General features: G+C 37.0%; 9 protein-coding genes and 1 non-coding gene across 14 annotated transcripts; 5 read left to right on the top strand and 5 right to left on the bottom strand.

Moving 5' to 3' along the window:
• Nucleotides 1–26,651: 26,651 nt before the first annotated feature.
• Nucleotides 26,652–30,700, bottom strand: LOC129415072 (arrestin domain-containing protein 3). The gene is made up of 7 exons (XM_055169244.2): nucleotides 30,530–30,700; nucleotides 30,159–30,414; nucleotides 29,835–29,895; nucleotides 29,393–29,540; nucleotides 29,064–29,160; nucleotides 28,158–28,411; nucleotides 26,652–26,835 (listed from the first exon to the last, which is right to left on the bottom strand). Exons 2-7 carry the CDS (start codon nucleotides 30,409–30,411, stop codon nucleotides 26,701–26,703), a joined length of 948 nt encoding a protein of 315 aa, XP_055025219.1. The 5' UTR covers nucleotides 30,412–30,414; nucleotides 30,530–30,700; the 3' UTR covers nucleotides 26,652–26,700.
• A 22,577-nt stretch (nucleotides 30,701–53,277) lies between these two features.
• mmp9 (matrix metallopeptidase 9) lies at nucleotides 53,278–58,103 on the top strand. Its single transcript, XM_055167753.2, has 13 exons — nucleotides 53,278–53,569; nucleotides 53,688–53,926; nucleotides 54,267–54,415; nucleotides 54,588–54,716; nucleotides 54,892–55,065; nucleotides 55,152–55,325; nucleotides 55,429–55,602; nucleotides 55,693–55,848; nucleotides 56,224–56,413; nucleotides 56,586–56,719; nucleotides 56,819–56,969; nucleotides 57,101–57,204; nucleotides 57,340–58,103. The coding sequence occupies exons 1-13, from the start codon at nucleotides 53,435–53,437 to the stop codon at nucleotides 57,441–57,443; spliced, it is 2,013 nt and encodes a 670-aa protein (XP_055023728.2). The 5' UTR covers nucleotides 53,278–53,434; the 3' UTR covers nucleotides 57,444–58,103.
• A 409-nt stretch (nucleotides 58,104–58,512) lies between these two features.
• Nucleotides 58,513–74,232, top strand: LOC129413915 (zinc finger protein 335). Of its 4 annotated transcripts, none has more exons than XM_055167752.2 (28): nucleotides 58,513–58,739; nucleotides 59,761–59,959; nucleotides 60,039–60,309; nucleotides 60,943–61,020; nucleotides 61,140–62,024; nucleotides 62,177–62,302; nucleotides 62,395–62,553; nucleotides 63,449–63,707; nucleotides 64,188–64,365; nucleotides 64,474–64,586; nucleotides 66,352–66,370; nucleotides 66,555–66,671; nucleotides 66,797–66,873; nucleotides 66,953–67,113; nucleotides 67,193–67,410; nucleotides 67,538–67,637; nucleotides 68,483–68,556; nucleotides 68,706–68,986; nucleotides 69,823–69,898; nucleotides 69,990–70,196; nucleotides 70,315–70,457; nucleotides 70,541–70,680; nucleotides 70,813–70,913; nucleotides 71,954–72,031; nucleotides 72,938–73,021; nucleotides 73,198–73,278; nucleotides 73,378–73,480; nucleotides 73,577–74,232. In XM_055167752.2, exons 2-28 carry the CDS (start codon nucleotides 59,768–59,770, stop codon nucleotides 73,696–73,698), a joined length of 4,443 nt encoding a protein of 1,480 aa, XP_055023727.1. In that variant the 5' UTR covers nucleotides 58,513–58,739; nucleotides 59,761–59,767; the 3' UTR covers nucleotides 73,699–74,232. The 4 variants fall into 4 exon arrangements, with proteins under 4 accessions (XP_055023727.1, XP_055023726.1, XP_055023723.1 ...); XM_055167751.2 differs by having other exon boundaries at nucleotides 58,514–58,739; nucleotides 62,177–62,323; nucleotides 63,452–63,707; XM_055167748.2 differs by having other exon boundaries at nucleotides 58,514–58,739; nucleotides 62,177–62,323.
• A 1,513-nt stretch (nucleotides 74,233–75,745) lies between these two features.
• On the top strand, nucleotides 75,746–78,351 carry LOC141363969 (uncharacterized). Its single transcript, XM_073867854.1, has 4 exons — nucleotides 75,746–75,876; nucleotides 76,007–76,125; nucleotides 77,420–77,457; nucleotides 78,034–78,351. Exons 2-4 carry the CDS (start codon nucleotides 76,020–76,022, stop codon nucleotides 78,214–78,216), a joined length of 327 nt encoding a protein of 108 aa, XP_073723955.1. The 5' UTR covers nucleotides 75,746–75,876; nucleotides 76,007–76,019; the 3' UTR covers nucleotides 78,217–78,351.
• A 1,915-nt stretch (nucleotides 78,352–80,266) lies between these two features.
• Nucleotides 80,267–84,445, bottom strand: prok1 (prokineticin 1). Its single transcript, XM_055168751.2, has 3 exons — nucleotides 84,086–84,445; nucleotides 82,068–82,193; nucleotides 80,267–81,224 (listed from the first exon to the last, which is right to left on the bottom strand). Exons 1-3 carry the CDS (start codon nucleotides 84,155–84,157, stop codon nucleotides 81,105–81,107), a joined length of 318 nt encoding a protein of 105 aa, XP_055024726.1. The 5' UTR covers nucleotides 84,158–84,445; the 3' UTR covers nucleotides 80,267–81,104.
• A 5,204-nt stretch (nucleotides 84,446–89,649) lies between these two features.
• Nucleotides 89,650–90,826, top strand: lamtor5 (late endosomal/lysosomal adaptor, MAPK and MTOR activator 5). Its single transcript, XM_073867853.1, has 4 exons — nucleotides 89,650–89,807; nucleotides 89,911–89,974; nucleotides 90,261–90,376; nucleotides 90,488–90,826. Exons 1-4 carry the CDS (start codon nucleotides 89,773–89,775, stop codon nucleotides 90,546–90,548), a joined length of 276 nt encoding a protein of 91 aa, XP_073723954.1. The 5' UTR covers nucleotides 89,650–89,772; the 3' UTR covers nucleotides 90,549–90,826.
• Nucleotides 90,827–91,527: 701 nt separating this feature from the next.
• On the top strand, nucleotides 91,528–113,220 carry slc16a4 (solute carrier family 16 member 4). The gene is made up of 11 exons (XM_055168369.2): nucleotides 91,528–92,892; nucleotides 93,310–93,441; nucleotides 95,213–95,325; nucleotides 97,196–97,325; nucleotides 97,448–97,580; nucleotides 97,767–97,910; nucleotides 98,904–99,065; nucleotides 101,234–101,824; nucleotides 107,676–107,887; nucleotides 108,097–108,190; nucleotides 111,275–113,220. The coding sequence occupies exons 3-11, from the start codon at nucleotides 95,303–95,305 to the stop codon at nucleotides 111,475–111,477; spliced, it is 1,692 nt and encodes a 563-aa protein (XP_055024344.2). The 5' UTR covers nucleotides 91,528–92,892; nucleotides 93,310–93,441; nucleotides 95,213–95,302; the 3' UTR covers nucleotides 111,478–113,220.
• Nucleotides 113,221–113,678: 458 nt separating this feature from the next.
• LOC129413806 (uncharacterized) lies at nucleotides 113,679–115,294 on the bottom strand. The gene is made up of 2 exons (XR_012369677.1): nucleotides 114,026–115,294; nucleotides 113,679–113,895 (listed from the first exon to the last, which is right to left on the bottom strand). It is a non-coding gene; the product is annotated as an uncharacterized protein (transcript).
• A 1,678-nt stretch (nucleotides 115,295–116,972) lies between these two features.
• Nucleotides 116,973–122,170, bottom strand: rbm15 (RNA binding motif protein 15). Its single transcript, XM_073867852.1, has one exon. The coding sequence runs from the start codon at nucleotides 122,005–122,007 to the stop codon at nucleotides 119,440–119,442; it is 2,568 nt and encodes an 855-aa protein (XP_073723953.1). The 5' UTR covers nucleotides 122,008–122,170; the 3' UTR covers nucleotides 116,973–119,439.
• A 2,349-nt stretch (nucleotides 122,171–124,519) lies between these two features.
• On the bottom strand, nucleotides 124,520–131,437 carry alx3 (ALX homeobox 3). 2 transcript variants are annotated; one of them, XM_055168371.2, is made up of 4 exons: nucleotides 131,021–131,437; nucleotides 126,814–127,088; nucleotides 126,408–126,533; nucleotides 124,520–125,787 (listed from the first exon to the last, which is right to left on the bottom strand). In XM_055168371.2, exons 1-4 carry the CDS (start codon nucleotides 131,358–131,360, stop codon nucleotides 125,428–125,430), a joined length of 1,101 nt encoding a protein of 366 aa, XP_055024346.1. In that variant the 5' UTR covers nucleotides 131,361–131,437; the 3' UTR covers nucleotides 124,520–125,427. The 2 variants fall into 2 exon arrangements, with proteins under 2 accessions (XP_055024346.1, XP_055024347.1); XM_055168372.2 differs by having other exon boundaries at nucleotides 126,814–127,085.
• Nucleotides 131,438–141,867: the final 10,430 nt, after the last annotated feature.

Genomic DNA, 141,867 nt, shown 5'->3' with positions numbered 1-141,867 from the left:
CTGAAACGCACAGATTTGAAAAGCGCTGTGTCCCTGATTGGCCAGCTAATCTGTACGTTGTGATTGGTCGGAATACCTCTGACCTCAGCTGGAAATGTGACGCTCCTTACCATGTTTGAAAGATTCACGCACATTGCAATGCTGACAGGAGTTAACTTACAGGCTGTGAGTCCAAGCAGGATGATTATGATAATATCGGTGTTTACTACATCACCAATCCCAGGATGTAAACTGTTGCCTACAATCCGTGTGTTTGTTGTAGTCCAAGAAAAGAGAGTTACGTTGGAGACGATAACTTGCGTCATTGTTTACTTTGGGGTTTGTACCTTTTGCATTTCCTTAACATGTACTAATGCACTTACACATCAAAGGAAATGTAAAATTGTGAATCAGACAATAGGTGCTCTTTAAATGATGCAATAAATATGCAATAAGATATTGCTTTAAGTTGGGAAAAATCTATTTGAACTTATTAAAAAATGTTAAAATACTGAAAATCACATAACACAGATATTTCACGTTCTTTCTGATTGTTGATCTTCTTCCACACATAAGAGCACACACAAGAACTTACTGTATTCACATGACAGACTTTTTGCTAAAACTTTAGAAGAATAAAAATGATTCAGTTATTGGAAACTATTTCAATATGCATATTGCCATATACACCTTTGCAATTATTCTGATATATATATATATTTTTTTTATTATTGAACATTTTAAATTCAGAACTATACAAAAAAATCCACATAACGTCACATATTTTCACAATTCAGATACTGTACAAAAACAAAATAAATAAAAAACAATAAAAAGGGAATCACAAACATACATTAAATTCATTTAAAAGTGAAACACACTGGAAAAAAAATTCTGCACATCGTTTGCACATGATTAAATTATGTTTTCTTCAAAAGAAATTAATTAAAATTAATTTAATGTTAAGAAAACTTGATTCAATCATGTTAAACTCGTGTACGTAATTAAATTACGTAGATCCAATCATTTTATTTTTAAGAAAAATCATTTTAAGGAAACTTTATTCATTCATGTGCAACCGGTGATTTTTTTCAGTGCAGTTTTTCTAGCCTTTTTGTTCTTTACAAATTTTATAGATGTTAAATATACTTTAAAGGCTGTGTGAAAATGAACAAAATTGGGTTCTGAGTTACTCCATTTGACCTGGTGAATATAACATTTTCCTAATAGCAAAAACAAATAAATGACAAACATTTTTCCTTTGGAAAAGTCATATTCATTTGAATGCAGTACAACTGAAGATAAATTTAAGTTTAGATTGCAGTTCAATAAAATACTATAAAATTGTGACATCTTGTACCAAAAGAAGGATGAGCAGGGACATTCATAGAATAAGTGTACAATAGTCTTTTTTTCACAATTACAAAAAGAACATTTGTTATCAATGTCCAAATGAAAATGCTCCAATGTATTCTGATTATTTCGGTATATTGCACAGCCCTCATAAATATGTTAGCCTTTAAGAAACCAATGTGCTCCAAAATATCCACAAAATGTGCATTTAGAAGATATGAGCTAAACTCAATGCTATTTGGTATTTTTAAAGGGGAGGAGCCACTCAATGTGTCCAACCATAACTTCCTGTTTTAATTGATATTATGTCAATGCATCAAAACAAAGCTATGCAATTTAATGCACTTCAGTAGTTCTTTAGTTATAATGATTGTTTCTTAAAAGCATCTTAAAGTCAACAAGTGTAGTTTCCACTTACTAACATCAACAAAATTAATGAACACAAATGTTTTCTGTACTGTACCATCTGTACAATTGGTCGTACAAGTATAGTTGATGCAGAAACATAGTGTTTTTAGTTCCCAGAAATGTTTTTATTTTTTGAAGTGCCTTTAAGGCTCAGCCCGCCCAGCAGTTATAAATTACTCTTTTAATTGCAGACCATCCAATCTCAGAATGAGTGTTTCCATAAGTGTCTCAAAGTAATGTCCTCTGTAATTAAAGCCCTAAGGCCTGTTTTAGATACTGCACAAGCAGTGGTGTATTACATGGCAAACGAGAAAGGAGGAATTAATAGCTCATATGAGCAGGCAGGAATAGGATATACCAACGGGAAAAGTTGCTGACATGGACAGAATTAGAAATCACTAAATGATCTGTGTGAACATGTGCGCCACAGAGTACAAGAATAGGAATCAGTTTGATTAAGCCTTTAGTTCCCACGTCACAGAGCTGTCCAAAGGTTAAAAGACATGCTATTGTTTTAACATTGTTTTTTCCTTTATTCTAAAGCTGGAAACCGTAAAGGTCACCAGGGGAAAAGCTGCCTCCATGAATAGGATTTCAAGTCTCTGAAATCGATAAGATCCTTTCATGGTTTGAAAATAGGCTGCACACTTATAAACCACATTTTTGACTTAAAGGGGACATACGGTGGTCCTAAATAATATTTGGAAACACCACACAAACTAATTCATATTATGTTTTACATTTTACAATGTATTATTGTCATGATAATAAAACATCCAACCAAATTTATTTTCAAGAAGGCCTTCTTGTTTCACAAGAGGTTTGTTAGGTTTTAAATTATTGTTTTAAAAAGAAACCAAAATGTAAATAATGTTTCCTGGCTGTGAGACTTCAGTGGAAAATGTCTTTGTGATATTCTACACCCATGGTTACTTTGTAAGGGCACTTGAGGGGAATTGAGTTCATGCATCAAATAGAAATCACCCTGAGACCAGTTGGAAATGCACAAAAAGGCTCAGAAATTGTTTGCTGAGGCTACTTTTCTTTTTTTATCTAATGCAGTGAATTGAACTGTATAAGAGAGCTCCTGTATAGCTCCGCAGTAGATGTTAGAGCATTGCATTAGCAGCACAAAAGACCACAGGTTTTATCCCAAGAAAAACACATACTGATTAAAAATGTATACTGTGTAATGCATTAAGTTGCTTTGGATAAAGTGGCTGCCAAATGTGTAAATTTAACTTGGCACCGATATAAAACATACAAGGATGAGTAGAGAAAGTGTAAATATAGCTATAAATAAATAGTACACTTATATACTATATAAGTGTAAATACTATATAATACTATATATGTATATTTCTATTAGCAGAAATCTACATTGTTGCAACTGAGGTTTAATAATGCCATCTTGTACCTTATTGACATCACAGTTGTGGTTTCAGAAGGAGTGTTTTAGACATGGCATTGATAAAGACCGTTGATGCGTAAACAGCATCTGGAAAAGCAATCATGCTTTAGATGCTGTATACAAAATGCAATTTCTCAAAGCTATCTTTGTAAATGCGTTTGTCTTTTTGTTTTGGTAACACCTGGCTACTTTTATTAAATTAAAAGAGAACTATACTTCTAACCAATGGGCCAAACCTGAGCTTTCATCGGCACGCTGTTGAGTCTGAATCGAAAATGACTATCTGCTTTGAGACTGTAATATGTCAAACACACTATTGTCCTGTCTCCTACCTCATTTTCATACAGACCATTTGCTTTTGTGTTAAAATAAAGACTGCGGCAGCATCCATTTCAAAAATCCATCTCATTACTGTGCACCAAAGCAGTGTTTCACAACCTTTTTACATTTTCACTCCAAGCAACACACATCCTTGTGTGTAACCCTCTTAAAGGAATATTCCATTTTCTTAAAAGAAAAATCCAGATAATTTACTCACCACCATGTCATCCAAAATGTTGATGTCTTTCTTTGTTCAGTCCAGAAGAAATTATGTTTTTTGAGGAAAACATTGCAGGATTTTTCTCATTTTAATGGAATTTATAGAGCCCAACATTTAATACTTAACACTTAACAGTTTTTTCAACGGAGTTTCAATGGACTATAAACGATCCCAAACGAGGCATAAGGGTCTTATCTAGCGAAACGATTGTCATTTTTGACAAGAAAAAAAATATGCTCTTTTAACCTGCAACTTTTCGTTTAGGTCCGGTCCAGCGCGACCTAACGTAAATGCGTAGTGACGTAGGGAGGTCACGTGTTACATATATAAAACGTCAATTTGCGGACCATTGTAAACAATAAACTGACACAAAGACATTAATTAGTATCAGTTGACATACAACAACGTAGGAACGGTCCTCTTTCAACACACTTGTAAACACTGGGGCGGAGTTTTGCGTTCGTCCTCTGTGACCTCTTGAAAAAAAACTGTTAAGTGTTGAGTTAAGTATTAAATGTTGGGCTCTATTAAAGTGCATTAAAATGAGAAAAATCCTGCAATGTTTTCCTCAAAAAACATAATTTCTTCTGGACTGAACAAAGAAAGACATCAACATTTTGGATGACATGGTGGTGAGTAAATTATCTGGATTTTGCTTTTAAGAAAATGGAATATTCCTTTAAGCATCTTACGGTCACACAACATATAATATATTAATATGGCAAATACTGTACGTTAGTACATTCATATAAAAAACTAAAATGCATTTAAATTTACTTCACAAAATAAGTGCAAATGCATGTTTAATGCATATTCAGTCATACATGACTCCAAAAGATATATGGATTATTTGTGATATTAATTGTTAATATCAACATATTACATACATTCTAACAAGATCTAAGATCACTATAACATTGTTATTTAAGTCATTAAAAAAGTTTGCCAACCCCCATTAACACCTTGCATATTGGGAACCACTACGCTAAGAGCATTTTGTGAATAGATACGAATGTCTCATCATTTTATCCTGTGCATGTCATCATCTTGTGTGATCTTACTTAGCCTGTCTCTTTTCTACCTTTTCGTGTCTTTTGTAGTTGGCTGCATGCATTTTTGTATGATGTCTTTTTACTCAGCTTTGAACCTTTGTAATTAGTTACACAGGTAATTAATAAGGATGCGTGTGAATAGGAACATCAGAGTTTGTTATTCAGTTGGATACTCTTTGAGAGATGATATCAGGGCCAATTTTAGTGATTGAGGCTTTATGCAGCACTGATGTCCCTTTATCCATTAGTATAAATACATTCCCTTGATTTGAAAATTGGTAGCTCATCATCTAAAGGACACATTATCTGATTGCCTCTTGATTGACATAAAGTAAGTACAAGAGGTTAAGCGACTTAACGTACAGTGAGTTTGGGTGTACATTTCACTGGTTCATACTAATGTATACCATACTGTATGTTTATTATTATTATTTTAGATATTTTATGTCACATTTTTTATAGGTTTGGATCACCTGTGGTTGTTTTCTATTCAACCACACATTTAAAAGACTTTTAAATGTGTATTCCTTATGTCAACTTAAATGTGTGCCCCTATGTCAACAGGCTGTAAAACCTTTTTTGGATCTATAAGTAAGTGGAACCTTTGTTTTTAAAATTGTACTTTGCATGGTATTGGATTTTTTAAAAGTGTACCCAAGCCTGCAGGGAGAAGCAAGGCCAGCTCGAGCATTACTTAAATTGCTTGTCTCTGCATATTGGCTTTTTGGGATCTTTTACAAAATGTACAATGGAATGAAGACACAGTGCATTGCAACATTTAATTTAAGCCGACAACCAATAAAAGACGCCGTGGAAGCTATTTAGGAAGTACAGAGGGATGTCTAATGTGTGACATCCATGCAGTTTACTGTGCAAATACAGAAGCATCCAGCTGAGTTTATTTTAAAGCTTCTCAGTTTAATTATGTAAGAACTTGTCAGATTAATTTTGATTAATATAAATAATGCTTTCCAGGGGATTTCAGGAAGTTCAGAGGACACTCTTTAGCATATAATTACAAAGTCCCTTTAAGGAAGTGGCACTCGGTGGCCAGCTATTTTAGTCATTCAAGTCCTATCAGATTATAGAACATATTTCCTACCAACAATTTAGCGTGACATCAATTGTACTATAAATTCAGTTTTATTATGCTTAAATTAGGCTGGAAAGGGGAGTCCCTCCCCTTGAGAATAGCGTGACACTAGTTCTCCCACCAAAAAGCTCATTCATTTTTCCCATAGACTTTTGTATTATCGCAAAAGTAAGCTCTGTGTTCAATAAAAGATTATGACAGTTTTTCCCAACAAGATAATCTTTACAGATATTTTTTTTTTATGAATTATGAAATCTAAATGCATTTTACTGAAAGGCTTGACTTTTGTCCTAGCGCGGCCATATTGAATGTTGCATTCAATATCTGTTATCTTTGATGTAGCTTTTTTATATGACATACATTTTTCTGTATGTTTAATTTTAAGGGAAGTTGCTTTTGGCATGTATCCCTGAACTTTAAGGAGATTTTTGAATTTTAAAATCCATCACCATTTTCAGTCAATTGAGTGATAATTAGTTTAGCAGCACATTTTCTATGCATTACCTAAGCTCACAGCAATCATGAAGAATGAAACAAGGTTATAAGGTTACCTGTCTGAACTGCTTGTTCCACAAATCTATTTTTCAGTATCTCCTTAATTTATTTTCCCTCTCTCAAGTACAACAGATACAAGTGCTTATCTAGATTTGCCCCGATGCATTGTGGGATTAAGTGTAATCCTTTATTATCTGAAGGCACAGCTGGTAATTCGGGTATAATGCAGAAAATGATCATTTCACAGTGTGTTCTTTCAGTGGATTTAGCTGCAAATAGGTTGACTCCACGGGAGGGATGAACTCAAATCCTGCTAACCAATCAGGTTAGCAACACTAACAGGCACATTTGGATGTATGCTATGTTCTGTTTATCTTCCCACCCTGCCTCTCACCATATTTGCCTCTTACAGACACCTCAGATCTATATTTTCATGAATTATTGATAAAATCCAACCCAGTCTCTGAAAACCCATCCAATTAATTTGTGTTTTAATGTTTTCTGAATAAGAGCATCCCACAAATGTCTTTTTTGTATTACTCAGCACGAATTTCTATAAACAGTTTTTTGTGTCTGTGGCACGACTTTGTAATTTTATTTTTATTGTTTTTTCCTATTTTTAAATCATTGTCGCTTGGGTTTAGGGTAGTGCTTCTCAAATGGTGGGACGGGACCCCCAGGGGGGGTTTGAAGCGACAGCAGGGGGGGCGCGCGAGACCCCGGGGAAAATACTTTTTCAGGAAGTGATTTTTTTGCACCGTCACTAAAAGGTTCTCTAAGCGAATCTGTGTGTTGATTTTTGAAATGTGTTTTCAAACAAACTGAGCGTAGTTAACTCCTCCCCCTCCCTTCCGTGCTTTCATGAACGCGCCCAAACCCAACCCCCAAATCCTTCTTGGGGTTTATTGGTTAGAACACTTTGTTATGGTTTCTGGTGTAGGCTTGGCCAGTTTGTTATTATTGCAGTTTGTGGAGGCTGGGCTGTCTACAGAGATCGCTTTTTTTACAGTTTGATCAGCGGACAGGAAGCGAGCAGATAGTGAGATGATGTTTGCTGTATGTAACAAAAAATGTTTTATGGTCAAAAACGCGTGAATTCGCTTAGAGAACCTTTAAAGACATTACACCCCAATCACGCTGATAAGCCGCTTGAGTTTTTAATTATTATTTATTGATTATTATATTTAATTTAATTTTTCAGTATCAAATGGTCAAAAATATTATACTTTAAATAAGGATTGATTTTTTTTATTTCAGGCAAATTGATGCATTTTAAGTCTTTTCTGTTACAGACTAAAAAACAATGTTAATAAAGTTATTATTTGTTGTAAGTTGATCGATATTTCTTTTTTTGTGTTTTCTTTTATGTTAATAAGGATACAATGTTTTGCAGATGTGCAATTTTATATATTATAGTACAAATTATACTATTTACAGTCACGGCAGAGAGTTGGGGGGGCACGAAATGTTTACTTCTTGCTGGGGGGGGCGTGACAGAAAATAATTGAGAAGCACTGGTTTAGGGTTAGATTTGGGGTTTGCATTAGGATGTAATTTTATGTATTGGTTTCTACATGTTTTTCTTACGCTTTTTAAACAATGGTAAAAAATAGGAAAAAATAACGAAAAAATAACGAGAAAACAAAATATAACACGATAAAGAAAGTCGTGCCACAGACACAAAAAACTATTTATAGTTCTTGAGTTTTTATAAATTCAGAAAAAGACATTTGTGCTCCAGTGGCATGAAAAACAGCAGAAATCTGTGTCAATAACACAAATACATTAATCAAATATTTTGTGACTATAACACAAATTTCAGTGATATTGGGTTGGATATTTTCAACCCAGTGTTCAAAAAGAGGATTGGTTAAAAACCCAGCATTTTGGGTTGAAACATAGCATAGTGTAGGTAACAATTAGCAAAGGTTGAGGTTTTGTTTGTCTCTTTTTGACCTATTGCTGGGTTAAAAATAACCAAGTATTTTTTAGAGTGCAAACCTACCCTGAACAACAGATGAACACAAAAAGTACAATGTAATAAATACTTTTTCTTATGTAAGTACATAGCAGTTAAAGACATCTAATAGGATGTGGGACCAGTTTATAATGTTTTTATGTACCAGTAAAGATTTTAATGAGATTGTGGTATAAACTTTATAAGAGCAAATAACTTTCTTGTTCCAGTCTTCCAAAGTCAGCCACTAAATTATTTAAAAGGTCTGTGGCATAAATTAATACAAATGTGGGTCTTGTTATTGTCAAATAATTTGTTGTGTTTTTAAAACCACAGTGAACCTGAAGCAGTTTAAATGTCAGTGTTATGTGTCTCAGGGAAGATCTCAACTCACTTTGACAGCAGTACACTGCTGGGCTACTACCTGCCTGTCTGTCAAATTACATCCCAGGAAGTCACAGAGAATCTGATCCCACTCTTCAAACCTTGAGATTCACAGACAACCCCAGGAAACACAAGCTGGAGGAACCAGATTTGTATACTACTGCACACAGTGTGTACACCCTGAGCTATACAGTACCATTTTTATAGGCACAGGTAGTGACAGCCAATGACTATTGAAGTCTTTTGCAGGGGATGTGATTTGTAGGGAATTGTAACATGGCATTAAGATTGTAAAGTCAAGCTCAAGGTCTTCATTCAGTCTTACGGGAGAGCGACTTATTCAGTAGTTCAGTAGAGGCAAGGACACAATACAGCATACTTGCTTTTGTGAATACCAAGTACAGCCCAGGTGTTCCCTTATAATCTAGTCAGTGCTACTTTACATGCATTTCAATTATAAATTGTTACAAGGTTGTTTCATTTTTAAACACCATGCTAACAAGTTATTTGCAGGGGAGATTTGGAGGAGATGTCCACTGTGAGAGCATTTTTATTGATGGCTTACAGAGAAGACATTAATGCACAGGATAATGTTTGCATATTTCCATCCGCAAATGTTATTCCTAATCCAATTTAACAGTATGACTGTATTCACCTTTTGAATGGCGACAATTATCAGCTTCGATCGGAGCTATTATTTGCACAAACAGAAAATGTAACCTGGGACTTTAGAAATTTTTATTCATACCCATTGACCTTTCCAGACTCTCAGTGTGGTGAAAATTATACATCAGTATTCAAGGCTCTTTCTCAGACTGCACCCTGAGGTTCAAACAGATTCAACAATCCATGGTGCAGAACCTGATCCCAACCCAGGTGATGTTTGCACCAACAGTGTCAAAAGCTTATTTCAAGAAATGTATGAAATGCATGTCAGGTTATTGTGGACTGTAGATTGTAGCTTGGCCTTTTTCTTACCAATTTGTACATTTACATTTAGTCATTTAGCAGATGCTTTGATCCAAAGCGACTTACAAATGAGGTAAACAATAGAAGCAATTAGAACAACACAAGAACAGAAACACATACAGGTTTTTAACCTATTCTTAAAGATGGCTAGAATCAGATCATTCCATATGCTGAACAGATCCAGAGAAGGTACACGATAGTGATTTTTTCCCTTTTTGGGATGGCACCACAACCCGTCGCTCGATGGCAGACAGCAGGGATCTAAAGGGTACATACGTCTGTATAAGCGACTATGGGTAAAGGGGTGCTGACCATGTGTTGGTTTTAAAGGTCGGGAGCAGAGCTTTGAGTATAGTGATGTGCACCCTCTTTGGCTCATTGAAGACCACTCTTGCCACTTTATTCTGGATAATCTGTATGGGTTTGGTTGTGCATGCTGAATTCGGCCAGTAACGTAATGCAATAGTCAAGTCTGGAGCTAGGACTTGTGTAGCATGCTTAGATAGGAAAGGTCAAATTTCCCTAATGTTGTAGAGGATTATTCTACAAGAGCGGGTGCTGGCAACATGATCCGTGAAGCTGCTGATCATTAATTGCCAGTTAAAATAAAATAAAGAGTGTTTACAACTTGAGGGAAACCACATGTTATAGTATATTTATATAGTTTCTGGTCATTTTGTTTTGAAAAATCTGAGGATCATTCATACCTAAAAAAAGTAGACAATTATTGCCAGCGTTCTTGTAGCTCAATTGGTAAATCATTGTGTTACCAGCACAAAGATCATGGGTTTGATCCCCAGGCAAGACGGTCAAACATGATTAAACAGATAACTATTGAAGGCACTGTGAGACAGTTTGGATAAAATAGTGCATAATTCAAAACAAAAATGGCATGATTGATTGAGCATTTTGTGAGATCATCACATGTAGATTGAAAGTGCTCTTGGTAGAAATAAGACATTTCAGGGTCGATGTGAATGTTTAATCACAGTAAGTTTGATGGACTTGTTTTCTCTAGAAAGCTTGTTGGCTGTTTATACTGGGATGTTCTCCACCCTATTTCTCCTCTGGGCCCAGTTAGGGGTCAGACAGCACGCAGACAAGCTATCAGTCCAGGAAAGAGTGAAAGCATGGGGGGATAGTCTTTCAAATGATGGAGTCAGTGCTACAGAATTTAATTATAAACCGGTGCATTTAGAGTGAGATGATTCTGCAAATATTAGAGACAATACAAAATTATATACACTCACCTAAAGGATTTTTAGGAACACCATACTAATACTGTTTTCTACCCCCTTTCACCTTCAGAACTGCCTTAATTCTACATGGCATTGATTCAACAAGGTGCTGAAAGCATTCTTTAGAAATGTCATTTTAGTACAGTGAACTCATTGTCATGTTCAAGAAACCAATTTGAAATGATTCGAGCTTTGTGACATGGTGCATTATCCTGCTGGAAGCAGCCATCAGAGGATGGACATGGTCAGAAACAATGCTCAGGTAGGCTGTGGCATTTAAACGATGCTCAATTGGCACTAAGGGGCCTAAAGTGTGCCAAGAAAACATCCCCCACACCATTACACCACCCCCACCAGCCTGCACAGTGCTAACAAGGCATGATGGATCCATATTCTCATTCTGTTTACGCCAAATTCTGACTCTACCATTTGAATGTCTCAACAATAATCGAGACTTATCAGACCAGGCAACATTTTTCCAGTCTTCAACTGTCAAATTTTGGTGAGCTCGTGCAAATTGTAGCCTTTTTTTCCTATTTATAGTGGAGATGAGTGGTACCTGGTAAGTCTTTTGCTGTTGTAGCCCATCCGCCTCAAGGTTGTGCGTGTAGTGGCTTCACAAATGCTTTGCTGCATACCCCGATTGTAACGAGTGGATATTTCAGTCAAAGTTGCTCTTCTATCAGCTTGAATCAATCTGACCACTCTCCTCTGACCTCTAGCATCCACAAGGCATTTTCGCACACAGGACTGCCACATACTGGATGTTTTTCCCTTTTCACATCATTCTTTGTAAACCCTAGAAATGGTTGTTGTGCGTGAAAATCCCAGTAGCTCAGCAGATTGTGAAATACTCAGACCGGCCCGTCTGGCACCAACAACCGTGCCACGCTCAAAATTGCTTAAATCACCTTTCTTTCCCATTCTGACATTCCGTTTGGAGTTCAGGAGATTGTCTTGACCAGGACCACACCCCTAAATGCAATGAAGCAACTGCCATGTGATTGGTTGATTAGATAATTGCATTAATGAGAAAAGAACAGGTGTTCCTAATAATCCATTATTGTATATAAAATATATAATATAATATGTGACCATATACAGTTATTTGTGTATTTATGGGCATGAATATAAACATGGTTTCCTTATGATTGTAGATTTGGAGGTCATATTATGACAGCATATTATATTTTAATGAGTTCTCTTCCAGAACAGGTCTGACCCTGAACACTCATAATGCAGACAGAAGCTGGGATTATGTAAGATACAGCTGTGAAGCATTTCTTCCATGTTAAAATATGTAACAACCATATGGGCTCTTCTCAAAACAGAACAGCAGAAAATAGGCAGTTTCGGAGCGCTTGTATTTAGCATGACATTTCATTTTTCACATTACACCCTTTAACCCCTCAAGACTTGTCAGTTTTAGTCGCCTGAGGATGTTTTTAACGGAGCGAGAGCACTTAATGAAATAGGCAACCAGGTCGTGGTCATGCTCTTGACCTCCAGTAATCACAAACGCTCTGTAGCATTATAAAGATCATGCACAGCCACTGTAACCTTCTTACTGACTCTGCACTTTTACTCTTAAAGGAACAGTTTACATGAAAATATACATTCTGTCTTTATACCCACATTCTTTTGCTTGTTGATTTAAATAAAACAACAGCAAAATGTTTACCACACAATACAAAAAATAAAGCAAAAATAGTCCCCGGCCAACTGTGAACAACTTCAATTTGTTTCCCATATATTTACAATGGTAAGGGTGGTTACTAAGAGTGTTGCGCAATGATACACAGAATCATTAGATGAGACGGTCACAGCTGTGTTTCTTTTTGTAAAATAAATGCTATTGGCCAATCAGAATCAAGGACTGGAAACAGCCATGAATAAACTGCATTTGCGTATTCATATAGTATAGTGCATGCAATATAGTAAGCATTTATAGTAGAAGTATTTTTAGTGTGTTACATTATAAATAGCAGTGGAGGCCAGTGACTTCTGTTTTCGAGGGCGCTCGATGCGAAGCTCGGGCTACATATATGTCATGTGTGTGGTTCCTTTTTTCAAAATATGTGTTCGGTGCGTCGAGTGATCCTATGTGCATCACGTGTCTTGTCAAAATAAGTGCCTGCTGCAGACGTGTCTAAAGGGTTTATGATAAAAGAGACGCTCGTGTTTGCCTGATACTCGCATAATCTCATGCGTAATCGGAGTTTACCATGTAAAAAAGTGTCTGTATTTTGTGAACGTGAGCGTCTCTTGTATCTTAAACGGTTTTGACGCGTATGCACCAGGCAATTATTTTGACAAAACAGGTGATGCGCATGTCTTTAAATGACATGGAAAACAAAAAGTGAACACAAAACATCATACACACGCATCTGTAACAACATGAGTAAACGGACACATTTTCATATTTGGGTGAACTGTCTCTTTAAGGTTTGTATTCAGCACATGAGGACAGAAGTCAGACAGGAGGGTATGAGAGAGCAACTCATTTCCAGACAGGATGCCACCTCGTGTCTGCCATCTATCAGTGTCAGTCCTGAATTCACGGACTTGCTCTTTGATGGGCATAAGTAATGGTTGGTAAGCAGACTGTGAAGCCCCCTCTGGGATGATCCTCTTGCATTTAGTACATAACATTTGTCGGCTGTATGGTTGAAGGAACCTGCACTGGACACAGTTGTGCACCCATATGCAGAGCGGTTACCACAGCGTGCAGTCTCTTGCTCTCTGTCTCTTTCTCTCTCATTCATTCATTCATTCATTCATTCATTCATTCATTCATTTACTTCTGAAATCAGACTGAAATCGCATCCACATCAAAATTGGCCGACATCATATGATTAATTATAAATGCGCCGCTCCCTAAAAATACAGTAGTCAATAATTCACTCTAATTCGATACAAATTCAATATCATATGTCGTCTCCCGGCAGCGCGGTCAATAACTGGCTCACACACGCAGACTCATTATCTTTCGGTTATTCAGAAAATCTGATGATTGGACCTGAAGCATCATGCTCATTTAGATTAAAGGGACACATTCATATTTTAATGCAACTTCCAAAACTATAATTTGTATCTTTGATAATTAAGTTACTTGTTTGTTATAGGTGAAGAGCTTCAGTGTATCATTTGCTTCAAACTAAAAACTTTAGCCGCATAGTCTACTGCTAGTTCAATTGCCAAGATGCCGATAATAGAACAGGGCTTCATGTCAAACTGGATCCCCCTTTCACACTATTTTTAATGTGTTGAGATGTTCAAGGCCTCACTGTAGTGTTATGTGACCTTGCTGTCATATTTACACACCGTTTCTTCTTATGCACGGCGCTTACGGATATGCTGTTTAGCTGAAGGTGACCCCCTCCCCTGCACCTGTCCAAACAATAAAAATATGCCTTTGTTTGTAACATGTAAGTAAAAATAAAGGTCATACTCTGCTTGTGGTGTTTTGTTAGACCCTAATGGAGCAGACTTCAATCCCGGCTGTGGTTGTTACAAAGCTCATTTGCAAGACTTGTAATGCTAATGATTTTCTCTGGAGGCTCAGAGCACAGCAATTTATACTAAACATGTTTGATATCATTTGATCATGTTCTCAGTCAGCACTGACTCTGACTCATCACCTTGCTTTGGGTGTGATCTGATATGAGAGAGAGAGAGAGAGAGAGAGAGAGAGAGAGAGAGAGAGAGAGAGAGAGAGAGAGAGAGAGAGATGGATGCATTCTTTAGTGATAACCCCTGGTGATGTCATGGGCTGAGTAAGTTTTTGTCAGGTATTCCCTCTTGAGCACATAGAGTTGTGTGGCACTTTTATCGCTCATTGGGTGCGATAAGACAAGTGTTCCTCTCTGTTCCCAGGCTTCGCATTGCTATTTTTCATCTCAGCAGCTGTTGCATAAACGATGCTTCTTGCAGCAGAAGGCCAGTCAAAAGCCCCAATTTGAGGCAATGGCGCGGGCACACTGGTGATAATGTACTTTTTCAACATGATGTCATGTCATGATTCATTTATTCGTGTCCATGGCACGAAATTCAGCTTTTTCGTGCCTTCCGCATGAATTTTTATAAATAGTTTTTCTTGTCCGTTGCACGACTTTCTTTTTCGTATCATTTTATGTATTGTTTTCTCACCCCCCCCCCCCCCACCACTTTTAAATCATTGTCACTTGGGGTTGGGGTTAGATTTGAGGTTTGGGTAAGGATGTAGGGGAGAACCGGGGCAAAAGTAACGCAGGACGAAAGTAAGAAAGGGATTTCCTCCAAACCCTGATAACATTTGCACCCCAAACTGCGACAGCATCTTAGGCACACAACCCCTGAGCTGACAAATATTGCATTATTTCCCCAGACTGCATAATTTCCGCGTGTAGATCCAGAAAGGTGTTTTCAACCATGATAAGTAAATTCCTAAAGCGGTCATTTTGTTCTTATAACACGTTGTGTTTCTGATTTCATGTGTTAAAGTACTGATCAATCTACAGGTTATTTAGTGCTCTAACACATCCTGAAGTTTGACCTCTCCGATTTTTTCAAAATAAAAGTAAATCGTGTTTAAATGTGAGGAGATCCTGTCGGGTCGAAAGTAACACTTGTTACGTTTGTCCCGCTGCTGATACTGTTGTATATGTTGAAATTTGATATTATTCTAATTTGATTTAACCCGTTAATTTGCGCTGTCCCGTGAGCGGGACACCTACGTTTATTTCAATATTTTCTATGTAAATGTTAATTTATCACGACAAACTATATATTGTTGGAAAGGTCTAAGAATGTAGTTTTCATATTTCAAACCCTTTTAGCAGTAATAATAATGCAGTAACTGTAATTTATTCATTTGTGACACAAGCATGCAGCAAACCTCAAAGCAAACCAGCACAAACCTCAGTTTTTTGACAATTTTATGTATTAAAAATTATACTATATTGCATTTTTATTTATTTCAAATAAATGTAAACTGATTTAAAAAAAAAAAAATTCACCTCCAGACACTTCCCTAAAAAACGTTGAAGTGTCTTCTTTTAAACCAGAAATTACCAAAATTAAAACCAAAATTAGGCTTCTAGACAAAAAAAATGCCAGAGTTATATTAATTTAAAGGTGTATATCACCTTTTCACCAACCCCCAACTCAAAAAGGGCTGCGCCAGTAATTTCATTTTCAGTGTTCAAACTGTTGAATTTTTTTTATTCTCACCAATTTAAGTTTGTACTGTTGGTTGCTTTTGAAACATTTGATAAAACTGAGATTTAAAATGAAAATGTAATTTCATTATTTTTTACAAAGATAAATTACAAAATATGTTTGCAGTTACATATTAATGAGGTCATAGTCATGTATATTTATTAAAAACAAGTGTAACAAAAAAAATCTATATTGTTTTGTTGTGTTACTTTCGTGAAATTATACTGAAGTCTTTGAACATTTTTACAAAAATTCCACCTGGTATTGATATACCACACTTGTGAGTTATTGACCACAGCAAAAATATCTATCTATCTATAACGTTATCTTTTAAAATTAAGTTTTTCTGAAAAATTGTACTTTGCCCTCGCTCTCCCCTACTTTTTATGTATTGGTTTCTACATGTTTTTCTTCCGCTTTTAAAACTATTCTCGCCTGGAGTTGGGGTTTTACCGGATTTTACCGTAATTCATAAAATTGATTCATTGAGAAAACACGCATAAGCACGATTAATCGATGCTGCGTTCAGACCAGCCGCGGTAGAGGCGTCAAGCGCCACGGATTTCAATGTTAAGTCAATGTAGAGACGCGTCTAGTTCGCGAATGCCGCGAAATGAGCTTTGCCGCGGCAAACGCACAAGTTGAAAAATGTTAACTTTGGCAGAAAAACGCGCCACATTAACCAATCAGGAGCTTGCTCTAGCAGTGACGCGATCAAAGGAAGCGAGCGGAGCCGCAAAAGCCCCTCCCATGCGCAAATTATCGCATAAATGTCTCGATGACTAGAATTTCATGGACGAATGAAACAAGTTAAATGTTCAAGCGGTAAACTAGACGCAGTAGACGCCAATTTGATGCCTCAAACGCAGCTGGTGTTAAGAAAGTGATTCCAACCCCAACCCCGAGCGACAATGGTAAGAAAATAGGAAAAAATTATGAGAAAACAATACATAAAATGAAACCAAAAAGAAAGTTGTGCAATATACACGAAAATCTATTTATAGAAATTTGTGCGGGTGACACAAAAAAGACATTCAGGCTCAAGGCACGAAAAAAGCTGAATTTTGTTTCATGGACATGAACAAATGTATAAAATTTTTCGTGACTATACACTTTTTGCCTGATGTTTACTTTTTCCATACTTTCTTTTACTTTTCCTTCTATGGCATCGCTGTGCGAACCTTTTGTATAATTTTTATTTTTAAGAGTGTAAAGCGCCAAATAGACCTGTTTCAGAACCTCTATTTTAGGCGTGTATGGGATTCAGTGTGAAATTTCTTTAGGTGGCAGCTCGGCTGTGGTGGCCTTATAGCACCCTGGGCCTCATAAAACTGGAATGAGAACACAGTGCTGTCTACTAATGGGTGGAGACAACAGCGCACTGCACAGTCCATAAAAAAATACTGCCATGGAAAATCTATGCAGAGATGGCTTCAACAGAACACTGCAAAATGTGTAAAATGAGTGTGAGATTTTTTAATTAACTGTCACTCTTGTGCTGCAGGGATGCTCTCCAAAATATGAAGGAGGACTAAGCACCTCCATTTATGCTTGACCTACTAAAACAGAATAAATTATCATCAGCTGTTTTAAAAACCCAAAATGTTTTATTATGATGTTCAAGCACTTTCAATTTCAGGAATTTCAGGATAGGTTGATGTATTTAGAACAAATGTGATTTCTTACTGAGAGTTCTTGCTGTTCAGCTTTGGGTGTAGTGCAGAGATTCACAGTTTGAGGAAGAGGGTGGTGGAGGATTTCTAGCCTCAGTCTCCTCTGGAGGAAAAGCAGCTATTTATAACTCAAAACAAGAAGCAGCTCCAGAACAAAGAAGTATTACATTGTGATCTGAAGGATATTTTCACCAGGTGAGATAACAATGTAGATGAAAGGGCAGTAATATTCTTGAAAACAAGGATGTATAAAACTACGGATGTAGGATGTCACAGAGGCCCTTAAGTTTCAAACTATGCCACATCATTCGCTTGTTTTTGAGTTAGAATTGATGTTGAGAATTTAAAAAAGCGGATTTGTGGTCAGTTTGTACAATGGGTTTGTCTTTACTAAGAGCTGAGCTGTGTGACAATGTGTTATGGGGCTTAGATACCCTGACACTACAAATTTGGGTGATGTAGCACTTCACTAAGCTGATAAGTTAAATCAGGTGTGTTAAATAAGTTAAATCAAGGGTGCATGATCTCTGAAAGCCAATAGGTGTGTTTGACATCGGCTGTGGCTGGATGTAACCGATTGGTGAGATTAGCCGCGTGCAGGCAGGGAGGAGCTGAAAACGGAGACGTGAAGTCAGACACGCTGTGGTTCCTGTAGTTTGCTGCATTTAAGTCAGGCATGGCTGATCGAGTGGCGTTTGCTTGCTTTATTGCAGTAAACATGATTTGTAAGATGTAAACAACATAAAAAGTGAATTATACTGTTTTGAATGTCCGTGTATGAGCATGAGTGGAACTGAAGAAGCTTACAGCATCTGTTTTTACAAGAATAAAGTTTAACATAAGCATACAGTGCCCTGCACAATTATTGGCACGCCTGTTTAATATGTGGTCGTGGACTTCTAAAAATTCTCCTTTTTATTTAAACAACATAGAACCTAAATGCAAAAAAAGACAAAAATCCAACCTTTGATTTAAGTACATTACTTTGGTGGTAAAGAATTTACACGTTTAGAAAACAAAACTTGAAATCATGCGTTACACAATTATTGGCACTCCTGATATTAATACTTTGTACAACCCCCTTTTGCCAACACGACAGCACTTAATCTCCTCCTATAACATTTCACAAGATTGGAGAACACAGAGAGAGGGATCTTTGACCATTCTTCTTTGCATGATCTTTCTAGATCATCCAGTGTCCTGGGTCCTCTCTTATGCACTCTCTTCTTTAGCTCGCCCCACAGGTTTTCGATTGGGTTGAGGTCTGGGGACTGAGATGGCCATGAGAGGACCTTGAGTTTGTGACTGCTGAACCATTTTTGTGTAGATTTTGCCACATATTTTGGATTATTATCCTGCTGAAAGCCCCAATGACGACCCATCTTCAGCTTTCTGGCAGAGGCCATCGGGTTTTTATTTAAAATGTCCTGGTAGTTCAAAGCATTCATAATGCCATGCACCCTAAAAAGGTTCTGAGGGCCTTTGGAAGAGAAACAGGCCCACAGCATCACAGATCCTCCACCATACTTCACGGTGGGCATGAGGTGCTTTTCGGCATACTCATCTTTTGTTTTACGCCAGACCCACTTAGAATGTTTGTTGCCAAAACCTCAATCTTAGTCTCATCTGACCAAAGCACATGATCCCAGTTGCGTTTAAGTATTAACCTTAAATCAAAACTAAACAACAGATCTGTAAATGAAAAGGTTTAATTACAGTATGACTTAAAGTTACAATTGAAATGGTTACACTATAAATGCATGAAATGGTAAATAATACAAACAATTGACTGTTTCCAATGTATGTGAGATATTACCTGATAAGATAGAGAACAGAGAAAGAAAGTTTAGAAGAAAGAGATTCACACTTGAGAACTGAAATCTAGGCCTGATGGCCCGAACCCCAGAACTTAGGTGAAGAAAGAAAGGAAAGGGGAAAAGGCCAATGCAAGGCAAAAGCTAAAATGCAAAAGCCCAGAGCTCATAAAAACCTTGACCTTTATCCTCTATCTCTTGACCATGTGACTAAGCCTTACTTGATACATTCAAATTGACCAATCAGAAGATCACCTTTAACCCCCACTGTACTTGACCAAACCCAACATAATACATTCAAACTGACCAATCAGAAGACCATCTTTAACCCCCGCTGTATTGGTCTTTGATCAGCACAGGGGGTTGTGCCAAGTTGTGACCAAGGAATAAGTTCCTTCAATTTTAATCTTACAGAACTGAGGGCATAAACACAAAACACACGTGATTTTTGTCATGCGGTGAATCCGACCAATCGTGAAACAGCTGTCTTGTCATTACAGCCCGAGCAGCTCCTCTTCGCAAACTGCGCTGGCTGACTCAGACGGCTGATCTCGAATCGCCCTCGTGGTACGTTAAAGCCATTTGACACAGTCACGTGCTTTTAGGGCCAGCTCAAGTCGGACAAAATCTTTAACCGGCATGCACTGCTTCAAGTCAGCCGCCGATTGGTCTTGACTTGATTGGTGGTGACTTTGGATGGCGATTTGAATGGAGGGTGGGATCGTGATTTCATTGGTAGTCGGCTACCGTCAGCATTTTTCAAAAAGTGATACCCTACCTTTAAATTGTTTAATTGTTGGGTTTGTCCCCTTTTGACCCAACGTTGGGTTGAAAATAACCTAGCATTTTTGAATGTTAATAGAGTAGCTTCTTAGGCGCTGCATGCTTCATCTAGCTAAGAGACAAAAGTCAGCATGCAAATAATGACAGTGAGACACCTGCAGACTTATCCACAGGGGGGACTAACTCACGACAGTGAAGGCCTGTAGACTGAGGGCTCATTGATTCCATTAATAAACTGATATAATCCACTGTTAACCTGTCTCACTGGAGGTCCACTCAGCACCAGTATGTTTTTTTTTAGCACAAAGTACTCACTTGAGATGGTTGAATTGTTGCCCTGGTAACCTAGATGAGGCACAAAATGCTAATACCAGATTTTTCTATGTGTTTATCCCAACAGACAATTGTTACATCAGTCCGTACTGCTTCTCTTGTAAATGTACTAGTTTATATAAATTGTAAGCACTGGTTGCAAATATCTCTTTTTTTTCTCCAGCAGAGAGTATGCTGTTAAGCTGAACAGAGTCTTGAAGGTTTAAGAGCCAAACAGCATTGTTCTGCTGAAAGCATATGTGGGTGTGCTGTTACTGGAGCACAAATCCATTTTTTTGGGTAAACAAGTGAATGTAATAAACCACGCACGCAGTACAGGCAGATTAGAAGAGGCAGACTGTACCGAAAATTATTTTATATTTCAGATATTTTAGATTTTTTGAAAATACTGGAACAGGACAGCTCTGCCTGAAACACTTGCTGTCGTCACTGACATTTTTTAAGGTCTAGTGGCAGCTGATGACTTCTCTTTCGATGTGCGCAATTTCAAAATATGTGTTCAGAGTATCATGTGTGTGATGCTCGTCATGTCAAAATATGTGATCGTTGCATCATGTAAACCATGTGCATCATGCATCTTGTCAAAATACGTGCATGCTGCACATGCTTCGAAAGGGTTTATGATAAAAGCCGAGCACCAAAACACACTAGTAGCCAATCAGCAGTAAGGGGCGTGTCTACTAACCAACATCTTTTCCTGGCTTGCATGTGTGTGGGGCGTGTCTATCAAAAGAAGGTCCAGATTCTATTGGGGTAGGGGCGTGTTTGTTTAGGTGATTTTAAATATTTAATAAGACGATATTAATTCCTGTCAGTGTCGCTTGGGGAGCTGATATTCCAAATATGGTAAGGAGTAGGGACCGATATATCAGCCGATGATGCTTGCTATGCTTCTCAATGAATTATGGTGAAATGCTGCTACATCCAAAAGCCAGAGGGCGCTCTGGTGCAGAAACTCAATATGCGTTGCAGTTGAAGAACCATACATGCGCAGCTATGACACGCAGCTCCAGGAAATGGCTTAAGGATATATTTACATTGCTGTTCTTCAAACCTTTTCAGGTATTTTCATGATAATAAAGAATATGTATAATTATGTACGACGAGTGTTGCTTTTTAAATGCATGTTATAAACGACTCAAACTAATAGTGATTTCAGATCGATAAGGACTTATTGATCAAAAGTCGTAGTACATAAAATAGCTGTGAATATTATCGACTGTGCGGTTCAGAATAGTTATCAGCCAGTTTTTATTAGTGTATATCGGCATTTATCGGTGCACCCCTAGTAAGGAGTGTAATATTTCCGCCACACACTTGAAATATTCGATCAATCTCAACACACTGGATAGCTGACCAATAAGTTGTGTACAAATCCACAAATTTCAGAAAGGCAACAATACTGTGCGATATGTGGAAAATAATGTGTTTTTGAACCATAAATCACTGAACATATTGCATTACACCAAACACACAAAATAACATACTTTTTGGCAACGTCATAGGGGCATTTTCTTGCTATAAAAAAAATAACATAATGCTTTAATGCTTTATTGATTTCATAATCTGCCAACAGATCTTATTATCTGAAAGGTCATACAAATTTACCTGCATTCAGGACTGCTATGGTTTGTCTGCAATGCAGATCACATGAGCAATAGTACAAGATGCAGACAGTAAGTTTATGAGGGCTGCACGGTCAGTCTTTATTTCTTTGTGGCAGTGATCAGGGATATTGCTTCCATCCCTCCTAAACATTGTTTGTTGTCTCATTTCTGCTCAAATGGTCCTAAATGTTTTCTTTTTTGGGGGCTGTAATGGAATAAATAAGAGTTGTTAATGGCATTAAAACCTTACATTCAGATGGTGTGGAAAAGCATCTAATTTTATGTTATTTTTGGGGGCAATAATTATGAGTGAAATCAGTCTAATTTACAATCCTGTGTCTGTCATCAGATTAACATGTCATAAACACATTTCCAAATTATTTTTTTATTTATTTTTGTAAATCCAAAATGCAGCTTGACTGAATACCAGAAAACATTTATGGACTGGTGATTGCTTCATTGCACAAAACTCACTGAAGTGGTCTAATAGTTGGTGAACAGATGAAGTTTTATTATATCCCTAACAGATGGTCCACTCTTTCTGTTTCTCACATTCTCTTATTTCTCATATTTCCCTTTCAACAGACACACAGCTGTTCATGCCTGATTTATCACACTATTATATGTGCACTATTATCTTCTGCTTGAACTGGAGCATCATGATATCATGAAATCATTCTGCATATTCCATGATACGCAATGAATGCATCACTAAATATCTAAAAATGCAAAACACCTGCATTTTAATGGGTTATTATAGACCTGTAAAATACCTGCAGTGAAGCAGGTGTAAATGAAGTGTCCATTTTCTTTCCTGCAAGACCAACAATGAACTCACACAAAAAAATGATGCAAAAGTACTTGTCGTAAACTGTGGTTACTGCTTTTGTGAATAACATGTTGATTATTAAAATATTTCAATGATTTTTCATTTATAAGAGGGATGGACCATTGATTTGTTATTTGTGTGTTCTTCAGTTATATTTTCCCAATTCGCACTACCATTTATAACACTGATTGTTTTGGCACACCATTTTATTGTGCTTTCATGATTACAGTCATTCATCCAGTTTTCAGCAGCAGCTTGTCCAAACCTCACATGTAATTTAATCTAAATTATTGCTTTTATTTAATACCTTTAAAGCATATTGAGTCCATTATATACAATTCCCATCAAATTCCGATCAGAGGAAAATCAATCTTACTCAAGTGGCATGGCTTTTATAAAACAATGGCAATATAGCGTAATAAAATAGTATTCGTTCACAAACGTTGGAAAACCTATCCTTCTGCCAAGATAAATAATTTAATCATTTTAACAGGGGGTTGTTTGTGTAGCAATGTTTATTTACAGTCTTTTAACAACAGCTTTAAACATGCCTCCAGAATTTAGTGTGGGAACTGTTAGTTTTAATATATGCTGGGAGCAAAGGTCACTGGATTTTTATTTTCCACCGCTGAATCCGTAACTCTGAGATCTCTGACAGGGCCTTTTCAATCTCTGTCTGTTTACTGACTTCAAATCAGCCGCAACTGCCTCATTAGTGACCGCAAATTGTGACAGCTGTCTACTCGTGAATGTGCTCAAACAAAAGCTAAATGCTGGGCATAATGAGGTGCTGTAACCATTCTTGCTCCATCACACCAACAAATCTTATTCACTCTCTCTCTCATGTAGAGTATACGCTTGATCTGAATCTTGATGTAATATTAAGCCTGGAGAATGCATGACTGACATTTTACAGCATGTTATTAGTGTTTTAAAGTTTGCATCTAGCTTAAAGGGCCACTGTGTAGGTTTTTAGCAACATCTAATGGTGAGACTGTGAATTGCAACCAACGGCTCAGTCCACAGCTCACCCCTCTCTTTCAAAACGCATAGTGAAGCTACGGTAGACGTATATATATATATACGGTTTTGACGCATGATTAGAACCCCAAGGCGACTTTTAGTGTATAGACGGTTTTGGCAGTAACAACATAAACAAGCTGCTTTTGTGGTCAACGCGTAACTTCTGGTAAACTCCGCTAAGAATAAATAACAACAAAGTACTTTAAACGTAGTTTATTTATATAACATAAAATAAACAACACGTAGATTACCTAGGAAACCAAAACATTTGTTATTTTCGACACCGTATTTGTTCAAGAGATTAGACCATTAAACAAACAGAAACCGGAAGTAAAGTTTGGACCAGATGCGTAGCGAGTCACCCATAGACTGTAAAAAAAAGATGGATGACGCCCGTTCGCTCTCTTCCATTGGTGAAAAGTGAACCCGCCAGTGTCCAGATACGGCGCTGACATCTTGGGTCTTGAGTCTGCGCAGTAGCGATTTGGGGACCAGGCCTGCGCAGTAGTGAGCAGGAAGTAAAGCCACGAAATCAAGGCCCCACCCTCGCTCTCGCAGAATGCGCATATTATAGCTGTCAATCATGACGTGACACCACCGTTTTTATAGCATTAAATAACTTACTACAAACAAACTTATTTTAAAAACAAACACTTGAATTTACATCAGCGTGATAAAAACTAAATTAAATGACAGAAAACAGCTTCGGAAAAAAGATAATTGAAGTGTAATTAAATTGTTTAGTTGGTCTCAAGTCCCTTTGAATAAATGGGGGAGGCGGGGTTCAAGGATAATTGGATCAGTCACTGTGGAGCGTTTTGGCTTCACTTTTCAGGGCTTGTGCGGCATGCTTGGTGTTACCGCACGTACGTCCAATGAAACCATCTATGGCCCTGTCCCAAATGGCACACTCCGTACTTGTGGTCCACCTCAGAGTCCACACTTCGATGACATCACGTAGTGCAGACTTTAGTGACCCTTGATGCGAGTCCATGTGGGTGCACCGGAGTCGTATTTTGGGACAGACTCGAGCGTCACGCCAGAAATAGGAAGAGAAGTTGCTGATTGGTCTGATTACTCTTTCGCAAGGACTTCTGGGTTGGTAAAGTGTGCGAAGCCTCAGTGTGGGCTTAGCTGAAGACGGCATCAAGGGGGCAACAGAGGCGCTGATGAGCGCACTTCAAAAGCGCAAAAATGACAGATGGGACACCCTACGAACTCGTAGACTAAGCGGGCATGCGCAATTTAAGGCCACGAGACCAAAAGTCTACATGAAGTGCGCCATTTGGGACAGGGCCTATATATCTATGCTTCCATGCAAAGGGACCCGCGATATATGTAGATAAACAGCTCATTCTAATGTAATAAAAACGATATTGTTCATTTTGTATGGTTTTCATACACCACTGATAATATATTTATGTATACTATATTGCATTTCTGTCAAAAGATCCTTCTAAAAGTTACACAATGCACCTTTAAAAGCTGTTATTTATTTAGCACTGTATCAGTTCATTGTGATAAATTGTTCTCATTAAATGAAAGCGATCCGCATGAGTTTAGCCATTGAATAGTTTAAATAAATTGCGACTGCTTTACACCTGACCTGACGATAGAATAGTCAATACCACCACTGTTGCCTTAATTTTAAAAATGAGGTCAATAGTGACCCAATGAACCTCTTTGTGTAGACAATGAATTAGCTACAGATGTTGTTTGCTTAAGTTTAAGCAATCGTTTTCAATAAACGAAATAGAACCTGGTCAGTCTCCCGAGCTCTCTGTAATGTGCTTACGTTAGACATTGTAGATGGATGATACAAGCACACACACACACACACACACACACACACACACACACACGTTAAGGATTTCAGTTAAGGATTTCTGTTCAATAAGTGAATTACTACAATTGCAGAGAGAACTGGTAGTATTAAACTGTCAAGTCAAATAATTCAGAAGTAATGGCATTTGTTGTCCAACAGGGGGAGGTAAACGCAAAACTCATCTAATCACTGTCATGGAAAGATGGTTGATTACATGTTGAAGTCGGATCATAAAATCACACCCTGCTAAATTCAATTCGCAAAACAGATTACATTTAGTTTTACTGGATTTAGGTGAAATTTCTGATATCTTTCAATATTGATTTAAGTATTGGGGCATCCACGAAGCATGAGCGGTTTTTATCCTATATGTATTTGCACACTTATCGTGAAATTTCTGATATCTTTCAATATTGATTTAAGTATTGGGGCATCCACGAAGCATGAGCGGTTTTTATCCTATATGTATTTGCACACTTATCGTGTTCTTTGGGTGGAACATGGATTCACCGTTCTCCATTTACAGAGAGCTCAGACGTGCCATATTTCATCTTTTAGCTGTTGTGTCAAAGGTCACAGATTAGCTGTAGTATTGATTCCACATCCTTCGCTTTTTACTATGAGAGGCAGTGAGTTAGTACGCAGGGAACAGAAGCAGTGCTGGTGCACGAAGGAGCTCAGTGGCTTTAGCCAGGATTTCATAGATATATTAAATTTGTCATAAATTATAGCTATTATAAATTCAGTTTGGCCAGGTCTGGGTATAATCCTGCCTCCAGCGCTTTGACTGAGGGACCATCATTAAAGGGCAAGATGACCAATGGAAGTTTAATCACAGGATTTTTAGTGAATGACACATCCAAAATGACCTGCAACAGAGAGCACAAATACAGTTTAAGTGGCTTCATAAAAAAAACTTTTGAGAAGTGTATAGTGATTTTGCTATTTTCAAGCATCTTATTGATCTTCAGTGATCATACTTCTTGCAGAGCTCCAGACTGCCACCAAATTGTGGCATTTTGCCACCAAAAATTTGAGAGTTTTGTGATGTGATACTGAATTTGAAAACAGCACATTGTACTTTCTGCATCTATCATTGTGAAAATTAGTAGACATGTGAAAATTTGGTTAGCATGTTGATTTTTGGTGTGTGTCCCTAAATTTTCTGGTTGCGCCCCTAAAATTTTCAATTGGGGGCCATTGTGCTCCTAGTGAAAAAAGTTAGTCTGGAGCCCTGTTCTTGGTTTGCTGTAGCACAGCATATTAGTTGGCTTATTTATACTTAAACATAAAAGTGTTGAAACTAGACACACCAACTGTTACTAGTCTAATGAAATGGATTAGCTGCTTGCTGTTAATTGGCATTGCCAGTTTCATCATTCATTCTCCGGTTGATAAAAAAAGTTATCTCATCGCAATTCGTACGTACTTTACAAGATGGCTGATTCGTAAGAAATCGTATGTCCACATTCGTACATTTTTTTATCGATTTGCTTTTGCCCCTGTGACATTGAGAGTTAAGCCCGATTTATAGTCGTGCGTAAGTTCTACGCCGTAGCTACGGCGTAGGCTATCCGTAGCCTGTGCGTAGCTCTGCGTAGCTTGACGTGCATTTCGCAAAAATGTTAACAGCGCGTCAGATCTACGCGGACCGCAAGCGCTGTGATTGGTCCACCAGAACCCCTCCAATCAGGTAAAAAACTGCATCATGGGTTTTTCCGTTAGCGACGGTGAAAACAAAAATGGACCAAGTTGAGGAGTGATTTAACTGCATCAAAAGTCGTTGTTTATTTACTTCCATCATTGCTGGTCTTCTCAAATTATACACAACAAGTTGCTGTTTCTTCTTCGTTTGTGGGTTAACTTGCTAAGCTTCTTCTTCTTTGACGTTCGCGCTGCTACTGTGGTTACACGCGTGGATACTGCCTACCAGCGGTGTGCTCGTGTGTTTGCACGTCGATGCGGAAAACGACACAAAAGTATAAATGAAAACCGACGCAAAACCTTTAGGGGTGGGGTTACATTACTGTTTTATGATAATCGTATGTTTTTGCACCATTCACTTCATACGAATTCATACGAATAAACAAACTTGTAAAATACGAATTTGTGAGCTCAGGCTTGTTGATGAAATTTGCTGTGCTTATTAATTTTTGTGGCTAAAACCATTATTTTTATTTTGGGTACATACCTTCAGTCTGTACTCCACTTTGATGATGCGGCAGTTTTGGATGGTGGGGGTGATTTCGAATGGGATTTGCAATACTTTCGACAAATTCTGTCTGGTGGACGAAGTTAAAGGTGCATCTTTCTCCTTTAGGATGTCTGTGGTGTGGACGGCCCTTTTCCCCGCAAAGAAGCTCTGCTTCTGGTATATAATGTACTTCGGCACAATTTTTCGAGTTGAGCTGTTGACAATTTCACCATTGATGACTAGGCCTTCACCTTGTTTGGAAGCACAGTAAATAATGCATAAAAATGCCCTCTTTATGGTATTTGAAGGTTGTAAACATTTAAATGCTTCCAGGAGAATTCCACTGGGAAAACTTCCTGTGATAGCAATACATTTTCCCAGATTAAATTATGTCAGGGATATGTTAGTCTTAGACGCCATGCTTACGGACCGCTGGCTAAACGTTATAAATGGCACACTTATCTGGAAACACTTTAGCAGATACAAAGTCATTCTCTGATTGCTCAAATTACACAAGATTTCCAGGAGACATGCATGTTGTGATCTTTAACAGTGTGCCCGGAATCAACACAAAGCCGTGACAGAATGCTTCAACAAGATCGAATTAAGGCTGCGAGATATTTTAAGATGTTTTATATTATTGTTATAAACTTTAGAGATGTTTGTGAATGATGGCTACATACTGGTTTGTTATTGTGGCGAAATCTCCACGCTCATAAACATTGCGCAGCTCAAAGCAAAACATGTTTGGCTGCTTTACAGTATGTGCCAATCTTATGGTCTCTTGGGCGGTCCTTGGCCATTCAAACCGACCATGGTTACACAAGACTAAGGATATGTGTTTCACTCTAATTTAATTGTCCTTGGAGAGCAAAATTCAGGTTGTAGTATTGTTTATGTTACCTTGTTGATAGCCTGTCTTGGGCAAAAATATATCCATGGAAATATTTCCAGATGCAAAGAATACAACATTCTTGTCTTTACTCCCCTGTTGAGGTGCCTGCATACAATTTGTAGGGTTAGCCTACTGTAGAGCAATAGTACAGTATTGAAACATTACAAAATGAGATGAACACTGTGTGACTTTCATAGCTCTTTAAACACCACATTGAGTATTATGTATTAAACATGATTTAAAGTTTAAAAATGTGATGGTTATTAGTGTTTCAAATAACAAATTTCCTGTTTTTTATGTTACATTTGATTTATTTAAAAAATGATTGTGATCATACCATCACTGTTGGCTGATTATAATCGTCTTTCGAAACAAATGTGAAGTTTGCTTCCGCTTTTTTCCCCGGCCACACAGACCTGCTCAGCTTGGCCGAAAGTGTGTAGTGAATTTTCCCATGAGCCCCTTTAAAAGACGAAGGTAGACCCCTAGGAAAAGGTGATATCCAGAATGAATCCTTAACACTCTTCTGACAAACAGACTTTGTGTTTTATGATCGATTGGTCAATATTTTAGTTTACAACATAGAGGATTAATCAATAGGATTAATCAATACATTTTAAAAAGTAATAGCTTTGAACTATAGAGGGCCATTCACCTCTTTAAAGGAAGACAGATTTCCATTTTGGATCAATGAAGTATACTGTCTGTGTATCAGTCAAATTCATCAAATAGATTCATAACGACATGTCATCATGAGGTGCAAAAGAATGCAGACTTACTGGTAGGGAAGCTGGAACGCAAAAGGGAACACATGTCTTCCGGCTACAAGAAGGGCATTACCTAACAAAAACACATGCATGCACACACATTACATAATCAGGATGGTGTCTAATGATGTAAAGCTTAGTTTACACATCTTTACACTTGGCAGAGATTTTTATTTAAAATATATTTTTTTTTCAGTTTGTGTGTTCCTGAACCGATGGCTATAGTGCCACACTTTACCAGTTAGCCGTAAATCTGTATGTTAAATCTAAGAACAGAAAAATATTACATTTAGTGAGTATACAGTATATAGCAACAAATGTAGCATAAAATATTACCAACTGCTTTATCCTCCAAGACAGATTGAGTTTGCGAGAAATACTTTTCTTTGTCCCAATACGTCACACTTTCTTCCCCATGTGATTCAGTCCAAGCCACATTGGCTTTGCCCTTCGCCTTCACAGTAACATCCTTGATCTTCGTTTCCTTAGTGACTTCCACGATAACTCTACCCGTCAAAGTGTCTCCATTGCTGAACGTATTGCGATCATTTACAGCATTATACTCAATGGCGAATGTCTTGATTGTCATCTCCTGGCACAGCAAATTAAAGTAGCTGTTACTGTTTGTAAGTAAATGTATACGACGTCTGGGATTTCACACATCCCTTCAGTCATTAAAACAGAAAGCTGGAGGATCTGATGCTCACCAGACTGGCTGAACAGGTTTCACTTTGAGAAGACACGCCTCTTACCTAACAACACCTATAGCAACAGATTTTGCATGTTAACCACATGATAAAATCATAGTGTTTGTTATTATATCAGAAACTGAAATGTGTATCAAAAAATGATCCTAGCTGTCATTGGGGTAAGAAACCCTTGCACCTGAAGAGTTATAAGATTTATTAGGAACACCTGTTCAATTTCTCATTAATGCAGTTATCTAATAAACCAATCGCATGGCAGTTGCTTCAATGCATTTAGGGGTGTGGTCCTGGTCAAGACAATCTCCTGAACTCGAAACTGAATGTCAGAATGGGAAAGAGAGGTGATTTAAGCAATTTTAAGCGTGGCATGGTTCTTGGTGCCAGACGGGCCAGTACCACTCATCCCACCGGGTACCACTCATCTCCACTACAAATAGAAAAAAGAGGCTACAATTTGCACGAACTCACCAAAATTGGAAAGTTGAAGACTGGAAAAATGTTGCCTGGTCTGATGAGTCTCGATTTCTGTTGAGACATTCAGATGGTAGAGTCAGAATTTGGTGTAAACAGAATGAAAACATGGATCCATCATGCCTTGTTACCACTGTGCAGGCTGGTGGTGGTGGTGTAATGGTGTGGGGAATGTTTTCTTGGCACACTTTAGGCCCCTTAGTGCCAATTGGGCATCGTTTAAATGCCACGGCCTACCTGAGCATTGTTCTCCATGTCCATCCCTTTATGACCACCATGTACCCATCCACTGATGGCTACTTCCAGCAGGATAATGTACCATGTCACAAAGCTCGAATCATTTCACATTGGTTTCTTGAACATGACAATGAGTTCACTGTACTAAAATGGCCCCGACAGTCACCAGATCTCATCCCAATAGAGCATCTTTGGGATGTGGTGTAACGGGAGCTTCATGCCCTGGATGTGCATCCCACAAATCTCCATCAACTGCAAGATGCTATCCTATCAATATAGGCCAACATTTCTAAAGAATGCTTTCAGCACCTTGTTGAATCAATGCCACGTAGAATTAAGGCAGTTCTGAAGGCGAAAGGGGGTCAAACACAGTATAAGTATGTTGTTCCTAATAATCCTTTAGTCGAGTGTATTTACTCACTATATTGCAACCAAAGAGAGCATATTAGTACCTTAAAGGTCCATATTGGTACCAAATGTATTCCTTTTAAAGCAGGGGTTGGCATCGAGGGCCACTGTCATGCAAAGTTTAGCTTCAACCCTAATCAAACACACCTGAAAATCCTAATCAACCGCTGCAGGATTACTTGGAAATGACATTCAGGTGGGTTTGATCAGGGTTGGCCGCCTCCAGGCCTCATTCACAGCTTGAGACCATTTTTAGACCATTTTTCTGAAAGTGTTAGGTAAAACCGGTTTAGCGGGTTAGGTAAAACCGCTTTAGGTCATGATACTGTAAAAAGGGCCATTGTGAGAGATGAAATGAACAGTAAATGGCTGATGAAAACATGCATATGTATGAGCTCTACATGTACCTGTTCCAGAGCTTTAATCAGTTTCCCTTTAGTGTGGATATTAGGCGTTTGTTGTTAAAGAAAATTACCATAATCACTGAATATTGTTTTTTAAATAAACACTGTGCAGTGATTGATGAGGCAATTAAATGTTGTTATCCAGATACTGTGAGTAATTGTTGTTTGAAAATGGAAATGTGTGGAATGAACATATTGAGTGCCTGGAAATTTTGGTAAATTTCTGTTGTGTGTGACATACAGTTTGTGCCGTTTACCACAGAAACATGAGGAACATCTCAAATGCATCACTTCAGCGAAATGTACATTATTATGTTCTGTACTGTTTATTTCTAACGCTGTACAGGAAGAGCGATACCTGATTCTATAGATTATATAGCTACACACTCGTGTATGTCTGTAACTTGAGTCTTAGCTGGTATACAGTAGGCAGCAGTTTTCAAGGACGTGTCCAATACCGTATATGTTTATTCTCGAGTTCATTATATGCAAGTTGGAGTTGCCGTATTCAAAAATATAGCATCATATAATTCACTGAAGACTTGTGAGTTGTCTAAATGGGTTTGGGTGAAAGCAACGGCTTGGGTGTTTTAGCTTCAGGAAATTTAATAAGAGGATCTGTGTCATCACTTCAACTTGGATATCAGTCAAAATCGATTTAATTGCATTAGCATAATAAATATATCGCTCTGTTGGACATGGAGGGGTTATTACATTATTTACTGCCATATCGCTGAACCAACGTTTCATTGCAGACAAAAGATTTTCAGACTAATTTATTTTTCATGTTTGCTTAAAGCGGGCTGTGTAAAGCAAAGGTCTCATGAAATGCACTCATCGTCCATAACCGTGGATTTATTTATTTATTTATTTATCATGCAAATTGAGTAAGGCAGTCTTATCTAACACATATGGGTCAGTTGATATGTGCTTAAGCTCCAGTAATGTATTCAGGCTTAAGCTAGAACAATCAGTACTTTATTAGCGCCAAGTTCAATGAGGCTGAAAGCCAAATGTTTCACAATGGAAATTTTGGATGCTTTTAAGGTGTTAGAAACAAAAATATCTCTCCTTCTGTCTTCTGCTGGCATCTATTCAATAGGGAGTCTTTCTTAACTTACAACAAAGTTAAAAACAAACGTGTTTTAGTCCTATACCCTCTGAGAGAGCAATATGTAAAATGTTAAGCTTATTCAAAGATGTCTTGGAGCAGGATGTCAGCAAAAGAGATCAATAGTGTATAGTGGAGTATTTATGGAGGAGATATCTAGCTTTAAAGACCCATGCAGGTGCAGGGAGACCGGGAATGAAGTCGATCTATAAATTGCTATGGGGTACAAAGCATAAAATGAGAACCTGTTCACACAAAAACACTAGTATACTTGAAATAACAGGTTTACAATTTTTATGACACAAATAAATCATCTAAAATTACATAATAAAAGCATATCAGACCCAGTTTACCACACATAGAGAGCGCAGTGAAGTCCCAGCTGTTAGGTTTAATGAAGCACTTCTCCAGGGATTTCTGACATCTCAGCAACCACTGGCACTTCTTACTGACACAAACACTTTCTCACGCTTACATACTGTATACAGAAACACACACACCTCAAAATTTCCCCACAAATACTGGTATTCGTATATTTGTGGGGACAATTGAACACTCACACAAACACACTCTTATAGATTCAATGAACTAATGTGTTGTGCGGTAAACCTGAGCTATCTGTTTGTTGCTTGCATGTGATCTGTATTTCGTGCAATAGACACACAAGTTTAATGTAGTTAAACTTTAAGCCAAATTGAGACTGAATTTAATAAAGATACATGTAACAGTTGATTCTTTTATTTATTTGGTACAGATGACTTTGTCTCCACAAACAGAAAGGTTATCAAATTCCGTGTAAATTGCTTGGATGAGCTATTGCTCTTATAGATTCAATATTATTTTGTGATTGTCAGTGTGGGTGAACAAACAGAGTTACACAGTGCCCTCTACAGGCAGGTTCGTGAAGTGCATTGCACAAACATGTTTTTCTTAAGTTGAACGGGCCTATTTATACAGCCTTGTAGAGAGCATAATTTAGTTGCTGCTGGTATTTACCTTTGCATCCAGAAACACCGGATGTCTTACAGTAGGGGTGCCCAAACTTTTTCCTACCATGGGCCAAAAATCAAACCTGACTGAGGACCGTGGGCCGAAAGTAAATGTTGCTGTGTTTATATTAAAATGAAAGTTGCCCTGATTCTCCTAATCTATAATTTTCTAATATTTAAAAAAGCAAACATTACTACTATTTATGCTTAACTAATGCAGTTTTATTTTATTTTTATATAAAATTAATTAACTTAATATTTGTTTTATTTATTAAATGAATTTTGTTTTATTTTAAATTAATTAACAGTTAATTAATTAACAATAATTTTGCCAATCATTTTTAAATTTCCTTTTATTCACTTTAATTCCTTACATTTAATTTCAATAAAATTTTTGTAATGTACAAATAAAACAAAAAATGTTACATTTTAGAAAATGTACTTAGAAGTATGAACATCTGCGTCAATAAAGTTTATCCTTTTTCCTTATCTTACATGGCATGACGGGCCAAATGAAAGGTCATTGTGGGCCAACTTTGGCCTGCGGGCCCTAGTTTTGGCACCTCTGTCTTACAGTATCTGTAAGTTGATGTCCAGATTGATTTTGTTTTTTAATTGATTTAGGAGAACTTCATCCAGAAATGGATCCTGACCTGCATTAATTGTTATTGATTGGATAATTATTTCTTAACCTTAAAAGTTAATATTTCTTAACCTAAAGGAAATTGTTTTTGGATCTCAGGAATGTTCATGTCATCTTCAATGAATAACATGGTCCTGGATTTCCCTCGGTGATAATGAGCACCTTCGGTAAATGACTTCGAGACTCTTGGCTCTGATCCTACCGGATCTGTGACGTGCTGCCTGTGGTTTACCACAAAATCCAGGAAATTACTTAGATTGCTATGCCAGTTATCCTATTGACAAATGCAAGCTCTCAAATGCTCAAGCGCAGTTTACAGTGTTAAGAGTTTTATGGCTTTTAAAAAAAATTTAATTAAATTTTTTTTTATTAATTTGAAGCTTCCTATTGTCGTGTAGTATACAATGAAATTATTATTTTGTCATTTTTGTTCAGCAACACAGGGTACAAGGGCATGAGAAACAATAAATTCAAACTTTAATTTAAACAAAAAGTCATTACAGTATGAATAAGATAGTATGCAAATTAAGCATCAGCAATAAAAATTTACTCTATAATAATGTAGTATTGGTAATGATATAGTGACAAGTACAAGTGACAAGTGTTCAAAATGACAATTTGTTTAATTGGTTCTTACTTTATTACATGTACATTTAGGCATTTAGCGGACAACAGAATGGTTTGTTTTAGAGAATCAACAGTACACTTTAGAAAAAAGGTACAAAATCTGTTACTGCGACGGACAGCGCTGCGATGTACTATTTAGGTACAGATATGTACTTTTAAGGTACCAGTATGCAGTCTTTCAGGACAAGGGTGCACTTTTTGAAAGGGTATCTCCCCAAGAAGTGCAATACAATGTTACTCATCTTCGAGACACTTTTTTAAAATTGTAAAACACGCCTAAAATATCTGAAGTGTCAATATGACAACATGTATGTATGAGTAATGCACAGGATGCCCGTGGTTCAGTTTTTGACGTCATAGAGTCGTCATACAACATGTTGAGACATTTATATATGCTCTTTTTGGTATGTTACATGGTGTTTATGTACATCACAGATGATTATAACTTAGTGTTTATTATTATTATTTCCCTTAATGTAGATTAAACCAGTGGTTCTCAAACTGGGGGCAGGGAGATGGTGCCAGGGGGGCCCCATTTGATAAAATACATTAATTTACAATGAATTCTGTGTAATTAAACCTAATTACACAGAATTTTTATTTTTATTAAAAGGTTACATTTTAGAACTGTTTTTGTCATACATTTTCTTTGGGGGGGCCGCACACCCAAAAAGTTTGAGAACCACTGGATTAAACAACTAAAGTGGACAATAACAACTCGATTTTTTTCTTGATCTCATGTGTTTGTGTCAAGTCAGCAGCACACAGACGGGTAAATTTCTAGTACGCAGCGGCATTCCTGCAGTATGACTTTGCAAATTAGCGGTCCAGTAAATAACATCACCTTAGGGTGAACATTTATCCAACGTTGCACACAAACACACAAATTCTGTCGCAACTCATCATGTCAGGGCCTGCATGTGGTTGGTTTTATTAACAGCTGCCCCTGACTCAACAGACAGAGGGGAATTTTTCTCAACCTGCCTCCTTTAGGAACTTTAACAGGAATTGTTGATTTATGTAGAAGAAGTTGCATAGGATAGTGGTGGCGGTGGTGGTGGAATTTTGTATGTTTGATGATACTGAGGGGGATATTGTTGCTGAGATAAGGGGACAGTCGAAAATAGTATAGGACTGTTATGGGGGCTTTGCAAAACATGAACAAAATTATAGATACCTCTATAGATGCTCTCTCATCACTTACGCGCACGCACATCTCACAGGGCATGTTTTGGATTTTTTGGAGAAAAAATAACTAACAACACATTGAAAACGTTATAGGGGTGTAGTCTTGTGTACGCTAACGTGTTGAATAAGCTCTAATTATATCTGGGTTAATCAGGGTTTGTGGTTTATTTCTCTCTCCGCGGGTTATAAACCACAGCTTTACAACTCCTTTACTGTGCCAACATAAAGAATCCTATATGCACTTTTCTCACTTCTGACCGACTACTCTTGGTTAAATACAATACCTCTTTGGATTTTGTCACAAGTTTGCTCCTGAAACATATAACCACTCTACTTTATAATAGTTGTTTCTTTCTAACATATCAAAATCAGGTCCTGACTCTCTTAGGATCCCAGGATGTGGAAAAAGAGTGGGGTGTGCCCCGACATCCTGCCCAAACTTGCCCATTGGCCTATTAATCATCCCCTCATATACTAATTGGCTTTATCACCCTGTCTCCTCTTCACTAATGGGGTGGTGTGTGGTGGGCGTTATGGCAATATGGCTGCCGTCACATCATCCAGGTGGATTCTGCACATTGGTGATGGTTAAGAAGAATCCCCCTTCATTTGTAAAGCGCTTGTAAATATATTATAAATATAACAAATTATTATTATTAATAGACTTTATGCCCAGCTGCGCTACTTCCTGAACTTCAGCCAGCTCCTTGTTTCCTGTCTGCCATTATTGGACAAACTGATTAATCCAGGTGTTTCTGATTATTGTTGTTGTGACTACTGAGGTCAGGCACACCTGGATTAATCAGTTTGTCCAATAATGGCAGACAGGAAACAAGGAGCTGGCTGAAGTTCAGGAAGTAGTGCAGCTGGGCATAAAGCCTATTGCCTTTTAAACAAGTCTATGTTTTCTTTAAATGTGGTTAGTGTAGTTGAGGTCGTACTAGTCTAGCATATATTTTTCCAGTGTACAGACACTGATGGGATATGATGCTTCGGTGTTATTTTAAGGGAAGGGCGGAAATGTGTGATTTTTAGGTGTAAAACCGTCGCTTGTTACAGGTCTTGCTGAGTTCAGCTTGTGGTTGCCTTTGAAGTGACAGTAAGTGCTGGAAATTGTGCAAAGTTTACATAGTTTATCTGCGAATGCTGAGTCGGAAAATGGGGTGTTTTTCTTTGCACACCCACTTTTGTTTTCTCTCACTGTTTTATTGTATATCTTTGCTGTGCTTCAGACTATATTTTGTGTCTATCCTTCCCAATAAAAGCATAAGCTTTATACTTGCTTACAAACACACACATTTAAGATTGAAGTATAGATTGGATAACTAGAGATTTAATAGTCTGATGTTCAGGGCTTGAAGCAAATCTTTTTAATGCAGTCTGTTCTATGAAAAGATTTTGCAGAACTTCAGTCAGACAGACAAGTCATCTGAGTTTTATCAACACCAGGCCATTGACTCATGATCACAGCAAAAAAAAAAAAGGTTTATTTTAATGTAGTATTTCTTTGCAGTCTAGTTTCATGTGACACTCCTACATTAATACGAATTGGGTAACAGTTCACTAACACATATTGACTATAACTAACTGGTTTTGCCTCAATAAACTGCTTATTATAATTAGTAGTTGTTGTAACATTTAAGTGTCGGTATGGGGGAGGATCAGGGATGAAGAATACGGTCATGCATTAGTATGTGCTTTATAAGTACTAATAAACCGCTAATAAGCTAGTAATATGCAATCTAGGCAACTTCTTAAAAGGGAGAATAGGTCCCCAATCTCCCATTAATGCATTCGTAAACATGCTTTACTTTGAATATTACCAAACCAAGTGTAATTCCTTTAGTTAAAGACGGACATTGTGAAACCCAGACAGCAGACGACTTTGGGCTGGTTGCGGATCCGGCCCGGAGTTGTCTGCTGTCAGAAAAGTATGTTATAATTATAATTATCTAGAGTTTTATGTGTCAGAGTCAATCACGCTTGTCTGTCATTCACAAATTATGTGTTTTTATAAGTACATTGTGTCAGAATTACCACATGAAGACCATACGACAAGCTAAATGATTAATAGCTAGGACAAAAATTATCACAATTTATATAATATTTTATATAAAAAAGATATGCTTAAAATTCTACATCACTGCCTTGAGCGTGTAAACACATATGCATACACATTCACATGCATTGTTGGGTATATACAAAATTGGCAGGCTAATGACATAGCAGCATAATGGTTTGTCAGGATGAGTTTTTGAGATTGTACAGCTGACAAGTGATGAGATTCAATGCAAATTTTTGTTGGTTTGAAACACCACTTGATGAATGATGAAAACAGGCAGGCTAAATTGCACTCTAGACATGATGTTGCTAAAACGGAAAGAAATTCATTAGGAAAGCTTGCCTGGGGTGAAGTTGAGAAATCTTGGATTTGGGACCCTTAAGCATCAGTCTGAGGGAGTGCATGATGAGCACAATGTTGACTTAAGTTCAACTCAGCAATTCAGCAATAAATTGTTGACATCAGCTTATTAAGAAGTGGTAATATATGGACCTGACTGGTAGAGATGAACAAGTGTCGTGGGTGATATCCTACACCTCCCTCTTAATGTATATTCGGACAAAACTTCCCACTTTAAAAAAGTGTCATCATATCTGTAACCACAGGAAATGATTCAAGCTCTTATGCAAACAACAATGTCCGCAATTGCTATGCTGGTAGCAAGTAAATACAAGTGTTTTGGAAGGAAAACGCATTGAAACGCTACTGTTTTGATTCTTCCTGTATGCCTTGTGTTTAAAAACAAACAGCTGTACATACCAGCAGAATTGCTAGGAATAACAATAATATGTTGGGGGAAAAGTGTTGTCTATATTGCATTTTGACTCAGTCAGCACACATTCAGGTAGTTTATCTGAAAATTTCAGTTTCCTTTCAGTGTTAGCTGTTATTATAAGTTTTACTTAAAACTTAAATTTGATATTTTATGAGCTACAGGAACACCGGCTTCGCATACACTCTTAAAAATAAAGATGCTAATGGTTCTTCACAGCGATGCCATAACACCGAAAATATTTTTGGTTTCCTAAATTCAGTCACAGGTTCTTTAAAGAATAATTTCTTTCTTACCCTTTTACAAAGACATTTTTTTCACTGTAAAAATGCTGCATGAAGTTAATACAACTTGGTTATGCAAGTCAATTCAACATACTATTTTAAGTTTCGACTTGTTATACGTTGATATAACTTAAAAAAAAAAAATTGAAATTGTTTAACTTAATTTGTTAAAGTGACACTTTGTAGTTTTTCAACCTTCATAATATATTTTCAAGACTCTTGTGATGGTACATCAACTTAAAATAGGTTGAATGACATGTCTACCATAGCCTGACGGGGTCTGTATCGCTTTTACTCATATTTTTAAACTTGGGGTTTCGGGTAGTAACCTGAGCACTAAAAGAACTACAAAATTTGACTGCTTTATGGCATACGTCACTTCCTCCACTTTCTTAAATTCGGACGTGAGAGCGCAACTATTTATTTAATTGATGTTTTTGTCATGGCCGAAGCAGCAACTAAGAAAAAGAAACCTAAGGGAGGAGGAGACCAGAAAGAGAAAACGGGAGAGTGACAGAATAAAAGGAAGGAAGAGGATCAATATTGGGTTTTTTTTTCACATTAATTTTGTTGGAGGCTACTTGGGGATTGTAGAGAGAGTAATTTTTATCATGTGACTCTGTGGCGCCGTGGTAATGTCATGGGTGTATGAGCTATGCAATCTTTTGGTTTTTGAAAAAAATAAAACCCATGAAATTATATTCATATGACATGCTGGAAGGCACTTTGTGACCTAAAGAGTTGTTGTCTTTTCCTTTGCAACAGTGCTGCGTTATTTGTGGCCTCTAGGGGTGCTAGACGTGAAAAAAACGTGTCAGCGCTCCCTAGTGGCCAAAAAGTTCGCCGGTGTGCCTTTAACATAAAAATATATCTTGATTTGAAATAATTTTTACTGTTTGCAAAGGCAACCCATTGTGTATAAATAGCACGCAGTTGAAAAGTTATGCAATACATATGTCAAATACGTCAATTTTGCATGCATATGATACTCCAGTTCTTCCCGTTTACTTAACACATCTTTTCGTGTCATTTTATTTATTGTTTTTTCATTTGTTTTTTGTTTTTTAAAACTGTTTTTTTTGGGGGGTGGGATTTGCTTTAGAATGTCATTCCATATATAGGTTTCTTCATGTTTTGTCTATTTTTAAACCATGGTCGCTTGAAGTTGGGGTTAGAAATGGGGTTTGGGTTAGGATGTCATTTTATGTAACAAAAACTTGCTCTGACCTCAAACCCAAGCGAAAAGGGTAATAAACAGGAAAGAATAATAAATAAATAAATAAATAAAACAACATGAAAAGATGCACGGTATAATTGAACGGGAAGGACCAACAATGACTGGCGTATCATATGCACACAAAATTGGAATTTGCCATACGACTTTTCAACTGCATGCTATTTATACGCATTTCTTGAGAATGGGCTGGCAAAGGAAATTTTTTTAAATAGAAAGCTTGGATAATGTAAAAGGTCCAAAAATGATTATGGCATTGTATAGCCTGTTTTTTTACGCTATTGTGGTAATATCCAAAATGCAGAACCAAACAAATGTTTTCACAAGGTTTTATTGTGAAATTATGACCTCAAAATAATATGATTCTTTTGCTGATGTACTAATAATTTACCATGGAACTGTGGGAAAATGATCCCTAGCTGTCACTGAGGCAGCGCACTTTGAAAAGGTATAGGCTACAATTGCACCTAAAGACTTACGTATTAGTATATTATAGGGACATATTGGTACCAAAAAGTGCATATTAGTACTTTAAAATAATATGTTAGTACCAAACGTATACATATTATCTGTAAGAGCTTTTTAAAGGGTGCTGCCCTAGTAACATTTTCTGACTATTTTTTTAAACTGACAATGAGAACAAATCACCAGATATTTTCTTAAGAAGGAAATAGCAGAATGTTGACATTTCAACAACATATTTTGATTTTATTCTTTGGATTATTGCATTGCCATAAAATTAGTTGAATTATATATATCAGCATCTTTTTATAGAATACAGGGCTGGGCTGCAGCCTTTCCGTTTTACTAGTGGTCACAATTTATCATTACTCTCAATGATTTATGAAGAGTTTATTCAGCCGTTTCGTAACATAAACACCACGGGCCAAACATATCATAAAATATTATTAGAGTATTGTTCTCTTGAACAGCAGTCTGCAACAAAGCCAAGTGTTAAGTTCTTTGTAAGCTTTGGCTGAAACACCAGGGCAGACCAGACTAGGGCAGACTCTGTTGCTGTGGTTGTTTTATAGCCAGCCATCTCTGCCTTTGACATTTAAAGCATAATTATTTTCATGCAGGCATTTGAAGAGGCGAAACGCGTGGCGGTCTGGGGTTGATTCTCCAAACTTTAGCCTTTGGTTCTCAAACAGGCCATTTATCACACTGGTTCCTTATATGTTGACATCAAACGTGCACATTACATTTCAGTGACATCAAAATACATCTCAACATCACACATACATCCTCATTGTAGTGATGCAATAATCTTCTTCTGTCTGCGGTTTCCTCTTGTATCATATGTGATGAGAAATGTGGGGCAAATATACTGTTGCCAAACAAGATGTGGGTTTTGTTCTCAGCAAAAGATTTGGGAGGGGGGACAACATGTTTGGATGTAAAACGACAATAACACTGATGTTTTGTACGGCGTGGAGACATTTTCATTGCGGACTTGACGCCAAACTTAAACACATACAGATGTTACCACATAAGCAATACGATTTGGATATGTAAAAGATACAAATAGCAGCACCCATATGTCAAATTGGCATAAAGCAATGTTTAGTTTATTACTATATATATAAAGCAATGTTTAGTTTATTACTCATTTATTATGCTTGTTAAATAGTTACAATTATTGGACTTAATTACTTGGGAATAAAGTGTCAAACTTGGCATCATACAAACTTGGTTCATGACGTCAGAAATCTTTCAGGCTATTTTTATATCAACAGTAGCTCTTAAACCAAACGTCATAAATTATTTAGAGATTTTGGTTTGGCCTTCTAGAAGCGGTAGAGAAATGGTGACTGTGAATGTGTGTTGTTATTACTTGAATATACATTGGTTGTGTTTCTCTACATTTGGCATTTATTCTTTTTAAAGGAAAATTCGAAAAGACTTTCATGGCAAAACTTTAATGGAGCAACAAAGTCTTCCACTTCAAAGCCAAATGACAGCCATATGTCTGAAAAACATAAACACAAGTATATATGCCTTGTTTTGTCTTAAAGTTTAAAGCGTCACACTCCCTTGTTGTCCATTCATTCTTCATGTGGACTTAAAGGACAAACCCCTGTTTTCTGATTGTTTATGATGAAATAGAACGGTTTTGACTGAAATTTCGACATATGATGCTGGCCTGAGAATTTTTGGGTGTTGTATCAGCCCCCACCTTTACAATGGCTGCAGGTGCACTGGAACAATCCTTCCTCAAATGCATTAAACTTTTGTTTACAAAGACGTGAAACTCACCGAGTGGTCAGGGGTGTTCACCGACACGTCCACACAAAAATCGCTGCAAAAGACGCACTCCAACAGGTTTTATGGTAGTTTTTGTCCAACTCCATTGACTTGTATTAGATGTGCTGTGAGGTACGGTATTACTCCGCAACGGGAACGTTGTTTGTATTCTTGCAATTGGCAAAGGTGGATTATCGCCACTATCTGGGCTGGAGTGTCTATTATTCAAGCTCTCAATGGAAGAATGTACGGGTGTGATGCGTCTGGAAAAATAGGTCCACAAGTTAACAACGAATGGTAAAACCCCTGTTGGAAAGCATCTTTTGCAGTGATTTTTGTGTGAGCTTATCAGTGAACACCCCTGACCACTCGGTGAGTTTTACTTCTTTGTAAACTAAAGTTTAATGCATTTTAGGAAGGATTGTTCCTGTGCACCTTTGCAGCCATTGTAGAGGTGGGAGGTGATAGAACAAACACCTGAAAATTCTCGGGCCAGCATCATATGTCCAAATTTCAGTCAAAACCGTTCTATTTCACCATAAACAATCTGAAAACAGGGCTTTAAGTGTAAAATACCGAACTTGTCCTTTAATTCACTACTACCAAGATCAACCAATTTTTGGAAATTTGTTTTTGATACTTTGTCTTACAACCTAGCACAATAATGTAACAATGTGTTTCAAGGTTAACTTGAGGTTGTTTCAAGCTCAAGTCAAAAATATCATTTTACTGGATTGGAAGAGTTGTTATGGATGGGCAACCAGAAATGTTGATGAGGTGAGCCCCAATGTCGAAGTAACATTAAATTGCTCACTTTTTAAGACAATTTGTATTTGTCTGGCAAATGGGAGACCTTGGATTAAAAAAAGGTTAAGAATCACTGCTTTATTGAATATTCTGTTCATATGGCCAGAAGAAAGAGGGCTACCAATAAAATATTTACGGGGCCTGTAGATTTTATTGACTGTCCTTGCTGGGCTGATCGAACACCCTGCGTGTCATTTTTAAATAATCCTGCAGACTTCCATTAGCTTCTTCAGGTGTGCTGGTTAAGGGTTTAAGCAAAACTCTGTAGGACACCAGCCCTCCAGGGCTGGAATTGAATAGTCCTGTTATATGACAAGGAGCTTTAACAAATAAAAAAGGTTTCTTAGCATTCTGTTTTCATATGACTGATGTAATGACGATCTCATGATTTTGCATTTGGCTATAGACGGTTTCATCGGACGCACATGCGCTGACGCTTGATTTATATATATTGTGTTTTTTTTTTGCTTGTTATATAAATATACTACGTTTAAAGAACTTTGTTGGTATTTATTCTTAGCGGAGTTTACCGGAAGTTACGTGCGGACCACGACAGCTGCTTGTTTATGTTGTTACTGCTGAAATCGTCTTACAGATGAATATGTGAGTGTGTGAGAAGGGCCTTAAAATCTGCAAATTTCTGACGTACAAATAACTTAAACACATGTATAATAAAGGATATTTTTCATGAGGAACTGTAGCTGTAGCTGATTTTAGGTTTTATCATCACTGTGGGAACATTTAGTCCTCATAACACAAATAAAACCAGACCTTGACAAGTGCACATAAATGCATACAAAGTGCACCCACATTCGTAAAAAAATGTCTTCGTTATATTATAATCTTAACAGTCCTTTTACCAATTAGGTCATTTCCAATACAACTCCACCCACAAGACACAGACATTACACTACACTCTTAAAAAAAATGGTTCTATATCGAACCAGAAATGGTTCTATCACCCGCTTCATATATGGAACCCCTAAATGGTTCAATATAGAACCACTTTAATGGGTTCATTAAAAAGAACCCCAAATGGTTCTTTGAATCAAAGTTAGATGGTTCTATTTAGAACCATTAAAGGTTCTTTATTATTATGAGTAATTTATTATTGATAAGAAATTATAACCATCTAGAAAATTATAAAAGTTTACTATTTATTAATTGTATTATACAGAAATATAAATCTATAAAAATTACTTAAAATCACATCTCTTTATTCTGTATTAGACAGCAAAACTTTAGTTTACATTTAAAATGTCTCATTACATTCAACCATTTAGTTATTTAATTATTTCCATTAAGCATTTTCACTTTTTAATAAACATACATACGTTTATATATAAATAATATATATAAATAAATTGCATCTCTGTATTAAACAGCTAAACTCTTAATTACACTATACATTAAAAATTTTGTTTAAGTTATTTCCCTTACGCATAGATACTGTACACTATATGCAGTATTAATTTTTAGTAACTTTTACATGTGTCTGAAATGATGAAAAGAAATCACGGTAACACTTTACAATAAGGTTCATTAGTTAACATTAGTTAGCTACATTAGTTAACATGAACTAATAATGAACTGCACTTATACAGCCTTTATTAATCTTTGTTAATGTTAATTTCAACAATTACTTGATTAAAATCTTGTTAACATTAGTTAATGCACTCTGAACTAACATGAACAAGCAATTAAAGCTTAAATTTTTATTAATTAACATTAACAAAGATGAATAAATACTGTAACAAATGTATTGCTTATGGTTTGTTCAAGTTAGTTAATACATTAACTAATGTTAACTAATTAACTTTATTGTAAAGTGTTACCGAATTCACAATGCATTTAAAGACAATTCATGAACAATCTATTAAATAGAATGACAATTTACACAAGTGGATTGTAGATTTGTGGTGTACCGGTCTTAAAAGTTAAGCATATATTTTATATATTAAAGTCAGTGTGTGCTTAATGGCAAAAGGGTATTGAACATTGAGGAGAAAAAAAAACGCAAACAGTTGTCACGGAGTGACTATGCGGGGCGGAACCAAAAGGAGAGTGAAGAGGTTCCGCCTGGACCGGTTTGTACAGACACCGGCACTTCAGGGTTCCCCGGGAATCCCCCCACTCGCTTAAACACGGCACAGCTGTGTGAGTGACGTGGCGAGCGCTGGTTGGGCGAGCCACGCCTGGGAGGAGGATATAAAGAGAGAAGGTAGAAGTTACTGGAAGGGTCGATTTTCGGGCGAGTCAACTTTCGCCTTGGACAGCACAACGAAGACCAGCCTCCGAAGAGTCCGCAGGCTCTGCTGATCCGGCGACCGCTAGGTAGCGGGCGGAAAGAGTGCGGGGCTGGTCCGGGCGAAAGGACGGCGTGGTTGTGTATAGGAAGTTACTTGTCAGAGTGAAGTTTGATCGCGTTGGATATACGCTGCAGATGCCGGCTGGGTTGTTAGTCGTTCGGGTGCTGAAATACGTAGTTCTGCTATGGCTAGGAGCTGTGGAGAGAGAAGAAACACTGTTCAACAGTCAAGTAAGAACCTCTTGAAACGGAAATACACAAAGCTTTATTGAAGTGTTGTGCTGTGTCCTTGTCGTCCGTACTCACCTTAGGAGGGTCTTGGACCCTTGTGGATGCCATCAGGGGCCGCCGCGACGGTGTGTGCCCAACCCACCCAGATACGCTCTGTAGCGGTGTTCCAGCTGGAGTCACGTGGAAACCCCTCCAACGTCCCTGGCCCCGTAATACTCCCCCTGAGGGCGAGAAGCGAGATTTTTAGATTCCCTTTCCCATTCCCCACTTAAGTTTTAAATAATTTAAATAAAGTTTCTATTTCTATATTTTACTTACCTCTGGTTTGTCTGGTCATTGGAATGCTTTGGGACCTCCTCGAGGTGGAACTAGGAGGAGCGTGATCCGCGACAGGGGCGGTCTGCTTCTCCGACCTGTGACACAGTCATTCCACAGCCTGTGATGTCAATGTCTTCCTCTATCTTAGTTCACATTGTCCATTATAAAGTTGATACTTTCAGATTTGAGAAGATCAGGAGAGCCGTTGAACACTATGGTTGGTGTGGGACCTTTGGGTTCCTGTAAAACAAACATTTCACCTTTTAAGTGCTTTTTACCAATTAACAGAAGCCATCAAATAGACTTAAAATTATCCAATAATAACACAAATAAAGTATGACAACTAGGCAAGCGACACTCACGAACCAACAAGACTCATAATAATTGATGTGGAGCTGTATGCTATTTAAGGGTAAACAGAGTAATATTTTTATATTTGCATTGAATGTTACTTTAAATAAAGTGCCTCAAATGCTAACTAAATTACAGAAGACTATACTTACACAGTAAAGGAAGCTGGGATTTTCTTGAAATAATGCTTGCAATAACATAAGTGCAGCATTCCTCAACAGACCTACAAAGATACAAATTATTGTACATTAGGTACAGATATCAATTACAGGGACATTTTACTCAAAAAAGAAAACTCATTCACTCACTCGTTATTTCAAACATTCACACTTTTTCACAGCTTTCTTTCTTCAGCAGAACACTAACACAAAAAAGATTTTGAAGAATGTCTGTAACCGAACAACTCTGCTAGCAATTTAATGGACACAAAACCAATGCAGGTCAATGGGCACCATTGTTGTTCGATTACCATACTTTTTCAAAATTTCTTCTGTTGTGTTCTGCTGAAGAAAGTGACGACAATTTTAATTTGTGGGTAAACTTTAACTCTTTCTCAGCCAGCGTCTCTTAATTAACAAGTTTACTCTTCAATGGCAAGGAAAAAGTTTATACTAACATTATTTTCATATTTTCACTTATATAATTTATAGGTGCTAGAACCTTTACATTGACAATGCAAATAAGGCTACTTTACACTGGACAAAGAACAAGCACCTTCTGTGGTTTCCTCTCCAATGAGATTGGCGTAGAGATGTTTTTACTTCCTTCTTTTGCACTCCTGATGATGTTTGGGGCCATTTTATTAAGAGATGTTTCCATGTGCTTCACCAAGTCTGTTCCAAACCACATTGTCATTCCATCCAGCATCTTAAAACAAAAAATCTTTATATATCCACTTTCAGACAAACAAGTTCCTTAAAGTCTACATTAACTTGAGGTTGCAATTGACTAGTGATGTATTTTTCAAAACACAATGTTCAATAAAAAAATAGTGTGAAATATACAGAATTTAAATTAAATCCTCAAACACTTTACAGTCTTTAATGCTAAATTCTAAATGAAATACATACAGTAAGAATTATCATTAAAGCTACAAAACACAGATTTCTTTTTATTTTGCTCTTTGATGAACATTAGTGACGAAGTCTTACAAGGTCCTTTTAAGCACCTTACCTTTTTGCATCAATGGGGTTTATATTTTAAAGCCAGTGACGTGTCTGACCATTTATTAACCATGGTTATCTGTGAGGGAGAGGAAAAAAAATTACACTTCACAAACCAAATACACATAAAAACCTGAACACGTTTGGTTTTTAAAACATTTGAATGTTAAATGTAAGTGTCTTAACAGCTACCATCACATTAATTAATTGTGTGCATCACAGAAAACATGCATATCTAGACTTGCGGATACAAACGCTGCACTGCAATCGTGCATTTATAATACAGACCGGCAGAAAGTTCTCAACTGTGGCCAGCAGTTTCCACTTTCCTTCCGAGTTTAGCTCCAACCCTGATAACACACTCGTGAACAAGCGAAAAATACTCACGGAATATGTGTAAAACTGCGACAAACATTTACATATAATTTCCCTTCCACCGTCTTCCACCCGGTTCCTTTGACCACGCGCTTCATTGAAATAACACCCCTGTCTCGAATTTCGTCTCCTTACAACACAGCTGTCTTATTGTGCTTGGCAATTTAATTGAAAATGACAAAGAAATAAAGCAGGACTGTAACGTAATTCATTAAAACCAGGAACAAAATGTATTTAACAGAGCTTTTATAACTGACGGTTAACGAAGCCCGTCAGTGCTTTAACGTTACCAGCAGTATTTTTTAACTGAGGTAAATATTATAAATGTAGCTTCTAGTATCACTATTTAGCACAAGACCTACTCTAACAAAATAAATATTAACTAATTATACTAAATATTTCAGTAATATCGTTTCAAAAATGTAGAAAGTTTACTTACCTCAGGGTACAAACAAGCAGAAATGACGGTCCGGAGTCCGAACTCCTCAGTTTGAAAAAATAACTGTGAAGCCTCGAGGCTCATCTTCGCGTATGGTGGTGGTCTGGTCTGCCTTTCCACATCACCACCCCTCTGGTTTAATAAACAGAGGAATATAAACACACACACATACATAAATAACATGTTTAATATAATAAAGCTTGTGGTGAAAGATTTTATACCCTAAAAATTGCCAAGTTTCCCTCAGACATCACACGTAATTGAATTAAACACTATTGGGCGGTTTTCTCGGACAGGACTTATCACTGACTAAAATACTGACATCTCTTAACATATGAGTGCTATTGTTTTGTCTCAAAATGCACGCCAGTATTGTATTTTATAAGGTTTGTTTGTAAAAATGTCCCAATTATAATTAAGACGGAGTCCTAAACCCTGTCCGGTATTATCTTAACTAAAATAGCTCCACTTTAACTCGGACACATAACGTAACACACACTTTAAGTCGGTCACATAACATAACACACCTTTATATAACTTATATGTTTACAAAAACGTCGAGTATATTTTCGTCTTTGCCAATTAATATAGTCTAAAATTAACATTTATTTACAAACACTTACCTGACGTGAACTTGAGGAAACGGCTGATGACTTGTGTGTCGTTGTGGGAAACAGTGAGTGATTCCGGCTGTTACATGCGGAGTGATCTCAGATGAAATGACCTGTGATTCAGATCCTTCCGAGTTAAGTTAAGACATTTTAAATTAAAAACTCACGCACATACTGTACATACACACGCGCGCGCGAGCGGGTCGCGCGCGCACGCGCGCGCGCACACGGGTACACACACGGGCATATTTAGAAGTTTTATTTAAGATTGTTATGATATTGGGACTATTTCTCCACCCGCTTCCTCAGCTCTGAAGTTCAAATTCGCATGCAGTCCGGTTATAACAAATTTAAAAGATATGAAACATCACTCAACAGCAATATCAATTAAGTGCAATCCTAAAATATGATTTAAAACATAACCCTTTCATTGTTAAGTATGAGAAATCAAAATGAATTAAATCACATGTTTAAACGCCACAGAGTCAGAGATATCAGACCCAGCAGTCTGATGGGCTTGCCGAGGAGAGGCTGCGCTGGGCGGGGTGTGAGCGCTTAAGTGTCTGTGATTTTCTGGAGTGATTCTCCATATGAGTATGGAGCTCATCTACGTCCGAAAGTGTCCGAGCACATTTTTAAATAGACGCTATCTTTATTAACCGACCGCATATTTAAACTTTAAGCACATACATTCACGCCTGAACAACTCTTACAATTACATTTTGTGACCAAATAACAGTAATATTATGAGCATTTTGTTGTCAGGAAACATAGCTGTCATAAGTCCACATACTTACCTAATTTGTCTTAATTAGTTCAGTCAACACTAGCCATTCTGAATTTTGACTGGATTTGAAAATAACCATTCATTTAACTAGCTCAAACAAAAAAATTGGTTCAACTTATATATTTTTGCCCGTCCAACATTTCATTAGTTGGATTTTTTACAGTGTACACTAAATATTAGTAGCCTATTTGTTGACTCTCTCTTTATTTGACCACAACCTATTGACACAAAAAGGTTTGTGAATGAGTTGTGTAGGTTTGTAGATGAGTTGTGTAGGTCTGCAATTATTGTGTAATCTTTAGTTTACACTTCAGTCACAAAACGTGAATTATAGAACCATTTTAATAAAAATGGTTCTTTGCCTTCCAAGGGTTCTATATGGACCCCGTTTTTTGGTAAAAGGTTCTATTGGCCAAGTATAGAACCCCACGGTTCTATATAGAACCTCAAGGAACCTTTTTTTTTAGAGTGTACACCCTAAAAATATGTAATAACTATTTCTGATATATTATATTTGATATATTAGTGCATACTGCATCATACTTTACTCTGTCTTCAAGCAGTGATACACTATCAGAAATAAATTGTTTCTAGTTGTCACCGGGGCAGTACCATTCAAAAAGCGTACACCTAAAGAGTTCATTTTAATATCTCAGAGGTACATACTGGTACCAAAGAGTCCATATTAGTACCTCTTTGGTACCAAATGTATACATAGCTGCACATAAATTATACATATTAAGACTTTTTCCAAATGGTAATACCCCATTGACAACTAAGCATCCTTATTTGACCTTTTTTTACATCGCATAAAATGCAGCATGCATATAAATGCTATTATTACAAGAAATGCTGATAAATACAGACCATCAAATAAATAGATGGATGAAGACATATAAGCAGATATAGTTGTATGCTTTAAATCAGCTTTAACATTTCATGTGGCCTATGAAAAAAATAAATTCTCTATGAACTCTAAAGTGTGCCATTATAGGTTTCTTAGTTGTCCAGTAGTGTTTAATAAAGTGTGTAAATGTGCTTAATGGTAAATGGACTGCATTTATATAGCACTTTTAACAGACCTATGGCCATCCAAAGCGCTTTACAATTAGCCTCACATTCACCCATTCACGCGCACATTCATACACCGACGGCGGTGTCAGCCATGCAAGGCGCCAGCCAGCTCGTCGGGAGCAACTGGGGTTAAGTGTCTTGCTCAAGGACACTTCGACACTTGGTCCGTTGGAGCCGGGGATTGAACCACCAACCTTCCGGTTGGTAGACAACCTACATGAACCACTGAGCCACTGCCGCCGCCAATGTTTGTTTGTAATTGTTATTGACTGGAAGTGGGTCATTTCATCATTAACTCCTGATGAAGTAATTATAAAGGATGTGACATTACTGTCGGAAGTGTTGATCACTTAATTAATGTCTCACATTTTTAAACATTCCCTAATTGAGTTCATTTCTTAGAAAGAAATATTTTTCAGAGTTATTCTTTGTATATTTAGTACAAACTGCTTTTTTAATGCATTTGCTGGTCAAATGTACACGCTGTCACCACCCAAACCTCAACAGCTGACTCATTATCAAGCGTGAGAAGGGAAATGATTTACTATGTCGGAAATAGAGACATGCAAGGTACTTTTAGCAACAGGACATTAGAAACACTGTGTAGTAATGTAACAATACATTTGTTAATGTGTTCCTAAATAAGGCAGTGATATCAAATTTAGTGGGTGATTTATCTAGATAAAAATAATTAAAATTCTCTAGAAACCCACAAAGAGTTAAATAAAAGCAATTACTGTACACTACTATTATATACTGCATTATTTATTACACAACTATTCCTTTATATTTCTAAATAAGTTAGGCAACCACTAGACAAAGAACGATAACACAAGCTGATAGCTTCTGCATTTTCAACCACAAACTAAAGCAATGTATGTCCATATATGGATTAGTAGTAATTCCCTGTGTGCAAAACTGCTTATACAAGACCCTTAAACTAGTTTCTTTATTTGTAATCCTCATTATTATTTTCATCTTTCCTGTCTTAAGAAGTTTATGAAAATATTAAAATGTTGTGCAACAAGGCTTCCTACTAATTTTATGGTTTTCCCAATATTTTCCGAGTGAACAGAGTGAAACGCAGACATGTTCGGAAAATTAAAATAACAGGGCCAAAAAATTTAATTTTCCTGGCAAACATTATGTACATTAGTATAATTCGATATTTTATACAAAACAAACAAACCAATATATCAACATAAATAATATCCTCAAGATACACATTCACATTGCACTTGTGTAGAGAATTACCACACACACCACAATTTCTGCATGTTTTTGAAAAATAAGGAAATGTAAAAAGAATATATGGAATAAGAACAACCAATGAATTATTTTATAAAACAATATACTTAAAAATTTAATTCACGTTACTTTCTTTAAAAAAAAATCTTGTTAATACCACTACATGAAATAAATCTTAAGTGTTATGAAGTCCAGTGTGAGGTTGCTGGAAAGCCCCTTATTTTGAATGGATAAATAAAAAAACACTCCTTTTAGTGGGCATGTTTGCAGTGGGAGTGCTAAAATGACCTATATGAGGTGTAAAGGGGGAAGTTGGGTTGGGTGACTAATCCATGTGGACCACATAAATACTGCCGTCAGAGCACAAGAGAAGACAGACACATCAACAGGAGAAGACACAGCAAGATCGCATGTACTTCACTTCTGGCTTCATCTGATTTTTAAAGGGCTCTTTCTTAAAGACTTTGATTCTTTTTGTGTCAAGGTTTACATTGCTTTGCACTCTAAAGTCTAAACATGAGACTTGGAGTCGTGGCATTGGTGGTTCTTGGAACCTGCTGCTTGGACGTGTGGTCTGTGCCACTCAAATCTGTGTTTGTGACATTTCCTGGAGATGCCATCAAGAACATGACAGATATAGAGCTGGCAGATGTAAGTATACCAAGTTTTATTGAATTTTATTGTAGTATTTTTAATAAATGCTATAGAGTTAACTGTGAAAATGCACGGGGAGTGAAATGCATCGTATTTTTTCTTTGCTTGGCTTCAGGAATACCTGAAGCGGTATGGTTACATAGATGTCCTGAAGAAGAGCACACTGCATGGAGCTATCTCCAGTTCAAACGTTCTGAAGAACCTCCAGAACAACCTCGGGCTGGAGGAGACGGGAAAACTTGACGCAGCCACTATTGATGCCATGAAGAAGCCCCGCTGTGGGGTCCCAGATATCCGTAACTATCAGACCTTCGAAGGGGATCTGAAGTGGGACCACACTGATGTTACATACAGGTGGGACATTCATTTTATTATAATAATAAAATAATTGAACTATATTAAATTTCATGTATTTGGAGTATATAGCATATTTGATAATCACATGCATTCACTTCACTATATGATCAGAAAAGATTCAGTATGGTCAAACTTTTGACTACTAATCAGTGACTTTAAAAGCACTTTACACTGTAAAAATAAAGATTAAACCCAGTTCCTTTTTGTTTCTGGCACAATGCTTTACCAACTAAGCCCCATTAACACTACAGGATTAGTTCTGATGTTTAAAATTAAAATTGCACCTTTTACTCTGTAGTGCAAATGTTATAATAAACTGCATTGTTTTGATTTGTAGGATTCTGAACTATTCTCCTGACATGGAAGCACCTTTGACTGATGACGCCTTTGCCAGAGCTTTTAAGGTGTGGAGTGATGTCACCCCTCTGACTTTTAGACGCCTCTATGAGGGCACTGCTGACATCATGATCTCATTTGGAAAAGCAGGTGAGCTGGTCTCTTGTACTTCCTCAATATCGATTTTCTGCACAGATTGAGATAACTTTGCTTGACGGTTAGGCTATGTTGCCAAATTCGGGTTTGCCAAGTAGAATAAGGTTTGGTCGGATTAAATAAAATCTTTAGAGAAGGTTTAGACGTGGTCCCTTTTTTATTTCAGATCACGGTGATCCATACCCATTTGATGGCAAAGATGGTCTCCTGGCTCATGCTTATCCTCCCGGTGAAGGAATTCAAGGGGATGCCCACTTTGACGATGATGAGTACTGGACCCTTGGAAAAGGACCAGGTAATTATCCCTAATTAAAAATTGAATCCCCTTTTGTTTGCAATCTGTAGCAATGGATAATGTATGTTGGACAATAGCTCCATCTACAGTTTTTGTGAATATTTACAGAGAGTGTGTGTTGTTGTTGGGTTTTTTTGGGGTATAAAAACAATAAAAAAATGTCTGTCTCCATCAGCAATCCAGACCCGCTATGGTAATGCAGAGGGTGCCATATGTTACTTTCCATTCGAGTTTGAAGGACAGACCTACTCCAGCTGCACCACTGACGGGCGCACAGATGGACTTTCCTGGTGTGCCACCACTGCAAACTACGACCAAGATAAAAAATTTGGCTTCTGTCCTAGTGAGCGTAAGTGGTGCTTTAGTTATCTCTCAAAAGTTAAATAACCATAATAAATCTTGAATCTAATGTAAATGTCTAATGTTCTGTTTCAGTTCTCTTTACATTTGGCGGAAACGACAATGATGCACCATGTGTCTTCCCCTTTGTGTTTGATGGGGCAAAATACGAGTCGTGCACAACAGATGGGCGAACTGATGGGTATCGCTGGTGTGCCACTACAGCTAATTTTGACACTGATAAGAAATATGGATTCTGCCCTAACAGAGGTGAGCACCTCTTACGCTTTCAAGATAAAATCCGTTCAGTCAGACTTGTCGTTATCTTGTCTGCAGCACAGAATCTAAAAAGTTGTTTTTTTCCACTTTACAGACACGGCTGTGATTGGTGGAAATTCAGAGGGAGAACCATGCAAGTTTCCCTTCACCTTCTTGGAAAAGACATACACTTCCTGCACAAGTGAGGGCCGCGATGATGGAAGACTCTGGTGTGCAACTACCAGCAGCTATGACAAGGATAAAAAATGGGGATTTTGCTCTGATAGGGGTAAGTAAATTGATTTCTCCTTCAGACACAATTGATAGGTAAGTGTAAGGTGTTAGCAAACACGCCTGACACACTGCTTTTCTTTAATAGGATACAGTCTGTTCCTGGTGGCTGCCCATGAGTTTGGACACGCACTTGGTCTGGACCACTCCAAAGTCAAGGATGCTTTGATGTATCCCATGTACAAATATATAGAGGATTTCTCTCTGGATAAGGATGATATTCAGGGCATTCAATATCTATATGGTATGTATTCAATCAAACAGTTTTTTTTTCTTAAATGGATCATAACATATGTAACATATACATGGAAGAAAATAAAATTAGTTATAAAAATAGACAGAGGAAATGGGTGGTCCGCTCTTTTCTCTGGTCAATGGTATTTATGGTGGTTTAGTACAGGGATGTGTAAATCCTCATGTTTTGTTGTTTATGTTGCTATATGATCTGCATTATGAAAAATCAGTCATGAAAAATCAAGCGATGAGACCTCTAGTGGTTGATATTGATACTGCAGTTAGCACATTTGCTAAAATCTGCCATTCCCTTTCTAAACATTTGTGCTTTTAAGTGCTCCATGATTCCATTAAGTGTCATGTTTTGTGCTTATATACCATTCAGGACCCAAAACAGGCCCTGATCCCACTCCTCCAAAACCTACAACAACCCCTTCCTCTCATACCAAACCCACCCCAAGTAAGACCACTGTTTCCACCACAACACCTGTAATCCCTTCAAAGGATGCATGCGAGGTGAATGAATTTGACAGCATCACTGAAATCGAGAAGGAGCTTCACTTCTTTAAGGATGGGTATGAGGCAACATTCATAAAAATAGACTTAAATAAATAAAAACATACAGACTTAGGAAATGATAGTCTATATGTTGATAGGATAAGCAAAACTAGAAACTTCCTTTTAACATTTGTGAATATTAAGCACATTTTGTAAATAAATTGTTTTTAATTTTTGTTTTAAAAAAAGGCACTACTGGAAGATGTCAAAAGCTGGAAAACGCGTTGGTCCATTCTTGATGTCTGAGAAATGGCCTGCTGTGCCAGCTGTTATTAATACAGTCTTTGAGGACCAACTCACTAAAAAGCTCTACTTCTTTGCAGGTACATAACCAAACTGAGAGATATTTAGTGGTAGTTACTGAAAATCATGAAATTTAAACTTATATCTATAGCTTTTATCCAATTTTTCAATGCACACAGGCAAACAGTTCTGGGTATACACTGGAAAGGACATGCTTGGACCACGTAAAATTGAGAAACTCGGCCTACCAAGCAACCTAGAAAAAGTGGAAGGAGCACTGCAGAGAGGAAAAGGCAAGGTACTCCTGTTTAGTGGCGAGAAATTCTGGAGGTGAGTAAACTTTGAGTGACTTGCAAAAACTTATGAAAAACAATTAAATAAATTATTTCATTAAAGTCAATTATATTAATTATATATTAAGCCATAAAGTTTTGGTTGTCTGTGTTTTTTTATTATCACAGACTGGATGTAAAAGCTCAAATGATAGACACAGGGTACCCTCGAGAAACCGACGAAGTTTTTGGTGGAGTGCCCCACGATTCACATGATGTATTTCTCTACAAGGGTATGCTAAACTAACAGTTTGCTGGCCATGTATTTTTATTGATTATGTGTATTTAAGTCCTAATAATTTCTCCTTGATATATTCAAAGTTTAACCACATTCAGGGAATTTATGTATTTTTCCATGTCCTTTGCAGGGTTCTTTCACTTTTGCAGACAAGGGTTTTACTGGAGAATGAACAGCAAAAGGCAGGTTGACCGAGTTGGATATGTGAAGCATGACATCCTGAAATGCCAATGAGTGCAGTTGTTCTATACAGTGGACACGTCCGACATCCTGATGCCAAGACAGTCCTTATTAATAGGGAAACCGTTTTCTTAATTGTAAATTTGGTGAGGATGACACAGACAGAATGTATTGAACTTAAGTCTATGTTATGCGAGTTTTGAGAACAGTTTTAACACTGAAATAATCATAGGAACAAGAAACAGGATGTAAGTCATGTTTGTATGCCAGCTTGAAGATGGTCTAATAATTTATTTTTTCAGCTTACTATAACTGCTTTGGTCACGATGCTTCACAAGAAACTGTATGAAACTATAATGAGGAAATGTCAGTGTAACTCAATCAACTTTGTGTTTGTTAATGTAAGAGTGGATTCACCAACATTATGAATTAACTGCACAATTATCAATATTCTCCTTTATACAACAATTCATCCATTGACTGCCGTCTCCACTCAGATGTTTTCAAATGCAAAGGATTATTTTTTAGCCTTAGAGCTAATATTAAGATATTATTAAACCCAGATATTGGTGTTATGTGAAAATCATTTGCCTGGTGTAAATGATAATATATTGATATTATTAATTTAATGTTCCACTTTGTTCTTATTTATATATTTTTGCTTACTGCATTGTTTATGTTTATTCAATAAAATTGTAAACAAGACCATTCAAACCTTGTGCAACTGCAGTTTTATTACATGGTTGGAAAATACGATGAATTACCAAATGCACTGCAAGATGAATATATGAAAATTAATGCATTTGTGGTGTAACATTTACGTACCGCGGAGTACACAAAACAACATCGTCTAAAATACAGATTTAGGACTTAAAACGTGTCAATACCCCAATTGACCCTACACATGGAATACAATGCACTCTGAGCAAACTAAAAAAAAATAGAGTTTAAAATAATTATAAATAATTTCCCAAAACTAAACAATTCTTGTCCGTATCAATCCGCGTGTAACGCAATGGTGTTCTCATCCTCTCGAAGCAATAGTCCTCCATTTCACAACGTTATTTCACAAAACAGTAAAAATGAAGGAGAAGTGTGTTAATACTCGTGTTCTCTAACTAATACGTAAACTTTAAATTTAATCGGGGTATATAGTTAAACACACCCTGCTTTGCCTCGCACCACATTTCTATTTGACGGATAAACGAGTTCCGGCCAGCTATGAGGACAGGAAGCGAGGAGACGCTTATGGCGCCCGACTAGAAAGCCGTAGCAGCTAATCGCTTTCAAAGACCTATTTTATTTTGCTTCATCTGCGAACGTGAGGAGTAAATCAGGCAACCATACAAGGTAAGAAAAAAATATTCCAATACTAAATATAAGGGACGAATGTTTTAATTATAGTCATTAGCATGGCGGACGAGAGAAAAACATTCGGGCATACTGACTGCTCCCCGCTCGCTTAGGCCCTCGAGGTCCCCGAGTGGTTCTTCATATCGCCTGAGCGGAAAAATTCAGCTCGGCGGGAGGGAAAATGGCGCTGCGCGAGCAGGCAGGAGAAAGGGCAGCACAAACACGCACATAATAGCCAGTTGGTGGTTCATGTGAGTGTTGATAGCTATGGTGCTAGTGATACTAGTTGAAAGGAATGCGGCGACATACAGTTGGAGATGCGTACATTTTGGCCAAATACCAGAGCCGCGTACAGGCTGTTGTCCTTGAGAAGTTCCAGCCGTGCTAAAAATGAGCTAAATCCCAACTAAGTTAAATTATGATCTGGTGGCGTTACGTTTATGTGTGTGAATGAAAGCAAGGAATCAAGTTTCGGTTATGTTTGTGTGTTTGATATAAAATATTATTAAAGTCAGTTCCACGTTACTGACGACAAAAAGTGATACAGAAATGTGCCATCACAAGACATTCTGAATGCATAGTCTACACAAGCACACAAAAGAGTGAATAAAAACTGTTGGGGCATGTATATTTAGTTATTTGTTTATAATGCAAGAACAATTATACTGACAGTCCTACAGTAACCTAAAGTGTTCACTAATGTTTTTGTCTAAGTACATTTCCCATTTGAGACCATAACCACTAAGAAATCAGCATATGGGTTACTCATCATATTAGGATCTGTTAAGTCTCACATTAAAATCAACATGGTTAACAGTTAAATAGGCTACTAAGTTAGGATCTTAAAAACACCATAAATCAGTGGTTTTCAAACTGGGGGGCATGAGATGTTGTCAGGGGGCACCAGTTTTATGATATTTTATAAAATACATAAATTTATCATAAATTTACAAAAATCCATAATCCATGATTGTGCCCAATCTAGTACTGTAATACTCAAAATGAGCATTTCCCACAGAGCAAAGATGGATCCTGATGAGATGGAGGTGGAGAGCAGCAGTGATGTGGGGCATTCTGGGATGGAGGAGCCATCAGAGAGCGGGATGGGCATGGAGTCTTCAGAAGCCATGTCTGCTGATAGCAGTGACGCGGCTATGATTCTTGCTTCTGCCCCAGAATCAGACTGCCATGTCGGACAGAGCTCTGAGGGACTTTTGGTAAGAAAAGTAATCCACCTCTCTGCAGCTCAGTATAATAATGTGTGCATTCAGTTTTTCACATCAAAGCTTGTTGTAGGTATTTATCCCAGAGACCAGCTCTAGTACAGATGTACGAAGGGTTCATCTACCAGACTCGTCCTCTGTCGCCCAGTCAACTAGCGTGTCAAGCGTCTCCACAGTGACACAATCGGTCCTGGTGTCGGAGTCCGTCCAGATGCTGGTGCATTCCAGTGCTGTGTCTGAAGGAGGAATGATGGTTTCTGATTCCACTGCCTCCACCTCATCAGATCTTGGCTCAGCTATTGACAAGATCATTCAATCTACCATTGGACCAGACATTATGAATGGTAAAAATACATAGAATAATGTCGTAATGTGAAGGGGGGCCTTTCTGTATTGTGCTTGCATGTTCTCCTTGTGTCAATGTAGGTTTGCTCTGGGTACTTTTTTTTCCATAGTCCAAAGACATGCAGATTAGGTCAACTGGAGATGCCAAATTACCCTTTATTATTCCCTGTGTATGAAAACGTCTCGGGTTACGTATGTAACTCTTGTACCCTGAGAAGGGAGCGAGACACTGCGTCTCCCTTGCCATATTTCCTGCGTCCCTGTAACACCGTCTTTGGCAATATTTCAGATAGCAATATACTTCCTGGCTCCCGCGTTACCCTTTCTTTCTCGTTAAGCCTCACCATTGGTTGAATTTGATTTACACATTCAGATGCATTACCCCTGGAGGCGTCCCCAAAGTGTCACTGCAGTGACGCAGCGCGAGTTCCCTCAAAAGGGAACTTGAACAATAAATCTTTAAAGATAACATGATGTAATTTTGCTCTCTATTGAAATGTGTCCCCACATTTAGTCTTCGAATTTGAGGGGGATTTGCACCTGGAAAGTCCTTGAAAGGTCCTTAAATTTGAAGTTAACTAAGGTGGGGGAACCCTGCTTAGATATATGTATATATTTCTGTCCATTTGCAGGATGCATTGCAGTTACAAGCGCAGAGGATGGCAGTGCAGAAACCACGCAATATCTGATACTCCAAGGACCTGATGATGGTGAGAACTCATGGGAGCTAATGGGGGATAGTTTACCAAAAAAGAGAGGTTTCGTTAGCATCTACCCACTTTCTTGTTGTCTAAAACCTGTAAGATTTCTCTTTGTTTGCTGTGCATAGGAGCTCCTATGGTTGCTCAGATGTCTTCCTCTGCACTTTCAAGTCGCATTGCCATTGAAGCCCTAGCTGATGGACCAACCTCCACCTGCCTGGATCAGGGAGACCTATCAGAGAACCCACAGGGCAGCGTTGAGCCCGATCAACCTGGACACTCTGGTTACTGCGACCACGAAGATGGCAGCAGCAGCCACCCAGACCAGCCCCAGCACTCCCAGTATGTGGAGTGCAATGGAGATGACCCAGACCAGAACAGGGAGGCTAGATACATTGAGTACTCGGGAGCAGAACCAGACCAGACCCCGCGTCATTCGGGGATCACGCACTACAACGTGGCTGAGTGCAGCCATACAAACGTCAGCCGGCAGAGATGTGCGTTTCGTTCTTCCCGCTACGTTGTGGAGTGCAGTGACAGGTACTTGCAATCCCACGCGGATGGGGCAGAGCGGCCGCAACATTCCCGTTACATCGACAGCAGCATGGATGACAGGGAGCACGTCTCTGCCTCGGAACAAGAGGGCGGGATGGCAGAGGAGCCTCAGAATTCCTACATGCTGCAGGGTTCGCTATATGCAGACGAGGGTGTTGTTCGACACTCCCTGGCTGACACTGTGGGGTCGCAGCTCGCAGATCAGATGGACTGCAATGACAGCTTACCTGGCTCCTGCATAAGTAGCAGTGGGACCTATACCACCCACCCAAAGCCTGAGGAGGTGGAGTCTGGGTTGGTGGGTGAGCGAGGGCATAGAACCCCAAACATGGCAGAGCTGGAGGAAATGATGGAGGTGGTGATCGTACAGCAGTTCAAGTGTAAGATGTGCCCGTATAAAAGCGTCTCCAAGGATACGCTTATCAACCACATGAGAGACAGACACTTCAAACCAGCAGGTAACCAAATATTTTTAACTTCTTCTCGCTCAGACACAAATTTTATGTAATAAATTAAAATAATAATGACTTTCTTATAATAATTATCAACTATTTGTTGTGATTTGTAAAAGTCAGGTTTTTTGCTTATAAATGCTCTTTCTCACACATAGTTGCCTCACACTCAAAGAAGCGTGGACGCGGTCGTCCTCGAAAATCTGAAAGCAAGCAACGACCAGTCTCTGATGTCAAGAAGGAGGAGCCACCAGAGGAAGAGGAGGATGACATTGTTGATGCAGGTGCCATTGATGATCCTGAAGGTCCGTGAAGTCCATGCATGTCATTTTCCATGTTTCATCATTTTTTTTATTTAATTTTATTTTGCTTTCAGGTGACAGTGATTATAAACCGGCCCTTGAAGAGGCCAGTCCCAGAACAACTGCAAATCATTGCAAACCCCCACCTACCTGTTCTTCGTCGTCTTCCACTACCTCACGAAAACGGCCCCGCAGGGTAGTGGGACCACCTCGGAAATTCCTCAGTGAATCAGGTGAGCGAATTAGAAAAAATCTTAATAAACTGTACCGTTCAAAGGTTTAAAACACGTACTTATTTTTTTATATACATGTTTTCCATAGTTTTCAAAACTATGGAATAACACAAATACAATTATGGAAATACGTTGTGACTAAAAGCATTCAAAATAAATCACGACTATGTTATATTTTAGCATCTTCAAGGTAGACGCCCTTTGTCTAAAATGTGTGCACTAGTGGCATTTTATTAAGCAGCTTTTTGAGGTCTCACCATGAGATGCTTTTTATACAGTATTGAGATAAGTTCCATCTGTTATGGTCTCCTATTGGCTCATTTTCTTCCATTATTTTATTTTAAGAAATTTTTTTAGGAAATGTTTAGTTTTTTAATAAAAGAATTTAATATGGTGGCAAAATTATATTTCAGATTAACTTATTTTTAAGACCATAAGAAACCATCTTAATACACCCAGCCATTTAAAGTGCTATAATTCTTCTGGGTTCCCAGTGTTTCTATCAACCTAGAAAATGTGAAAAAAATCAACCCAGTAACTTAGTTTGGGTAAACCATTCTCTGCAAGCATGTGAAAAAATAGGTGATTGAAATTTGGCTCCCCTTGTGATGTCAGAAGGGGATAATACTGCCCCTTAATTAGCACTATCCAACCCCAGCACTGCCATTTAGTACAGAGATCAGCTCATTTACATTCTAAATTACACCCCAAAACGGCACATTTCTGCTCACACCTACAAAGTGCCAATTTTAACATTATGTAATAAACTATCTATATGAGATTTTGAACTAAAACTTCACATATGTACTCTGGAGAGATTTATTTGACATCTTAAAAAAGTCTTGTGACATGTCTCCTTTAAATTATGGTGTTAAATTTCGAACTGTGTATGCAGCAGAGACGGCAGCAGTGTCCCAAATAAACAATGTAGGGGACGGTCAAACTCCTGAAGAGGCAAGTTCATCTGGTATGGAGAATGGTACTCCCTCATCCAATGGCACAGTCGCTGAGCCAGCTGTCAGCCAGTCGGATTCAGAGAACCAAGATCCGTCATCAAATACAGGCACTGATGAACTTGATCTTTTGCCAAGGAAACGTGGACGTCCTTCTAAACGTTTTCTTCAAAAGAAGTACAAAAAGTACATGAATCGGAAGTAAGTGATACATGTAAAAAAAAAATTTGATCATCCAAAACACTAATTGATTGATTTAATTAAAGGCGGAGTGCACAATGTTTGAAAAACGCTTTGGAAAAGGGAGTCGGGCCGATTACCAAAACACACTTGTAGCCAATCAGCAGTAAGGGCAGTGTCTACTAACCGACATCCTTACCGGGATTGCGTATGTGTGGGGCGGGTCTATCAAAAGAAGGTCCAGATTCTATTGGGGTAGGGGCGTGTATGTTTAGGTGATTTCAAATATCAACATTGGCTTTCAAACATTGTGCACTCCGCCTTTAATTGAACGATTTGCCAATTAGGCCCAATCTTCTAGGCGTTCCAATAGCTTAACTGGTAAAACATTGGTTGTTGGTTCGATTCCTACGGACCACAATACTGATAAATGTCAAACTTGAATGCACTGAAGGTCGCCAGCAAAATGCATAATCTTATTTAATTTTTTTGTGTTTTAAGTAAGTACTACAGATCCCTCAAGCCTCTGCTAAGGCCTCATAACTGCTGGATCTGTGGCTCTCGCTTTCTGTCGCAAGACGATCTCAGATTTCATGTGGATTCTCATGAGGGAAACGACCCTGAACGTTTCAAGTGCCTGCAGTGCAGCTACCGCTGCAAGCGTTGGTCTTCACTGAAGGTAAGAACCAGAGCTCATCATATGTGAATCCTATTAGTTAAAATCTATTTTTCTCCTAGTATTTTTCTGCATTGTATGTTTTCTAACCTGATTATATGTGTCCTTTAGGAGCACATGTTCAATCATGCAGGTACAAAACCATACAAGTGTGAGATGTGTGATTACTCCAGTGTTTATAAGAAGGATGTGATCCGGCACTCAGCTGTCCACAACAAAAACAAGTAAGACTTTAAACATTGAAAACATTGAAAATCTCCTATATGCTGTGTAATGTGTACTTAAGAGTTATAATGTATATTCATTTATTTATTTAAAGGCACCATATTGTGCAAAATCCACTTTTACAAGGTGTTTGGACATAAATGTGTGTTGGCAATGTGTGAACACAACAACCCTACAATGAAAAAAATCCGTCCTCTCCTTTGTTTTTCAAATTCCCATAAAACCAAAGCAGTCTCATTAGATATGCTGTTTTGATTCTCTTGTTAATGTGATGTCACACAAACAAAGCCCCGCACACGCCACTGACTCTCTGGGTCATTTTTAGTCAAAATCTTTTTTTAATGTACTGGTTAGCACACTGTAGCACTAATGAGGCTAAAGATACTATTGTCTTAGACTAAGGTGACCAGATTTTTTAAATGAAAACCGGGGACATTTCCTAGTTAAATGGTGAAAATATCATTAAAATCTAATTTGTTGTTATCTATGAATTAAAAAATGGGGACAAAATGTTTTTTTAGCTGCTTCTTTTTTTATTGTACTGCAAAAAAATGACTTTCTTCTTACTTAATAGTATTTTTGTCTTATTTTCAGTACAAATATCAAAAAAATCTTAAAACAAGATGCATTTTCTTAATAAGCAAAATCCCCTAAGAAAATTCTAGCTTTAAGACAAAAATAAATACATTTAAGTGAATTTGTGCTTAAAACATGCAAAAAATATTTTTTCTTGAATTAAGTAGTGGTAGATTCTTTTTGCTTGTTTTAAGCACAAATTTGATATTTTGGTCAAAAAATTCGTAGGTTATTTTGCCCATCAAGAAAATGCATGTTGACTTAAGAATTATTTTGTATTTGTACTGAAAACAAGAGAAAAATACTAATAAGAAAGTCATTTTTTGCAATGTTTCTAATAATTTCTGTAGCCTTAAAATCTATTTTCTCCCGTTTTTTACACAAGAGACATACTTCATCAAAAATGACTTCTAAGGTACTACTTCAGCTGATTTCATAACATTGTAAACGTGAAGAACAGAAGGAATAATGCAAAATGTAAACATATTTAGCCTACACAAAACAAATGTTCCGTAACATACTGTGATCAGTTCACTTCATTGGTTTATTATTTTAATTTAACATGAGTAGTTAGTACCTTAAGCCCCCATAACTTTAACTGTTTTCATATCTTATGATAACTTGATTGATGATGATGCTTTTTCATGTGTCTCTTTGTAAATTCTTCATCGCTAAATCAGTGTCGTGTGCAAGTAATAAGTAGCTCGCGGCCCCCTCTGCTGGTGAAAATAATCATTACATGTTTGCTCCGGTCTGGTACTACAAACGCTTTGTTAATCGGGTTTTAGTGTATTTGCTGGTTGTTTTGGACATGCTGTAAAACGGGGACATTTCCAGGGACAGCTTCAGTCGGGGACAGAACACCAAAAAACGGGACTGTCCCCGGAAAACGTCTGGTCACCTTATCTTAGACTGTATTCACAGGAATCAGATATATTTTTAGCCAAAAGTGCCTACTGTCTGTTGCATTTAAAGGTACACACACAAAAACAGTGATTTTCTGGACATGCTATAATAAATTATATGTGAGGTATTTTGAGCTGAAACTTCACAGACACATTCTAGGAACAACTATGACTGTATATTACATCTTGTATGGGCATAATAGGTACCCTTTAAAAATAAATTAATATAAATACGGCAGCAATCATTCATTCATGTTCTTGTTTCTTCTCCTCTTTCCTTTAGGAGTCGAAAGATGGACATGGTAAGATTCCAGTAATGATTTGAACTATTAACTAAATAAATATTTTTTGCATCAGTGCTGTATGCACTGTACTGCCAAAAGTACATTGACAGCCACATGGACCTTTTAAGCATTTCATTTTTATGCTTTTGAACTCTTAAGTTGTTTGATCGGGAGGTAACACTCATGTATCGATAACTTGCAGGTTCCTAAAGTATCTGAGTTTCCATGCCCCATCTGTCATCGTGTTTACCCTATGCAGAAACGTCTCACACAGCACATGAAGACGCACAGCACTGAAAAACCTCACATGTGCGACAAGGTATGACAGCTACAGCTGATCACCTTTGTAGTAATTGCACGCTACAGCTAGTTACTGTAAGTATGTAAATAATAATTATGATGGATTAAACAGATGATTCTAGTTTAACTGTATTTGTGTTGCAGTGTGGGAAATCTTTCAAGAAACGCTACACTTTCAAAATGCATCTCCTCACGCACATACAGAACTGCGGCAACAGCGTGTAAGTAAGATGTTAGGTCTCTACTGCACTAGGGAGTGGTTATGATGCTCACTACTCATCTCTCGTATTGTTTCGGCAGGTTTAAGTGTGAATTCTGCGACTACACCTGCACTGACAAAAAGCATCTTCTCAATCACCAGCTGTCCCATACCAACGACAAACCTTTCAAATGTGAAGAATGTAAATACTCCACAAGTAAAGAGGACTTTCTCGTGTCCCACATTGCTATTAAACACACCGGTGAGTACACATTATAATGATGATGTTTCCAAAAAGATCCTGCAGAGTTTCTTGATCTGTAAAGTGTTCCCCCGCTCAGGTGAAAAGCCATTCTCCTGCGAAATGTGCCACTTCACGACCAGACACAGGAAGAACCTACGGCTACATATCCAGTGTCGACACCCCGAGATTTTTGAAGAGTGGAATCGGACGCATCCAGAGGAACCCATTCGTCGCCGACAGAAACCCGTTTTCACCGTGCAGCAGATTGAAGAGCTTAGATTGCAACACGAAACGCAGGAGCTTCAAGGCACAGTAGTGAGTACATGTTTGCATGGCCTGGCTAGAGTTTAAATCTTTATATTAACCTTTAATCACAGCTTCATGCTGGACTTAAATGATATCTAAAGGTTTTTATGTCATAAGATCTTTCTTCTCTTTAAAGGTGTCAGTGGACCCCATCACTCTCCAAACAATGGAGTCCATGGGGAATACATCTGTATCCCAAGATGCACTGGGAAATACAACCATTATTTACGAGCAAGGTCTAAAGATATTTTTGTACTTGCATAAAATGCAGCTTTTATGAATGATTGTACTTCTTCCTTGCAAAGTTAAAGGAATAGTCTACTCATTTTCAATGTTGAAATGTGTTGTTGCCTTGACTGGGAGTTGTTGATGCATCCCTCTGTCGTCTGTGTGCGTGCACGTGGGCGCTGGAGCGCGCTGCGACGCTTCGATGGCATTTGGCTTGGCCCCATTCATTCAATTGTGCCAATCAGGGATAAGGTTGGAGGTGACCGGACACATCAACGTTTTTCCTGTTTGGGACGAGTGGTTGTGCGAGCAGGTTTGGTGGTACAAAATAAAACGTACCGCTTTTCTGGGCGGATTTGAAGGAGTAACTATGTTTTGTGGCGTGGTAGCACTTTTGGGAGTACTTCGACTCGCCTGAAAAGTCCGCTCCCGTTCTCCCTCTCATAATGGGAGAGGGAGGGTGTTACTGCGCCGAGTCGAAGTACTCCCAAAAGTGCTATTATGCCATAAAATATAGTTCCTCTTTTAAATCCGCTTAGAAAAGCGCTACGTTTTATTTTGTACCACCAAACGTGCTCATATAACTACTCGTCTTAAATAGGAAAAACGTTGATGTGTTTGGTCACTTCTAACTTTATCTCTGATTGGTACCATTGAATGAATGGGGCTAAGCTAAATGCTATCGAAGCGTCGCAGCGCGCTCCAGCGCTTGCGTGCATGCACACAGATGATGGAGGGATGTATCAACAATTCTTGGTTGGGGTGGTGACATAGTTTAATGTTGAAAATGAGTAGACTATTCCTTTAATATTCAGCTTACAGTGCTAAATTTAATAATAATCCTCTTTCACAGGCCAAAATTCAGACCTCTCTGCCCAGAATGCTCTAGATCTGCTTCTAAACATGAGTAATGCCAGAGAACTGCAGGTAATTTACAGATACAAAGACCTTTTTATATACACTTGTAGAATAATGTGATAAACCCCATGTGTACTTTGGATAATAAGGTACCAAAAAATTAGTGGGGAGATAGTAGACCATTTTGATCAGACCATCTGTCCACTTACCTGTTCTAGGTTGCGGTACTGAAAGCAGACGGCAAGACTCTGGAGACGGGCACGTGGTCTGGTTCCGGGGGTCAGGGGTCATCCTTGCAGCCTCAGAAAATTGTGACCTTCCATGTATCAGAAAACGGCGACACCCTGGTGCAGGAGGCGTTTGAGACGGCTACGGGGACCGTGGAGCAAGAAGAGACGGCCGGTGTGTCACAAATTGGCATCAGTACATATGAGGGTGCAGAATTCAGTGTTGTGGAGCAGGCAGCTGATGAGATTCCCGCCACTGGAACGCCCCACAGGTACCATTTAATGTAAAAATTGTCATGATGCAGATGGAAAGTGATGATGTAAGACAACTAGCAGATCACTGCATTAACAATGTCATAATGTATAGAGACAGAGTGCCTGAAAACCACGCCCACTGGGGGAACAATCCATTTGTCTCCATTGACTTTGTATTGCGAGAGGCTGCTTCCTTGTCATTTCTGGCTTATAACAAAAAACAGAATAATGCCTTAAAGCTGCTGTGTGACAATATGTACAGCTAACAAGCCAAATAACCCAGAAATAAGTTTTTATAAGCTGTCGAGTTAAAAAAATGAGCGTTTACAGACAGAAAAGTGGAAACAGGCAACTTTTCATAGTACTCATATTAGTAGAACTGCGTCCACTAGGGGGAAACGTAGTCGGCGATCTACTTTTTTCTCCTCAAAGGCAGGGTTTTACGGCTCGACCGTTTATAAAAACTTATTTCTGGGTTCTTTGGCTTGTTAGCTGTACATATTGTCACACAGCAGCTTTTAGGCATTATTCAGTTTTTTGTTATAAGCCAGAAATGACAAGGAGGCGGCCTCTCGCAATACAAAGTCAATGGAGACGGTTGGATTGAATTCCCCCCCGGTGGGCGTGTTTTTCAAATTTGCATAACTGCGCTCTGTCTCTATTGAAGACGTTGGATTGTCCCCCCCAGTGGGCGTGGTTTTCAAATTTGCATAACTGCGCTCTGTCTTTATAGAACATGAAATGCACTGTAATTTGCTTGAATAAAGGCATAAATAAAATGTAATGTGTATATATAATTAACATTACTGTGTAATTGATCTGATGCTAATGCTTCAAAATGATGTGCCGGCAGTTTAGAGGAACCCGCAGCAGAGCATCAGGTTATGGAAGTGAGCACAGAGACTTTGTGCTCACTACAGCAGGTAGAGGTGAGAACAGATTTGCTACTTTACATTACTCATCCTGTATTTCCTTACAAGATAGATAAGAAAAGTAATTGCTTGATTTTCTTTTCTGTAGTTGAGCAGTGAAGCTCCGGCCTCCCCTACCATGTGTCCATCACCTCCATCTCAGCAGTTCAACCCCAAACGCTTCTCCTGCCGGATATGCATGGAGGCTTTTCACGGTCGTTCGGACATGGAGAACCACAGGCGGGCACACATAGATCCCAAAACATTTAAATGTCCTGACTGTGACTTTACAGCTCCTTCTTGGCCGGACGTCAAAGTATGTGATGTTTGAAATTGTGTTTGTGTTTTAAATAGGAGTAAAAATCTTGGACACCAGTGTAAAATGAATGTAGTTTATTAAATATTTTCAATAATTGTATTTTTTGTAATCCTAGTCTCATATGGCCATGCACGCGTATTTACGGCCTCATAAGTGCCCGAGCTGCAGTTTTGCCTCAAAGAACAAAAAGGACCTGAGGCGCCACATGATGACACACACCAACGAGAAGCCTTTTGCCTGTCATGTCTGCGGCCAGAGGTGAGGGGACAGATGAGAACACTCACACACACACACATACGCACATTTCTGCAGCTTCTTAGTGTGTTGTGTTTGTATTTTAGGTTTAACCGTAATGGTCACCTGAAGTTCCACATGGAGAGGCTTCACACTGATGAACCTTCGCCTCGTAAAACTCGCTCTGTTCCATCTCAGCAGACCATCATCGTCAACAGCGATGAAGAGGCTTTAGCCACACTGCAGAGTGAGTGCTTGCCTCATATTTAACATATGAAAGCTTTTGCTTGTATAGACATAATGGGTTAGAACAACATACTATTTGAATACTTATGTTATTTTGATTTTAATTCTTGTTCTTTATGTTTGGGTGTTCCAGATCTGCAGGCGGGTCAGACAGTGATCAGTCCAGAGAGATTGCAGCAAGCTTTGGGTCAAGAGCACATCATCGTGGCACAAGATCAGACTCTTTCTGACCAGGTTTGGCACAGTAACCCACTAGTCCATGGCATAAAAATCTGACTTTTTCCATGTTTAAGTGCTATGATTGGGTCTCCAGTGCTTCTATCAACCTAGAAAATGTGAAAAAGATCAACCCATTAACTTAGTTTTGGTAAACCATTCTCTACAAGCACATGAAAAAATAGGTCGTTGAAATTTGGCTCTCCTTATGATGTCATTAGGAGCTCTTATTATAATAAAACCACCCCTTAATCTGCACTATCCAACCACAGCACTGCCATTTAGTGCAGAGAGAAAAAGAGAGAGAGAAAATAATTCACAGCACAATTGAGTTTCAATTTCATCAAACCACCATCATTGTGATCAGTGTTTCACTTCATCCGCTCATTTGCATTTCATCCGCTCATTTGCATTTTAAAGGACACACCCAAAATGGCACATTTTTGCACACACCTACAAAGTGGCAATTTTAACATGCTATAATAAATGATCTATATCGTATTTTGAGCTAAAACTTCACATATGTGCTCTGGGGACACCAAAGATTTATATGACATCTTAAAAAAGTCTTGTGAAATGGCCCCTTTAAAGGAACAGTATGTAAGACATTTATATCAATTAATCATAAAATGTCCCTGATATGTCACTAGACATTAATAAATTATTTTCATTTCAAATACTTATAATATCACTGACAACAGTGGTCTGGCCAGGATATTGTCATTTAAAAAGTGGAGTTGCAGCCCTCAACTGATGTTTATGTTGTCATTTTGTGTATTGGCCACCAGTTGTGTGATTGCAGTACCAGTTTTAGCCACAAGTTTTGTGATTGCAATACCAGTTTTGGCCACAATCCTACATACTGTTCCTTTAAGTCAGGCAGAGTTTATGACTGACAAATCTATCAGCCAATCACAGAGAGGCTTAGTAAAGTTGTGTTTAGTTAAAAGGTGTTATATGCTAAAGGGTTCAGTTGTTCTCTTTTATCAAGCTTCAGGTAGATTCACCTTTAACTAATTTGATTGTTAACTTTTTTTTATAAAATGTATGTTTTTCAGGAGGAGGCAACATATATACAGCAGATCACAACAGTAGATGGCCAGACCGTACAGCACTTAATGACTGGAGATACTGAGGTACAACTCAATTTTGATTTGGCTTTTGTTGATATGAATATCAGACATGACACTTAATTTTAAACTAACGGCTGCATGATTTTGAAGAAAAATGTGATATGCGATGATATTGAAAATAATGCGACACAATTTGCACTATCATAAAGTTTTTTAAATCATAATATTTTTAATAAATCATAATAAAATATATTTTAAGTCTCTTTGTATTCAGGATTTTTATTATTTAAATCTCATCTTTGAGCATCGTAATAGCATATATAAAAGTTTTACCTGTGACAGTAATTTCTTCATGCTTTAAAACAGCTTAAATGTAACACTACACCATTGCTTCATTTAGTATACGCAGATCAATGAATATGCTAATTGGTCCCTGCCTCTACTCAATTGCAAAGCCTGGACCATAGATATAACTGTAAATAGATGCTACATTCGATAGTTTCAGACACATAACTGCTAAGTCTGAAATCACACAATGCAAACGTGAACTGCGCGTTTGCAACACTAATCTTGGTTACAATGGAAACCAAGGCGATTTGGGAATGAGGGACTGTGGGAATGAGAGTCTCCGATTTTATAGAGAAAATACTCAGCAATAGTGTTTAACGATGAAATGGCCCATGGCTTGTCTTAAAACATATTAAAAACACCACATAGACATATAAAGAACAATAAAAACCTGGTTTTCCCCACAGTGGGACTTTAAACGTTTTTTCTGGTAAAAGAAATCACTATCTCTCTCACTAGTCTCTCTGCTATCATCAACCTAAAACTTTGATTACACATCACTTTTGAAAGTACAAAAATCATTCAGTTTTTGCAAACTATTGCGATATTCCTATTGCGATAGCCCTACTGTAAACTAATAGACCGAGTCTAAATACATCTTCCTCTGCCATATTTTTTCAGGTTCAGTACATTATCTCTCAGGACGGAGTTCAGCACTTAATCCCACGGGAATATGTGGTGGTTTCTGATGGCAACCATATTCAGGTTAGTCTGTGACCTTTACAACACGACATCCGTAACCCAAATAATTCAAGTGATTGATTTTCCACAGAAAGTTTAAAACAGACCTCGGTTATCTATAACTGTAGCCTTTAAAGCATTTATCATATAGTCTGGATGTTATGCTGTTTCACCAGGAAGATTCTGATTGTGTTTTTTAGATGGAGGACGGACAGATCGCTCATATACAGTATGAGCATGATGGGACATTTCTGCAGGAGCAGGAGACTGAGCAAAATATAGTAAATAAGCCTCTATGACATACAATAAACCTAATTAATTACTTGCTTACATTGCTTACGTTAAAAATCGAAACTTAATTTGATTTGTGTTATATTATAATTGCTCTATCCCAGGATGGACAGATCCAGTACGTCCCCATTAGTACAGAGCAGCAGGTTGTCTCATCTGAAGACCTGGAGGCTGCCCATTCTGCAGTCACCGGTATGACCTTTGCACTACTCTGAATTTACACTCTGGTAAATGAGGAAAAGTCACAGGGTGGAAATAACCAGTGTGTTTGTCTGTGTGTGTGTGTAGCTGTTGCAGATGCAGCCATGTCTCAAACACAGACGGTTTACACAGAGGCCACACCTGAACAACTGGAACAGCTGCAACAACAGGGCATCCAGTATGATGTCATTACCTTCACTGAGGAATAGAAACGCTATATATATATATAACACCAATATACAAACACACAGCATCTTCTTGGCTCCAGACGAATGCAGAAGACTTGGAGACTGAGTTGAGCCACGGCCTCCAGAAGTGTTCAGAAAAAAGAGTGAATGTACAGATAAATGCACGTTGCAGTTTTCACAAATAATGCCTGTAAATATTTAATGCAATTTATCTTCTTGTGACCACGGCGTTTTGCCTTGTAAAGAAAAAAACAGCAGGCTGTATAGAGAATACTGTATTTAATTCTACATGTTTTGATGTAATGTGATTGATGATACACTCCTGCTCACTGACACAGTCAGAATTACAGCAGTGTGGTTAAAAGGATGCTGGAGGATTGATCGAACTTTGGGGCACGGTTCCTAGCTACGGCTAAGGTGTTTATGATTTGTTTTCTTTTTTATGTATTATACTGCTTTTTCAGTTTTTTAAGACATCATTTCTTTGAGTCTGTAAAGATGGCTACCAAAAGGAACTTAAAATACATACCAAATAAATCCCAACACGATTCTTCACATGCGAGTACTGCTGCTTTTCAGTACAATACAGATATTATGTTTACAAGGATTTTGATTTGTTGGTTGTAATACAAGGAAATTAATATTGCTGAATGTAAATCAGTGTGTTTTGTATTGTATTCAGCAACATCCCACATAGGTCTATAGAGGTACAATGTGGGACTATTAGAAAGATCTCTTGAAAGAAATGTAATATAATATACATAACTGTATTATCAGTGGTGTATAAAGACCTTATATTAAAATGAACAGTATTGTTTTTATTACTTTAGAATGAGCAGTTTTAATTTACATCGCAGGTCCCCTTACATGAAAGTCGCGTCATGTTTCTACAGTAGCCCTTAACGGACAAACTGTTCTACAGAGTGAGTTTTGTCCCTACATTTTAGCTTTTCTAGTGTTTCGAAATGGATGGGTTTGCTGTGGATTGAACTGTTGGTTGGAATTCACAATCTCACCACTAGATGCCGCTAAAAACCCACACTGGACCTTTACGTTGTGTTTAAACCTGTTTGAAGTGATAGGGTTTTTAAAGAAGACCAGCATAGTGTCTGAAATTCAAAAATATTTTATGACAGGACAATTTAACGCATTTTCTAAAAATGATTTTAAAAGGTCATGGATAAATATGGCAACACTTCTAGTTATTACGCTCAGATGTTGGTCATATTCAGTGCTGGTTCCTCAATTTGATGAGCAGAGGAACAACAAATGTTCTTGAGTGGGTTTAGATTTTAGATTAAAAATTTATCGAAGGAAAATGAAGCAGATTTTCTTTCTTCTTGTCCTCTTTGGAAATGGTAAGAATGGTTCTTAATTCTGTTTTTTTTTTTTTTTTTTGCATGCGGTTAAATCTTAAATTAGATTGAGCATCTAGGATAACAGTTAAACCTTTATGTGAATTCAATGTCAAAATTGGAAACTTTTTCTTAATCTCTTTATTTATTAATTAAATTATGTATTACTTGTAACAATACAATTTAAGATGTTGCCTATTATACTGTTATTTGTAATACATTTTTTTCAGGATTAAAGTCAACAGACGGACAGTTACTAGTGAGTCATTCATCAAGAAGATTGATTTTGAGAACTGACTTAGACATCTTTTACAAAAACTATCTAAAAGTTTGCTGTAAATTCAAACAGGCGATGTGTGCTCCCTTTGTGAACAGCTGGGGAGAAGTGGCTCCCGAATATGAGGGAAGAATACTTACAGAAAATAACAATTGGTTTTTTGATGTCATATTTACAAATCCGAACATAACAGATATTGGAAAATACAAATGTGGTGTCAGAAACTTTTTCGCATATGAAGTTGAAGTTACAATTTATGGTAAGACATGGTTTTTGCATTTATTGTCTGAGTAAGAAGGTGTCTGAGATTATATGATTGAGAAATCTTTGTGCATGGTAATAAATACCATCACTGTGCACAAATGTTCACTTAAAATATGGAGGCTGTATTGTTATGGCATATAATTGTATTAATGATAATTGTAATAATTAATTGCTAAATTGTTCAACAATTATCCAAACGTTTGACTTTTTCTACTACTTAGACTTGCAACATTACATTGACGTCTGGTCCTCAACGTCTCCCTCTGTGCTTCTTGAATCTGAGAAACAAACAGAGGAACACAGGTAAGCTCATGAACCTGTATAACACAAGAAAATGTAATATGAAATTTATGAAAATGTAAGATAATACACCCAGAGAAAGTGTGATGTTTTAAAGGTTATTAATCGTATATTGTATGTGATATTTAAACAGTGGGAGTGACAACATGGTCTTTACATTAGCTGTAATATGTAGTGTCGTGGCTGTTGCTGTTATCGTCTCAGTTACACTGCTTGTATTTCTTCTGAAGAGGTGGAAGAAGAAATCCAGAGGTGTGTGTGATTTGATAATTCTTTGGTAGCACTTTACTTGAATGGGGTGTTCATAAGACTGACATAACATGTTCATAATCATGACATGACATGTTTCATTAACACAAATAAGATTTTATGCATGTATATGACAATTGTCATTAAGTGTCATTCGCTCAATTATGTCATTTTGAATGCAAAGATGACATAGTTTCAGATGTCTTTAATGACAACTGGGCATAAACCAATACATCATTTGAATTTGAATTTATTTGACATAAATCTGTCATAAACATGACATAGCAGATAAATGATCAAAATTGGGAAACTAATTAGCTTCATGGGTTAACATTACAATAAACTGTGTGGTTGGTTTTGACATTGGCTGTCATGAGGCCATTTTATTTATGTCTGACCACTTTTTACCGGTGATACAAATTAAATTTGTAATTAAATAGTCAAATAGTCAAATAGTTTTATTACAGCATCATTAATATTTTTCTTGACCTCAACTACAGCGGTCCAAATTAAATCTGTCATTAAAATGTCATTAAGTTTTAATACTCTGTCATATAGTTTTATAACACCGTCATAAATATTTTTCTTGGCCTCAACTACAGTGGTCCAAATTAAATTTGTCATTAAAATGTCATTAAGTGTTAATACTCTGTCAAATAGTTTTATTACAGCGTCGTTAATATTCTTGATTTCATAATTGTCTTGTTTCCTCCAGGTGTTAGAGAAATAAAATTAAACCTTCCAATAATAATAATAATAATAATAATAATTAAAATGTATATGTTTATATTTATTGCATCTGGTGACAGATTCACCTAAAATTAAGTGAAAACAGTACAATGGTGGTATAAGCCATGCAGTGTTTGGTCCATATAGCTGCAAAAACTTTAATTTAATGTTAATTAAATTAATAAAAAAATTGTGTTATTTTTTTGCTTTCATTGAGGTCGTTCAATCAGATGCTTCTTGGTGTTCCACGGTTTAGGCGCAAGAGCAGAGGAGACCGAGCATTTTCAATCGCATTTCAAAAACATTTATGACAAGTTATGTTGTCTTGGTAATGTCAAGTTGTCATGACAAGTTATGCTGTTTTTGTTTATGTCCAGTTGTCATAACAAAGACAGCTCAAACAATGTCATAAAATGTACATAAAATCTCTTTCATGTTCATGACACGTGTCATATCATGATTATGAAGGTGTAATGTCAGTCTTATGAACACCCCTTCAAGTAAAGTGTTATCAATTCTTTTATTTGAGACTTTTTTGTCTGGACATAATATGACTTTTCTCCTTCAGATAAAAGTGGAAACTGTGGTTTTCATGACAACACCCCGGTAAGCTGTTTGCGTAAATCCTCCCTTTTTGACTCATTGCCACATGACAACACAAGCTAAGCATGACAGCTAAACTTGAGATGATTTTTTCCCTGCTTTTTTCTATTTAATTATAAGGGAATGCAAATAATTTACGTTACAGTCGATAATGATAATGCATTAAAACTCTGTATGCCAGAATTTCATTTACACTTTTAACACTTTCAGCTTATTTTCAACCCATGCAGCGTTCAGTCAGAAAGCGACAAACCTAAAATAATTGGTTGTAATTTAACCTATACAGAATAAGTTAAATTGGGTTGTTTTAACAAATTGTTGGTTCAAATGTAAATATTTTCGTGGTTAATTTAACCCAACAGTGGGTTTGTCCATTTTTAATCGAATGGGTTGAAGTGTACTTTCTGCTACATTGTTTTTTATTACTATTTATTAATTTTATTTTGCTGATAAGTCCCACTTTAAATAAGTGTGAAAAACTGATTTCAGATCATCATGCATAGTTTATTTAAGTTATTTTTGAAATGCTATCAAACTCTGATGGCTAATCTGTGTGTTCAACATCTCTCCATTCTGCAGCAGAATTCACAGGAGCAGAACGGGACCATCTACTCTGCAGTGGTCTTCAAGTCTCATGAAGATCAGGTTGAACTTTATGCCAATTTACAGACACATAGACCAAGGCACACTGATCCTTCCTCAACCGGTGTAATTCAAACAAGGGAGTGTGAATATTCCACTATTTTGACGGCACATACATAAACATTTGTTATGTTTTTAATGATTGTTAATAGGATACATTCATAAAATAATTTGGACAAAATTATTAATGTAGTACTGATTACATTCAGTAATTTATTTTTAAAGGTTTATTACATTAAAAATGATAGATTTTAATTTGGTGTAATTTGTGTATTGTTTAGATAGACTTGACATAGCCTACTTTGAAACAGTTGGGTGATTCTCACGAAAACTTGGTTTTAAAAATGTCAAGCATGAAAATGTAAAAATTGCTTAAATTTACTTTTTCCCCACCAGACATTGAAAAACAAAGTCTGGAGTAAATGGGAACATTAATTTAAAAACTTTTATTTATCATTTAACACTTTTTGTAACATAATTTTAAAAATTAGTCCTAAAAAATCTCATTACCGCAACAGTCAGAAAACATCAACACTAACATATTTTCAAAATGACATGATAAACCTGAAAGAACATAATTTGGAGATTCTGCACATGCATTTAAAATCAAAGTATTATGCTTCTATTAATTAAATTAACATTTAATAAGCATATGTTTCGGTAATGATAATAAAAAAGTCGTGTCAGCATTCTGACAAGACAATATTTCAACTTAACAGGAAAAAACATGAACTTACGCGGTAGCCTTCTTGAAGTAACTGGTCCATGTGCTAGGACACTCAAAAACAACCTTTATTAAAATTCTGTATGTGTGCGTAAACTGTTCTCAAAAAGTTTTGCGGAGGATGAGAACATCAGGCATGGACACATCATTTTCCTAATTTTCTTCATTATTATTATACATGAATATTCAGTAAATATTTTTTCTGTCATCTAAAGTAGTCTAGCAAAACATCAATTTTTTTTTCTTAATATTTTTGTATTAATTTGATTAAATTACAACATAACGCATGTTCAAACACAGCCGGACACATTGCGGTAATGAGAATTTCAACAGAAAATGAGATAAAATTTCCTATTATAAATTTTTATGTTGAAATCACACATTGTGCAACGTAGAACACAGTATTGTGTTAATTCTGATGCTTTTTAATGTTACTATATTACACATTTTAAAGCTAAAATCATTAATGCCGTTGTGTTTCAATGGTTTTGTGAGAATCACCCAGTTACTTTTAATGTGTTATTCATAACCAAGCTGATTTTATTTGAGGATTTAAGGAAGTTCAATTCTAGTTTATGAGACAGAAAGACTTTTTGGCGTTGAACCTAGCATTTGGTTGTACATCCATCTCTGTGTTATTATTGAAACAACACATTTTGTGTTGCTTTTAACACAACTTGTGTTATATTTTAACACAAAATCAACACAAATGACCCATAATGTGTTAAAATTACACAAAATGTGTTAAAAGCTTAACGCACAAAGATGTGTAAATCCTTTCTAAGAGTGCAGGTAGGGTATTTGTTTACCCGTGGATCTGCCAGTAGATCTCAGAAGTGATTGAAATCTAGCTGATGCTTCCAGTATAGGAGCTGTCAGTCTTACCAAACAGAGTCATACTACCCTTCGTACCCTTCTAAGTTTCTGTTTCAAATCCTATGATCTGACACATAAATAAATGGACTGGTCATGCATATGGTCAAATAATGCATAATGCAAAGTGAAACTTAACCATAAAACATAAATAACTTTGATGAACTTTTGACACTTCCCCAAATAGAAGATGGTTGGTTACTGTGAAAAAGGTACTAAAAGCTATAATTTAAAATCCATTACTGTTAAAGAAGTGACCTGAGTCCTTCACCAGCAGATATCTATATTTATTTTTTTCACTTCTCATTTTGATTTATTAACGACCACCGCCAAGCAAAACCCCCAAATATATTGTAGCCGAAAGTGAGCTTGTCAAGGATGTCAAGCCTATAAGAGAATGCTCTTTACTTTATGTAGGTGATGATTTTAGATTTATTATGATTTGGGATGATGTAGAAAACAGTAAATCACAAAAAAAATGACTTCAGCAGGGTTTTTACAGACTGGGTCACTCAGGCTACAGTATATTACACTCCAGACACTCCCACACAGACTGAGATAAATGCACAAAGATCATTCTGATGACTGATTCATTTAATTATAACTACAAGAAGCCTTCAACAAATTTACAGCATTTTAAGATGAATCATTCACAAATCATTCCCCGTGTTAGACACTAAATACTATACTCTGCCCTCCCACACTTAGTGCTCGAATTGAGGGGGGATACAGGACCCCTCATAAAGCATTAGGGAACCACTATATGCAAAAATATACTTGGGGGTCCCTAAAATATTTTTATTTTAGTAAAAATAATGCTGACATATTAAATATGTGTTGGGATGCAGTAATATTGTGAATCAATATATAAAATAATAATTGAGCCTATTTTTGTAAATGCACCTCTAGTGCCAAACGCGGTTGGCTTATAAGCAAGGCTATAACCTGCACTCCACTTGCTGAATAGCATAATCCACACTGACATTTAGTCAAACTTTATATTTTGAAATGTTTAATCATGTAACTCCTTTTCAGCCTTTAAACACAAATAATTAGGGAAAAGCATTGCATAAGAATGTTTATTACATAAAGCATCCAGTTGTGTTTTAAGGTAGTGCTGTGTTGCATTTGCAGCTTTATGGGGTGACCCTCATAGGATTTAATTCAATTCGAGCACTGTGTGCACTCAATGTGAAGGTCGGCTTATGAACTTACTGTATGTTCTTACTATCAAATGCAAGTACGATGGATGTCAAGATAAATCAATGATTGTGAATTTGTATTACAGCATTTGTGCAAAGTATGTGACAGTGAAAAATGATAATGATGAGCAGCATGGCACTTATTATGTATTCTTCTTGTGCTATCCGGTTTCCTCTTCTCCATTCATTGTCTCGTGCTCTGTTTCTTGTTAAAAGTCTATATTTTTGAAGTCGCTGGTGCAGCGATATCTGTTGTCATTGTACCTGCTGCAGAACAGGTGTGGCAGACAAGGGCAGATGTGGTGTTGCCTTTTGCCAGGGAACGGAACCTGCATTAAAGTTGGAACATTGAATACTTATATAGTTATTGACTATTTTTATTATCAATAATAATACATTTATGTTAGGTAACCCTGCCTGTAAAAATCCAGGTAAATCAGTTTTTAATTTACAGTTTTCTACATAAAATTGTCATGTAGGCTAAATAACGATTGTGAAATATTACTTTGATATCTTAAATAATGACTAAGTAATGCATGTGAAAAATTTTAATTAAATTCTATAATTTATTTTTCAGACTTTAGCCTGGGCTTCACAGACAGGGTCACATAATGCACTTATTATAAAATGGTAAAGGAATTAATGTGGATATATTTTTAAGCTGCTAGAATGACATTTATAGGCTTATCAATTTCATTTAATCTTTACAGGTTGATTTAGTAAGATTTGAGGATACATTGGTTTCGATTCTAGGGGAAGGTTTTTATTAGTCATTAATAAGCCACAAACACTGAAAATCCGTCTTTTATTCAAACCTCAGTTGAATGGAAAGTCTAGCGTCTATATCTTTGTATCAGGCTATAGAGTCTGATAGAATGATAAACAGCCTTAATCTGTCAGTCATCCGATCAATATCTGTTTCACTTATCAGCTGTTTCTTTCTCAGTCCTATCTGGCAATTCCCCATGTTTGCTACATGCTTAGTGTTTATATCGTAAAACACATTCAATAGATTTCTTATCAGCCATGACGTTAGTCTCTCTCTCTCTCTCTCTCTCTCTCTCTCTCTCTCTCTCTCTCTCTTTCTTCTTCCACTCCTTACTGTTGTTAACCATGATGTCAATCAATCAAATCACTGCCTTCAAATTTCTTAGGTGTGTGTTTGTATGTACCTTGTGGCTGTATGGGTGACATTCATCACCCTCCAGTCCCTGTGGTGTGCACATACGCAGACCCCTAAGCCAGAGACTTACAGCGCAGCAAAGTCCCACACCACACTGCACATCTCTGTCACATGCCTAATACATGAAAATAAAAAACACATCAGTCTCACTTGTAATACAAACACATAAGCTTACAAGTTGGTTAAAAGAAGACCCTAAACATATGTGACCCTGTCTTAGAATTCCAGACTAAAGTTTTGTGATGTAACATTTATGCATCAGTGTTTGATTTCCATCATTGATTTTAAAAAAATATATATTTTTAAATTGTTCATTACTTGATGTATGATGATTTTATGGAGAACAGTAAAAATCACAAAAAAATACTGTGTAACATAGAGCTGATCTGAAGCTTTTGAAATTGTTGTGTCAAATAAAGGAGACATCCAAAATATGTCATGTTGAAACAGAAAAAAGTCTGAAAAATTGTCAAAAATTGTCACAATTTGAATGTATCCTGTTTGTGAACTTACATTTAAGCATTTGGCAGATGCTTTTATCCAAAGCAACTTATAGTACAGTGCATTACAAGGTATACATTTTTATTGGTGTTCTCTGGGTCCAAACCCATCACATTTTGCGGTGCTAACACAATGCTTTACCACTGAGCAGTTGCTATACAAAAAAATGATTCATTCAATTTACTAAGTTTTTTTTAAAGTAAGTGGTCGCATCAATTTATTAAGCTACATTTAAACAAAAAAAATAGAAATACAAAACAAAACAGAAACAATTTTGTTTAAATGTAGCTTAAATAAATTGATTGGAACCCCTTACCTTAAAAAAATAAGTAAATTGAATGAATAATTATTTTCAGTGCAGGAGCACCTACATTACATGGTTTGTTCCAAACAGCGGTAGCTATGTAATTATCTAATTGTTTGTTTCTTTGTTGTTTCTTTAAATTTTTTTAAAATATAATACAAACAACCACTAGAAGAGGATGATACAAAAAAATACATTGGCTTATTTCCATTGTGGTCCTTGATGTTAAAACAAAACGAATTAACAAATCGTAACTAGGGTGCAACTGCAATCAACATCCAATTCAGCAACTCCTATATACAACACTTAAAATCACTTAATAAAAAGCCATTTTTTAACTTCTCTTCTAAAAATAATCTCATCTTGTATGTGCATTACCTGACTGAGTAATTTATTCCAAGCTACCGCACTAGTATAGAAAATTATTTTTTATCCATTATACTTTTAAACCTAAAGATATTGTTACTCGCCCTTAGATTGACAAAGAACATCTCTTACAGAAACATAATACTTCAACCTTGGAACATTTTTCTTTCAAATTTAAAATAAATGTCAATTTAAAAACACAAGCACCATTTAAGAAAAGTTATCCTTTTATGAATATACTCTTTAAAATAAAGGTGCTTCAACATGCCATAGAAGAACCATTTTTAGTAATATGATCTCTTCTGTTTTACAGAAGCTTTTTTGTAAGGGACAAAAGTTCTAAAGAAATTTATAAGAATGTATAAAAGAAATTGTTATTTATAACATGACTAAATGGTCCTTTGGGGAACCAAAATTATTTTAAGTGCATACACAGTGCAGAACTGGACAATATTGTTTAATAAGAACAGTGTTATTATGAGCGAGATTTGATCTCTAAGAATCAGATTTGACTATAAAGAAATATTTGTACATTAAATTGTATTATTCAAAATATAAAAAAATCTAACTATGAAAAACATGCATGAGTCGTTTTTAAAATAATTTTGACCATCAATAAGGTAAAGCAAGACAAATTGGCACTTCAGCAGATTCTAAAGCCAACCTATGGGCTTAACAAAACCCACCTTATACTAGTAGTCAATTTATATTCTTATTTTTCCCCTGAATTCATTTAAATAAACCCCAGTAAAACACTGCATATTATTATGCATAAATACATCATTAAATAAAGATGAACATAAGTAAATCTTGTGAGGTGTATTTGTGAGACTTACCCCTGTAATGACGGCACATCTGCAGAAGCTCAGTGACAGCAGGAGCACAGAAAGAATCACTACTCTGCTCATACTGTATACCAGCAGCGAAAAACACACACCAAGCAACACTAAAACTTAGATTTCTTTATAATTTTCTCCAAATTTTCTCTTTTTTTGTCTTTGGTTGAGCTCCTAAAGGGTTTTCTATGGCCCTGATGAGATAAGGTTTAGTCCCTGTATACAACTTTACTTCTCTGACTTCACTCCTTGTCTTCTCAGAGTGTTGGAGTGTGGTATCTTTAATAACTTCTGATGTAAGGGCTGGAATATGGCTCTCTTTCTCCATCTCTCTTTCTCTTTATCTCCCCTCGCCCCTGTTTTGCCCCCTCCCACACCTCCGCAGGGACTTCGTCATCTCTCTCTGTATGACGCTGGAGAGGATGATGAAGAAGGGACCTTACTGGACATTTCACTGCATGCAAATCATTTAACTTGCAACATTGCAGCTTTATCTTCGATTTATTAACAAACTGGTTTGAAAGACTATTGAGATTTTACCAAATATTAAAAAAAACTCCCCCAAGCAGGATAAAAAATACAATAAATAAAAATTAATTAAATAAAGTACAGATCAATAATTAAATCAAATTAAATAAACCACATCTTACATTCTATAATTTCACACATTCGTTAATATCTCAATTTTTAACAAAATCTAGGAATATCCTCCATATAAATTCAGAGTTTCTTATTACATATGTAAGTTTTTCAAGAGCCAAACAAGTTATTACGTTTTTTAGCCATAGTCCAAGCGAAGGTCAATTTTGAAAGACTTTCTTATTTTAATTTTGAATGAGTGTCTTAGTTCTGATGCAAGAAAGGAACTCAAAGCAAGAAAAGATGGTTTTTGCTTTTCATAATAGTAAAACTTTTAAAATGACCCTTTTACATGAATTCTGGCAGGATTTCCTTTATAGGATTTAATAAAAATCAGAAGCTCGTATCTCAAGATATTCTTTAAATATTGGTAAGGAAAATTACATTCATACGGCACTTATGATATGTGAAATGTTTACTGATTATAGTAAATTTATTAAGTAAAATACTGCAGTTAATGTTAATACAACGTCATTAACTATAAATGAATCATTAACTATAGTGCTCAAGTCAAATGTCAAAATTTCCTAAAATTGATACTGTACACTAACAAAAATAAAAGTGCTTCACGATGCCATAGAAGAATCTTTTTTGTCTCCATAAGGGACCTTTAACATCTTAAGAGCCTTTCTCACTTTAGGTTATTTTGTTTTATGTTGTTGTATGTTGGGTAAATATTGAACATAATACACCAGGGGGTCCTTTTTAACCTAGCACATGTTCTGTCCAATATTTACCCATTATGGGTTAAAAATAAACCAGACATTTTGGGAGTGCTGTTTCAATAAAGGTTCTTTGTGGTGAATAAAGGAGGATTCTTAAAAATAAAGTTGCTTGAAAGGTTCCTCACAGCAATGCCATATGAGAACTATTTTTGGTTTTTCAAAGAACTGGTCCAAGGTTCTTTAAAGAACCATTTCTTTTATACATTTTACAATCTGAACAAAAGAACATTTTTACCTTAAAGAACTTTTTGTGAAACAGAAAGATGCTTCAGATGTTAAAGGCCCAAGAACCATTTAGACAGAAAAGGTTCTTCTATATGGCATTGTGAAGTACCTTAATTTTTAAGAGTGTCCTTCAGATTATTAAAAGGTTTAAGAAATGGTTCTTTAAAGAACCTCGGATGGTTCTTTAAGGACTCAATTGGTTCAAATGGCATCACCGTGAATAACCTTTCAAGCTTCTTTTTTTTCAAGCATGTGTCCATTATTACTCATTTTAATTGAAATTCAAATTAAACGTGGTTCGACCAATTCAACTCGGATCCTAACAAACAAATGTTGCCCAACTATCAGGGCAAAGTAGATTCAGTTACTTTCCTGCCGCTCGTCCGCTGCTCCGCAAGGCACTTGTTCATTTTACAGAGCAAATCAACACTATTTAATTTGGCTTATCGAGGTTCATAATTCTTTACAGTGCCAAAGTACTTGCAGCCAAGTTTTGAACCGACCGTTTTGAAGTCAAGTAAGTTCACAAGAAATGAGTCATTGGCACAAGGGGTTGTGGGGAGAAACATTTATTTTTGCTTCCTGACAATATTATTCAGCTCGCAGGTAAATCACAACCAATTAAGCACTTGTCAATTTATTGGAGACGTCTAAGCCTAGGGCCACTCCCTGACATGCTGTCACTCACTAACAATGTAATACTTACATGTCTTTAATGTGTCAGTCAGGCACTAATGGTTAAACACATTTGACAGTGACTCATGCCTGAGAACTTCACTTAGTACCCAGTATTACCTGTTTTGTATTGTCAAGATTTTGGGTAAAATTAAATGAGTAATAAACTGTGTGTAAGGTTGGGCAGTCTATTATTTTGGTGGTCTTCAGTAGGCCATACTTATTTTTAAAATGTCAAATTCATTTTTAAAATAAATACACCATGTTGTCTCAATTAAAATACGACCGTTAAAATACATGCAAATTTATATGTGATCATGCCTATTAAAAAACAGTTAATGTGACTTTTGTGATTTACTGTTTTTATAAAATCATCCAACATAATGTAAAGAACATTCTCTATACACTCTAAAAAAATAAACGGTGCTATATAGCACCAAACTGTTGCTTTGGATCGTAACCATAGAAGAACCATTTTTAGTGCCATATAGCACCGGTGAAGCACCTGTGTAGCACCTGTGTAGAACCATATAGGGGCCATATAGCACCACTATAGCACCACATATGGTTCTACAAAGCACTATATGGTTCTACACGGGTGCTTCACTGGTGCTTCGCTGGTGCTGTGTGGCACTGAAAATGGTTCTTCTATGATTGCGAGCGGGGAACCACTTTTGGTGCTATATAGCAGTGTTTGTTTTTAGAGTGTAATATAACATTGATATCTTTAATATTTACTGAGTAAGGGCATGCCAGAGATTGAAATCATAGTAAAATCAGTGGTTGAAATCAAATTTTGATGCTCCAAATCTCATGATGAGGCTGGATTTCACAGACGGGTTCACATATGCATAACAAAATGCAGATTTAAATTGTTTTAGTAGCATATCACACTGCAGGACATTTGAAAAATCCGATTAGATCTATTTATTTGTATATGCATATGCTACTTATGGGGACTCATTTATCATGCAAGAAGTCTCCAGGTTTTCCTGTCAGGTTTAATCCTGCCTTATCCCTCTGCCTGGGTTGCTGGCAGATACAACTGCATCTTTACAGTACAGAAGAGACACATTCCTTAACATTTAAGGACACGCTCCATATAAAGTCTAGTGCACTCATTTGGTCAGCATCAGAAGCACTGTATGACAATATGGTGACGCATAGAAGATAAGAGCTGAATTGTAAAAGCCCCGGGGATAAAAATACGTGATGGAACACAGCTACAAATCAATATGCTTACTTGAAATTAATAGCTAAATAAAATATCCGACTTAATGACAGTTGGAGTGAAGGATTATGGACTGGAAAGTATCATTATAGAAATTGATTTAGGTTTAGAGAGTGCTTGAAAATGTCATTGGTTAGTCAGCAAGGCATTACTTAGCTGCAGTGAAAATGATGGATGTCACTGACGCCTTAGCCACGTAATTACATTGCAACTTTTTGCACCGTCAGCAGACCAACTTGGCCCTAACTGCACAAGAATGGGCAGAAATCATCAAGGGTTGCTTGCGGGTGACGGACCCAAGTTAGAAGTGCTGTGAAGCTCACTTTACTGTAACTATAGCTCACTTCTTTCATTTTTCCATGTGTAGCTGCTGCTGCTTTGAAACAATGCATTGTAAAAGGTGCTATATAAATAAATTTGAATTGAACTTGTTCTGTGTCCTCTATATTGAATTCAATACAGATTTAGTTTCACACACAGTTGGCTACCATCGTCTAATCTAAACCATCAAGAAGTTATAGAGTGAATGCAATATACACATAGTCTAAAGAATATTATATTTAGTATAATGTGTAATCATATATTTTATATAATGCATATTACAGAGGTATATTATTGGTATCTGTCAAAACTGACAGATAAGCAGGCACACAAAAGACAGAGTGTCTCAATCTCATGAGTTCCTAATAGAAAAGGCAGCATAGATTTTTGATAAAGAGCAAATACAATTGACGTTAAAGAGAAGAGCTGCTCTTTTATTCTGCTCTTGACCAGTGCATGGGGTCGTCTGGAGAGATATCAACATTTCAACATGGACCCAACTAAAGTTCCCCTGGGATTTCCCATTGACAATGACAGCTAAATGTTAGCTTGCCATCTTTAACTGGATATATTTCTGTGGCCTTTAAAGATTTTTCAGCATTTAGTATTTATGAAACATTGGAGAACGAAACGTGATTTAACACTTGCTGATGGTGAATTGGCCTGTGCTTAAAATATAAACCATATAGATTGAAAATATAGGAATTTATTATTCCGTCACAACCCCCATTTCCATCATGTAGGCATTTCTGTGCTTATTGACTATTGGTAGAGTCATTCATCCAGTGGTCTTCTGATTGATCAGTTTGAATCTTGGATTTGGTTAAGTACAGTGGGGGTTAAAGGTGATGATCTGATATTAAACCTATTAAATTACAAATCGGTTGTTTGGTTTTGATTTAATGTTAACACATAAACACTACATATTACAATACAATATATTCATATTCTAACAATGCTCTCAGACATATTGTGTCCGAAACCTGGAAACGATTGCAGTTTTGTTCTCCTTCTTAAACCTGAGATCCCTTACAATAATCCCAATTATTATAATAACATAAAACAAAACTTAACCTTTTCATTTAAGTCCTGTACAGGTTAGGGAATTTACAATTCACAGCATTTTGTTCATGTAGGCTACCATAAAGCTGTTTTGGGGACCATGGGACCGGGGTCCACTATCAGGGCCATCAAGATGCCTTAAAATGATTTAAGTCAAAATAAGACAAAACAAGCATAACTTTGGATTTTAATTTTAAATAATACAAAACAATCTTAAACAACCATACATCATAAAATTAATTAGTGATTGATTGTTTTTATAATATTAAATATACATCTTTCTAGTTATTCCAAGCTCTAGAATATTTTATTGAATAGAAATTGTGACTGTTGGTCTTTTAAATATTGTTGTGTACAATTGGTGGTCTTGAAGTCAAAAAGGTTGAGGACCACTGTTCTGAAGTGCACAACGTGGGAAAAAATACATAAAAAAAAGATGTGCATATAACGTGGTTAGTATTTCTCGTCAGTAGCGTGTTGTCTTTGCTACACTGTAACTTAAATGTTTGTATGTTAAATACAAACAGGCCAACACCAAAAAGTTCATAGTTTCACCTGTGTGCTGTAAGAGATTGCATTATGCAATAACGTTACATATTATTGTGACAAATTTAGACAGTGTTAATATAAACAATAGTGACTGGCGCTAGATGGCGCTGTTCTAATCTCCTTTAACCTTACGGGTTGCCGTAGTTTTTAGTCACATGTCAGAATGTCAGTTGACTTACCGGAAGTAGTACAAATAATAAACAACGCCGTCTGCATATTCGCCTCTTTTCTGTTCATTTAACAGCATTTTGGACAATAATATGGAAGGGGCACTGGAGCAACATCTTGACGATACGTAAGTTTAAATAGTTATGTTCATTTTAAATCCGTTGAATACGGCAGTTATACATACTTAAGGTAAAGGAGAAGTGAAGTTAATTTGTGTTTTCTTCAACCAGGATGAAAAATCCTGCCATCGTTGGAGTGTTGTGTACAGACGCCCAAGGCCATAATCTAGGATGTAAGTAGAGTTTTGTTAGTGGTAACAATGTTATAACTGTATTTATGTATTGCATACTTCTTATACAATGTAAATATTAAAATTATTAGCCATTAAATATGACATGCTATAATTCCTGTGTAGTTTTTCTTCCCAAAGGTTTTTATTCTTGTATAATTATGTAAATATTACGTTGTTTTTGGCGTTGTAGTGTATTAGATGGAATGCGGTGTTTTTTTTAAAGGTGCAAAACTGTCTGATTCATGAGTTATGTTGATATCCCCTTACATCCCCTCATCTCTAGGATGTCGTGGCTCACTTTCAGATGAGCATGGAGGAGTTGTGTCAGTACTGGCCAGACAAGCTGCTTCCCTAACCAAGGACCCAACTGACTCCCCTACTGTGTGCCTGGAGTCTGACTGTGGGTAAGAATACAATTCAAACACTAGTAGAACGCATGCATAAAACAAAATCTACAGATATAATGGTTGTGGTGTCTTCCTTAAATGTATAAATGAATAATTCTGTCATTGCAGTAACATTATGGTGAGAACACATGGAACAATTACAGTAGCTGTGCATAAGATGGCATCATAAGTTAAACTACTTGCGGTTTCAGACTTATTATGTCAGAAATTGTGAGATATTGAATGTGTGCAGTGTTTTTAAATAGCTTTAATGGTTCATTGTCATCAACATGTTAGATTATTGATTGGCTGAGATTAAATGTCTTCCATCATACCAGATCATATCAGATGTGTTGTATGTCCATGGTTAATACCAATACTTGTATCTGCTCTTAAACTACAGCTCAGATGTGTGTACTGAATTTAGTTAAATATTGTTGATTAATAAAATTGTGTTATTTAAGGTCACAGATTTTGAATTTATGAATGTTTTTAGTTTCTGCTTAGTTTAATGAAAGTTAGTTTAATTAGTAACGAACTACCATAGAATGAACAGATGGGGGCAGTAGTTGTATTATGCTTGGCATAGCAGACTGCTGAAGATAATCAAATCTAAAAACGGTGACATTCATTAAATACAACAAAGACAACAATTAGTTGCATGGTTATGAGTTACATTTATATGTGTGGATAAAGTATACAAATTATAAAATGTAAGATATTCATTACAGTACTCATTTTTCTTGACCAATGAGTATAAAACTATAAGAATGAAAGCATTTAAAGGAAAACACCACAAATTTTCAATATTTTGCTATGTTCTTACCTCAACTTCGACGATATAATAAATGCCTGTCTTTTTTCGGTGTGTGCACTTAATCTTTGTGCAGCGCGTTGTGAATGTGTTGGCGTTTGGCCTCGCCCCATTCGTTCCTTGGGATCCAAACAGGGATGAATATTTAGAAACCACCAAATTCTATTCTAATATTTTATCCACTTAAAAAAAACCACATTTTATTCTTTAAATAGGGAAAACATGAAAGTGTTTGGTGGCTTCTAAGTTCATCCCTGTTTGGATCCTGGGGAGTGAATGGGGCGAGGCTAAATTCTAACACATTCACGATGCACTGTACAAAGATTAAGTGCACGCATTGAAAAAAGAGGTATGTATTGATTTGTCTAAGTTGAGGTGAGAACATAGTGGAGTATTGATCAATGGTGGTGTTTTCCTTTAAAATGAGTTGACTCAATCTATTGGAAAATGCATTTGAGGCTGAAATGTAGATAAGTCAATCAGGCTTGTCATGGCCGGTTTCTTCTGCATGTGTGTGATGGCCGGTGTCCAGAAACATTTTGGCTAACAGTTAACTTGTGATGACCTGGCTCATCTCTCCACTGTAAAAGATTCATGATTTTCACCTTAACTTGATTAATGAGAATCAGATACAAGTGTGAGCCAGTTTGTTGGCCAAATGTGCACTTATGGAATTTGACTTGGGGAGTTGCTGTGAGGTCATAATGTAAGCTCTGTAAAAATACGTAAAATCATGTGTGTACCATAAGTGTTAAAAGTTTATTTTCAATGTTTTTGTGGACCTTTTTTATAATTTGTCTTTTTTAAAAGCGGCAGGTCTTCAAAACATATAACCAGTTATTTTATGCTGAAAAGCAGAATTATCTATACATTATAACACATAACTTCATCACTTTTAGGAGAGAACAGTAGAAATAGATTTGACAGTATCAGTGGGCTACTTTAATACTTTTTACAGAGACTGTTTATTGCATAATCTAGCAAGAAGCAGCTGGTCAATTTCCTAATAAAATAAACATGTTCAAAGTTTGTGTGTCCTGATATCAACAGTGATATTTCTGTGGCAATCTAGCATATATGATAAAATCTGATTTATCTATCTGCATCCGAGTAAACTGCATAAAAACCACTTGGCAATGTTTTACCTTGAACTAAAGTAAAACACCATGTTTTGGTTCTGCAATATTCAAGTCAGTCTGTCATTTATTGTTTAACTTACTTGTTTTGGTTTAACAACTCTTACGGTTTAACATTTTTAGTGCATAAGCAAAACGTTAACCTTTCATATAATTTCCCCTGAAGTTGTCAGTTTAGTGATTTGCGTGCCTCGTGGTAATCATGCAAGGAAAAAATAAAACGATCTCTGTAATGAGTTACGCTTCAACAACTTGGTTTTGGGTTCCGGTCACGTGGTGGTCATACACAAGGGGTCGGTCTCTAGCTACACAGACGCACCGCCCTGGCAGCATCCAATCTCTGCCGGTCTGAGATATGTGACCATGAGAGTCTCAGAGACTGAGTCAAAATAAGTCTAAGTAAGTCTAGCCATGATCAGGAATGACTTTGATAAGATATACTATCATAAGAGGAGCTGACATTGGGAAATACGGATGTTCCCCGAGGCGTAACTGTAAAAGCGCGCGTGAGCACACATTCATTCAGAACAGGTCCTAATAAGTGAACCCTGAAATAAAGTCGCTGATATCATCTGCGGGAAATGGTAAGTACTACTATTTTAAACCCCTTTATTGTCGTTTCTCGTTTTCATTCTGGAGATTGGGATTTGGGGAAAGATTGTGTTTTAAATGTTTTTATAATTTTATTGTGGGTTTTATTGGATACTTAAAATAATTTATTTTTTGAGTTAGAAAATACTGTTTACTATAGTAAACTGTAGTAACATTTAAATTGTAGTATAATGTTATACACTGTTAATGTAGCCTATTTTATTCTGTAGTGAATTGATAAACTGTAGTAAACACTGTGGTGTACTAAAGTATAGGCTGCAGTATTTTCTCAAGTGGGATATAATGAAGAAAAAGCTGTTAGTTTTGTCATAACATGAATACACATTTGATTATCACAGTATAGTAGTTTCTAATTGTTCTGACTGTCCACAATCGACTGATATTGATAGGTGTAAAGTACTGCAATCAGGTAGCGCGCATTCACATGCACGCCGCGGGACTTGAACTCTTGTGCGCGCTATCCAGAGAGGAGCGCTATGCGGCTGCGGACAGCGCGCGACTGGATCAGCACTGGCGTTTGGGTATGTGAATAATTAATGCAACACTCTCGTGATTTAGACTACGTTGTTGGCTGTCGTAGTGTGATATTTTGAACTAAACTAAGTTTTAAGACATAACGGTCGTAAGGTGGTCGTATTTTGCGACGACTGCAGTTGAGGATGGAGTCTGGCAAGGTCAACAGCAGTCAATCACAGCGCAGTACAGGACATCCCACCCTGAAATCGCTCCTCTCTCTCTCTCCATCATGGAGAGGAGCGATTTCAGTGTGGGATGTTCTGTACTGTGCTGCGAGTTTTGGAGGGTTAACCCTTTACAGACTTGCAACACTGAAGCAGATAATTTATAGCAGATAATATAAGTATTTCTTCTGTGCCAAACCACCTCTTCCTTTTAAACCAAGAATGATTCGTGCTTGGTGTTTGATCACAATGAATATGAGTTGGTGTAATTTTTGTTAATCTTACCTTACTTAATTCAAAATTGTGAAAAGTTGTTAAAGTTGTTGTTAAAGTTTTGTATTTTACACTTAAAGCCCTGTTTTCAGATTGTTTATGATGAAATAGAACGGTTTTGTCTGAAATTTGGACATATGCGGCTGGCCCGAGAATTTTCGGGTGTTTGTTGTATCACCTCCCACCTCTACAATGGCTGTATAGGTGCACTGGAACAATCCTTCCTAAAATGCATTAAACTTTCGTTTACAAAGTCGTGAAACTCACCGAGTGGTCAGGGGTGTTTTACTGATATAATCACACAAAAATCGCTGCAAAAGATACTCTCCAACAGGTTTTATCATAGTTTTTGTCCAACTCCATTGACTTGTATTAGATGTGCTGTGAGGTACAGTATTACTCCGCGCCGAGACTTTGTTTGTATTCTTGCAATTGGCAAAGGCGAATTATCGCCACCAACTGGACTGGAGTGTTTATTATTCAAGCTCTCAACGGAAGAATATACGAGTGTGAGGCGTTTGGAAAAATAGGTCCACAAGTTTACAACGAATGCTAAAACACCTGTTGGAAGGCGTCTTTTGCAGCGATTTTTTTGTGTGAGTGAACACCCCTGACCACTCAATGAGTTTTACGTCTTTGTAAACAAAAGTTTAATGCATTTTAGGAAGGATTGTTCCAGTGCACCTATGCAGCCATTGTAGAGGTGGGAGGTGATACAACAAACACCCGAAAATTCTCGGGCCAGCATCATATGTCCAAATTGCAGTCAAAACCGTTTTATTTCATCATAAACAATCTGAAAACAGGGCTTTAAGTGTAAAATACCGAACTTGTCCTTTAATAGTATTGAAGTTCCAGGTAAGCGTGCATTATTAGGCTTTTGAATTACTCTCAAATTTCAACAGACTTTCTTTCAACTGCTTGTAAGGTGATCGTATGTGACAGAGATACACACTATACGATTTACACAAAGTTACACTTTTCTAAAATGGAGCCAGTATGGACACAGCTGTAAACTCTAATATGACATCTGTATGTGATAGGTCCTGTTTTACCTTATAAAAAGACAAATCCAACACAGGGGTCCACATTTACAGAAGTGTTAAATTCCACACAGACACAACAGCTTTTTATAAAGTTAAAAAAATAAACAGTCATGAAGGCTCCTTAAATCAAACATTTCTAACAATAAATGATAGGATAATTGTGTAGTAATGCATCTGTCAAGCCAATGTCTTAGACTGAATCACAGTACAAAGTACACACCTTAAAATTGCACCAGCCAATGATAGCAGATGTTGGGATGTTAAAACCCTGCAACGTGTTGTTTTTGTATCAGGTTCATCAAAGACAAGGTCTACAAGTTAAGCTTCCATTGCAGAAGATGACACAATAAGCTGTCAGCTCAGTTTCTCTTCATTTACCAACTATGCTACCAAAAGAGCAACACAAGTAAGTCAATTACAATTTTATTAATGTCCTGTTTAGAAGTTATTGTTATTTAGAAAGACAACATGGATTTTTTTGTAATTTTGTAATCTTTTTTCAGTGTATGAATGTTGTACAGCAGGTTGTATGACCTGCAAACCAATATTTTTGGATCAGACGCACCTTCACCTCTTAGATTTCACAGCTTTCCCTCAAGGATTTAGATCCGCATTCAGATGTACACAGTTTTGTTCTACCCAAAACATTTTGACTTTAACAAAAATGCAATTACTACTTGCTCTAAAGAGGATTTCAAGAGAGAAAGGCAGTTAAAAACAGGGTAAAAACAGTCTGCTTTGAGTGCCATTTCCTGCTCTTTAAGGCAAAGCATTAACACATGCGATCCTACATGTATGATAAAGACAAGCACACACACACATGCCCGAGCACATTCCATAGCACATGTAAGGAAGTGTTGTCACGTACAACACACTGGCCCAATTCATTGCTGTATAATCCTCTAAGCAGTTTCGGCATGCTTTAGCCCGCCACTTGTCTGTCTTTTTTTTGCAATAGCAGCCAGCTACTTAATGATTAAAGTTTTGCCGACCACATATTTTTATGAATGCCCCTTCTGCTTTTCTGTGTAGATCTGCGCAAAATAGGCATTTTTGCTATGGTCTTTAAGGATACATATATTATTATATATCAATATATAAACGTTTTCATTTGTAAATGTGCACACATGTTTTAAATGTTTTCATCAGCTGGAACATGATGTGCTGAATTTAACTGATCAGTACTTTATACTTGTGCAAGCTTTTAACTGGGTGAAATATTTTTGATGATCCGTCACTTTTGCAAAGGGGCTCACCGTTTGGTTAACCTCAAGCCGGGTGTTTATTTGAACGAACCTGTTAGCCTTTCTCTGTTCTTTGCTTAGCCTCTCATAGTTTTTTTATCACTAAGTGCAGTTTTTGTACTAGACATGCTTTGTATTTAGCTATAAAGAATGTCCAGATCCAGAATGATAACCAGTCTTACTGATAACCAGTGCAAAGCAGCATCCTCATATTAACTTTGATTTTAAACAAGACGTATACTGATGTCACAATGGTCCACTGCCTCAAAACTCAGAAATGTTTAAAGATTGACATAAATTACACCAGGTAATACTATATACGATATGATAATGGTTTAGGTTTATAATTAAATTATAATATATTTTCTAAAAAAATATAACCAATATACATCTTTCACATTCTTTCTGGAAAAAAAGAAAACATCACTCCCTTTGTTTCACTTGTCAGCCTAAACTTTGACACCTCATATAACTTTTTGAATTATTAAATCATTCAGTTAGTGCAAACCATATGCATATTGCAATATTTTGGTATATCTTGCAGCCCTATTGCAAAATTTGAAAAGGAGTAACAAGAAATCATGAAACAATACACTGTCAAAAATAAAGGTACATAGCTTTCACTGGCAGTACCCTTTAAAAAAGGTCCTTATGTACCACTTAGGTACAAATATGTATATTTGAACTGCCAATATGTACCTTTAAAGAACTAATATGCACTTTTTGGGTACAAAGGTGTACCTTCTTGAAAGGGTACTGGCCCATTGACATCTTTTGTACCTTTATTTCTGAGAGTTTGGGATTTGGATTTGTTTTTTTTATCTAAAGTAGAATAGAGGGTAAGAAACACCTACATCTAAATGAGAAAACTATACGATTATATATTATTGGCATATGTAATAAATTATTTGAGTAGCTTATATTTGATGTGCTCTTTTATCTGTATGTTGCAGAAGGTGAAGGGGTTCATGGGGTCTGGTGATAGTTAATGTTACGCAACTATATAACTCACTGCTTGTTGTGACGTTTCAGTGAGGGCAAGGCAGCCAAAATCCTCCACTATGAAGAAGTCAAGTCTACGAAGAGAGAAAAGAGCGAGATTGTGTATGTGGACCCACCAGATGGAGGTTGGGGTTGGATGGTGGTTCTGCATTGTTTCCTAGTATGTCCTTAGTCCCACTAATATATTTAAAGCTTCTTTGCCATGAAATACTATAATTTTGTAATGCAGAAAGATAAATGAGTTAAATGATAAATGAGTTAAATCTGTTGTTATGTTCTCAGGTGAATGTGTTGGTAATGGGCACACTGAAGAGCTTCGGGATCTTCTTTGTGGCATTGCAGGACGAGTTTGGAGGCTCGTCGGAGAGTATCAGCTGGATCGGGTCCATCATGTCAAGCCTCAGGCTCTCTGGAGGTACAGTCACCATAGCAACCACCCTTGTTTTAAAGGGTCAACATGACAGACATTTCATACATCACAGCTATTTGTCTGATCATTGGGCTAGCACTGGTTTACTTTGATTACCTTCAAACCAAAATATTCCTGATGGTCTCCAATACAAAGATCATGAGTATTTTTTGTTTGCTTGTGACCTGTCAGGTCCGTTGGCCTCAGTGGCGTGTGCAAAGCTGGGGAACAGAGTTACATCCATAATGGGGGCATTTCTTGTGAGCGCCGGCTTTATCTGCAGCATATTTGCCTCCAGCGTGATCTACCTTTACATTAGCATGGGGCTAGTTGTAGGTAGGTTTTTTTTATTACATACTAGATATTATAGTAAATGGTTATCAAATAGCTGTGTCTTGATAACTATTTTTTAAAGGATTAGTCAATTTTCTTAAAAAATCCAGATAATTTAATCACCACCATGTCATCCAAAATGTTGATGTCTTTCTTTGTTCAGTCGAGAAGAAATTATGTTTTTTTGAAGAAAACATTCCAGGATTTTTCTCATTTTAATGGACTTTAATGGAGCCCCAATACTTTTAATGCAGTTTTGACGCAGCTTCAAAGGACTCTAAACGATCCCAAACGAGGGTCTTCTCTAGCGAAACGATTGTCATTTTTGACAAGAAAAATAAAAAATATGCACTTTTAAACCACAACTTCTCGTCTATCTCCGGTTATGTGACGAGGCACCGCGACATCACGTAATTGCGTAATGCTGTGGAAAGGTCACGTGTTACTTATATGAAATGACATTTGCAGACCATTTTAAACATTAAACTACCACAAAGACATTAACAAGTATAATTCGACATACAACAACGTTGGAGTGGTCCTCTTTCTACACACTTGAAAACACTGGGGCATAGTTTCGCATATGTCATTGGTGACCTTTTGACGTATTACGTGAGGTCGCGCTGGTGCGTCACACGACCGGAGGAAGACGAGAAGTTGTGGTCCAAAAGTGCATACTTTTTATTTCTCTTGCCGAAAATGACAATCGTTTCGCCAGATAAGACTCCCTGTGCCTCGTTTGAGATCGTTTAGAGTCCTTTAAAACTGCATTAAAACTGTAAAGTGTCGGGGTCCATTAAAGTCCATTAAAATGAGAAACATCCTGGAATGTTTTCTTCAAAAAACATAATTTCTTCTTGACTGAACAAAGAAAGAGATCAACATTTTGGATGACATTGTGGTGAGTAAATTATCTGGATTTTTTTAAGAAAATTGACTAATCCTTTACTATTTGTACTCTTTTTTTTGTCACTAATGCAATTTTGATCATTCTAGGTCTCGGGTTTGCTCTGCTATATCAGGCCTCATCCGTTGTAATAGTGGACTATTTCCGAAAGAGGTTGGCAACTGCATATTCTATTGGACGCTCTGGCATGGGTCTGACCTTCGCCCTCGCTCCCTTCACTCAGCTGCTTTTGGATCAGTATGCTTGGCAGGGTAATACTCAATCTCATTATTACAAAATTGCAACCTACTTTATATATAAAAACACAAGGGTCAATTGACTAAACTTTGATGAGTTTACTATTATTCTTAAAGTCTGTGTAAAGTCAAATATTAATTGTGTTCTCAGTTTAGTCACACCACAGAAAAATGTCTTATTAACCCCAAATTTAAGTAAATAAAATAAGTTATCAAAATCTTGGAAAAACAGGCAGGATTCTCTGCATTCAAACGCTGGGGGTGTGTCCGTTGTTGGGGGTGTGTTCGCTGTTAGTGCTAAAAAATACTCAAACTCACAGCTTGCATTTAATCCGTAACTCAACAATTCAGTACTACACAGTCTTTGTAACGTGTTTCAGCAATACATTTCTAACATTTATAGTGTGTTTAGAAACAATTCTCTGTAAAGACTTTACACAGACTTTAAATGAGGAAATTTTTATGTTTAATGTAGGAAAATTAATAACAGTTTAGTGTCACTTACTCTTTATTAATATTTTCTAACAAAGATACAATATCCATTCAATTTTGAGGTTTAAAGGTCATTTATAGATGTTTCATTGGACGCACACAAACGGCCCTGGTTACACGTCTGGTCCGAAGTTAACTTCCGGTCTATGTTTGTTTATCGGTCTGGCTATTGGCTTAACTAACCTCTTATGGTTTTATAAAGAAGAGTAAAACAAACTATGAAAATTACAGTGGTGTGAAAAAGTGTTGCCCCCATCCAGATTTCTTACTTTATTGCATATTTGTCACATTTAATGTTTCAGATCATCAAACAAATTTAAATATTAGTCAACATGCAGTTTTTAAATGAAGGTTTTTATTATTAACGGAAAACAAAATGCAAAACTACATGACCCTGTGTGAAAAAGTGTTTGCCCCCCTCCAAAGCATAACATAACTGGTTTATCAAACATGAGTTCAGTTTTTCTAGCCACACCCAGGACTGATTACTGCCACCTGTTTGCAAGATGTCACTTAAATAGGACCTGCCTTACAAAGTGGAGTAGACCAAAAGATCCCCAAAAGCAACACATCATGCTGAGATCCAAAGAAATTCAGAAACAAATAAAAAAGAAAGTAGAGATCTATCAGTCTGAAAGGTTAAAAAGCCATTTCCAAAGCTTTTGGGACTGCAGTGAACCAAAGTAAGTAAACGTAACACAGCATTTTAGAAAAAGAACATCATACCAACAGTAAAATATGGTGGTGGACTTGTTGTGATAAATGGAACTATGAATTCTGCTGTCAACCAGCCATCTGTTCTTGACCTCTAGCTGAAGTGAACTTGAGTTTTGCAGCAGGACAATGATTCAAAACACACCAGCAAGTCCACCTCTGAATGGCTGAAGAAAAACAAAAAAGACTTTTGGAGTGGCCTAGTCAAAGTCCTGACCTGAATCCTATTGAGACGCTGTTGCATGACCTTAAAAAGGCGGTTCATGCTCGAAAACTCTCTAATGTGACTGAATTACAAAAGTCCTTCACAGGGCTATAACAGATTCAATGTTATCACAAATGCTTGATTGCAGTTGTTGCTGCTAAGGGTGGACCAACCAGTTATCAGGTTTGGGAGTCGAGCACTTTTTCACACAGGGCCATGTAGTTTTGGATTTTGTTTTCCCTTCATAATAAAAACTGCATCTTGTGTTATCTTTTACTAGTGTTTGCATTTCTTTGATGATCTGAAGCAGTAAAGTGTGGCAAATATGCAAAAACATAAGAAATCTGGAGGGGGGCATCACTTTTTCACACCACTGTATGTTGTGATAACATGAAATCCAAAAAAAAAATTTTTTTAGCTCTTTAGTGTACTCGTCCTTTGCCTAGTATTTTGATGAAATGTTTTGTATACATGGTAGTTTATATAGGAATAACAACCAATACTTGGGTGGCGTACTTAACTCTTTCAATACTTTTTTTAGAAAATACTAAAATAATTACGTTTTCCAAAAATGTTTACATTTTCATTATTTTATAACTTTTCATGTCTGTACTATTTTTCTACAATGCATTTAATAATAAATTAAATAATAAATCAGTGTGTCCAAACTTTGATTTTGTACTGCATAAGCAAACATACTTCTAAGGTGCATTGCCATTTATAACAGTATCCAAGACATAACCGCTATCTGTTTTATCTCTTATGTGCCTAGGTGCCCTGTTGATTATGGGTGGTCTGATGCTAAACCTGGTGGCCTCTGGGATGCTTCTGCGCCCCATTAATGTAACACGTCCAGCCTCTTTAACTTCAAACTCCGCCCAGTCCAAAGCTCCCCCTGACCCCCTAAGAGGATTGGAAAAAGACCCATCTAAAAACAACATAAATGGCAACACACCTGTGTCCAATGGCATCTCCAAAATGGACAGCTCCCCTTCCTTTCAAAGAGATACGCTTATCATAGATAACCCAGCGCAGAGCAATGCTCTCCCACATTTGGAACTTAAAAAACTCATTCAGAATGGAGTAAATGGAACCGACAGCAGCCAAATTAAAGTTGCCCCTGAGATGAATGGGGTATCTCCTGTAGATAATTTACTTGAGAAAACCAGAACTGAAAATGCACCTAAAAGTTTGAATAAAGTGTTGGACTTCTCGCTATTGAAGAACCCTCTCTTTTGCATCTACACCTGGTCGGTGGTCTTCAGTCAGTTGGCTTATTTTATCCCTTACTTTCATTTGTCTGCAAGGGCCCGGACCCTGGGCATCGACCCCATGGATGCCTCATTCATTATCTCTGTGGCTGGTGAGTCGTGTTTTTATAAACCTTTACCTTTGATCAACCGTTGTAAACCACAAACTCTTTCACTATCATCTACATAGGGGCGGTTTCCCAGACAGGGTTTTGATTCATCCAGGACTAGGACGTAGATATATTAGGACATTTAAGTCGTTTTTACAAACAACAACAAAAAAAACAATACTGGTGTGCATCTTGAGATGAGATGCAAGATGTTTTTTTAAATACAGTTTAGTCTGGGACTATGATAAACTCTTTCCAGGAAACCGCCCCAATAAGTCAGACTTTTCTCAGAAGTATTTTTGCTATATCCAAGAAACATGACATTTGAGGACATAAAAGGTGTAAAATAAAACTCCTCTAGTCAGCAGGTTTTATAGTGGTCTGGGGCTAAAACAGGTCAACTGTACACTAATGTGTAACAGAAGAAGAAAATCAATACCATCTAGGCCCAGCAAAGCTATGCAATGCCAAAAACAGTAGACAAAAAAGTCCACGCCATTGTTGGCATTGGCAGAAGATCAAATTTCATTGCTGTAACATTCATTGGTGATTTGTTTCAGGAAGCGCAAAAACCAAAACCTGAGAGATGCACTACACCCATTGTGCTTTGCGGCAAAACTCTCTAATATGGAGTTTAAGGCCTGTTGCAAAAACATAGTCAACGTCACATGAATTATTTGTGAGCAGTTTAAAATCTGCAGTGTTATGTAATGGCTGCTCTTTCATAAAAAATGTACACTGGCCTGGTGGCTAAAACCAGAGAGCTTCATATCAATAAAGGATGTAAATAAATATTTAAAAATAAAACCGCCACAGCATATAAAAATGTTCGGTATCTTTCATGTCATTTTATATATCAAGTTTGCCATGTCTAATCCAAGCTGTCAGTACTGGAAAAAAAGCTTCACCTCGGCAAAAAAGTCTCCCACCTGCATTCCGAGAGTTTTCACATCGGACATCGGGTGAGCGGGAAAACAACGGTACATTTACGGTACATTAACACGGGGTTTAGGCGTTAACGTTTCCCATTCACTTTTAATGGAATTGTGGATCCGTCTGCGCCACGTCAGTGCCGTTGCTTGCGGCAGAAGTTGAACATTTCTCAACTTTTCAAGCGGCAACGCGTGCGTCATCAGATTGCCTTATGCCAATTACATTTATGGAAGACCGGAGCATGTGTTGCAGCCACTGTGATTTGCTGTTGGCTACGCTTCAGACACGCCTTCCATCAAGCGTTAACGCTTTCGTCCCGTGTGAATGTAGCGTAAAGCTTAGGCCACTGAAAGCTGCTTCTTGTAGCAGGTTGCTCACTGAGGGCAGTCGCTAAGCAACAGCCAAAGTAGCTATCGGGAGGCTCTGTGGCTCCTTCCCCGGCTCTGAAGTGCCTGACATTGTGTGGTACACCACCAGGCCATCTATGTGGACAAAGGAATGCAGAAAGACGAGCCAAACCCGTTTTGTATTTTAATGAGCTGGTAGCAATCAGACATGCATTAGGGCTCCTTGTTCCTCAGTGTGGGCTCATTGTCCGTTTTTGATGTAGTGGAGACATCGTATTCGTCCAGTCTTTTTGTGTCCGCTGAGCAGAGTACATAAAGGCACAAACACCTGTCACATGCCCGATTACACCATTGAAAGTCCCACTACAAACTTTTGTGAATTTAAAGACGGTTTGCTACTTTTTGTCGGGTTCGTTGTGCAAAGCATGACAAGGACAGCTGTGAATCCCAATGGCCCTGCTGAGATTTAAACACACAAACAAATCGCAAAATCTCTCTGTGTACGGGCGGGACGCACCGGGACGTCACCTTCAGGGACACACAGAGGACATGCAAACATTGAGCAGATGTTTTGTTTTATGTCTGGGATGTATTAATGACTATCAGAAAGAAAAGTACAATGGATGTCACTGGGGCAAAAAAGTACACAGAGTGCATATTGGTATCTCAAATGTGAATATTGGCACCAAATGCACATTAGGGTACTTTCCTAGTGACCAGTGGTGGCCCGTGACTGCTCATCCGAGGGGCGCAAATTCAAAATAAGTGTTCGTGTGTCGTGTTGCTTGCGTTTTCAAAATATGTGTTTGTTGCGTCATGTAAACCATGTGCATTACGTGTTTTGTCAAAATAAGTGCCTGCTGCACATGCGTCAAAACTGTTTATGATTAAAGAGATGCTCATATTCCCAAAATACACGCAAGACACTCCCTTAACAGTAAACTCTGATTACACATGAGATTATGCGAGTATCTGCCAAACGTGAGCGTCTCTTTTATCATAAACCCTATAGACGCATCTGCAGCAGGCACTTATTTTGACAAGACACGTGATGCACATGGGATCACTCGACGCGCAGAACACATATTTTAAAATAAGGAACCACACACATGACGAGCTACACACATGTTGTGACGAACTTCGCATTGTGCGCCCTCAAAAAAAAGAAGTCACCGGCCGCCACTGCTACACTGTAAAAAATTTGCTGTAATTGTGCAGCTGGTCCGGATCGTACTTCATGCCAACAGCATGGGTGTGTGTAGGGTTTGTAAAAACATGTACAGTGACATTCAAAGGCCTGAGATTAAAATTTAGGATTTACCTTATTTAAATCTGCCAATAAATACGAAAATTCAAGCAACGATACAAAAAATTTACATTTTTTTAAAATAAAATTTACAAATCTATTTTTTGGTCTTCTGTTAAGTGGCTTTGCAGCAATGTTAAGCACTATACAAATAAACTTAATTTGAATTAAAATGAAATAGTATTTCATTGGTTCTGAACTTGTGACATCTACCATGCTACCATCAACAAACTCTGTACACATAGGTCACATTTTCACGGCTCGTAGAAACGTACAAGATGTTCTTTGGATCATTTACAAATCATGCTGGGATAGCATGGATCATCAGGTTTTACTCAGACTTGTTCAAGCAGAAAATATCAAATACTCAAATTTTTTTGAATGTTTATTTCTGAAATTAATGTTAATGTTTAAATAAACTTAAAAATTACAATCAAATAATAAAAAAGCCAAAGTATTGAAAATTGTATTCATTGGAAACATTCAGGGTTCCCATGGGTCCTTGAAATCCTTGAAAGTTGGTGAATCTGGGGAAAACAAGTCCAGGCCCTGGGAAGTTTTTGAAAATATACATACATAGATACAGGTCATTCAAAATAAAATCATTCCCTGTGCAGTGTAGGATAATATCATAAAAATTCTAGACTTTTTAAGCACACGTCCTTTACTTTAAATTAGGGATGCACCGAATCCAGGATTCGGAATCTTAGATTTTTTTTCCACCGAACCGAACCCTAGGCTTGCGCTACGCTGGTCGATGTCACGCGGCCGTTGATTACACATATCGGGTCCTGACGTGGGGATAAGCAGGGTTTTTTTTTCGGTGAGCCTTAGGGGCGGTTCACATTTCGTGGACGCACCTGGAAAAAACGAGTGCATCGCACTGCATCGCTTACATTATGCATAGGCTTATGGTAAGTGTCAAAATAGTTTTTCCCACTTGTCATTCTGGCATAATGTTGCCTATCCTTTTTTTACAGTTAAAGCAACACCAAAGAGTTTTTTTTTCCTTAAAATAACGTTTCCAAAAAAGTTTCAGTGGTTCATCCACACAAAACAGGGTGAATGGCACTTTCACATTCGCTTTGCAGCCCTCTATCGGCCAAAACCGCACTAAAGAAGTTTCCAACCGTCGGGTAGTGGTCCTGTAGTTCGAGTGAAAACTACAAAAACTTGCTTTACGGCAGACCTACAATCCAATCAGAGCCAGCTATGCTGCAGTATTTACGACAGTGGTAATGAACAATTACGCTTCTAACCTGTAGGGGGAGCAAAGAGCCAGAGTTCTTTAGTGTTGCTTTAAAATCAAATAAAATGAAAAATACACTGCTGTGGACGTTGTTTACTTCATTAATGTGTTTTACTGTGTTAATGGAATAAGGATGCGAGTAGGATTCGGTATTCGGCCGAATCTTAAACAGTGGATTCGGTATTCGGTCGAACCTAAAAAATCTGGATTCAGTGCATCCCTACTTTAAATGCTTATATCTTCTGTATGCTAATGTTGATTCATACCAAAATGCTTTTTTGCATAGTTGTGTTTGACAAATGAAAACGTCTCGGGTTACATATGTAACTGTTGTTCCCTGAGAAGGGAACGAGGCGCTGCACCTCCCTTGCCATACTTCCAGCGTCCCTGTAACGCCGTTTTTGGCAATATTTCAGATAGCGATATACTTCCTGGCCCCCGCGTCACCCCATCTTTGTCGTTAAGCCTCACCATTGGTTGAATTTGAAATACACATTCAGACGCACTTAGGCCCCTGGAGGCGTCCCCAAAGTGTCACCGCAGTGACGCAGCGCGAGTTCCCAAGAAAGGGAACTGTAACAATGTATCTTAAAAGGTAACACGATGTAACCTTGTTCTCACTTGAAATGTATCCCCACATTTAGTCCTTGAATTTGAGGCTATTGGACCTGGAAAGTCCTTGAAAGGTCCTTGAATTTGAAGTTAACTAAGGTGTGAACCCTGAACATTAATAATAGCTATAATGCAAATAACATAGAGAATTTTCCATGAACGGTCATGGGTTTGAAGGAACAAACATATTGATAATGCACCTTGTAATTCACTTTAGATAAAAGCGTCTGCCATAATGCATAATTGTAACTGAAAAGGCCTGTATTAAATTACAACAAATTAGTAGTCCCAGACTTTTTTTAGACCCAGTTATATGAGCTGTTGGGTGTATATAGGTATATGCAATTTGTTACTGGTATATACCCTGCTGAAAAAACAGCATCAAACCAGCATGGACCAGCATGGGAATTATGCTGGTCTATGCTGGTTTAGCTGGTGGTCCCAGCATACCAGCACCAAAACACAACATATGCTGGTATGACCAGCATGGGATGCTGGTGCTAATGCTGGTTTAGCTGGTGCTAATGCTGGTTTAGCTGGTGCTAATGCTGGTGCTGATGCTGGTTTGATGCTGGTTTAGATGGTGTTCACTAGCAAACCAGCACCAAAACACAACATATGCTGGTCTTGCTGGTATGCTGGTTTTTTCAGCAGGGTAGGCCTACATTTGCCGTTTTTCCAGTCATCTGTGATGACTTCCCTACTGAAAAATCCTGCTAATACCAGCATAAGCTGGTGAGCTGGTTTTAGCTTGTCTCCCAGCTTGGTTTTAGCTAGTATTGCTGGTGTAGCAAGCTGGTCTAGCTGTGTTTTGGTCACTTTTTAAGCTTGTCTAGCTGGACTAAGATTGTCAGGCTGGAAGACCAGCTGACCCACCAGCTTGACCAGCTTTGCCAGGCTGGGAGGACCAGCCTAAACCAGCTACTGCCAAGTTAAACCAGCTAACTGAACCATCACACATACTGACTGCAAGACACAGACAACACCTGCGCGCATGATGTCAAACACACGTGTTATTTGTGATACGCGGATGTATGTATTTATGCTGCGCATATCAGAGTGTTTTACAGTGACAGCTAAAGTTGGCGCGCGTGCCTCACCCCCTAATCAAAGAGAGCCGTACCTGAGACGCCCTCTGCAAACCGCACCGCAACCTGGTACAGTACATAGCGATGAGACCGGTAAAACGAATCTTACTTTGGGTGCCAAATGTAGTCGGGTATGGTACGGTTTACATAACGTAAGTACACTCTGAACAGGAAAACAGATTGGGCTGGAGGCTTCAATGTCAGTTGTGGGAAAACACTGTTAGTATGTTGATAACTTTGGATTTCAGCATTTGATTGACCTTAAGGTTACATTTTTACAGAATATATTTTCAAAGTAATGTTGGTTTCTCATCAACAGGTATAACAGAGACAGTGGCTCAGCTTGCATCCGGTTGGGTGACGGACAAGAATCTGGTTCACAAATATCACTATCATAAGGCTTACCTGATTCTGTGTGGTGTGGTTAATCTTCTCTCGCCCCTGGCCACCTCTTACATCCTGCTCATGGTTTATGCTGTTTTCTTTGCTATCTTCTGTGGGGGTTATATGGCGCTCCTGCTTCCTGTGCTGGTGAGTAATGAATAATAGACATGTGTGTGTGATATTTTCACAACAAAGTATAAAGTTTAAGCAATGTTATACATAAACCCAAAGTTATACATAAACCCACTCCAAATATGTCATTCTCTGAATATTTAAGAAAAAAATCCAAATCCATGTCTTGTATAATTTTACTTTTATTATTTCTCATTAATTTCCTTATTTATTTATTTTTTCAGGTGGATTTGGTTGGTTCTGAAAAGCTCAATAACTCCATGGGGTTCTCAATGTTCTTTGTGGGGCTTGGCTGTTTAACAGGTCCTCCTCTGGCAGGTACAGTATGTGAAGTTTGGATATAAGCCCCATGACTCTGATTATGTAAGCAGTAACCATTAATGTGCAAATCTGTTTTACAAAAAGTGAATAAACAGTATAGCTTAAAGGAATATTCCATTTTCTTAAAAGAAAAATCCAGATAATTTACTCACCACCATATCATCCAAAATGTTGATGTCTTTCTTTGTTCAGTCGAGAAGAAATTATGTTTTTGAGGAAAACATTGCAGGATTTTTCTCATTTCAATGGACTTTAATAGACACCAACAATTAACACTTAACTCAACACGGAACTGTTTTTTTCAACGGATTTTCAAAGGACTATAAACAATCCCAAAACGAGGCACAAGTGTCTTATCTAGCAAAACGATTGTCATTTTTGAAAAGAAAAATAAAAAGTATGCTCTTTTATACCACAACTTTTAGTCTAGGTCCGGTCCAGCGCGACCTAACGTAAATGCGTAGTGACGTAGGGAGGTCACAGAAGACAAACGCGAAACTCCGCCCCAGTGTTTACAAGTGTGTTGAAAGAGGACCGTTCCTACGTTTTTGTATGTCGAATGATACTAATTAATGTCTTTGTGTCAGTTTATTGTTTACAATGGTCCGCAAATGTGCGTTTTATATATGTAACACATGACCTCCCTACGTCACTACGCATTTACGTTTGGTCGCGCTGGACCAGATCTAGACGAGAAATTGTGGTTTAAAAGAGCATATTTTTATTTTTCTTGTCAAAAATGACAGTCGTTTCGCTGGATGGGACCCTTATGCCTCGTTTGGGATCATTTATAGTCCTTTCAAACTCCGTTGAAAAAACTGTTACGTGTTAGGTGTTAATTGTTGGTGTCTATTTAAAGTCCATTAAAATGAGAAAAATCCTGCAATGTTTTCCTCAAAAAACATCATTTCTTCTCGACTGAACAAAGAAAGACATCAACATTTTGGATGACATGGTGGTGAGTAAATTATCTGGATTTTCTTTAAAGAAAATGGAATATTCCTTTAAGAAACACTTGACCAGTTAATGCATAAGGCCAACTTAACTTCTGTGTGGATTGAGGGCATTGAGGCTATACAGTTTCATATTTCTTTTTAAGTGGGGGTTCACATTGGAGACATGTTGTCTCATGTCTCCAAAATAGCCTTACCTGTCTGTTTAGATTTAAAGCAGCTTAAAGCAGCCCAGCATTAGTTTGTTTGGCTTTCCAGTTTGTTTATAGAATCCTTAAGCAAGACATTTTTAAATAAGTCAAAAATGTGGTTTTATGCATGCTGTATTGAGAATAGGTTACAGTGTTTTTGTTGCGATTTATTAATAGCTTAATCACAGATACCAAACATTACTGTATACTATTATTATTATATAGATGTTAACAGGTCTAAAAAGAGGTACAATTCTCAAAAACGCAACACTTCTTGAAGAAGGGCCCCTTTGGAGCAACTATAGACCTTGCCTTGAACTCTATAACACAGTTATGTTAACATGAACCATCTTGTCAGAGCCCCCTCCACAATCCCCCACCTCCAAAAATAATGAGCAGCCGGAGAAGCAAAACTGATTTGTCTACCCTACCCAGGGCCTTTCCGGGTTCTTCTTACATGAATACTAGAAACTTGCCTGAAGTCAATGCATTTTCAGTAGGTGTGGAGAGATTTGTGGCTGGAAAGTGAAAATATATCCGTCATATAATCTGAATATAATCATATATCCGTCCATCCTAAATGTTGTTCCTACAATTGTGTTCATTCCCAGGTGAAAAAATAGTATACTTCCATAGTGTACTTAAAGTGCTTTATTTTCGCACACTAATTTTGTACTTAATATACTAAAAATTCATCTTTAGTACTTCTTAATATTCTTAAGATCATCTAAGTGTACTTCACTGTGTTACTTTGAGACACCATAAATATGAACTAAAATGTGCTAAAAATGTATTTAAAAAATGTATTTACGTTCCACTAGTAGTAAAGTTGAACCCATCTTTGTATGAAAGTTGAGTTCAAGTTTAATACAAGTGTTAACTAAATATATATTTTTAATACAGAGATAGTATGTTAAAAGTGCATTTTAGTTCATATTTATGGTATCTCAAAATACCACAAATAAGTATGCTTAGATAATTTTCAGAACATCTTAAGAAGTACTAAAGATGAATTTTTAGTATATTAAGTACAAAATTAGTGTGCAAAAATAAGCACTTTAAGTACACTATGGAAGTGTACTACCTTTACCTGGGTTGTGCATAGGAACACTGTTAGACTTAACTGTAATTTCTACAGTTACTTACCACAAAATGCCCAGTAAAATATCATCATTTTCTTTTCCAGCCCATTACTGTAATAAGCATTGCATTATGGGTATTAACGTTTAATTTACGGTGATTTACTGTATGTTTTGAATTTACAGTGGACTGCTGTAAAACAACAGCAGTAGTGCTACTGTAGTTAAATAAAACAGTGTTATAAAAGCATATCAAATGGAAAAATAAAATATATCTATGAAATGAAATACATTTTATTTGTTATGCTTTTAGCAAATTTTAAAATGTGATTTGTTTTTCAGCAGTGTAAATAATTTATTGAAAATTGTAGATCAAAACAAGAAAGGGATTATGGATAAATGCTTGACCGTCAGATTTGAATTTGACCTCAAGACTTCACAACACTAGTGACGCCAAGATTTCGCACCTCGGAGTGTCGGGAGAGTGACAGAAGAGGCTACTTGAGGAGTGTAGCGAGTAACTTTTCTCAAGTGACTCTGTGGCACTGTTACGGACCTACGACACGGGTCACTAGGTTACAGTAAGGGTATTATACTGTAAAATGGGTTTGCGGTAAAGGCATCATACTGTAAAAAATATGTACAGTTATGGTACTGTAATGGCAGCGAGTTACCGCATATATACAATAAAAAGTCTAAGACTGAAAGTTTTTAATCAAGCCCACTAGGAAAATTTTGCTAGCTGTGTGACGTTAAAGAGAGTATTTTCACATAGTAAAATGCAATGGGGGGATTAGACCCTATTTTTTGTAAAAAAATCAATATTTAAGAAAAAATCTGTTGCATTTTGTCTTTAAGGCTTCCTGTACGACTACACTCAGACCTACGACTGTTCGTTTTACCTGGCAGGGGTGTGTTATCTACTATCATCGGTTTCTCTTTTCTTGGAGCCTCTGGCGAGACGCTGGCAAGCCAAAAAAAATCTGAAGACATTAAATGAAGAGCTAATGTGGAGTAATGGCTGCTTCTGCCCAGCACCTCAAAGAAATGGTGCTGTATAAGACTTTTAAACCATGTCGTGCGGTTCACCCCTTGTGGGGTAAATGAAAGAGGACCTGAACTTTTGAATGGACCACAGTATGCATGGCAAGCAAATGAAAGTTTATTTAAATGCTGAGATTTATCTATGACCAACACAATACGAATGCTTGAGGACACTACAATGCAAAAGTTTTTGCAAGATTTTGAGTTTTGATACAAATCAAAAACTGTCAATCAGCACATACTGAGTCTTAAATGTCATTATTTAAGCATTTTTTATATTAAGTGTCCCTACATGGTTTCAATCTAGCACATAGTCAACAAATCAAAGATCTTCCTGCGTCCACTGGCTTGATCTGTGTGTAACTTGGACCACAGGGCAAATGGACGAATTTGATGGTGATGGTTCTAGGGGTGTCCTGAAGTACCACACCAGTTATCCAAAGTTTTTATCTGATTCTGTCCCAACCCACTTTTTCTTTTATTTCCTAAGCAGATTGAATAACTAGGGTATATTTCATCACGGTTGGAGCTAAATTTACAGAAAGGTGACCCTTTATGGTTTGACACCCCTATTTTATGCAATAAGTTTGTAAAGGGCTGCCACATAAAGCTGTGTCCCACATTCTGAGCCTTGAATGCATATATGTGTTTATGAATTTTTATAACGTTTAGTACTATGTACAGAACTGTATATGCTGGGCCACACTGACTGACATTAATATGGATCAAGTTTAATTTTGTCACTTGGTTTGAAAGATGTTCTGGTCCAGTATCTCAATATTCCAAACATGTTTTTTCTTGGCTGGTGCCAAATGACACACTGTAGTGTTCACTACTAACAACCAAGTGATTTTCTGGAACAAACCGCTGCATTCGGATTATGAGTGAAAAGCCTTACTAATGAGCCAAGAATTGCAGGAATTAGGTCAGTTGGTTGGTGGGTTCACGTGTACTGGAAACCCAGACGGTGAGCATTTATGCAGGGAGTTTCTTTGCAATTTTGGTTGCATTAAATATCTCACAGTGCAGCTCTGTTGATCACCAGTTTGCCTTTGTATGCAGCGGCTGTGCTAAATGTCCTGTAATGAGAGCCAAAGATGCAACAATAATTTATAGCTCTATGCATTTGAGCATGTCCTCCTTATTTAGCAAAGTGCATTAATTACTGCTCACACACTGCCCTCTAGTGACACACACTGTGTACTGCCACTGGAATGCTGGGTCAATTCATGCAAGCCATGCTCTGTAGAGCTTTAAAAAGCACAGTTACTTTATTTTAGCAACACTGTGATGTTAAACTGTTTATATGACTATATACGCACATATGTAACAACTAAATGAAATAGAGACATTATGTAGCAATTGTTTTCAAGATTTTCATTATTATTTCATTTAGTGCTCTTTGAAGGGTGGGTGGTTTGTGTCAATAATGTTATCTTTAATTGTAAACTGCCTTTAAGACAGCTGCTTTTTGGATAGGGGCACTTGTCATGGACAGTGACTTCAGCAGTTATACTGTACTGTTTTGGAGGTTGTATAGCTTGATGCTATGGGAATAATTATGTGAAAGGTATTTTATACTTTTACTAAAGGTTTGGGGGACAATATGTTGTCATTTCCTGAAATGTTTGTTGATTTCCATAAGATGTTTTTAAGGTTTCCCATATTTAGAGTTTTGGGGAAATGAATATCTTACTGATTGTATTAAGATGGAACAGAACATTTTAACATTTAAACTTTTTATTTTTATATAATAATGACTTGTTTATATGTGGTATGTTTGTTATTTTAAAGCACACATTTATTTATTTAATAGATTATGCTAAAATCACAAAATTACACAATGTGGTATAAAAAATGCTTTTATTGAGATTTCATGTAGTGCATACAGCAATGCCAAATGGTATTTTAAAACATTTCTTAAATATAAAAATATACATTATATTCTATTACATCAGTAGCATACCTAAGTTTTAACATAATCATAATTATAAGTATATTAAACAAAATATATAATTTACAAAAAATAATAATACCATAGATAAGGCAGCAAGATATACCATAAATGTGCATATCGCAATATGAATATAGTGATGGTTTGCAATAAATAAATGATGCTAATACTTTAAAATGTTATGAATAGTTTTAAGATGATGCAGATAGAAAAGAGATTTCAGAGACAGAGAAAGTAATTATTTCTTTTTTAAGAAATCATGAAAAAAAACTCAATTAAATAGATTTTACAACCTAAAAGTATTATCATAACATATAGCATTTCCCCTGAATATCGTGCAGCCCTATCCATATCTTAAGTGAAAAAGCTGGTACTTACAGAATTTGTGATGTGGGCTGATACGTTGCACTTGTTTGATGCGTAAGCGCTGCTGACTGGATACCCACAATGCAACACTGACATCCTGTGGACACCGAAACAACTACATAACAAAATGTTTGGGGAATTTTAAACTTTTGAGCTTAATCTCACTTGTGTATTACAACAACACCCACAAAACTGTCATGGGAAAGAAATATAAAGACATAAGAGGCTTGTAAGCAAAAACAAACCATCACAGTTTCTTTGATGACCAACTTGCACCTGTGGATTTGTCAGCAGGACAGCTATGGGTTTGTCAACCTGGAAGTGATTCAAATCAGAACATTAGTTGAAAATTAAAGAATAGATTTAGCTGTTATGTGTGTGCATGTGAAAAATGTTGATAGATATGAACAGTGACCAACGGTAGAAAGGTTTTTCTGATGATTCCAATAATTGATCGAACAGAACAGTACAGATATCATACATTTATAAATACCTCTTTAAAGGGCCAAATCTGGCTATACTTGAATTTATATAATATTCATAGTAGACTTAGTAAGATCAGAATGAAGAAAACCTCTTTTAATTCAGAGGTTGTGCAAGAGCAATGAGCAAATGTTTGGAGAGTCATGTTAACATGCTCTTTCATTTTTAGAATGAGAAATGGACAGTACACAAAGAGATTATGTAAATGAGACCAGGGGAGGGACTGGGTGTTACCATGGAGACCTACTGTTACCAAGTTACCAGGCCTATTCCATAGCATCTGAGCGCAAGCAAATCAGTAATACTGTGGTGAAGATACAAAGAAAATATTAGAGCCTACATCTGAATATATTTGCCAGCGCCCATTGCAGATTTGTATTTTAATCTGAAACTAACCTCTCTATTCAGGAAGACTGATTTCCTAAAGACAAATCAAAACGTTTTCAAAAGGTAACCTAGTACCATAAATGCATTGTGAAATTGTAGTTGAGGAGCAAATTTGAAAATCTATTGAATTTCTAGAGATATGTAATCACTTTTTTCTACAATTTTATATCCTTAGGACAGTTTGTTAGTAAATTAATTTGGATCTACAGTATTTTACCACCTCACAGTACTAAGACCCACATCCTTATGTACTCAGTTCATGTCAATAATGCTTTAAAGATCTACTCGGTACTATAAACCATAAACAGGAACCATTGTTTCTGAACCAACACAATAAGACGATCATCTAATTTAATATTAGGACTACCTTAGATCCAATAGGGAATAGGAATTTTATCGTATTATAGGAATTTTAGTATATTTGTTTTAGTTCATTTGACCAAAAACCTGAACCTCTGTATGATCCATGTGGTGCTGTAACTGGAATCCCAACCCTCCTGCCTACATGTGTTAAAATGAGGGGAAATAAGTTTTATCCATAGTTAAAGTACCCATGCTGTGAAAACACAGGTGAAAAAGTAGTACACTTCCATAGTGTACTTAAAGTGCTTTATTTTCGCACACCAATTTTGTACAAAATACACTAAAAAGTGTACTTCTTAAGATGTTCTCAAGATCATCCAAGTGTACTTAACTGTGCTATTTTGAGACTTGTATTAAACTTGAACTCAAATTTCATACAAAGATGGGTTCAAGTTTACTACAAATGGTACCTAAACACATTTTTAGCACATTTTAGTATTTATGGTGTCTCAAAATAGCACAGTGAAGCACACCAAGATGATCTCAAGAACATTTAAAAGTACTTAAGAAGAATTTGTAGTATATTAAGTACAAAATCAGTGTGCGAAAATAAAGCACCCAAGTACACCATGGAAGTTTACTACTTTTTCACCTGGGAAACCCAGACATTTTTGTGATTTACTGTTTTCTACACAAAATTATTCTTCATAATGCAAAGAATGCATGTTAAAATAATCTTAAAATCTTTATCATTAATAAGATTGAAATCAATGATTGAATTCAAACTTTGATGCTAATAATCTCATGAGACTTAAGCCTGGATTTCACAGGCAGGGTCACATTTGGTTGGAGTAGAAGTGCCAAATTTCTTGCTCGAATATCACTGAAAAAATTATATTAAAATTTTGAAAACCATACACCTTGATGTCAAACAACCAATGGTAAAGTTCAAATCCTGTTATTCTGGTGCTTCACTGACACTTACCTGTACTGGGCAGTCAGACTAATGCTCCAGTATGAAACAGTATACCCCTACTCACCACCCACACCAGTTCAATGGTCTGAATCCTCACATCTATCATTCAGAGACACGAATGAGCTGCTGGTGATAAGAGTTGTCTAGACTTCTTACTAGTCTTGTTCAATCTCTCCTGATGACGCTCCTTGCAAGCATCCTCCATCATCAGTTAATGCAAACATTGGATTTTCATTCAGGGTTTCTTCACAAGGAAAGGTCAATTTGCCACGTAACGAACATCTGGACGTTTTTTTAAATCACTTTTGGCAATCGTTTAAGAAAATAAAACTATCAAACTGGTTTCAAGATGCACACAATACTGAAGGCTAAAAATACTTTTGACTTTTCTAAAATGCTTTTCTCTGACCACGGAAATCCTCTTCATTCACTGATTTTCAACGGAGCGAAATCATATCAGATCAAATCAAAAAGATGGAATAAACAAACGCCTGCTCCTCTGAATTGGGTATATCTGGTGCACACGGCCCGACTCGCGCTGGTAGTTGTGCTGGCAAACAGCTGAGACGCCGGCCAGGTTACAGCAAGCCTGGATACTTCCATCTGAGGTACACGTATGGAAGCTCGTGGCAGGAAACGCCTGTAAGACCACAGCGAAGGTGCCCGAACAGATATTTGAGTTTAGATGAAGGTCTGCGCAAGCATCTCTCCACTCACTGCGTTCTTTTCCTGAATCACTGCTACATTCTCAATGCTCAGCAGAAAAGCCCCCTTCTCTCTGATCTGTTTGAGGATTGGGGCAGCAATAAGCGTGAGGAGCAACTCCAGGACACAAGGATGGAAAACACAGATCAACAACAACATTGGGCAATAAAAGAGCTCTCTCCCTTTGCTCTCACCGCCATCATTGATCCCGAGCCGAAAACAAAGGGGAGAATTTCTCTTTCCTGAGCAGAAACAAGCAATCGAGCAACAATTCCTCCCGAAACGCAACCGAAAAAGCAGCGGCAGGCGTTCTTCGATTCATTTCCAAGGAATAAACATTTCTCCCTCAAATGAAACAATTTATTGATAGGGTGATATAATCAAATGAGGGGCCAGTGCACTTTTTTGTGTGTGTACAAACAGCCACGTCAGAGCTGCGCAAGGAGTGAGTGACCGATTCCTCTTTTCCCCAAATCAAGAAATTAGGTAAACACAGCACAAATCAAGTGTGTCATCATTTCCGTTTAAATACGGGAACTGTAAGCACAAAAACAATTACACAAGCAGGAAGATGCTCTCTCTGTGAGAGTATACTAACATTAAATGGAAAGCTCTTGCCCTTGTGCATCCAAAGGGCTCCTGAATCATTTCAAACAATCATTTCTGGTTCCAGCCACGTGAAGTCCACTTGTGGAACGGTCAATTTCCTGTCCTGTGAGTCCGGGACTGAACGTACAGTATGTCCACTTATTCATGTACACAAACAGCGTGTCATTATAGAAACCAACAACTGATCAGATTTTAAAACACAAAATTTAGTGTGAATATAAAAACCATACATGGTAAGATGTTAGTTATTCATCAGATAGGTACACTGCAAATAGCTAAACATACTAAGAACACAAATTCTACCTCTTCTGTGTTTTAAAAAAGGTATAGACTTTCATTTTAAAACCATTTAAACAACGACACACCTAGGAATCATAACATTGTGTAATATTTCAAACATAAACTTCATGTTTAACCTTTAAACTTAAACCAGACTTCAATGTACAGTCTACATTGTCAAATAAGGTACGTCTATAAAGTAAATATAGCACTGTAGCACCCAAAAATGACAATTTTGTCATCATTTACTCCTCGAGTTGTTACAAATGTGTATACATTTATTTGTTTTGCTAAACAAAGATATTTGTAATCAAGCAGGAAACAAAAGCACCATTGACTTCCATAGTAGGAAAATACTCCAATGGAAGTCAATGGTGCTCAAAAACCGTTTGGTTACAAATATTGCTCAAAATATATTTTCTGTTCAGCAGAACAAAAAATAATAATACAGGTTTGTAACAACATAAAAGTACGTACATGACAGAATTTTCATTTTGGGGTGAACTATCACTTTAAGAGCATGAATATCTGAGCAGTATTGATTTTGACATGTAGATGGTTAGACACATTATGTTCCCAGTAACATCACTCTTTTTCCATAGCATATCTAGTAAAATATACGTGATGCTGAGTGACAAAATTAACAATATTACAGGCCACATTGACAAAGGAGTGTCAATCTGTGATCGTTCCTCACCCTAAAGTTGTAAACCAGTATCAGTGGTCTCATTTACTTTTTGTTGGGTAAACATCGATCAAGACATGCTTAAAAATGTCGAATAAAGCATACATTAAACAACATGAGGGTGAGGAAGGGATAACAGACTTTAAATATTTTTGCATTAACATCCACTGAAATTGACTTCCATTGAAAACCCATGTTTTGTTAAATCTTTCTTTTATCTTGTTTACCATAAAATGAATCACCATAAGTACTTGAGTATTAAGATCACTGTAAACTGTTTATATCTTGAAATATTTGACAGTCCTATGGAACAAAATAAAAAATTAAAACCACCTTATGCAACCAAATTATTCTTCTGCCTCTCATAAAAAAATTAAACATACAATGAACAATCACTTTTTGAAACCAGAATGCATCAAACCTTGAAATGTAACCCCAAACATGGACTTTTCATATTTAAGAACACAAGATCTGCCTTGATACTATACTTTGGTCTAGGTAGGGATTAGAAATATCTACTTTATAATCAAAATAGGTTTACAATTTATGTTTTTAAGGTAATAAGGGAATTTAAGGTGTTAATATGTAGTCTGTTTTCTACTTTCAATCAATATAACACTGATGACATTTTTAGTTTTTGTACATTACCTGGATAAACCTCTGCAACAGTCTACTATAGAACACTAGCATCAACATGCAGTTCAATGAGCAAAATATTATTCCCGTTTTAGTTGCCTACAGGACTATACACCTATAATACACTTGCCTTTACTAAATGATTGTTCAAAGCATCAAGTCGCATGAACCCAAGATCCCCTTAAACCAGAACCACATAAATCAACATTCACAGAAATGATTTTGTACATGGATGCAATCTGACTGAAACACATGTTGATAGGAAGTGTTTTAAATAGACAGTGTTTAATTGCCGATGTCAAATTAAAAGTTTCTATTCTAACATGCCCAGCTTCATGTAATCTTTTATGCAGGGAACAACTTATCACAAACTAGACATCTGAATAAACTTGCAACAAAAAAACAAATATATTGCTATTGAGCTAAATTTGACTATATAAATGGGCCATAAGTTTTTTCTTTTTTTTGTAAGTAAGTTTTGGCAGAGCAGGTAATAACATTTGCCCTTTACTGTAGTACCACTTCTGCTTTACAGAGCATGCAATTAAGAGACATTAAGAGAAGCTTGCATTTAACAACACTTTGTGTTATGCATTTTAAGATGCTCCTCGAACAATGATCATGACCAGGTAGTCCTCTTCTGTTTTGGCAAGAGCTTTCGCAGAAGAATCTAAGAACTGCTGAGAGAAATCACAAGGTGGAAATGCGTGCAGGACACCAGTGTTGTCCTTATCTTTACTGCTCCCGACAGGTAAACTGATGACCCCAGCTGCCTGCTTTTGCTTCAGGTACGAAACCAAGTTGCGCAGGGGCCTCTGCGTTGACGCTGCTGGGTCCGAAGACGATGTCTCCTCAGTGCTGCCTGGTACTGCCAGTAGAACGGCATATCCACCCGGGCCTGCGACTTTGATGCGGCGAGACACTTCGTCGATCTTGGGCTGGTCGAGGCGAAGGCGTTGTGTTATGCGTAGCTGGCTGACCTTTCCGCCTGTGCTGCCGTCGATAAGGAGACTGGTGGCAACGTTCAGATCTCCCTCCAGGATGTGCATGCTGGCTGGAAAGTTGCTGTTTTTAAGGAGTAACATACCATTCCAGGCCATGCTCAGCTTCCCACCTGCTTCCTGCTTTGAGGCCTGGCTGCCTTTGGAGCTGCTCTCAGATCTGTCTCTTTTGGAGGCCCCTTTAGCTGAATCCCCTGCTTTGCGTTTCCTCTCTGCTGGACTCACTCCGAGACTTGACTCCGATAGGCTGCTGCTGTTTTTGATGCGTTTCTCACCAGAGGCTCGATCTAGGCTGCTGCGTCTCTCTCGCACCGGGGATGCTCGATCTCCTCTCACTGGCCGCTCTGAGTCACTGAAACGCCCGTCACGGCTGCTACCGCCCGGGCTACCCTCAAGAGAAGGTGGTCTCCGACGCCGGGCTGCCCATTCGCTGCTGCTGTCAGGTGAGCACTCCAGATGTCTCCCATCTTCCAGAAGTCTGCGTTTGCGACCGGGTTCCCTCCCCGGCAGCTCCCGCTCCAGAGACCAAGCCTCTCGCCGACGCTCACGCTCCAAGTGTTCAAGAGGCTCAAATGCAGGATTTCTCACACGTTCACGTATGGCAGGTGCGGGCCACTCGGCCCCAGCGTACAGTTCACGTTCTCTGAAGTGCAGTGGTGGGGGTGTCCTTTCTCTGACCCTGATGGCTTCAGGGGTGGCACGGTGAACAAAGGGTTCGGCGACAATTTCATAGTGTGGCAAAGGGAGGGGCTGCAGAAACTGCTGCTGGTAGCGGTGCTCCGTGTCGGCGAAGTCCACCCTCAGCCTCCTGTCCTGACCGCCGAGAGGAAAACCCCGCATGTGGGTGCAGGCCGCCTGAGCAGCATCCAGGCTTTCATACTGAATATACGCCCAGGCATCGCCTTTTCTGTAGTCTATAGTCCTAATAGTGCCAAAGCGGTCGAATTCCCTCGCTAATGCGGTAAGAGGAACCCAGGGTCCAAGACCACCTACCCATAGGCGTGTGGTGGGGGTTGCTTTGCCATATCCAATTTTTATGGGGTTTCGGCCTACAACTTTCCCAGACATACTCATTTTTGCTCTATGGGCCATGTCCAAGTTCTCAAATTTAAGAAAGCCATAGGTGCTGCTCTGGCCCCGAGTGGGTCTTTTAATGTCCACCTCGGTGATGGTCCCAAATCTTTCAAAGGCTCTTCTCAAGTCATTTTCAGTCACAGTAATATCCAAATTACCCAGAAACAGTGTGCGGTTGGCTCTTTGGTCGTCCTCTGGAGAGATAAAGTCCTCCTCGCGGAAAGAAGTAGCCCGCTCAGCAATGTACGCAGTAGGCCTTGCCCTTGCTTCGTAAAAGGCAAACTCTCTTTCTCTTTCAAGCTCTCTGGGTAAAGGAGGGGGTGGGGGAGGAGGAAGCCGACCGAGGGCTAACTGCTGTAACCTGTAGTCCCTGTAGCCCAGGCCAGTCGGTGAGATCGGCCTTTGAGTATGCAAATGTCTATGGCCTGCGACGACAGAGAAATGGTCCTTGTCTACAGGAGAGCGACTTCTCCTCCTGTTCAAATACACTGCCTCAATTTTCAATGGACGATCGTACAGTACCAGCCGGCCTCGTGCGTGCTTAGCAGCCCTGGCATCGTCAGGTCTCCTGAAGTTAACAAATGCAATTCTCTCGTCGTTGACTCGGCTTATTTTCACACTCACGTCACCAAATTTTTTGAACTCGTGAAAAAGTCCGTCCTCTATTTCCTCATCGCTTAGCTGGGAGCCGAGCTCGCTGATTTTTAAAGTTTTGTACTCACTTTCGTTTGTGGGAAGTGGCGCGCGCGATTCTCCGCGTGAGTTGCTGCGCGCTGCCGCCTCTCCAGATAGGCTCGAGGCGTGATTCTTGCCGCTCGAGCTCGCTACGGGGCTCGTGTAACCGTGATTATTTCCAGTCCGACTGGATACGTGTCCGTCGAAATCTCGGCTGTCTCTTTTGTCTCCAACTAATCCTCGTCTTGCAGAACTTCCGTCGCTTTTAGACGAACTGTTACCGTTGTTGCTTCCGCCACCAGAAATCGACATAACCCCCATTTTCTTACTGGTCGGGTGGCTTCCTCCCCTGTCTCGTACATCATCCAAGGCCCTTGAACGTTTTTTCACTGGCGACCGCTCTTTTCCTTTCATTGTAGGTGCTCTTTAGCTCAGCGCGTCTAATAATAAACTTTTTAACAATTATGCTACCGCAGTGTTTGCGAATTGAAATGATAATGTTGTAATTTGTTCAGTGTCCCTGCGGCAAAACAACCGCATTCGCCATCTTGTCAAGACTAAAGTATAGCCCGCCTACCGACTTTGATTGGCGTGAAGGTCTGAACATCGACAATGCCATTGGTTGCAATGCCTGTCAATCAAGACAGCACGACAGCGCCCCGTCACCATTTTAGCTCTGAACGCCGTGACATTCAAATACCTTTCTTTTAGGTCTTGATAAAATACACGGACGTTAGTATGATATCAGGTTATCATAAATAATTTCGATATCACAAATGTATCATATTTTAAAATTATAAGTGATATAAATAATTAAATAAAACAAAAATCGTGCAGTTCAGTTTTTGGCCAATAGATGGTGACGTTTGCTTGCTCGTGAACATTTTAGTGTGAAGGGATCATTGAAAAAGCGTTGCATAACAGAATCAGAATCAGAAAGATTTCAATAGATGAAGCTGTTTTTGTATGCCAAATAACCAGGAAAATGAACTGCTATGTAAAATAAATTTAAATAAACTTTTTATCTATCTTCAATGTGCTTTAGCTTAATAAGAAAACAAGAATGCAAATCCTGTAGTTAAGAATATGTATAACACCCCAACACAAAATATTGTGATTTACTAGGCCAATTGCCCAAAGCTTGCTGTAGGCCAAGTCATTAAAGCATCTCTATACATTTTTGGATTACACAGCTTAGTTAATCTATAGATTTTGTGTACCTATATGTCTTATGAGAACTTCTATATGCGGTGTGTCTATGCTATCAGAGCACACAACATCTTTGTGTAACCATGCCAGTCTTGTTATACTTCTCATTTAGCAATGCTTCTCTTGTGTTCCTCATCTGTATCTTTATCACATCCTTTAATCTGGGATTTAATCAGTTTGCATGTGTAGCTGGTTCCACTTTCTTAAGAGATCAGGCTGGAATTTGAAGCTGTGGGTGTGGAGAGAGTTTCTGTCAGCTTTCCTTTCTATTCTATATTGGAACCACATGTCAGCTCTCACTAAAACACGGCATGGTCTGTTGAACTGGCACTTAATGTGATTCAGCACTTCTGTCATCCTGAATGCACAAAGAAAAGAAGCAGCAGGAAATGTTTGGCCCAAAGCAATTGTTGATCTGTTTCCATTTTGAGAAATAGGAAAATGAGCAGAGCTTTGAAAATCCTGTCACTGGATCTAGTCAGCTTTTATCATCCCAAACAATTTCATCTTATGTGTCATCTAAATTAAGTGAATCACCCTGAAAGAGTGGCTGGCAGGTTTGGCATGCAGTCATTAAACCCAGATGGCGCTAAAAAGCTCATACCGGTCACATTGCTATGTCACTGAACTACCCTCTCCAAGGCTGTTTGGCACTTGTATCAACAGAAGACTGTAACTTTAGCTATTTCCCACAGGACTGGGATTCCAAAAACACATTAAACATGATAAACAAAAATTCTGACATTGACATCTTAGAAATAGACTTTCGGTATGCTTGTTTCTCTTTGGGAGTTCTGTTCCTATGAGGCACATAGTTGCAGTTAAAGTCAGCGTTAGATGAACTGAATGTGCAAAATAATTTTCTCAAAGCAGAATGGAGAAAGTATAATTGCACTGGATTTATGTACTTCTTGCAGTGCAGAGACTGGGGGTTTTAATTCCCAGAGGAACACACATACCGATAGAAAAAATATAGCGTAAGTAAAGCATCTTCCAAATGCATAAAAATGCATAAATGTCAAAACTCTGTTAGTCGCTTTGGATAATATCTTCAAAACCCAGAGAAATGCACATACTATATCTTAAATGCAATAAAAGCTGCCTTGGATAAAAGTGTCTTCCAAAAAAGTCATAACATTTCTGTCACTTTGGATAAAAATGTCTTCTAAATCTGTAAAAATGTAAAACATAATAAAGGTTGTGGGTTTGAGTCCCATGCAGGAAAAGACACATATTGCACTGTAAAAAATACTTTGCTGCCTTAAAATGTTTTGTTGATTCAACTGGGATTTACAAGTCATTTCAACTTATTTCTCTTGACTAGAGATGAGTTGTTATAACTACAGGTGAGTTGTTATAACTTATAAAATTAAGTTGAATTTTCTCAACTATATTTTATAAGTTGTGACAACTCATCTCTGTTGACATGACTTGTAAATTTGAAAAGTTGATTTAACAGGCAGCAAAGTATTTTTTACAGTGTGATAAAAAGTTTATCTTTAATGCATTGTAAGTTGCTTTAAATAAAAGCATCTTGTAAATGTATCAAAAGATTCTGATAAATTACTTTTAAGTGGATTTCTTTAGAATAATGTTTATTAAAATTTGATATCCACACAGTTTTTATTGAACACCCCAGTATTGCATTCACATTAGAGCATTTAAGTCTGCAGTGCATTTATAAATTTGATTTTGACTATTATCCAAGGCCCTTGAATTAAACAGTAGCATATTATGTAAGTCGACTCATAATTCATTAGGCTTGTGGTCATACCCCTGCTGTCAGACAGACCTATGGTTGATGGGTAAAGGCTTTGTGGTCGCTTATTTGGTTTTGTATTAGCTGGGCTGTCACATACTGGTAATGCAGTGGGTGGCATTTGACAGGCTTTGCAGCAAGCCAACAGCAAAACATACATTTACAATACCACAGACTGAGACTTTAGGGTAATGCAATATAACTGTGTTCATTTATAAAGTTTATCTACAGCCTTTAGAATTTGGCACAGAAATACCGTGGCATTTGAAATGTGTGGTTGATGCAAATGTTACCTAAGCCGCATGATCATATGGGCAACACATAATGTAATGCAGTATGTACAGATATATTTTATAGTCCTGCTACGGATTACCACCAATTTTATTTGGAGTTGCTTGAAGTGATGTATCTATGCACAATATCCGTAAGTATAAAAGCATTTATTGACTGTCATAATGGGGCTTAAACATGGCATACACTAAATGACACCAAAAAGATTATTATTAACATACTTAAATAAACATGTTGCACATCTTCATTGGTAATTAATATCGGACCATTTTTACAAATTCATTTCCAAGAAAGATTTTGTAAGATTTTACGTTAAAAGCCAAGTTATGTGCAAGTCCATGGTGGTTCAACAAATTTACAAAAAATTAAATGCTTCCATAGGGAAACAGATCAAAACGGAGAGTCAGGGCACATGACATATCCTAACACTAAACACATCTGGGAGCCTGCAAAAGAACGAAAGAGTTGTGCATTTAGCCTTAAAACAAGTGTTTTTGAGTAACATGCCGGTATGTGCAGGCATGCTAACTGTTTATTGGCTCAGTGATGTCATTGTAATAGCCACAGCTGCGTAGTCATGTCGGCCAGGATAATAGACTCCCTGGGTCTTTGGTTTTCATGCGCAGGGCCACCAGTCCTGAGGGCTTGTATTCAGATTCTGGTCCCGGCTCGAAGGAATGGGCCCCCAGGCTTCCTGGGAAGCCATGGAGTGAGTAAATCCCATTGATGCTGGGGTGGTGGGATGGGTGATGATGGTGATGATGAGGATGGCCTGATGATGCAGACATACCCATGAGGCCAGGAAGGTTGCCATGGGGATGGGGATAAGGGGTCATGCAAGATGACGACATGTTTTCTGTGCCCAGGACGCAACCGCCGGCTGCTCCGCCTGCACTTCCTGTACCTGCGCTGCCTGGCCACAAGTTATTCTGCATCTAGAAGAGATGCAATAAAGGCGGCAAAAAAAATGTGTCAACGTTTGCATCATTTATAATAGAAATAATACACAAATTTATAGTATTTATTTTATTTCTTTACAATTTGTCTATATATAGTACTATAATAATGCTTTTGTTAGTGATTGTAGTGCACAATAAAAACAGTTTACTACTGGATAACTACTAGATGTAGCTTAGTATTAAAGTATGTAGTTAGTATTAAATTGACTTGTTGAATATAATGTTCAATGATTGTTGAACATTAAGGTAACATATTAAAATAAAATAAATAAATTGCTTCTTTTTATCTGGGATTTCTCAGTGGGAGAACAGATTCAAGTTGTTATAGTATGATTTTACAATTAAGAAATGGATATATCATTTAAAATGATTCAATAATTCAAAAATGTTGACTCACTTCATGGTTTTTGCAATATCACATCAAATTAAATTTAATCTTTATGTTTTGGACAACAAGTATAACTCATGAGAATATGCTCTAGCCTCGGCGAAGCCCAAACAATGTCATACAGACTCTCTAGTGTGTTAAAATATTTTTTCTCTTGTGCTCTTTTTCTGTGTTTCTGTATTCTGTGCATGTGTATTTGTGCATGTACCTGGTATGTGTCAGAGCGAGGGAGAAGGGAGATATCATATGTAGCAGCAAAGTGGTTTCGCACCTCTTGCATCTTCCCATAGCGTTCTCTTTTTCTCCATTTGGCCCGTCTGTTTTGGAACCACACCTTTGATGGGGGATTCATAAAATTATTATGATCAGACTAATCAAAACACCCCTACTATCCACCTTTTTTTTTAAACTAAATGTTATATACTGATATAATATATTTTTTTTATTAAGGTCTTATAATAATTTATAATAATTTAAACAATTAATTTTCACCTTTCCATTTAAAAACATTAATTTTTATCATAATCAGAAATATCAGATTATCTGTTCCTTCTAATATGCACAGGCGACCATACATAGTTATAATCTGTCCCAAGATGTAAAGTGTAACACACCTGCACCCGTGCCTCTGTAAGCTCTGTCCTCAGTGCCAGCTGTTCCCGTGCATACACATCTGGGTAATGCGTCTTCTGAAAGACCTTCTCCAGCTCCTCCAGCTGAAAGGTGCTAAAAGTCGTCCGGTTTCGCCGTTTTTTGTTCTTGCCCGAAAGGTCGATGGAGTCAGCGATGGAGTCTCCAGGCAACCCGTTGGATGATTCTTTCAGTTTTCCACAGCATTCCGAATCATGAGTGGGATAGCCAAGAGGCTTGGATAAAGATTTGTCACCTGCTGACACAAAGATAAAATAAGTAATGTTACATATGGCAGAGATTTGTCCTTTAAATGCAAATCAAAGACTGATTTGGATTCTGAAAACAATGAAGTTCTCTAATAGTGAAGCTAAAGCAAATAAATGACTTTAACCTGTCATTACTGGTGTACAATTTGTGTTTCTTCACCTGAAAGCTAAATTAAACGCAACATTTTTATACATCTATTTATAACATTTGTTAAAAAATGCTGCTATGTGATAAATCCATATCAGCCACATTGTAAAAAACTTTGCTGCCTTAAAATTTTTTGTTAAATCAACTCAGATTTACAAGTCATGTCAACAGAGATGAGTTGTCACAACTTATAAAATATAGTTGAGAAAAGTAAACTGAATTTTATAAGTTACCATAACTTTTTATAAGTTTTATAAGTAACAACTTACCTGTAGTTATAACAACTCATCTCTAGTCAAGATAAATAATAGAAAGTTGAAATGACTTGAAAACAAAGTATTTTTACAGTGCATATTGTAAACTGCATGCTCTAAGCATGCTCATTAGAAAAGTGTTTTATTAAATTACCAATTTTCCTGGCTGAGACATAAAATATTATTTTAATGGCCTGCTATTTAAACTTTAAAAGCAAAACTTTTTTAAAGTTTAAATAGCAGGCCATTAAAATAAGCCTGTATATAGACACCTCAAAATGTTCTTCAACTAGCCAGTGTTTGTTTTCCACTATTTCACATACTTTAACAAGGATAATAACAAGCATTGTCACCAGAGCTTATTGTTTTGATTTAGCTTGAAACTTGAGCTTGTATGGGTTGAGTTAAGAACGAAGGCTGCAGTTATTCTTTTAAGTCAAACTCAATGCTTGCTTGAACAGGACAGTAAATTAAACATGTCTCAATGCAATTTTTTGTCAAATTTTGTTGTGACATTTAAAAATGTGGTAGGATCTAGAAGACTTTTGACAAAAAAGATCTGTTAAAATGACTTCAATAATAAACATACATTTAAACAGGATGAGTTTGTTTTTCTCAGGAGAATACGAAGAATAGGAAGTGGCCTATACAAGGAAAAATACTCTACATATGGTTTTCCCACTGACCCTTTCTGACTTCTTGAATAAATAGTTGCAAGGTGTAAACCATGATGAAATGATAATAATATATGATTTTAATATCTTGTAATTACTTTCATTTCAATTTGTGGTTACATACAAAATAAAACACACTTGGATAACAACATATTAAAAAAAACAATCATCATCATTTTAAAGGGGATTAAAAAGAGCATTAAAGATATAAAAAATTATTTGACCTTAAGTCATAAAATGTCCTCAAGCATTTCTCTATTTTTGCAAGTAACAGAAATTAATTTTGGTGCCTTCCGGATTATTATTTTTTGCCAGCAGAAGAAACACTGACTTCTTATGTATATTTACAAACACTTTATATGTATCCTGCTTTTATATACAGATTTTTTTTAAGAACAATTCAAGAATTAAGACTTTTTAAATGATTTTTTATTGTTTGCATTAAATCTCCCAAAATTTAGAAATGGCCCTGCCTTCCAAAATTAAGATTCCTAAAAATGTCTTTGTCAGGCCATGTTCTATTATGAACCTTTAACACACAGAAGCTTTCTGTTCTATAAAAGATTATTTGAAGTAAAAAGCAGACTAGAAAAAGGTAGACTTTAGAAAAAGAATCCTTTGACTGAAAGAAGTGAGGAACCAAAAATTGTTCTTCCTTAGCATGGCTGCCAAATACGATTATTTTTATGAATGTAAGTCAACGGATAAAACAGAAAGGACATTTTGGGTTTGAAAACACAAAAAGTGAATAGCCTCTCACAAAATATTAGTATTTAGACACACTCATCCAGGTAAAATACAAGACAATTCACATGCTACACCTAAAATGAATAACTAGATATTTCAGTAAACCTCTCATTACTTCATATACAAAATACTATACTAAAAATGTTTGTTATATATCGTTTGTTATAAACAATATGTTACTTGTTTATTCATATCAAAAACAGTACTATTTAAAATGACTGAATCAGCTTTACTAGGTTGGAGCAACAAGTATTTTTGCATGCTGCCGCTTTTGAGAGTGCAATAGGTTCCCCGTCAACGTTGCAACTCACGCTCTCCATGTATTAATAACTTAAGATTACCCTGTATCCAAAACCAATGAATACTGCTGAAGGCCAAACACACTACTAAATAAAAAATATTGCTATAGTGTTTCGCCATTAGATATAGATATTCCATTCAGTTATATGGAGATTAATGAAAATGGTCCAAATGTCCTTACACGAATCACAGTAGAGGATCGAAAATTACCACATCCAATACAGCTGTACTCTCTTGCTTGGAAACTAACAGATGTACACACAACAGGCTGAAACAGTGTACGCACATAGACTTACAGTATAGGAGCATTAACACATTCTCACACATTTTCTTTGTTAATATAGTCTATATTTATGTTTATTTACAGACGCGTAAAAAACTATTGGTCTGTCAAATTTGTGAAATCAGGGATTTTATCATCTCTTTATTTGTTATGTGTTAGGTAAAGAATGCCCACCTAAAGTAACTCTAATGCCTGTCATGTAAATTCAGGCCTATCACGTGTCATGCGCAGTGGAGCAGGCTGTTGTTTTAAATGAGAGGGTTATCAAGTTTCCACCACGTTTCCTTAATTTAATTAATGCAATTCATGAAATGTCAATTTGTCTTTACACTGTAAAATATTTTAGAATGATAAGCTTTACAAGTAAAAGACACGTGACACACAATTGACTAACATAACGAAGCTTTGCCTTTGGGGAAACTTGAGCTAATAGGAGCGCCTAATGTTTTGAGAAACTCAGCTATGTCATTTCATTAAAAATTGTTATTCCATATGTCGACTGAGGTCAATGTTCGTGATTAAAATGGGCTATAGGTTATCCCAGAGTAGGCCTATATTTAAAACAAACACGACAGACCATATTTGAACTGAAAGCGTATACGGAGACAAAGGAATTCTGCAATCCACCACTATCATGAAGATAGTTTTCTAAACAAGCCTACTTTTCTGAATGCTCTTATAGATTTTTTTACATTAGTCCTACACCTCGCAATTTTTGTATTTAGCCTTGCTAAATTAAGTGGTCTTACTGTATAAATAAATGTTCAGTCGATGCAGAGTTTACCAAATGAAGTCGGCCCTAATAGCCCAGTGCTTTATTTATATTATGCAATAATATGGAATATTTGAGCATAAATTTGGACATAAACGTAAACGACTAAACAATGCAGCATTTGCAACCTAAAGGTGTCATTCAGTCCTTATTTATAAATAAGATAATATCACTGAAAATAACTGAACCTCATTCATATTTTTTTCAAAACCCAAAATGGTAAAAACTTTTAAGTAATATATTTAGGTACTACTTAGAGATGTCAGTACGCTGTTCCTAATATCTAATAATGTAATTTGCTAATATCAAAAAGCGCAGTAAATTACATATTGAGCTACTAAGCTTCGCATTTCCAAATGCTTAAATAAAAATCCGAACCAAAGACTGAATGAAACATTAATCGACCGAATAAAGACTATTAATAACTAATTTAAAAATGAAATTGTTTAATCATTTAGTTTTAATCACCCTGTTTGTTGTTACATCGTTTTAAATGACATTTTAAATGACAAAAAATAAAATTAATAATAGTTAAAATATATTGTAATAAATATTTTATGCATTCATTATTAAGAATAACTGAAGATGTCTGTTTTAGTTACATTGTTATACATACTTTTATGTATTTACAGATATTACAAGTCTTGAGAAGCTGTGCAAACTCACAATGATGAGGTTAATTATATTATTATTCTTATTATTAATATTACTGACAAGCAATAACTGATAAAAGTTTTAACTTACCATCGGAATTATTCTCATAAAATGGCGAGTTCTTTTCACTGATTGATGAAGTCTTTTGGTCCTGACTCATATTCTCCAGGTACTTTGTATGTTTTCCAGGCGAGGTACGTGGAGTTGTCGTGCTAACACCGTGCGTAAAGTCCGCAGGACCACTGTCGGCATAGCGTCCCATAGACTGCGCGGTAAAAAACTCATGTCGATGCGCTAGTGGAAGATGTGGGGACTTTTGGAGTTCGTCACACTGAAAGAAAGAGCCGGAATTATGCTCCAAACCCGGTGAGTTTTCTGGCGTGATCCTGTTTGGAGGCGAGGAGAAAGACAAACAACTCTCAGTCTCCATCACCTCGTTTGGAGAGCAAACAGTGGACTAGGATGCTATTAACAGTGAACAAGTTTGTGTATATGCGAGAGAGAGGGTGATTTTTTCCACCTCTACATTTCAAGTGGGTGGGATTTGAAGACTTCAGAAACAAAGACCCGTGAATTGGGAGGGGTCAACTGAGACAGCGGTCTGATTTAATACGCCTAAAATTCAATCACGTGCGGCTCTTGTCAATTAACCATTAAACGTCTTCAATGTTTTTCCAATAAAACAAAATGTTTTGAATGAAGATTGGAAGTCAGTGATTAAATTGAGTAGGCTGATTATTAACAATATGACGTATACAAACGGGCAAAACCCAAAAGTCAATCACCCTATTTTTGAGTACAGATTTGATGGGTTTTCATCCATGAAGATTTTGCGTGACCATGCCGGTCTCTGTCAAAGCAAAATGAAAGCATAATTCAGCCGGGTGAATGATTATTGGCTTTATAAATCCGTTAACAAATGTACTTGTGATATACATCTACATGAAAAATGGCACAATTAAGTTATTGTGATTTAAGTGATACAGATAAAATTGGCATTATGCTTTTATGATTTAAATTGACACTGTAGGCTATGGGTTTCATGGAAAATAATTGACCTTTATTCAAATGAAGAATTTTCAGATATAGGAAATATGAAGCAAAAATTGCGTAAAATATAAATAAATCATTGTAAATGGATTTTCTGTAGTTTCGGAAGGTCTACAAAAATGTAAAAATTGGGTTCAGAGAAATTTTATCATAAGCTTATTGCGTGTATTACCAGTGTAAATAATAACAATTATGTCTAATTAAACAAATTAGTTGATACGCATGATTAAAAATAAATAAAATGGGTAACCTAATTATTATTATTTAAATAACCAATTAGGTCCATTATCATTACACTTTATTATTTATTCTTCACTTTTCTTAGTTAGTTGTAAAAGTTATAAAAGTAGTAGTTATCGTAATATGACGCTATAAATGACTATATAAATATGACAATAATATTAAAACAAACACGAACCGCACTGATATAATAATGATAATAATAATAATAATAATAATAATAATGTGCTTATACCTCCATACAAATTAATCTATAGCTTACTTTATTGTTTACAAGGTTAGCGTTAAACTATGTTAATTTTCAATTCACCTTTTCTTTACCTTAAATATCATTTTCTTTTCTCTACACAAAATCCATACAAAAAAACAAAAAGTAGAATATTTTTAATAGCAACAATGTCAGAGGCAACACATTTATAACCATATAGAAATAAATAGGATTGTGGTCAGTGCTTAAAAATTATCCAACCGCCTATCAAATTCCATGATTATGAAACATTATAAAACATGTTTTTACAGTGAAGGTATTAAGTAATTTTAAAGTAAAGTTATGCTTTCACCATTGACACTGGTGTGTGAGGTGTGTATAACTCTATAAAACTTTAATTATATGACTGAATAAAAATGAGAATTTCGGAGCTAAAAATTTAAGCATAATTTATATTAAAGAACTGTCGCTTCAGTTTAACAAACACACTTACATATATGCATTTAGAGAAGATCAAAGTCTTATGTAGCTACAGGTCTGACGCATCCACTAATATATTTCAGCTTTTGAGGCTTTTTTTAATAAGTCAGCCTTGCATCAAATTTTAAATACACAAATTCTAATTGTTTGAAGTATTTTTTAATATTTCCCCTAATTAATTATGCTACAAATTATATGAACAATTCTGTAGACTGTCCACTAAACTGAAATAAGCGAACAAGAAAATAAATCTCACGTTTTTAGGTGTTGATTGCCAGAGTATTGTCTATTCACCTTCCACATGCTTGGAGTTGCGAAGTTTTGTTGAGTATGGACACCAAAAGATCAAAAATTAAAAACTGGTGATATTGACATCCTAGCGCCAATCTGTGCAATCCATCTCTAAACATAGAGCACTTACAGGGCTCTTCAAGATGTCTAACAGTTTTCTGGATGTCTAAGGCCGCACGGAGCCGACCTGACGGACAAGTGTGTAAACATCCAGTCCATTTGCTTCGGTCAGCCCACATAAGAACCGTTTCATTCGTGATGAATTCACTTAGACACCAAGGCAAGAACAGACGTTTTGATTAAGGACGAAATCACTTCCTCAGACAAGTTGCTTTGTTGCAATGTAAACTGCAAAATCAAATACTGATTAACTTATGGAGGCTGACAGTGCGTAAAAGCTTTATATAAAAAATAAAAAGCTTTAATTTTGTGGCAAAAATATATACAAAACAATATCAGTTGTGTGAATTATTTACAAAGTTTGTCATTTAAATTGATAAAAGACATGGACATCAAAATTAAGTCATTACCAATAAGGGGATATGAATTTGCTCAAACCACTGAGAAAATAGTCACATTTGACCCATACAAGATGACAAACCGATAAAACGCAAGAATGAGTAAGTTCCCAAAAGAGGCACTAGCGGAACTCCACTTAATCACAGAGAGAGGTTAATCAAAAAGACATGACCTTGTTAAACATCCTATTGTTTGTGGTTGCAGTGGCATGTGTGAAACCCAATTAATGAAGGACATGACTTAGATTAAGATGCTGTGGAAGCTTTGGAAACATGGGCAACTCTCTAGTACCACTACACTATACAGTCAGTGGCAGACTTTATACCTGCTTTTCTTGACAGGTGAATGTGAACTTGATTAATGTGTAGAAAAACATGCAAGTCAGGTTAAGTCTAATGAAGAATTGCAGAAAGTTGTAGTAACAGTTCCTGTTAAAACACTAACAAGTTACATTTTTTTTTAAATGCAGAAGAAATAAATGCCGCTAAGGAAGATAACCAGTCACTTTACCATTTAAAAAAGTGCTATCTGCATATATTCTCTTAAATATGTATTTGTTTTTCTAATATAAATCTATATTGTATTTAAGCCAGCCTTTGCTGAGTTTGGAGATTTTGGCTCATGTCTAAATGGCTAAAATCCCATGGAGAACATAGCCTGAGGTGATGGCGTGTTCATGAAATCAAAAACCCAGTGGAGAAAATGTACTCCAGAAGACGCGTTTAGGGAAAAGTTTCAACTCCAAGTTGACTGGATGGCCTCAGGAACCAGCGCTCTTAACTTTTGTGTTGACAGAGTTGGCTTGCACACAACCATAGCCATATCATTTGCATCTGCAGGAAAGCAGACCAAGAGCCGATGCTCTCCAATTCTTCAATATAGCTTGCTGTTATCCTTAAAATATGGCAACTGGTAATGCTGAGTGGAATGTGGCCTCCTTTCCATCAAACAGATCAGCGGCCATTTTAAGGCAAACACTTAAATAAAAAATGTTTTCAGGATACTTGACATCTCAGTTGCTATCTTATTCTTAAGTTTTTATCAAATAAACAAAAAAGACACATTTTTTGATGATTCGATAACCTGAATGTGAGTCACCAAAACTCTGTAGCTAATAGATTAGAAAGAAACACTGATCTCTACAGCTGTAAATCTCTAGCGGCTGGTAAGTCATCAAACGGCTGACCTTCCCTCTTCTCCTTTCTGTGGCTTTGTGGCCACTCTTGTTTCCTGAACCTGGGGCGGCTGAACCTGTCCCTGGCATGACCCCTTACAGGAAATCAGTCCAGTCTGTGGCCCAAAGTCTATTGCTTTCTACCTTTCTCCTTATTTCTTCCAGTTCAGCCATTTCTGACCAGAACGAACCGTCTTGAATGTGACCCTGCAACATCCCTTATTTTGCGATCTATATACATTTAGCTTTTTTTTTTAAATCATTGTTACAGACAATCAATTTTTGAGTGTGGACTTCAGTCCATATCAGACTTTAAGTTGGGGGTTTTAACAGTATAATGTCTGCTGTATGAAGCTTGGCCTGCATGGAATTGGCTGTTTAAGTCTCTGAGGAATAAAGGATTTCCCCTTAAAGAAGGTTTGTTATGAATCAATAAGGTAGCATTAGTTATGTTTAAACAGGGAAACCTTTGTATTGTTAACAATCTGATTTACACACACTGATCATGTGTGAATCTGTCTTTATTGTTCAAGCATGTCAACCCAACCTACAGGTTTGCATTGGAATATGCAGAGGGCAAAGCGGTAATTCAATTATAGGCAAAGAGCAAAGAGATGATCCCATATTAAAGGGGATGGATTTTTCTCTGAGGGCTCTTTCTCTTTCTTCCTCTTACTCTCTCTCTGTCCGGCACTGTGATGGCCAGCTGAAACTAAAGTTCTGATTGACAGCCGCCGACCTCTGGGTCAAAACACATGACAGAGGGAGTCTGGGAAGCGGGAGTTTGTTTCAGAAAAGCACTCAGGAAGGGCCAGTTTGGGTGTGGGTGTGTATGAAGGATATTGGGTAAGAACAGACTGACTGTCCTCCCGGCGACCCCACACACTTTCACATCCACTCTGGACTCTTTGAGATCTGCATAATCTGTCATTATGAAATTGCACTGATGGCGTTCAAAGTCAAAGTTAACATTTATGCTAAAAGTCTATAGAGGCCTTTACAGTACATTAGAAAAGCCCTCTGTCAAAGTAAGCAGTGCGTCTAATGCCGATCTATCTGTCCATCAAACAACTGTGTGGTTTTAAACAGTGGGTTTTTACTGTAAACAAGTTAACCTTACTTAGCAGACCAAAAGACTAATGTTCCCCATCCAGGGCTCATGCCATGCCCGCATGTAGGGCTGCGTAACTCTAATCAGCGACATACCGACAGGTCCTCGCTTTTCTCCTCTCGGACTGCAGGAATCCGTAAACAGGGTCCTCAGCGAAACCATCTGGGTATCAGTTGACCTGGCTGCTGTGGACGCACGCCACAGCTAAAAAATAAATAATCCCTAAATGTGTTTATACTGAAGAGGGGGAGCTGGTGGCGCAGAGTCTCTGTGACCTCTGATTCAATTAAATGTGCTCACACAATGACCATGAAGAAGGTCCTGAAGCTCAGATGCTCAGCCATGGGATTTTCATTAGCTGCAGCCTGGGGCAGGGAGTACCAGGGACCCTCTCTTCAGATATGACTAAATACTGGCTAAGCATCCCACTTTACCTCTCCTCTCTGTCCCCTGCAAAACCAATGTTATAAGAAGCCAAAGAACTACCCCAAGCACCCAACATCTGTCTCTCTAAATGTAATTGGTCCGGCATGCAATTTGTACTCCGTCTTCCTTAAATCCATAAAGTTCTGTCAAACATGTTATTCTAGATTGCTTCTAATATTACTTTTATTTCCTTTTCAGACATTGGGAGAGTTTAAAGTAGCATCACAGGCGTTTAAAACACATGGCATCATGACATCTTTTTCCCAGTGTTTATTTTGTTTATCTGTATTTTATATGGTTTTCTGAAGTCGTGTTATTCATTGGATGCTCTTTTTCCTTGCTCTGCAAATATGAAGTGTTAACCCGTTTGATTGTGGTAAAAATAACACCGTGAAATTTCAGCGAGCACGAAAACAAGAATGCACTGCAGTCTTGTTGTTTTGCGACTGTGGCATTATAACTTTCTTCTTGATGTTTGGTTTCTAAAATTAAACCCTTATTTTCGACACAAGCATTGTGCTTGTTTTATAAGTCATGCGTACGCGGGTATGAAATAGCACTTTTAAACTGTCAGCGAAAAACGAATGAGTACGTGTCATGTCGCTTAAGGTAGTTTTAACCCATGCCAACTTTCTGCCTATTTCGTGAAAGTTACCAGTGAGTCAGATTCAGAACAATAATAAATTCGCAAATTCGACACTACCGTTCGTATATTAACAGTCAGATTGAGTGTCATTAACCATTTATACTAAAATGCAGGATATCTATAGAGAAAAAGAGAAAATCGACGCATCTTCTGATTTTATTTCATTCTTTATCTGATCTTATTATTCTGATCATCGATTATTTATCTGATGATCTTATTATTCTGGTCATTGATTCTTAATACGATTTTATTATTCTGATCATTTATTCTTTATTTTGCATTAACCTATACATCATTTACGGACATATTTATCTATTGTAAAGACACAAGCAATTTCTGGGTTCTTCACACACATAAACGAGAAGGCCTAAAATTCATGCTCATACTTTTAAATAAAAAATGGAAAAATCTCATATCAGATTTTTTCCGAAAGAAAGCTTAACATTCACACCAATATTTACAGAATTTATTTTTATTCTGTACGAACAATTGCATGTTGAAGCAATGTAAATAAAATTTTAATAAAAAATGCGCCCGTGTGTTATTACTTTATTTAATCTTACATGTTAATCCTTTTTTTTTATTGATCCGATGACATAAACTCTAAAATAATGCATAAGATTTCCTCTTCAGTTACGCAATTAGTAGTCTTTTGGGTTCCTAATTTAGGCATTAGGCCAAGAACACTCATAATCCGATTTTCTCCTTCCCATACCATCAACAAATATCATCAAATGAACAGATGTAGTTTTACGCAAGGCATTTAGGATAAGTAAATTAAAGTTTTACCTCTGGATAATTCTGAAATTTAACAGAAATTTGAAAAAAGCCAGAAGAAGTTTATGTTTATAGTTTTATGTTTGAAGGTTTCTTAAAATATAAAAATGTTGAATTATATAAAAATGTATTAAAGTTTTGTATTTAATTTTTTTTTGCTTGCAGTTTCAAAGAAAAGCACGTTTAAATTATTCGGACGAATTCTTTAACAATAGCTTCAAATGTGTTCTGCCTTGTTGACGGCGCATGTACATCATGTACATCTGTAATCATTATTAACTCAACCAAAGCTATATAAAATTGTACATTTACCAATAAATAAATATGAAAAACTATATGCATTAGTTTAACGATATGACGAATTAGTGATGAATAATATGCGTCGTATTATATTAATGCCAATCTTATCAATGTCACTTGCTTGATTGTGTTAGAAATCGGCAATCCTAGACCGAGGATAATGACCTATATATGGCCCGTAGTCTTTGGTCGTGGGCATACCAACTAGTCTGGATGCCAGACGCAGCAGCTGCACAGGAACGGCGTGGGTCATCTTTACGCGCCCTAGAGCTCATCCTGATGCCCCGAGGATCTGGATACGCGCTTTGACCCTTCACAGAACCACCCAGACACTGGCCATAATGCAACCTTTCATATGTCCATCTCCTGTGTGAGTATCGGATTCTTACATCCGCACTGGTTTATTCTTTTACAAAGGGTACACAGACACTCATAATATAGCCTAGTAACATGTGTACACACACAGGCGCACGCACACAAACACACCCAGCAGCCCCTCCCACTCTGGAGTCCCTATGGCGACATTGGGATTCAAATACAAGCAAAGACAAGGAGAAAAATATATATTTTTATTACTCAAGCTTTTCCAACAGCAATACAGATGCAAACACTCAATGCACCCACTCTTACTTTCAAGAGTGACGGAGAAAATGATAAACCACATCACACAAACTAACTGGCACTTCACTGCCATTACATGTGAATTCAATCCTCCTTTTAAAAGACAGCGGCTAACCTTGAGTTGGACACTTGTGGAATCAAAACCTAAACTGTTTGGAAACACTCTGCACCTAAAGCAATGTGAAGCAGATGGTGATCAAAAAAAGCAAAATTAAATGAATGCTCCATTTGCAGAACGTCTTTCACACAAGGCCAAAGAAATAGGAGGAGATGGAGGGAGGGAGAGAGAGAAATATATATTTGATCAGAAACACAAAGACCAACAAAACAAGTGCAATTGTATCATACAATAATAGAAAATTACAAAGTGTAACAGAAATACAATTTAGAAAGCAAAAGTTTACAAATTAATATACTTGCATGAATCCATTGAATCGAATCACTACTAGAAAATGTTGAGTCATTTTAACAAATCATATTTATGATTTAAGACTACCAGAACACTATCAAGTTAACAATCACACAAATATAATTTTGAAGCATAGTACAGAGCCTGCAGCAGGATTCTGACCCCAAGTCGTATAACCTCTGTGGTGACATAAGCTCCATGACACAAATATCACGATATTCCAAAAAATGACATCATGCTATATAAACAAATTCAAAGCTTGTCTAAACAATAGCACCACACTTGAAAACAGCAAACATGCTGTGACAAAGCATCAAAATCATTTCATCTGTAGTCCATTGTACTTTATGGATGCCAGTGACTTATAAAATAAGGAGGCACTGTTTTTTTAGTACAATTTCATGTTCCATGTTTATGGATTAAATGCATATGGAGCTTTCCTTTTACATCATACCAACAAACAATAAAAAATTATACGCTAATAATAAGCGTTTAAAAACATTATATTACATTCTTTAAAAATGATATCAATTAACCAATCATAACGAAACATGGCGCCGCGTGATTTACATGAATTTTCTCAGCGCTGCATCGACAAAATAGCACAGATGAAGGTAATATTGAAACAGAACACGAAAAACACTGTACGCACAACATGACAGTCAAATTACGAGGAAAACCGAAAGTGACAGTTTTTTTCAGTTGTTAGTTAATATGAGAATTGTGTTTGGGTACTGTTTCCTATGCATAGTTGGTGTAAAGTTAAGTTAGCTAATTGTGTTGGGATTTGCAGTTTATTTTCATTTTTTTTTTTTATTACAAACAATCTCCACAAGCTCTCTCTTCTTTCTCTGTATGTAGGATCACACATCACACGTCCTGAAGTCGTTAGAGGGCGTGGTTTTTCAGAAAGGGGCGTGGCGAATTCAGCAGCAATATCTAACTCAAATTTCAAATCAATATTTACAAATGTAAGTGTTAATGTCATAAGTTTCCATAACTGCAAGGTGAAACCCCAGAAGTGCAGATTAAGCTGCAATGTATTTATAATCCCTGTCAGTCAACAGAATTAGCCACCAATGAATTTAATCAATAAGGTACGTGGTTGCAATCAATTTATTTAAGCTACATTTAAACAAAATAGATTAGTAAAGTAAAATAAAATATAAAACTTTTGCTTAAATAAACTGATTGCAACCACTTACCTTAAAAAAATTGATTAAATTCAATGAATAATTTTTTTCAGTGTAACCTGCACAGAAAAATCACTTTTTATTTTAGACTTAGTGACTTTTAGTTGTCAAATATTTTCATATTGATAGTTCTCAGAAACAACGAAATTGACTCAAGATACTTAACCACATGATTAAACGGGTCTTGAATGTCTAAAAAATATCAATTACTAATTTTCGACCAGAAAAAAAGTTTGTTTTGTTCAAAGTTACTGCCTTTTGCCTTTGAAGGGCAGCACACTTAAACACATCAATGTATAAATATAATTTTTAAATCATATTCATAACATTAATTAAAAATAATAACAACAATAATATTTGTAAAATATATTTGAAAAGCTTAATGCTTATAATGCTTTTGGCATTTCAAACCCTTATTTATCATGCAAAGTTTCTCAAAAGCAAATGAAACAGTAAAACAGAGCAATACTCTGTTCAAGACACCATGGCAATAAAATATTTGCAGAAACTGACAGAAAGGAGGAGCAAATCATTTAAAGCTTAGTCAAAGTACTCATTTTGTAGATATAAAGATACAGACAGTGCAGACAACCCAATCCATTCAAATTATTATGGCAGTAATAATAAGGTCACTGCAGCCCAGCAGTACTCTGAAGGCCTACATCCCTGCAGCAATGCAGAAAATCTAATTTATGAAAGCTCTGCGGCAGCTGGATTTGCACTTCCGAGAGAGGGATTCCGTTACAGTCATCGGAACCTAAACAGGAATTCTGGGAGTTCTGCTGAGACGGTTTGGCCTCTGGGTAAAGTCCACATGAAGAGCACCAGCTTTTACCCTACATTTACATCCAACACAGGCTAAATCAACAGTCATATACCTGTAGAAATCTTTAACATTGCATTTTCAGAATGAAAAATACTGCAGGAGAAAACTGACATTGCTAAATTTTGTTTTTCTGAGACGTATATTGTGATAGGAGAAATACTGGATGACTTCACCAGACGAAACTTCTGCCTTGCACTTATTGTAAAGCTTTAAAAAAATGTGAAAATCTCATGAAAGAAAGCTGTGATTTCTCTCTGCCGTTTGAAACCTTTCTCATAGTGTAACATTGGCAAAAGTATCCAAAATAGTTTTCCTTTAAAAAAATTTCTGCATTTTCTGCAATGTGACTATTGCAGATGCACAAATTGTAATATCGATTCTGAAAAGATATCATGCAGCCCTACTGTTAATACGTTTATATTATTTTGGTTCAGTGAAAAATAAACAGCTAAATAAACCAAATCACCATGTTCTATTACTAGTGCCTTACTATAAAATGCAAAAAAAAGATCAAAATAACCAACTATTAGATCAACAGGTGAATTCATTTATTGTTGTGCTTCAGCTACTGTACAAGATGAATATTCTGGTGCAGGTTTGAAATAAATGAGTTCAATGAGAGATATTAGCAGAAAAGGCTAAATATGCTTTTTTAACTAAATAAAC

Source organism: Misgurnus anguillicaudatus, chromosome 5 (genome assembly GCF_027580225.2).
Source record: "Misgurnus anguillicaudatus chromosome 5, ASM2758022v2, whole genome shotgun sequence".
In the NCBI taxonomy this organism is placed as follows: domain Eukaryota; kingdom Metazoa; phylum Chordata; class Actinopteri; order Cypriniformes; family Cobitidae; genus Misgurnus; species Misgurnus anguillicaudatus.
This window is presented reverse-complemented; position numbering and strand designations above follow the sequence as displayed.

What these genes read in the sequence shown, in the direction of transcription:
- LOC129415072 (XM_055169244.2), bottom strand. Translation starts at nt 30,411, where the DNA reads ATGACAATCAAGACATTCGCCATTGAGTATAATGCTGTAAATGATCGC. An exon ending in CTTGGAGGATAAAGCAGTTG is followed by an intron (nt 29,896 to 30,158) that starts GTAATATTTTAT and finishes TGTTTTTGTTAG; the next exon opens with GTAATGCCCTTCTTGTAGCC. An exon ending in CAAGACAGGCTATCAACAAG is followed by an intron (nt 28,412 to 29,063) that starts GTAACATAAACA and finishes CTTCCAAACAAG; the next exon opens with GTGAAGGCCTAGTCATCAAT.
- mmp9 (XM_055167753.2), top strand. Translation starts at nt 53,435, where the DNA reads ATGAGACTTGGAGTCGTGGCATTGGTGGTTCTTGGAACCTGCTGCTTG. An exon ending in CACACTGATGTTACATACAG is followed by an intron (nt 53,927 to 54,266) that starts GTGGGACATTCA and finishes TTTGATTTGTAG; the next exon opens with GATTCTGAACTATTCTCCTG. An exon ending in AAAGCTCTACTTCTTTGCAG is followed by an intron (nt 56,720 to 56,818) that starts GTACATAACCAA and finishes CAATGCACACAG; the next exon opens with GCAAACAGTTCTGGGTATAC.
- LOC129413915 (XM_055167748.2), top strand. Translation starts at nt 59,768, where the DNA reads ATGGATCCTGATGAGATGGAGGTGGAGAGCAGCAGTGATGTGGGGCAT. An exon ending in AACCATTATTTACGAGCAAG is followed by an intron (nt 67,638 to 68,482) that starts GTCTAAAGATAT and finishes CCTCTTTCACAG; the next exon opens with GCCAAAATTCAGACCTCTCT. An exon ending in GTAATGCCAGAGAACTGCAG is followed by an intron (nt 68,557 to 68,705) that starts GTAATTTACAGA and finishes TACCTGTTCTAG; the next exon opens with GTTGCGGTACTGAAAGCAGA.
- LOC141363969 (XM_073867854.1), top strand. Translation starts at nt 76,020, where the DNA reads ATGGTCTTTACATTAGCTGTAATATGTAGTGTCGTGGCTGTTGCTGTT. An exon ending in GTGGAAGAAGAAATCCAGAG is followed by an intron (nt 76,126 to 77,419) that starts GTGTGTGTGATT and finishes TTTCTCCTTCAG; the next exon opens with ATAAAAGTGGAAACTGTGGT. An exon ending in GTTTTCATGACAACACCCCG is followed by an intron (nt 77,458 to 78,033) that starts GTAAGCTGTTTG and finishes TCCATTCTGCAG; the next exon opens with CAGAATTCACAGGAGCAGAA.
- prok1 (XM_055168751.2), bottom strand. Translation starts at nt 84,157, where the DNA reads ATGAGCAGAGTAGTGATTCTTTCTGTGCTCCTGCTGTCACTGAGCTTC. An exon ending in GATGTGCCGTCATTACAGGG is followed by an intron (nt 82,194 to 84,085) that starts GTAAGTCTCACA and finishes TTCATGTATTAG; the next exon opens with GCATGTGACAGAGATGTGCA. An exon ending in GTCACCCATACAGCCACAAG is followed by an intron (nt 81,225 to 82,067) that starts GTACATACAAAC and finishes ACTTTAATGCAG; the next exon opens with GTTCCGTTCCCTGGCAAAAG.
- lamtor5 (XM_073867853.1), top strand. Translation starts at nt 89,773, where the DNA reads ATGGAAGGGGCACTGGAGCAACATCTTGACGATAC. An exon ending in GAGCAACATCTTGACGATAC is followed by an intron (nt 89,808 to 89,910) that starts GTAAGTTTAAAT and finishes TTCTTCAACCAG; the next exon opens with GATGAAAAATCCTGCCATCG. An exon ending in TGCCTGGAGTCTGACTGTGG is followed by an intron (nt 90,377 to 90,487) that starts GTAAGAATACAA and finishes CTGTCATTGCAG; the next exon opens with TAACATTATGGTGAGAACAC.
- slc16a4 (XM_055168369.2), top strand. Translation starts at nt 95,303, where the DNA reads ATGCTACCAAAAGAGCAACACAA. An exon ending in ATTCATTATCTCTGTGGCTG is followed by an intron (nt 101,825 to 107,675) that starts GTGAGTCGTGTT and finishes TCTCATCAACAG; the next exon opens with GTATAACAGAGACAGTGGCT. An exon ending in CGCTCCTGCTTCCTGTGCTG is followed by an intron (nt 107,888 to 108,096) that starts GTGAGTAATGAA and finishes TTATTTTTTCAG; the next exon opens with GTGGATTTGGTTGGTTCTGA.
- rbm15 (XM_073867852.1), bottom strand. Translation starts at nt 122,007, where the DNA reads ATGAAAGGAAAAGAGCGGTCGCCAGTGAAAAAACGTTCAAGGGCCTTG.
- alx3 (XM_055168371.2), bottom strand. Translation starts at nt 131,360, where the DNA reads ATGGAGACTGAGAGTTGTTTGTCTTTCTCCTCGCCTCCAAACAGGATC. An exon ending in TTATGAGAATAATTCCGATG is followed by an intron (nt 127,089 to 131,020) that starts GTAAGTTAAAAC and finishes TCTTTGTGTCAG; the next exon opens with CAGGTGACAAATCTTTATCC. An exon ending in TTACAGAGGCACGGGTGCAG is followed by an intron (nt 126,534 to 126,813) that starts GTGTGTTACACT and finishes CCCCCATCAAAG; the next exon opens with GTGTGGTTCCAAAACAGACG.